Source organism: Scyliorhinus torazame, chromosome 28, assembly GCF_047496885.1.
Source record: "Scyliorhinus torazame isolate Kashiwa2021f chromosome 28, sScyTor2.1, whole genome shotgun sequence".
NCBI classification, from domain to species: Eukaryota; Metazoa; Chordata; class Chondrichthyes; order Carcharhiniformes; family Scyliorhinidae; genus Scyliorhinus; species Scyliorhinus torazame.
In genome coordinates, this window is record NC_092734.1 from 33,237,085 (window position 1) to 33,381,263 (window position 144,179).

Consider the following 144,179-nt stretch of genomic DNA (forward strand, 5'->3'; position numbering starts at 1 on the left):
AATTGAAAGTACCCAATTCATTTATTTCCCGATTGAGGGCCAATTTAGCGTGGCCAATCCACCTAACCAGCACATCTTTGGATTGTGGGGGTGAGACCCACGCAGACACGGGGAGAATGTGCAAACTCCACACGGACAGTGACCTGGAGCCGGGATCGAACCCGAGTCCTCGGCGCCGTGAGGCAGCAGTGCTAACCACTGCGCCGCCGTGCCACCCTCCGTTGAGCATTTACAACATTCAGTCGGAGATTGAGCAGAGCTCCGACAGCACTCAAAGAGGTTCGCCACCATCCAGGACAAAGCTACCCACTTGATTGGCATCCGCCCACCAACGTCCACTCCTTCCCCCATCAACGCACAGTGGCAACGGTGTGGACCATCTTCGAGATGCACAGCAGCAACTCACCGAGGCTCCTTCAACAGCATCCCATGTCCATGCAGGGCAAGGGCAGCAGGTGCATGGGAACACCACCCCTCCAAGCCACTCGCCATCCAAATTAGAAATATATCGCTTTTCTTTCACTCTTGCTGGGTCAAAATTCTGAACCTTCCCCAAGCCCCGAGCAGTAGAGTGGGTGCACCTACACTTCTTGGACTGCACTAGTTTAAGAAAGCAAATCACCACCACCTTCTCAAGGGCAATTAGGAACGGACAATAAATGCTGACCTGGCCAGGTCACGTAAAAGAATAAAAACAAATTGTGTCGTTTGTTAATGATTAAATTCCAAGGGCCAAGGGGTGGCACAGTGGCCTAGTAGTTAGCACTGCTGCCTCATGGCGCTGAAGACCTACGTTCGATCCCAGCCCCAGGTCACTATCAGTGTGGAGTTTGCACATTCCCCCCGTGTCTGAATGGGTCTCGCCCCCACAACCCAAAAGATGTGCAGGGTAGGGGGATTGGCCACACTAAATTGCCCCTTCATTGGAAAAGTAATTTATTTTTTAACAAGTTCCAAGTGTCAATGAAGGGGTACTCAGACTGCCTGGCACCCACATTGATGTCACGAAAATCTCATCTGCGAATTCATTCAATACCCGATTCTTGAACATGTAGCAATAATGAATTCAGGGAATGTTCCACTGGTACAATTTATTAAACAAACATCGCACTGAGGCTTCAACCCAAACTCGGGCAGGCTAAAGCTTGTAATAATACGTACACAACGTCTAATTAGAGCTCAACAGGAACTCTTCACAGCAGAAACACAACATTTGAAACGCATTCATGATCCCAAGAGTTAGTGAGAGTATTAGCTGATGCTTGCGACACACAGATGGGACTGGTGGCTGGGTGGTACTCAGATAGTTGGGTACATGTTGGGTACTAGTAGGTGTGGCGGGTGAGCTAATAAGGGTAGACATTGGGCTGGAATGTTCAATGCCTCTTGTGTACTATAAACCTAAAGGGAACAGCACAAAGAATTATCACAATGACCTTGAGGACAAGTGAACGAGTGCAGATGGAATGAGTACTATACGGAGAGTGGATATGGAATAAACCACTGATGCAAGCTCATTGGATTTAACGGTGCTTGATGACCTCCTTTCCACAATGGCCATTAGTTTGTTCTTGAAGTATAAGACCATAAGACATAGGAGCAGAATTAGGCCACTCGGCCCATCGAGTCTGCTCCGCCATTCAATCATGGCTGATATTTTCTCATCCCCATTCTCGAGCCTTCTCCCCATAACCCCTGATCCCCTGACGTGCAGCGGAATACAATGGGCGGATTTTCCACTCCGCCAGCCGCGTTTCCTGGAGCGGCGCTCCCCTGCTGGTAAGAGGGATTCTCCGGGTGTAAGGGCTTTAACGGTCTCGTGGCGCAGTGTGTAGCATCCCGCCTTCTGAGCCCGAAGCTCCAGGTTCGAGTCCCACCCCAGGACTTGACGGCCGAGGAAGGTGCGTTCATAACGCAGCCAAACAGATTAGGTGTCAACCCACAAAATCCTTCCAAACAGGCTAATGGCGGGCGGTAAGAGCGGGAGAGATGCCTGGTCACCCACGCTTGCTGTGGAGTGGGCCCCCTCAAGCTATAAGTCTCTGGCGGCAGGCTAGCGACCTGTTCCAGGAATTACTGGCTACGTAAACAGACGGAGATCTGCCTCGATGGACCACTAGATGTGGGAAGAGAATTGGAAATGGAACTCTCTCTAGTTGTTTACCAGTTCTTCTGGTGACATTTATTGATCCACATCTGGGCCAACACGCAGGAACATCCCATAATGGAATAAACCCGTAATGTTTCACCAGCTACCTGTCCCTCAAGATGTTAACAGAAAACATCCTAAACACATGTTGGGTTGGACATGATACGCAACAGCAGCTCGAATGAGGGCAAAAAGGAAAATAGTTTGTTTTCCCTGCGATTGAAAGCAGCGGCCGGCTTGATCCAGATTGTTCAGAGGGCGGCTAGACATTAATAAGTCCTAAGGTTTCCTTTTCTAACACAGAGGTTTCAGTAAGGGTGTGTCTCCCTCTACCCACCGCCCCCCCCCCCCCCCCAAACTTTCTCGGCAATGGTCACATTATGCAGCACTGATAGCTGAAAAATGAGGGCCAGCTTCTTGCTGTCGGAGCCCTGTCTGTGCTGGTTCATGATCATGACCTGAAAAAAAGGGTTTAATCTCTCTCTTATGTTGCAGAGCTGCCTGTAACATTACACAAACGTACAGCATGTGAAGAGTTAATGGAATGCCAAGCCTAGCCACTAGAGGGAGCTAAGGGACAGTTCTATATATTACACTGGCTCTTGGGCTTCTGGGATGAGATTAAATTAGGCCTGAAGGAGTCAAGTTTCAAAGTGTATTGCAGAGCTTTTTAAGATACTATAGTTATAGTTAGTAGATAGAGATAGTGTTAGTGAGTGTAGTTTAATTCTTATATATATGTTTGCTATTTAGAATAAGTGTCAAACTCAAATTTAGTGGTGTTAATAAAATTTGTTTAGTTTTTCAAAAGACCTTTGTGTGCCTTTGTGATCACTACGCCTTCCATTCTGGAGATCCCTCATAATGATCACCACATGGTGCCAGGAGTGGGGTTCCAGAATATTAAGCAGTAAGAAAGAAGAAAAAAAATAAGTCAGCGCATCGCTACACATCTCAAAAATCTGCAAAAACAAAATGAAAAACTGAGACCAACGTGAATGCCGTGCAAAAACCTGATCACTTCAAAAATCCCTCACAAAGATCACCACACTGCCGTCAGGCGCTCGTGCAGGGAAAATGAACCACTCCACCGCCCCACTAAGACTGCTCTCATGCATTGCAGCATCCTCCTGCGATCACCCTAATGAGCATTTCACATTGACGCCTGACTCATTCGAATCAAGCATTGGCACAGAGTATAATACTCGTTTGAGAATGGATTTACCTGTTCTTGGAAAAAAAACAAAGATCGCTTGGCCTTTTTAATTTCCGAAGTGGATCGATCCCATCTTTCCTGAAGTGGGTTCAATATTTTAATATGTCTGCCGGCTGCTGAATCATTCATTCAAATCTCTTGCCAAACCTTCAGTGTTTAAGATCCTCACTGATGATTGCATTAATAATTTGTTGTTTGCACGCTGGATGAATGAATGCTCATGATCCTTTTACAATTGGGCCATGAGACCTGAGGATTGATCATTAGAGGTGGGTAGTTTGGGAGCAGGGCACTGCTATCATTGTCCGACATTCCAAATACACCGTTGTGTACACTCCCTCCCAGCAATCTCACTATGCTCAAATCAACACTCACCGCGCCATTCCCTACTCTAACTCCTTCTCCAAACAAATTGGGACTTCAGAGTTCCCTAAATTAGGCCTTCCTTCCACAATCTACAAAACCCAGACGTGGCCTCCTCTAATCGTAACCGTCTCTTCTTTCCCTGGCCTTGTGAACCTTGGCCGTGACCTTCAATCTGGCTCCTTCACCTTGGTTCCCACTTAAAGTCATAAGTCTACTGATTCAGGACATTGTGACCATGAGGGTACGTCATTCTTTATTGACACTTTAGAAGATAAACTGTTCAGCTTTGGGTTTTTGTGCAAAGGTTCAGGCACCATTGAATCAGTGATGTGATCGTTGGTATTTCACTAATAGGCTCAAAGCTATACGTTGAACGTCTATTAAACTTCACTACAGTGACTGCTCTGATTCTATGTGTTGCCAGGTCTTGCTACTGCTAACTTGAATGGGGGGTGTGGAGAGGGTGACACTTTCAACAGCAACTGCAGCAACTTTGCTGTCACTGATTTGGGAGAGAGGGCCGCTGGCTTGTTTCATACATGGGACTGAAACTGGCTCCTGAGGTCTGGCTGCTGCCAGGGCTGCTAGTATGAGTAATTACAATGCTGGGGATCCGGCCTGCTTTCGCCAAAGCAGCCTCTACTCTCCTCGGCCCAACACCATCCAGATTTCCGACCACCTTGAATCAAGCGAGAGAATTTGGTCAATGTTTCATTGCAATTCAGTTGACAATTCAAATCCAGCCTTAAAATACTTCCTGCTCTGAAGAACCTCTGTAGAATCCTCATTCCCTCCATAAATATTATTAGAAATTAGTTTTTTTTACAGGATTTGGCATCGCTGACTAGTCTAGCATTTATTGCCCTTCCCTCATTGCCTCTTGAGAAAGTAGTAATGAGGCACATTCCTGAACCGCTGCAGTCCATGTGTTGTAGGTATACCTGCTGTTAGGGAGGGAGTTCCAGGATTTTGACTCAGCGACAGGGTGATGTGACGGCCGATATATTTCCAAGTCAGGATGGCGACTCGCCCTGGAGGGAAACTTTCACGTTGTGGGGTTCCCATGTATCTGCTGCCCTTGTCCCTCTAGATGGTAGCGGTCGTGGGTTTGGAAGGTGCTGCCTAAGGAACGTTGGAAAGTTGCTGCTGCTGTGCACCTTGTAGGTGGTACACACGGCTGCTACTATATGTATTGGTGGAGGGAGGGAGATTTTGTGGATGGGGTGTCAATCAAGCGGGCTGCGTTTGTCGTGGATGGTGTCAAGTTTCTTGAGTATTGTTGGAGCTGCACTTATCCAGGCAAGTGGAGGATATTCCATCACATTCCTGACTTGTGTCTTATAGATGGTGGGCAGAATTTGCGATGCCAGGAAGTGAGTTACTCGCTGCAGGATTCCTAGGCTCACACCTGATCTTGTAGCCACAGTATTAATTTGGCTGGTCCAAGTCAGTTTATGGTCAATGATAACCCCCAGGATGTTGATAGTGAGGGATTCAGCAATGGTAATGCCATTGACTGTAAAGGGGAAATGGTTAGATTCTCTCCTGTTGGAGATGGTCATTGCCTGGCACTTGTGTGGCTTGAATGTTACTTGCCACTTTTCAACCCAAGCCTAGATCTTGTTGCATTTGGACATGGACTGCTTCAGTACCTGAGCAGTTGGGATTAGAAGGTACAATAGGAGTTAGTTGGACAGACAATATTATTAGATCAAGGGCTTTTTGAGACAATTTGGGGCAGCCTAGACATTCATTCCCTCCAATACTGGCCCATCATGATACAGTGTTTACCAGTTAACGGTTGCACTTCAGAAATTCACCAAAATGTCTTTGCAGAACCTCCACCATACAAACATAAGAAACAGGGGCTGACTTCCGGTTGCGGCAGGGATGAGCTAGCCGCACGTTTCGGCGGCTCCAGCTCCGACGGAACTTCGGGCTCTTTTAAGAGCCCCAACGGGGACTTTGACGGCCGAAAAACCCGGTGCGAGGCGCGAGGGAAGGGAGTCCCCCCCGATCGACGGAGGGAAATACCGGCGGCGGCGGCTGCAGCCCGAAGAATCTGCAGCCAGAGGGTCAGAGGGAGTGGAACAAAATGGCGGCGGAGAAACCACAGGCGACATGGGGGCCTGAGCAGGACGAGGTGGTGAGACGGTGCGTGGACCTGCTGAAGAAGGAGGTAATGACCCCGTTGTTACAGGCAATTGAGGGGCTTAAGGAGACTTTAAAGACCCAGGAGACTGAACTTCGCGTGGTGGAGCAGAAGGTGTCAGGTATTGAGGACGAGGTCCTGGGCCTGGCGGTCAAGACTCAGACGCACGAGGCATTTCATAAAAAGTGCGCTGACAGGATTGAGGCCCTTGAAAATGGAGCGCGAAGGAAGAACCTTAGGATACTAGGTCTCCCGGAGGGTGTGGAAGGAGTGGACTGTGGAGCGTACGCAAGTAAGATGCTGAGCTCACTGATGGGTGCTGAGGCCCCTGCGGGCCCCATGGAGGTGGAGTGGGCAAATCGGAACCCGGCGAGAAGACCAAAAGCGGGAGAACCACCGAGGGCGATAATAGTGCGATTCTACCGCCTTAAGGACAGAGAAGAGGTCCTGAGATGGGCTAAAAAGGTGCGGAGTAGCAGATGGGAGAATGCGGTGGTAAGGATCTACCAGGATTGGAGTGCGGAGATGGCGAGAAGGAGGGCGAGCTTCAACCGAGCCAAAGAGGTTTTGCACAAAAGGAAGGTGAAGTTTGGGATGCTGCAGCCGGCAAGACTATGGGTCACGTATCAGGAGAGACACTATTATTTCGAGACGGCGGAGGAAGCATGGTCCTTCATCAATGAAGAGAAACTGGACCGGAACTGAGGGACTGATGCTGCAGGGAACTGTTATTGTTGTTATTATTGTTTTTGTTAATGGGATGGTGAAAGTTAATCGAGAAGTAAACAGGGAAGGGGGGGACACACTGGGGAAATGTGGGCGCCGGTGAGGGGGGAGAGGCGGGACATAGTCGGAGAATGGGGAAGGAGAGGGGGAGGGGAAAGGGAGCTGCGCCATAAGAGGCGGGTCAGGTAAAGGGATGTCCCCACGCCAGAAAGAATAAGGCGGGAAAACAGGCGCAAGGCGGATGGGAGTTCCCTCACACCGGGGGGGTCGAGGAACGAGCAGGAGTAGCCGGGGTCAGTTGAAGTCAGCTGACTTACGGAAGTGATATGGGGGGAGCAATGAAGCTAGATAGGGATCTAGCGGGGAGGGGGGGGGGGGACAACTGGATTGCTGCTGCGGAAATCCAAAAGGAAATGGCTAAAGAGAGGGTGGTCGGGGGCAGAATGCGACGCTGGGGGAGCGAGCGGGAGTGCGGAGGCGGGATATGGGACTGGCCTAGAGAAGGTAATGGCTAGTCGACACGGGAGGGGGGCAGGTAGCCCCCCAGTGAGGCTGATCACGTGGAACGTGAGAGGCCTGAATGGACCGATAAAAAGGGCCCGAGCGCTCGCGCATTTGAAAGGACTAAGGGCAGACGTGGTTATGCTCCAAGAGACGCACCTAAAGGTGGTGGACCAAGTTAGGCTAAGGAAAGGATGGGTGGGACAGGTGTTCCACTCAGGACTGGATGCAAAGAACAGAGGGGTGGCCATTTTGGTGGGGAAACGGGTAGCATTTGAAGCAAAGAACATCGTAGCAGATAGTGGAGGTAGATATGTAATGGTGAGTGGTAGGCTGGAGGGAATGGAGGTCGTGTTGGTTAATGTGTATGTCCCAAATTGGGACAATGCGGGGTTCATGAGACGGATGCTGGGGCGTATTCCGGACCTGGAGGCAGGAAATTTGATTTTAGGAGGGGACTTCAATACGGTGCTGGACCCGGGGCTAGATAGATCCAGCTCAAGGACTGGAAGAAGGCCGGCAGCGGCCAAGGTACTTAAGGGGTTTATGGACCAAATGGGGGGAGTGGATCCATGGCGATTTCTTAGACCCAGGGCTAGGGAGTATTCCTTCTTCTCCCACGTCCATAAAGTGTACTCCCGGATAGATTTTTTTGTTTTAGGAAGGTCGTTGATCTCTAGGGTGGAAGAAGCTGAATACTCAGCCATAGCGGTTTCGGATCATGCCCCACATTGGGTGGACCTGGAAGTAGGAGAGTACAGGGAGCAGAGAACACTCTGGCGATTAGATGTGGGACTGATGGCGGATGAGGGAGTGTGTGCAAGAGTGAGGGGGTGTATTGAGAGATACCTGGAGGTCAATGACGATGGGGAGGTCCCTGTGGGAGTGGTCTGGGAAGCACTAAAAGTGGTGGTCAGAGGAGAGCTGATTTCTATTGGGGCCCACAAAAGGAAAACAGAGGCCAAGGAAAGGGATAGATTACTGGGGGAGATTTTAAGGGTGGACAGGGAATTTGCAGAGACCCCGGAGGAGGAGCTGTACAGGGAGAGGAGACGACTCCTGACCGAGTTTGACCTTCTGACCACCAGAAAGGCGGGGGTACTGTGGAGGAAGGCACAGGGGAGGAGGTATGAATATGGGGAAAAGGCTAGTCGCCTGTTGGCGCACCAACTGCGAAAGAGGGCAGCAGCGAGGGAGATAGGAGGAATTAGGGATGAAAGGGGAGACACTGTGCGAAGGGCAGGAAAGATAAATGAGGTGTTTAAGACCTTTTATGAAGAACTGTATAGGTCTCAGCCCCCAGAGGGAGAGGAGGGGATGCGGCAGTTCCTGGACCAGTTGAGGTTCCCGAAAGTGGAGGAGCAGGCGGTGGCAGGCCTGGGGGCGCCGATTGAGGTGGACGAGGTTAAGGAACTGGGAAGCATGCAAGCAGGGAAGGCCCCGGGGCCGGACGGGTTCCCGGTGGAATTCTACAGAAAATATGTGGACTTGTTGGCCCCGTTGTTGGCGAGGACGTTCAGTGAGGCCAGGGAAGGGGGGACACTACCCCCGACGATGTCGGAGGCGACGATATCGCTAATTTTGAAGAGGGACAAAGATCCGATGCAGTGTGGGTCCTATAGACCTATTTCACTATTGAACGTGGACGCCAAACTGCTAGCAAAGGTGCTGGCATCGAGGATAGAGGACTGTGTCCCAGGGGTGGTGCACGAAGACCAGACAGGGTTCGTAAAAGGGAGACAATTGAATGTTAACGTGCGACGGCTATTAGCGGTGATAATGATGCCCTCAGTGGAGGGGGAGGCAGAGATAGTGGCGGCAATGGACGCAGAGAAGGCATTTGATAGGGTGGAGTGGTAGTATTTATGGGAAGTGTTAAGGAGGTTTGGGTTTGGGAACGGATTTATTCGCTGGGTTAGACTACTTTATGGGGCACCAACGGCAAGCGTAGTTACAGGTCGACATAGATCGGAGTATTTCCGACTATATGGGGGAACAAGACAGGGATGCCCGCTGTCTCCATTGCTGTCTGCGCTGGCAATTGAACCTCTGGCCATGGCGCTGAGAGACTCCAGGAAATGGAGAGGGGTGACTAGAGGGGGAGAAGAACACAGAGTCTCATTATACGCGGATGACCTATTGCTATACGTGTCGGACCCAGCGGGGGGGATGATAGAGGTTATGCGAATCTTGAGGAGGTTCGGGGAATTTTCGGGGTATAGGTTAAACATGGGGAAGAGTGAATTATATGTGATACATCCAGGGGACCAGAGTAGAGAGATAGAAGGCTTACCGCTAAGGAAAGTGGAAAGAAACTTCCGATACTTGGGGATTCAGATCGCTAGGAGCTGGGGAACCATGCACAGACTTAATCTGACACGGCTGGTAGAACAAATGGAAGAGGACTTTAAGAGGTGGGACATGCAGCCTTTATCGCTGGCGGGCAGGGTGCAGGCAATTAAGATGATGGTCCTCCTGAGGTTCTTATTTGTATATCAATGTCTCCCTATTTTAATCACCAGGACCTTTTTTAATAAAATAGACAGGAGCATTACGAGCTTTGTGTGGGCAGGGAAAGTTCCGAGAGTAAGGAGGGACAGAGGAGGACTGGCACTACCGAACTTGGGAGATTATTATTGGGCCGCCAATGTGGCAATGATACGTAGATGGATGATGGAGGGTGAGGGAGCGGCGTGGAAAAGGCTGGAGAGAAGGTCCTGTAAAGGGACGAGTCTAGAGGCGCTGGTGACGGCGCCGCTACCGTTCTCACCGAAAAAGTACACCACGAACCCGGTGGTGGCGGCAACACTGAACATATGGGGACAGTGGAGGCGACAGAGAGGGGTGCGGGGAGCCCTGGTGGGGTCCCCTATCAGGAACAACCATAGGTTCACCCCAGGAAGAATGGATGGAGGATTTCAGAGCTGGTACCAGTTGGGAATTAGGAAGGTGGGAGATTTATTCATAGATAGGACTTTTGCGAACTTGGGAGCACTGGAGGAAAAGTATAAGTTACCCCGGGGGAATTTCTTGAGATATATGCAGGTGAGGGCGTTTACTAGACAACAGGTGAAGGAATTTCCGCGGCTCCCGACACAGGGAATACAGGACAGGGTGCTTTCAGGGGTGTGGGTCGGAGAGGGCAAGGTGTCAGAGATTTATAGAGAGATGAGGGAAGAGGGGGAGGAGTCGGTGAGCGAACTAAAAAGAAAGTGGGAAGAAGAATTAGGGGAGGAGATAGAGGAGGATATGTGGGCTGATGCCCTAAGCAGGGTAAATTCCTCTTCCTCATGCACCAGGCTTAGCCTGATTCAATTTAAGGTGCTACATAGAGCACACATAACGGGAGCAAGATTGAGCAGGTTCTTTGGAGTGGAGGACAAATGTGGGAGGTGTGGCGGGAGCCCGGCAAACCACGCACATATGTTTTGGGCGTGCCCGGCACTGGAAGGGTATTGGAAGGGAGTGACGGGAGTGATTTCGCAGGTGGTGAAGGCCCGGGTCAAACCAGGCTGGGGGTTAGCTCTATTTGGAGTTGCGGAAGAGCCGGGAGTGCAGGAGGCGAAAGAGGCCGATGTCGTGGCCTTTGCGTCCCTCGTAGCCCGGCGCAGGATCCTACTCATGTGGAAGGAGGCGAAACCCCCCGGACTGGAGGCCTGGGTAAACGATATGGCGGGGTTTATTAAACTGGAGCAGATAAAGTTTGCCCTGAGAGGATCGGTTCAAGGGTTCACCAGGCGGTGGCAGCCATTTCTCGACTATCTAGGGGAACGTTGGAGGGAAGCCAGATGACCAGCAGCAGCAACCCAGGGGGGAGGGGAGGGGGGGAGGAGGCTTAGTTGAGTATAGGTTAATAGAGTACGAGGTTTTGTTACTTGTATATTATTATTATTATTATTATTATTGTTAAAAAGTTAAAAAATTTCTGTTTTGTTATTGTTATCATTTCGCTTGTTTTGTAAGCGGGAAAAATGTTGCTCAGGGAAAAAAAAATTTCAATAAAATATATTTTTTAAAAAAAGAAACAGGGGCTGGAGTAGACCATACAGCTCCTCAAGCCTCACTGCCATCCAATACGATCATGGCTGATCTTTTCCAACTCTATTTTCCCACCCACTCCTCCTAGCTTTTGATTCCTGGAGAGAGATCAATTATCTGTCTACCTCAGTCTTCAATATATTCAAGGTGGAGCATGCACAACTCTCAGAGTTAGAGAATTCCAAAGGTTCACAACCCTCTGAGGGTGAAGAATTCTTCCAGGTGCAGAATTTGTTCCTCATCTCAGGCCCAAACTATTAACCTCTTACCCTGAGAATGATGCCTGTGATCTAGATTCCCCAGCCAGGGGCAACAAAAATCTGAGTATCTACCCATCGAGCCCCTTCAGAACAAATGGTCATGGTTCTAAAGTGTCTGAGAGAATCCTCACCTCTACATTCCCCTCCACGTCACACACAATAATGGCCTGGACATTTATCACTGTTCTTTCATCGCCACTGTGTCGAAAACTTGGAATCCGTACCGAATAACACTGTCCCCCGTACAGACTGCAGCAGTGCAAGCAGGTGGTCTTCTCAAGAGCAACAAGGGACGGGCGATAAATGCCAATGACGCCCAGATCCCAAGTTTGAAGTTTTTTATTTAAATGCCATATTTTTTAAATAGTATGGTCCTCAGTTACACAACTCTGATGATCTTCCACTCGTTATATTCAATGTAAAATTTTCATTTCTGCGTCAAGTTTAACTAAAGTAGAAATCTGAAAGTGACCAAGTCATCAATGACGTACATCAAATTTAATTTATTTATCAAAGCAACAAATCGGCCTGTAACCTCCACTGTACCGCTGCAATATCCCTTGAATACAACATTGGGGCAATGACATGGACATACATTACGTACATAAAAACAGCAACAAGCAGTCTGGTTCAAGTTAATGTCATTGTTGGGGATTTACTAAATTGTAGAATATTTCAGGCAATAGCTTGTGCACTGCAATGTGCCCGTATTGGGAGTCTTGCATCACTGACACATACATGCACACACATATACACACACATGTATGTATGTGTATGTATGTCTGTGTATGTGGCTGTGTGCATGTGTGTGTGCACGCATGTGTGCATGTGTCTGTAGATGTGTGTGTGTATATATATATGTGTGTATGTATATCTGTGTTTATGGATGTGTACGTGTGTATATGTATATACATGTCTGTGTGTGTGGATGTGTGTGCATTTGTATGTATGTGTGTGCATGTGAGTGTGATCATGTGTGTATGTCTATGTATGTGGATTTGTGAATGTGTGTGTATACAAGAGTGTATGTATGCCTGTGTATGTCGATGTCTGCATGCGTGTGTATGTATGTGTGTATATGTGTATGTATGTCTGTATATGTGGATGTGTGTATATGCGTGTGCTTCCTCATCTCAGCGAGCGCTAAAGTGAGTGGTCTATATAGGTCCTATAAATGGGTTAAGTGCTGTGTTAAAACAAATGTGTTCAGCCAAATATGTTATGTATTTGTTGGTAATGTGATGAATGTAAGAAATTGCCTTATTTTAGATTTTTTACAGTGATGTTATTAAAACCTTGGTTAAGATGCATACAGACCCTATGCCTGCTAAAGCTGTGATTAAGAGGTCACATTATCCAGGTGAAGTGTTCTGCTAATATATTTGAGAACCATTTACTTGTTTACAGATAGCTAGCTAATGGAATATTGTTTATGTTTGAAGGACAATTGGGGTGTAGATAATGTATGAGGGCCATTGTCTTTGGTCCTGGTTAAACATATCATGGGACATCTTGCGGGATGAGCAGAAGAATGCCTTATGCTTTGGGTACAGATGATGTAATTAAATGGAGGAGCCAGGTCTGTCTGAAAAGTTTGTTCTTTCAAGGATTTTAATCTGACCAGAAGTGTTTCAGCTTTGGTCCTGAAAGGTTCGCTCTTCAAAGATTCTGTACAGAGAAAAGCAAGTAGAAATCTGATTGTTAACTTTATTCATGAGTGGTATTTGAACTATATTGGTTTGCTTAATTGAACTATAGTGGCAGGTTTAGAAAGTAAGTTAAGGTTTACTTCTTTCAATTAAGAACTGTTGTAACTGTTAATTGTAAAGATATCGCTCTGTAGTTAATGTGGTTAATTCTGTTTTAAAATTAAAGTTTGTTTTAACATAAACGATACCCATTGATCAGTGTTATCAGTCCTGTTTTACAAATTGCAAATAGCTGGGATCTCATGCGGGATCCCGAATGCTAGTTTCTGGATTCATAACTCGCCATTAGTCTACTTTACACCTCACTGTTGGAAATAGGGTAGAATGACCACCTATGATGTTCTTATGAATAATCAGTTAGTAAAGCTCCCACAAATCCCATGATACCAGCTGTTGATGATTTAAAATACTGTTTTAGCACCACCATCCCATCTTAACATGCTGCGATTTGAAAGTTCCAAATTAATAGACATAAGAATAAAAGAGCACAGTTGTAAAACATTTTAGATACAATGTCGTCAGTGTTACGTGTCAGAGGGATATTGAAAGTAAGCAGTCTGGGCAGCAGAGGTAATGCCAACTGAGGTACCTGACTGAGGCGTTACAGGGCGTGTATCTATTGTGTCGATTGCAATCTTTTTTCCTTGTTTCTTAATTTGAACCCAGTTGGGCAACTTCTCTTTTTTTCCTTTTTCCCAGGCTGAAGTTTACACCAGGGAATTCCTGATGCGAAATGTAGATGGATTCCGGTGCCAGCCAGCGTAAGTGGTCGCATATTTGGCAGCTCTCGCTTGAGACGTTTTTTCCAGTCTTTTTCCCGGTTTTGTAGGCGGACGTTTTGGTGGAATAAAATGTCGGAAAGTTATACTCCACTGTTGGTGTCGGTGGATGAATTTGTGGACCAGAAGTGGGTTGAGAAGGAAGGAGCTCCCAGAGCAAGAAACTCTTTGTGCGGCACAGGGGGAGACGGCGGAGGGTAAAGGTTCGCCCCTACCAGCCCAATGGTCGACGGAGCAGCTGGGCTTCTTGAATGAGAAGTTTAGCCAGCAGAGAAGGGAGGCTCGGAGAGGACCGGGCCAAGGTGGTAGACCCCGCTAAATGTGGGGATCGATCGGGTGGGCCAGAGGCTGGAGACTCAGAACCAGGCGATCCAGAAAGTGGAGGAGACAGTGGGGGAGCACGAGGAGCAGCTTACCTGTAGGCGGCCGAGATCGGGATGGTGAGAGAGACCCAGAAGCGGCTGAAAGAGAAGGTGGAGGATCTGGAGAACAGCTCCCGGAGACAAAATTTAAGAATTGTTGGGAAGCCAGAGGTCATCGAGGGAGCGGACGCTGGCTCACATGTAGCCAAAATGCTGGAGCAGCTGATGGGGGAGGAGGCCTTCGACTGGCCCCTGGAGGTCGACAGGGCGCAGATGAGGAAACCGCAAGCGAACGAGCCGCCAAGGGCGATGGTGCTGAGGCCCCATCGGTTCCTAGACAGAGAGAAGATCTTGTGATCGGCCAGGCAGATGAGGAGGTACACCTGAGAAGGTAATGAGCTCCGGGTGTACAAGGACCTGGGTGCGGAGCTGGTCAAGAGGAGAACCAGGTTCAACCAAGTCAAGGCTGCCCTCTTCAACAAGGGGGTGAAGTTCGGGATGCTGTGCCTGGCCCGCCTCTGGGTGACTTACAACAGCTGTGAGCATTATTTTGAGATACCACAGGAGGCAATGGAGTTTTTGAGAGACAATGAACTGACAGGAGGTGGGAAGTCATTGAATTCTGGAAGAAGTGTGAGGAGATGTCGGTTCTCCCTGACTTTTTCTTCTATTGTTTTTGGGATAATGGTCAGGGGAGAACCTGAGGTGGTTCTGTGGTGGGATGCTGGAGGAGTGTGGAGGGTGAATGCACCTTCTCCTTATTTTATTGTTGTTTGCTCTATGGAAGTGTGCGAGCGGGGTGGTGGGGGGGGGGGGAATAAATAGGAGGTAGGATGTTTGGCGCCGTGGGTGGGTGCTGCCAGGCTAGCTGGGCGAGCTAGTGAATGGGAGCCCAGTGGGTGCTGAGCAGGTGGCTAGATCCGGGCGCATCAGGATAGGGCGAAGCGGGCAGAGATGGCTCGGCTGGTGGATGAGATTCTGTGGGTTGGTAGGGGATACTCGGAGGCAGACTTGTTGAAGGAGTGGCAGAAGTGCCAGACGGAGTTCGGGTTGGTGTCAACGGGGAAGGCAGTGGGGCAGTGTATGAGTGGGGGGGGCCAGGGGGAAAGCAGTGGGGCAGTGAATGAGTGGAGGGCCAGGGGGACAGTGTATGAGTGGAGGGCCAGGGGGACAGTGTATGAATATGGGGAGCATGTGTTGGACTTTATGAAATGACGATTTGAAATAATGCACCCAAGTACTGGTGTGTAAGTCAGGATGGTGAGTGACTTGGAGGGGAACTTGCAGCTGGTGGTATTCTTGTGTGTCTGCTGCACTTGTCCTTCTGGGTGGTAGAGGTCGTGAGTTTGAAAGGTGGCGTTGAAGGATCCTTGGTGGGTTGCTGCAGTGCACCTTGTAGATGGTGACACTGTGTGTTTGTGGTGGAGGGAATGAATGTTTAAGGGGTGTGTATGTGAAACTGTCTGTGTGCGTACGTGTGTGTGTGTGTATATGTGTCTGTATATGTATGTATGTGTATGCATATGTATGTCTGTGTATGTGTGTGTGGATGTGTGTGTAAATAAGTGTGTATATGTATGTGTGTGTACATGTTTATGTATATATGCGTGTGTATGTGTACATGTGTGTATATGCGTGTGTATTTATGACTGTATATGTGAATGTGTGTGTGTGTATGCATGCATATGTGTATATGTGGTGTATGTCTGTGGATGTATGCACGTGTGTACATGTGTGCGTATATGTGTGTGTATATGTATGTCTGTGTATGTGGATGTATGTTTACATGTGTGTCTGTATGTGTATGTGTGTAATTGGGTGTGTATGTCTGTGTATGTGAAAGTGTGTGTGGGTATGTGCATTTTTGTGTGTGTATGTATGTATTTGCATGATACACCTATACACCTGAAGTCTGCCAGATTTTTAGATGCAAAGATAGTGATTAAATCAATAAAGACCATAGCTCATAAGACTTTTAATCAAATTTTTAAAATGATTGGGTGGCATGGTGGCACATTTGTTAGCACTGCTGCCTTACAGCGCCAGGGACCCAGGTTCAATTCCAACCTCAGATGACTATCTGTGTGGAGTTTGCACGTTCTCCCCGTGTCTGCGTGGGTTTCCTCCGGGTGCTCCGGTTTCCTCCCACAGCCAAAAAAGGTTAGATGGATTGGCCATGCTAAATTGCGCCTCAGTGTCCAAAGGTTATGGGGTTATGAGGATAGGGTGCGGGATTGGGCCTAGGTGTGGCGCTCTTTCAGAGTGTCGGTGCAGACTCGATGGGCCGAATGACCACCTTCTGCACTCTAGGGATTCTATGGTTTCCATGACAGCAAAGGTATGGCCTCATGCAAACTTCTGTCTGACTGTGCAGCAGGACTCTGTCCTCCAGAACACTCTAGAACATGTTCACCATTAAGTACACACACACAGACCGAGTTTTAACAGAATAGGTTGGTCTATACCTTGGCAGAGAGTCTACAATCATCTCTTGGACCCACTTCAATCATCGAGATGTCAGACGATGCCTGAAATGGAAGCAATGTGGGTTAGTGAAATGCACAAATGTTGGGACCATGAACTGGAAAAGATTTTTGATCCTTCGAGGTTTTGTTGCTTTTGTGAGGGCCACGAAGAATCCAGCACGAGTTTTAAGGATACAAAGTAATAACATTTATTTACAATAACATATATATATATATATATAAAACAGTAGCAGTAACTTCCCTTGCTGCACACTCCTTCCTGCTGGTTCCTGAACTGGCCAGCTTTATTTATACTAGGAGTTTACTAATGGTTTCTCCGCCCCCCTCATTGGGGAAGCTCATACTCCCACAGGATTGTGGGATTGTCATTAGTCCCCAGCCAATGGTAAGTAGGCAGGTTATAACATCCCTCCCCCCCCAAAGTCCAAGGAATCCACCGAAGACCCTGGCGAAGGAGGGCGTCGGACTCGTTTTGCCGCAGGCCGGACACCATTTGCACGCGGCGCTGGATCAGGCGGCGTGTAACGAGACGGAGACCGGCGCTTCCGTGATGAACGGCGCAACGGTTGTACATCCACGGCCCGTGGACCCGAGGATTCCCCCTCTGATGAATCCTGTGTCTCCATCTCGGAGTCAGAGTCTGCTGCCTCCGTCATGTCAGCATCTCTATCTCCATTCGGTTCCGTAACGACCTGCACAGCTTCGAGTGAGGCACCAGTGGAAGATTGTGAGGACTACCTTCCCTTGTCTCTGGTCTCTGCGGCTGTAGAAATGAGCTCCGGGGGCGGGGAATCTTTTGAGGGGATAGTCTTCTGGACCGAACGTGGTCTACATGTTTGCGCTGGAGACGACCCTGGGCTTGCACCTGGTAAGATATAGGGCCCGTTTGGCGAAAGATTACGCCAGGAACTCACTGGGCACCACCAGCAAAATTGCGAACGAACACTGGGTCACCGGGCGCAAACTGCCGAATCGGCCGATGCCGAGAAAATCCCTGTCCCTGCCGTTCTTGTGTGCGGCGTACTTTTGCGCCAATGTCCGGGAAAACCATACTAAGGCGGGTGCGAAGTCTCCGGCCCATTAGGAGTTCTGCGGGAGCTACCCCAGTCACTGCATGGGGGGTGGTCCTATACGTAAACAAAAAGCGAGCCAGTCTCGTGTCCATTGATCCGGAAGACTGCTTCTTTAGGCCTCTTTTGAATGTCTGCACTCCCATTTGAAGCCGGGTGGTAAGGGGCAGTGCGGATATGGCGGATGCCGTTCATCTTCGTGAACCTCGCAAACTCCTCACTTGTGAATGGAGTGCCGTTATCCGTGACCAGCACCTCGGGGAGGCCATGCGTACTAAACGATAAACGCATCTTTTCAATTGTTGCGCAGGACGTTGTCCCCTGCATCTTATGCACCTCTAGACATTTAGACTGGGCGTCAATTAGTAGAAGGAACATGGATCCTTGAAAAGGGCCTGCGAAATCTGCATGCAAGCGTGCCCAAGGCCGCCCTGGCCATTCCCAGTGATGTAGGTGCGCGGCCGGCGGAAGCTTCTGATGCTCCTGGCAAATGGAGCAGTTTTGGGCCACCTTCTCAATGTCGGTGTCGAGGCCTGGCCACCAGACATAACTCCGGGCCAACATTTTCATTTTGGTCACACCTGGATGCCCATTGTGCAAGTCTGTTAGAATCAGCTCCTGGCCTTTTTCCGGGACAATCACATGCGTCCCCCACAAGAGGATGCCGTCTTCCACGCTGAATTCTGACAGCTTGGAGTAAAATGCCCGCAACTCGCCTGGGAGCTGTCTATGCTGCCCACCATACAGGACTGTGTGCCGAACCTTTGACAGGACTGGCTCCGTCTGGGTCCACTCACGGATCTGTGATGCCGTGACAGGCAAGGTGACCATAAAATTTAGGGTTGCAACCACCTCACCGGTCGTGGGGATCGACATGGGGCCGGTCGGTAAAGGCAATCGGCTCAGTGCGTCGGCATTTGCTATCTGCGTACCTGGTTTGTGCTCCAGAGAATACTCGTATGCAGCAAGCAACAAAGCCCAGCGCTGGATCCGTGCAGAAGCAATGGGCGGTATTGGCTTATCCTCTCTGAAAAGTCCCAGCAGAGGCTTATGATCAGTCACGATAGTGAAATGGCGGCCATACACGTACTGGTGGAAGCGTTTCACCGCAAAAACCACTGCCAGGCCCTCCTTCTCGATCTGCGCGTACTTTTTCTCCACTGCAGTCAGTCAATGTGCGGGAGGCGAAAGCTATCGATCCCTCGGCCCCGTTCTCCATCTTGTGGGACAGGACGGCCCCAATACCATACGGGGATGCATCACATGTGACGAGCAAAGGCTTTCCAGGAACATAGTGGGTTAGTAACCCAGACGACGACAATTGTTGCTTTACCCGCCGGAAAGCAGTTTCTTGCGGCTGACCCCAAACCCAGGTGTGATTTTTCTTTAGCAGAAGGTGCAAAGGGGCCAGCATAGTTGCCAGATTGGGGAGGAACATCCCGTAATAGTTTACGAGACCGAGAAAAGAACGAAGATGCGAAGTGTCAGTCGGGGCAGGGGCATGTTGAATTGCACGCACCTTCTCTGCGACGGGGTGCAAACCTTCGCGGTCCACCCGATAACCTAGGTAGACTACTTCCTTTGCCTGAAAAACGCACTTTGCGCGACGTAAACGGACTCCAGTCTCCGAAAGGCGTCTAAGGACAGCCTCCAGATTTTCCAAATGTTCCTGCTCCGACGTCCCTGTAATCAAAACGTCATCTAAGTAGACAGCCACACGTGGTAAACCTCTCAAAATGCCCTCCATAACACGTTGAAAGATTGCGCAGGCAGAGGATACTCCAAAGGGCAACAGTTCGGGAGGTAGGGTCCAGCTCCAACTGCAGGTAGGCGTGACTCATATCTAATTTTGTGAATGAGAGTCCACCTGCAAGTTTCGCGTAGAGATCCTTAATGCGAGGCATTGGATATCGGTCGAGTCGGGAAACCGTATTCACTGTAAGTTTATAGTCGCCACACAAGCGAACTGTGGCATCTGGCTTCATTACAGGTACAATTGGTGCTGCCCAGTCAGCAAAACGGGCGGGCCTGATAATACCCAAACTCTCCAAATGAGTGAGCTCCCCTTCTACCTTCTCGAGCAAGGCGTAAGGCACTGGGCGCGCCCGGAAATAGCGCGGCGTGGCTCCTGGTTCGACTTGGATACGGGCTACGGCCCCTTTTATTTTCCCCAAACCAGGCTGGAATACATCTGGGTATCGTCCTAGCACCTCAGTCAACCCTTCAGAAACTGTTTGGAGGATGTGCTGCCATTGCAACCGCAAATGGCGCAACCAGTCCCGACCCAACAGGCTGGGCCCATGGCCGCGCACCACGATAAGTGGGAAACGCCCCTCCTGGCATCCATAAACAACAGGGGTCATTGTAGTTCCTGCAATGTCCAGTGGTTCCCCCATGTAGGTGGCCAACCTGGCCTGTGAGTCAGTTAATGTAAGGGTCTGTATACCCTGCTTGATGCGGTCGAATGTCCTCTGGGCGATCACGGAGACCGCTGCGCCAGTATCCAACTCCATCTCAAGCGGGTGGCCATTGACCCGTACTGTCACCTTAATGGGGGCCACACGGGGAGCTGCCACACAATGCAGCTGCAGGCAGTCGTCCTCCGTCTCCACGTCCTCAGGAGTAGTCGCCGCAGGTTCATGCACATGGAAGGTACGGCCCCTGGGCTGGTCCCAGTTAGGGCCCCTGGGCTGGTCCCAATTTTGGTCGGAACGACGGCGCCTCTGGCGCCCCCAGGACCGCCGTCCGTGACGGGGTCGGCGCCTACAAGTGTGACACGGACATGGCTCCTCATCTATTGGTTCTGGAGAAGGCTCCCTTCGGGGAGGAATGTCCGACGGCCACTGGCATCGGTCCGGACGTTGCCTCGCCCAAGGTACCGCAGGAGTACGGGGGAACGTTTTCGGACGGAAGGGGTTGCGTCCCAAGGCATGCACTTCCATTCCCTGTAGCTCCTGCACTCCTCGTTCTGCGCTCTCTCGGGACAATACCATTTGAATGGCCTGTTGAAAAGTCAATGTTGGCTCAGCTAACAACTTTCTCTGGGTGGCCGCATTGTTAATACCGCAAACCAAACGGTTGCGTAACATTTTTGACAAGGTCTCACCATAGTCACAGTACTCCGCAATCCTGCGTAGCCTGGATAGAAAATCGGCAAGGGATTCTCCAGGGGTCCTCTCAGCGGTATTAAACCGGTAACGCTGGACTAGCATGGATGGGGTTGGGTTAAAATGTTGCCCCACTATATTCACAAGTTCATCAAACGTTTTGGTGTCCGGCGCAGCTGGGTACGTAAGGCTCCTAATCACCCCAAACGTATGCGGGCCGCAGGCGGTGAGCAATATGACCACCTGGCGCTCGTTTTCGGTGATATTGTTTGCCCGGAAATAGTAACGCATCTGTTGTGTGTACTGGTTCCAGCTTTCCAGCGCAGCATCAAAAACATCCAAACGTCCGTACAGAGGCATGGTATAATAGAAAACAACTTCCAACCTGTATCCAACAAAAATCCAGGGAGGTGGCTTCAGCAGTGTAGACAGCTATTCACTTTTACCTTCGTCGCCAGTTTTGTGAGGGCCACGAAGAATCCAGCACGAGTTTTAAGGATACAAAGTAATAACATTTATTTACAATAACATATATATCTATATATATAACAGTAGCAGTAACTTCCCATGCTGCATACTCCCTCCTGCTGGTTCCTGAACTGGCCAGCTTTATTTATACTAGGAGTTTACTAATGGTTTCTCCGCCCCCCTCATTGGGGAAGCTCATACTCCCACAGGATTGTGGGATTGTCATTAGTCCCCAGCCAATGGTAAGTAGGCAGGTTATAACAGTTGCAAATCACTCAATGATCCAAATCAAACCTTAAAGTTTGTTCTCCATAAAATCTCTATAATTCCTTATTGCGATCACCACGCAGTACCTTTCTTCAGGAGGAGCCAAATGTCCTCATTCTACACTGCCGCGATTCTATGGATTCCAAGAGATTAAATGGTGCAGCGTGGTCCCAGGAGGTTCTCTGTACCAGTGAAGCTCCAATGAAGGCATATCCCGTTCGTACGAGGGCATCTTTCAACGTCTGTAGATGTCTGTTACGCTCCTCCTCGTCTGAGCAGATCCTGTGTATACGGAGAGCTTGTCCATAGGGGATAGCCCTCGTACGAACGGGATATGGTGCTCGACTCATCGATCGACAGTTCCAACGCGCCACAGCAAAAAACTGCACCGATCTCCTCAGAAGACAAACACGGGACACAACCGACAGAATACCCTTCGTCGTCCAGTACTTTCCCGGAGCGGAGAAACTACAACATCTTCTTCACAGCCTTCAACACATCATCGATGAAGATGAACATCTTGCCAAGGTCATCCCCACACCCCCACTACTTCCCTACAAACAACCGCGCAACCTCAAACAAACCATTGTTTGCAGCAAACTACCCAGCCTTCAGAACAGTGACCACGACACCACATAACCCTGCCATGGTAATCTCTGCAAGATGTGCCAGATCATCGACATGGATACCACCATTACACGTGAGAACACCACCCACCAGGTACGCGGTACATACTCGTGCGACTTGGCCAACGTTGTCTACCATACGCTGCAGGAAAGGATATCCCGAAGCGTGGTACATTGGCGAGACCATATCCGGTCTGGCCTACAGGTGACTCCAGCAATGCGGTCGACTCTTAACTGCCTCTCTCTGTAATGGCCACTCAGTTCAAGAGCAATTAGGAATGGGCAACAAATTCTGGCCCTACTAACGATGCCCACATCTCGTGAATGAATTAAAAACAAATTATACAACCCAGTGGGGGTGAGATTGGTCTTCGTAAACTGTGGAAAACCGGCTCATAACCAATCATCGGTGGTTTTTCACTCTGCCAGTTTTTTTGGTTTTGGTAGGCTTGAGAAAGATTGTAAACCGAGCAAGAGTGGCAGTGAGGCGAGGACATGAAGAGTGTGAACCCTGGTTGTCATTGTCTAAACTCCAGCGGAAGGAAGACCGGGCCTAGTGAAAGATCCACCATGAGCCTGCCTCAAGTTGCTGACGAAGACCCACTTTCACTGGTGAGTCAAATACTCCACGCAAGGGCTTTCCTAAAGGTCCTAATCGTCACTATACTTAGCTGGTCCTGTTCAAAGTGAGTAATTGGAGCTGGTTTAGCACAGTGGGCTAAACAGCTGGCTTGCAATGCAGAACAATGCAGCAGCGGGGGTTCAATTCCTGTACCGGCCTCCCCGAACAGGCGCCGGAATGTGGCGACGAGGGGCTTTTCACAGTAACTTCATTGAAACCTACTTGTGACAATAAGTTATTATTATTATTCTTACCTTCTCAAAGATACCCGAATCATTGATTTTCAGGGTTGATTTCTCCTTGGTGTCACTTGGCTCAATTGCATCTTTGCTGAACTCACAGGAAACCACTCTGCTGTCAGGCCTGGGATTTATACTGGTGATATCGACCTAGAGCAAGGAACACGGTTAAAAGTTAGGGACTGTAGTAAACTCCTGGATATAATGACACTGATAGTCTTACCGCAAACATTCTCTCCACCACCAGAAATCTGCAGGCTGTGATATTAGGCTCCATGGTGCTTTGTGGAAGCCCAGAAGACATCAAATTGGCATAGTTCGCACTGAATCATAGAACCATAGAATCCCTACAGTGCAGAAGAAGGCCATTCGGCTCATTCGACCCTTCGATAGACCTCCCTACCTAGGCCCAATTGCGTACCGTATCCCTGTAAACCCACCCAACCTTTGGACTCTTAGGGGCAATTAACACGGCCAATCCACTTAGCCAGCACGTCTTTGGACTGTGGGAGGAAACCGGAGCCCCCGGAGGAAACCCACGCGGACACGGGGAGAACGTGCAAACTCCACACCCCTTGCTCACACCACTGGAGCCAGAAGTGGTTGGATCATGACGTTGGTCACCTGGGTGATTTATTTGAAGCACATCTCTCAAACCTGGTCTGCATTGCTCCAGCAACGCCTGTGCTAATCAGTCAGAGCTGAACGTGCGCCCGGCTGCACGAGGGCTCCCCCACTAACACCGTTTAAAGGTCGATTCTTACTTCTGCTGTGGGGAAAGTTAGTGGAAATACTAGTTTCTGGAGGTCTGTTAGTGAGCAGAGAAGACAGACGATCTGGTCACCCAGCCTGTGAGAGACTGTTGTAACTGTGCCTCAAAGCCCTCCACAGAAGGCCCTGACTACCACGGATTTTCAGAGAGCACTCATACCTCCATTCACCCAGGAACAATGCGTGAGGTGACTCCGATTCAACAAGGGCGAGATCGCGGAACTGCAGCTCCTTGAAAATAAAGGCTTGGGGCTTCGCATCCAACGCAATGGGCGGTGCGGTCAGTGGACACAATGGTCACAGTCGCATTAAACAGCTGTGCGACCTAATCATTCCAGCTGGGAGCAAGCGAGACATCTGACATCACTGCACCCAGGCGGTGACGGAGATTAGATTAGTGAAGAGAGACAATTTCTTTCTTCGCAGAGAGATCATGGTCGAGCAAGCGTGTCACTTTGGCAGGGGAGTGGGATTCCCCAAGGTGCAGGAGGCAATGGCTGCATGTTCATGGCTCTGCAGGACCGCCCCCCCCACCCCCCGCCCCGGAGGGCACCCCAGGAGGAAGATAAAGAGGAGGAGAAGGAGGAGGTAGAGGAGGATACATCCTGGATCTTTTTGCTCTGGACAGTGTACCCGAGAGTGTCTGGTCAGACTCTGCTTCCCATTGCAAAGCCTCTTTCAACATCGCGGCACATTCGCCAACTTACCATCCCATCTGGGACGTCTCATTGCAGCTTCCATTTGGCTAAGATTCTACAATTGAAACCTCTAACAAGCAACTTACCATACTCTTTTCATCCAAGAGCAAATCTAATCATACAAGCAAAATTGTACTATTGACATTTGTGAATTCTCCGAGTGCCAGTCTTGTGGGTGCCTTTGCCACTCATGCCACCTGAGGGCCCGGAGCTGCTCGAGGGTGTCCTACACATCGGGCATTGCATGTATCTTTATGGCCTTCTGGTACCCTGGAAAAATATGGTCTCTCTCCTTTTCTCAGCCTCCACGACCAAGATCTCCAGCTCTATATCTGTGACCCTGGAAACCCTCTCCATGCGCTGGGGGTGGATATCATTTCTTTCTAATTGCATACAATTGTGGTACCAGCAATCAGTTTCAATCAGCTTCCTCTCAATCAGTGCAGCTCCCCTTTAAGAGGGACAGCCTGCCTTTAAGAGCTGGAGGCTAGCTCAAGCATAGAGTCCATAGAATCCCTGCAATGCAGATGGAGGCCATGCGGCCCATTAAGTCACCACCGACCCTCCGAAAGAGCTCTTTACCTCGGCCCACTCCCCTGCCCTACCCCCGTAATCTGGCGTATTGCCCATGACACCAAGGGGCAATTTAGCGTGGCCAATCCACCTAACCTGCACACCTTTGGACTGTGGGAGGAAACCGGAGCACCCGGAGGAAACCCACGCAGACACGGGGCGAACATGCAAACTCCACACCAAGGCCAGAATCGATTCCAGGTCCCTGGCGCAGTGAGGCAGCGGTGCTAACCACTGTGCCGCCATGTATCACCACCGTGTGCTGGCCTCACATGCTGCAAGCCCCTGTTGAGTGTTCAGCCAGCCAGCAGTGAGGATCCCACTTTAACAACAGGAAGAGGAGAGGGCGACACAAAGTTGGCGAAACAAGTTGCCAACACATTTTATGCCCTCAATGTTTTGGAAGTTGCTTTTTTAAGTTGCGCAAACAGGAGCGAGCCAGACTGATCTCACTGGGCTCAGTTCTACCATGTCATCGAGGGAAAGCAGCCTGTGAAAGTTAGATGCTTCCCCAGAGGGCGAAGGTAGGACAAATCACTTACAACATCAACACTTTCCATTCGTGTAGCAATTCTAATGCGCAGAGAATCCCAAAGCACTTCACAGAATTAACGTAAGGACAACAGACACTGATGCGGGAGAAGAGAGGTCAGGAGGAAGGACAGAGTGCTTGGCTGTAGGCACAGGTTTTGAGGAGGTTCTTTAGAAAAGGGGGACCAGGGGGTGAAGAAATTTAAGCAGGGAGTCACAGAGGGCAAGATCAAAAGGGGCTGACAGCCCAAATCTAAAAGGTGAAGGAAGGGGGTCACACACAACGCCAGGGTCAGACGAACAGAGCGTCTGGGAGAGGGCAGGATTACAGCACCGGTGGAAATGACAGCGAGAGGATGAGCTGAGGGTTTGAGCTAAGCTAAGCATTGAGCCATGGGGATGTTCAGCTCAGTATGTTGGAGAATGGACGCCAACGTAATTGAGTGGGGAGAGAGGAGTGGCACAGAGTGCACGTGGCAACGTGGGGAAGGTGAACGTTAGGTGGCCAGTAAAGTAAAGATGGACCAGTTGAGTGGAGGTGATGAAGGGATGCATGGAGGCTTCGACACGGTGAAGCAGGGTGGGAGGAGATGGTCTCTCTCTGCCATGGAAGGTTTTATGGGGTCTGAAATCCAGCTCCTGGGCAAACAGGATGGCTGCTGCGGTTCATCTTGACATGAAGGCTGGGGAGGGTGGCATAGAGCGAATGGCAAAGGGACAGAATTTGCACCGGCGGGCGAAAGCCCCCTGGTTCGCTCTTCCCAATGTTGAGCTGAAAGAGATTCGGTCCTTGCCCAGCTCAGGATGTCCAACAAGCACCCTGACAACATGGAAGATGTCGAGGACGCGAGGGTACCGCGAAGAGGTAGAAATGGAGCCTATCGGGGCAACTGGCTCTCTGACTGTGAGCGTTACCAAGGGGTGGAATGTAGACACAAGAGAGAAAGATGTCAATATATTAATCCCCCCCACTTACTTGCAGGTTCGGAAAATTGCTCGGAGGATTTTTCCGACCTTCCCGTTGTTGCCGCCATCATCGTTGGTGGCGCGGGTACAGTCGTTGGCGGGAATGGAAGAGGGGAGTATTTCTGGACTTTATGGGAGAATTCATGTGATCGGGGCATAAGTTAGCAAACTTCTGGCGTTCCTTCTTCAGCACTATGTCGGCGATCTTACAAAGGGAATTGTAGCCTGGGGTGTCAGGTCTGCCGGAGCTGGAGACAGGTGCAGGGGCAGACGTTTTAACCTTCACCCCGCTGCTCGCTCTGCAGGGGTGTTCTGTTGGAGCGGAGGTCAGCCTCTCCACCCAGTGCTTCGGTGTGGCTGGGGGCGGGGGGGGGGGGGGGGGGGGGGGGGGGGGGATCTCATGGAGCTTTTATACCTTGAGAAAATAAAATATACGTGGAGGGGTTCGTTTGGGAGGTTTTACACAAGATGGCGGCCGTTTGTCATGTATTTCAAGGAACTGGTCCCCGTCAAATGCTGGGGGGTGGGATTTGGAGGGTGGTTTGGGTGGGGGGAGTTTGTTTATTTGTTTTGTAGTTTTGTATATATATATATTCAAAAATGTTCAATAAAAATATTTCAAAAGAAGATAATTGATCCCCCTTGGAGGGTTGGCGGGGGAGGGGCGGTGGTTGTGGTGGGGAATGGGGGAGAAGACATCCTCGGAGAGGCACTGCTAGAGGATAGCAGGGGCAACTGCGTTGAATTCTGGGAAAGATACCGGACAAGGAGGGGTGGTGCCCCAGAGTGAGGAACTATGGGTACCTATGAGTGAGAGCAGTGCAGCCACACGCAATATTTCTGACTTCTACCTTTCGCCGATGAAGCTTTCCGAGGTTTAACTGCTCTCCTCACAGAGTTGTCTTTCACACGCTGGGAGTGCATATTCGGAATTCAATTACATGCTCCCATTATTTTCATCCATTAATTTTAGTGGACAGAGATTCATGGGAGCGTGAATCCAATCTCCTGTAATGTCTAGCTGTGCTACTGGGAGTGCTAAAGTTGAAAATTCCCCTCACATAAGCCAACATATTGTGAATTATTTTGAAAAGATGACTTCCACTGGCTGCATTCTTGAAAGAGTTCCTCTGTCCACATGAGCAAGAGAGACAAAGGGAGTTATTTTTCAATTTGTGTTGCAGTTTGATAATGCGTCGCTTGTACAGATATATGTGACCGGCAACGGTGTGGGTCACTGATGTTTAACATGTTGGCACAGGGTAGCTGCCTCACATGGGACGCCCCCAGGTTTCAAATCCTAAGAACTCCATTTAAGGAAACAGCAGTTTTCTTGCAAACCCAAGTAGCGAGTGCTTAACGTGGATTATAACCATTTCTTTCTGCTACGATCAGTCTGACAAGCATTCCTGACGTGAATTTACTCGCAATTGTTTGGCAAATAAACCGTTTTTCTTGATTGCTTTACTTGAATATAGCCTCTTTTCAAGTAAAAGTAATGTCCCAGGCGTTGTGGATGATTTGATGAACTGCACTTTGTATACCTTTGTATACCTTTCCCCCTTTGTCCTGTGATTTTCAGATCACTGCGAAGTGCTGTATTTTAGTAGCCGTGTGGTTGGGAATGTGAAACGTCTCTGCAAAGGCTACGAAAACATACTTGCAGGCTGTTCGAAATACTCCTACAATCTCACTCAGCGTCAACTATCATATCTGATTAAGTTTGCTTAACCCTCCACCCAGTATCCGTCAGTGGAATGTTTCTCTTATTGAGATCAGGGATATTTTTCCAGAATCTAATTCGTCCATTGAGGAGCTCAGTCTATTTCAGTGAATGCAATTTTTACTCTTTGCTGTTTTTAAGGAAGAGTAAACATTTTCCGGATGGATTTTAACTTTACTACATAGTGTATAACAAGGGACAACCAGGTGACAGATCATTTTACATCTTTCTCGATTTCTAGCTATTCTATTTATTTAGCAATTTACATTCATCCACAGAGACCCAGGAGCCTTGGCCCCAATGCTTTCTCCAGGGCAACACCTCAGCCAATCAGAGTCGGCTTGCCAACCAATCCACACTCTTCTCTTCTGCAGTATAAATTGTTGTGAGGGTTTGAAATTTGCCATTCTTGTGTTTGTCCTAATGAACGTGTGATGAAAAGTTTCGACAATATAGAACCTTAGAAATGTTACAGCTCAGAAGGAGGCCATTCGACCCATCTTGTCCATGCCAGTCCGACGACACCCAGGTGTCCTTTCTAATCCCACCTTCCTGCACCCGGTCCACGGCCCAGTAGCTCACAGCACTTAAGGTGGCGATCCAGGTACTTTTTAAAAGAGTTTAGTGTCTCTGCCTCCACCACCAACTCGGGCAGTGAATTCCAGACTCCCACCACCCTCTGTGTAAAAAAATTCTTCCTCACGTCCCCATTACACCTTCTGCCGCTTATCTTGAATCTACGTCCCCTGGTTCTAGAATTCCCCGCCAAGGGAAGCAATTTTATCCTGTCCACTCTATCGCTTCCCCTCATAATTTTGTACACCTCAATAAAGTCACCAACATGTCTTTCTTTCCAGCAATATTCAAGTTCTGTACTGCCAACTGAATGTTTTTAATTGTGCTAACTTAATTCATAAAGTGCATTCGTCAATCCCAAGTCATCCCAGCCAATGAGATAGTTTTTTAAAAAGTGTAATCTAAGCACTAATGTAACAAAAGACAAGCACGACCCAACAAACAACACAGATATAATAGCCCGATAATCCTTTTTTTAGTGATGTTGGTTAATCGATAAATATGTCGAGGGCATTGGGGGACAATCCTCTTTTTTGAAATGGTACTATGGGACCTTGTGCATCCACCTAAGGGACCAAATTTGGCCTGGATTGAATGTGTCACCCAAATGTCAGCACATCCAACAATGTAGCACTCTCTCAGCGAAGTGTCAGCCTAGATTATTGGCTCAACTCTCTCTCGTAAGACTTGAACTCTTGACCCTCTGACTCAACCAAAGCTGGCACCTCGGGCGGAATTCTCCAGATGCACCCCCTCCCCCCGCACCCACTTTCCCCCCCCTCCCCTAACCGTTCCTGCGACAGTGGTGGTTCGCCACTGGATGTCGTCGGGGTTTCCCGACCCTGTTGAAGTCGATGGTGACTTGCATTCCTCTCCCAACGGCAGGTTCGACTTTGGCGGGATTGGAGGATGGGAAGGGCTGGCGGATTGCACCCTTGAAGAATGATGATTCTAACGCTATAAATTAACAAGGCGCTCAATGCACGGTGTTCAATTCTCTTCTTTTTTTTGCAGGTTAGGATATTAGAGGATCTGAGGCTGAGACAAGTAAATGGAGGTGAGGCACTGTCCAGCCATGATCCACATGAATGGTAGAGGAGGCCAGTTCCTCTGACTCTCAAAAAAGCCAGTATCAGTTCAGCAATGTTTCCTTACCGACTCACTCTCTGAGGCAGACATGCGATTCTTGGACCGGGGAATACCACTTGACTTCGAAGTTTGGCTGGTCAAGGTGGATTGTCTGGTGGAAAGTCTGCTGCTCGCTAACTGGTAATCCTTAGGAGACAATCGCAGTAGACAGCCCAGGAACGGTATGTATTTCCCAATCGCCGTCCTGAAATTGAGGAACAATACGGTAAGCAAGCCGACTTGAAATGAAAATTGAGAACTAACTTCTTGAATCCAAACCTTCCGAACTATTTTTTGGTTGGACCACCCTAATTGCATTGTTCAAAGAGAAATTCTCTGACACCCTCAGGAAACTCCTGAATTTATTGCCCCAAAGATGATAGTATGAGTGGTTATCCTGTGTAATGGTTTGATGTAACAATGTGGCTTCCACGGGCCACTTCAGAGTCAACACCGCTGATGTGATGATTGGAGTCAGGCTCGTTCAGGTTTTATTTTCTTTATTCGTTCATGGAGTGTGGGTGTCACTGCATCTATAGCCCATAAATGAGGGCATTTAAGTGTCAAGCACATTGCTGTGTTGGTCTGGAGTCACCTGTAGGCCAGACCAGATAAGGATGGCAGATTTCCTTCCCTAAAAGGGCATTAGTGAACCAGATGAGCTTTTTCGACAATTGACAGTGGTTTCATGGTCATCAATAGAATTTTTATTCCATATTTTTTTTATTGAATTCAAATTCCACCATATGCCCGGCTGGGATTCGAACCCAGGTCCCCAGGAATTGAACCTGGGTCCTTGGCGCTGTGAGGCAGCAGAGCTAACCACAGTGCCACATCAGGGAATGATCATGGGTTTCCATATCTAAAGGACATTTGTGAACCAGTTAGGTTTTTTCACAGAATTGTTACAGGTGCAGAAGGAGGCCATTCGGCCCATCATCTCTGCGCCAGCTCTCCCGAAGAGCATCGTGACTTGGTGCCATTCTCCTGCCTTTTCCCCGAACCCCTGCACAAGACACATCGATTGAACTCGGTGCCTCGATTGAACCTGCCTCCATGCCTCCACCACACTTCCAGACAGTGCATTCCAGACCCCAAAGCAATCACTGGGTGGAAAAATAAATTCATACATCATCTTTGCTTCTTTTGCACATCGCTTTAAATCTGTCTGCCTTTCTATTTTCCAAATATTACATATTTTAAAATCTGAATTTAAATTTTCACATTTCCACGGTGGGATTTGAACTCACATTTCATAGGATTTGCAGTGCAGAAGGAGGCCATTCAGCCCATCGAGTCTGCACCAGCCCTTGGAAAGAGCACCCCATTTTTAAGACCACGGCATCATGACTTTTTTTTTTCACACTATCCCCATAACTCAGTAACCCCACTGAACGGTTTTGGACACTAAGGGGCAATTTAGCGTGGTCAATCCACCCAACCTGCACATCTTTGGACTGTGGGAGGAAACCGGAGCACCCGGAGGAAACCCACGCAGGCACGGGGAGAACGTGCAGACTCCCCACAGACAGTGACCCAAGTGGGAATCGAACCTGGGACCCCGGAGCTGTGAAGCAACTGTGCTAACCACTGTGCTACCGTGCTGCATCAATTACTAGTTCAGGACCACGGGTCTGGGAGCGACATGATTATGCTACCATTCCCATTGGGTTCAGCACGACCATCATTACAAAAAATAATTCATTAAACATGGAAACCCGCAAATGCTGGAAAGGTTCAGCAGGCCTGGCAGCATCTGTGGGAGATACAGAGGGGTTTTCCAGTCCTACCTGCCACAGGCAGGATTGGAAAATTACACGGATCAGCCACAGGTCCATTAACTTTGGATGGGAATTTTAATTTTAATTTCGGAGTTTCAATTTTAATTTCTAGCCCTGTGGCAGCACCGGAAAATCCCGGCTGTGGTTAATGTTTCGAGTCTTTATGACTACATATGAACACACGAAACGGGAGGCAAAAGTAGACATTGGGCTGCTCCAAAATGACGCTGGTAATCTAGTGATGGGAGACAAGGAAATAGATAAGGAACTAAATAAGTACTTTGCGTCAGTCTTCACAGTAGAAGACATGAGTAATATCCCAACAATTCAGGAGAGTCAGGGGGCAGAGTTGAATATGGTAGCCATCACAAAGGAGAAAGTGCCAGAGAAACTAAGAGGTCTAAAAATTGATAAATCTCCGGGCCCAGGTGGGCTACATCCTAGAGTTCTAAAGGAGATAGCTGAAGAAATAGTGGAGGCGTTAGTTATGATCTTTCAAAAGTCACTGGAGTCAGGGGAAGGCCCAGAGGATTGGAAAATCGCTGTTGTAACCCCCCTGTTCAAGAAGGGAACAAGAAAAAAGGTGGAAAATTATAGGCCAATTAGCCTAACCTCGGTTGTTGGCAAGATTCTAGAATCCATCGTTGAGGATGAGATTTCTAAATTCTTGGAAGTGCAGGGTCGGATTAGGACAAGTCAGCATGGATTTAGTAACGGGAGGTCGTGCCTGACAAACCTGTCAGAGTTCTTTGAAGAGATAACAAATAGGTTAGACCAAGGAGAGCCAATGGATGTTATCTATCTTGACTTCCTAAAGGCCTTTGATAAGGTGCCTCACGGGAGACTGCTGAGTAAAATAAGGGCCCATGGTATTCGAGGCAAGGTACTAACATGGATTGATGATTGGCTGTCAGGCAGAAGGCAGAGAGTTGGGATAAAAGGTTCTTTTTCGGAATGGCAACCAGTGACGAGTGGTGTCCCGCAGGGTTCAGTGTTGGGGCCACAGCTGTTCTCTTTATATATTAACGATCTAGATGACGGGACTGGGGGCATTCTGGCTAAGTTTGCTGATGATACAAAGATAGGTGGAGGGGCAGGTAGTATGGAGGAGGTGGGGAGGGTGCAGAAAGATTTAGACAGTTTAGGAGAGTGGTCCAAGAAATGGCTGATGAAATTCAATGTGCGCAAGTGCGAGATCTTGCACTTTGGAAAAAAGAATAGAGGCATGGATTATTTTCTAAACGGTGACAAAATTCATAATGCTGAAGTGCAAAGGGACTTGGGAGTCCTAGTCCAGGATTCTCTGAAGGTAAACTTGCAGGTTGAATCCGTAATTAAGAAAGCAAATGCAATGTTGTCATTTATCTCAAGAGGCTTGGAATATAAAAGCAGGGATGTACTTCTGAAGCTTTATAAAGCACTAGTTAGGCCCCATTTAGAATACTGTGAGCAATTTTGGGCCCCACACCTCAGGAAGGACATACTGGCACTGGAGCGGGTCCAGCGGAGATTCACACGTATGATCCCAGGAATGGTAGGCCTAACATACGATGAACGTCTGAGGATCCTGGGATTATATTCATTGGAGTTTAGGAGGTTGAGCGGAGATCTAATAGAAACTTACAAGATAATGAATGGCTTAGATAGGGTGGGCGTAGGGAAGTTGTTTCCATTAGCAGGGGAGACTAGGACCCGGGGGCACAGCCTTAGAATAAAAGGGAGTCACTTTAGAACAGAGATGAGGAGAAATTTCTTCAGCCAGAGAGTGGTGGGTCTGTGGAATTCATTGCCACAGAGGGCGGTGGAGGCCGGGACGTTGAGTGTCTTTAAGACAGAAGTTGATAAATTCTTGATTTCTCGAGGAATTAAGGGCTATGGAGAGAGAGCGGGTAAATGGAGTTGAAATCAGCCATGATTGAATGGTGGAGTGGCCTCGATGGGCCGAATGGCCTTACGTCCGCTCCTATGTCTTATGGTCTTACGGGAGCTGGAGTAGGCCACTTGGCCCCTCGGGCCTGCTCCACCATTCAACAAGATCATGGCCGATCTGATTGCGTCTCGGGGTTCCACATCCCCAGCTTCTCCGGAGCGCTGAAGAAAAATCAGAGGGACTCGAAATGTTAACTCGGTTTTTCTTTCCACAGATGCTGGCCGACCTGCCTTTTTTCCAGCGTTTTCGGTTTTTATTTCAGGTTTCCAGTATCCGCAGCATTTTGCTTTTATTTAAAGAAAAACAGACCTGTACTTGGGGTGAGTGATGGCGTAGATTATTGGATTGTGAATGGCAGAGGCCTTAGCAATCACAGCTGGAACAGAGTTCATGTAAGGAGTAAGGACACTGGCATACCTGAAAAGACAGAGTAATCAAATGTCAGTCAGACATTGACAGTGAGCTGAACTCACTTCAGGAGGATACTAAAGTTGGAGTGAAAATACAGCCCTGGAAAAGATCCAGCAGTTAGCAGGAATAAAACCCAACAGTGTGTGTACATACCCAGCAAACGAGGTGAGGGCCACTGTGGCATATGGGGACCAGGAGATGACGTAAAGGAGGATCACTATCAAAGCAATTTTGGCCATTTTCCACTCGTTCGATATCCTCTGGAATCGCTTCTGCGATTCCTTGCTGCTGTTTCCTCCAATCTTCTGCACGTCCCTGTTGAAAACAAGTTGGGTTTTTTTGTTCCAGCCAAACACCGCCAAGATCGAACGTGCGCAGAATTGCAATGTGGGGTGCCTGTCCGTGCTTCACCCACGTACAAGACACTGGGTCGGCCTAACCTCTGAGCAGTTCTGACCGCACTTTAGGAAAGATATAGGAACCGGAGTAGGCCATTCAGCCCATCGAGCCTGACCCCTCATTCAATTCGATCATGGCTGATCGGACATGTCAATGCCGATTACACCCATTCTCCCCTGAACCCTTTACATTATTGTTAATCAGCAATCTATCAATCTCTGCTTTAGCATACTCAATGACTGAGCTTCCACAGCCCTGTGGAGAATTCCAAAGATTCACAATGCTCTGTGTAAAGAACTTTCTTCTCATCTTGATTCCAAATGGTTTCCCCCTTATTTTGGAATTGTGTTCCCTGGTTCTAGACTCCCCAACCAATGGAGTCTTACCTACATCTATCCAATTAAGCATTCTGTATGGTGGCAGAGTGGTTAGCACTGCTGCCTCACAGCGTCAGGGGCCGGAGATCAATTTCAGCTTCGGGTGACTGTCTGTGCGGAGCCTGCACGTCCTCCCCGTGTCTGCGTGGGTTTCCTCCGGGTGCTCCGGTTTCCTCCCACAATCCAAAGATGTGCAGGTTAAGTGGATTGGCTGTGACAAATTGCCCCTTTGTGTCCAAAAGGTTCGGTGGGGTTACTGGGTTTACGGGGATAGGGTGGAGGCGCGAGTTTAAGTAGGGTGCTCTTTCCAAGGGCCGGTGCAGACTCGATGGGCCGAATGGCCTCATTCTGCACTGTAAATTCGATGATTGTATATACTGGCCATTGAGGGAGTGCAGCATAGATTTACAGGAAGAAAACACCAGGATTGAGCTGCAGGGACAGATTAAATAAACCACGGTTTTAATCCCTGGAACGGTGAAGACACAGGTGAAAATCAAATTTCTCATGATACTAAGGGGCAAAGGTGGGGGAGAAACACTAAGTGTGACCTGCACGAGGTTTAAAAGGTCATGAACAAATATCGAAAATAATCCAAAAAGTGAGTGGAAAATTTGATTTGTATTCAGAAAACCCAAATACAAGGGATAGAAGTCAGGCTGCGTAAGGCTCTGGTTATACCACACCCGGAGGATTATGAACAGTTCCAAAAAACACACCTTAGCAGGAATCTGGGACTATGGGAAGTAGCCTAAAGATTAGAGTCAGTCCTTTTCGGAGTGATATTAGGAAGCTCTGCTTCACAGGGCAGTATGCTACTGCATGTTTTCATCCTCACTCACAGGGCAGTATGCTAAACCAAGGGGCTGGCTTTTAAAGCAGACCAAGGCAGGCCAGCAGCACGGTTCAATTCCCGTACCAGCCTCCCCGAACAGGCGCCGGAATGTGGCGACTAGGGGCTTTTCACAGTAACTCCATTTGAAGCCTACTTGTGACAATAAGCCATTTTCATTTTTCATTTTCAGTAGAGGGTTGGAATTTGCTTCCGCAAATGGCAATTGGAGCTCGGTAGATTGTATATTTTAAATCCGAGATGGATAGAATTTTGTTATCTTAATGTATTAAAGAACATGGAGAAAAGGTGGCTGTGTAGAATTAGGTAACACATCAGCCATGATCTCATTGAATGGTAGAACAGTTATGAGGGGGTAAATGGCCAACTCCTATTCCTATTTTGTACTCATTCATATAGAATCCTAGAATCCCACAGTGCAGAAGGTGGCCATTCTGCCAATTGAGTTGGCAGCGACCCTCTGAAAGGGCACTCTACCTAGGCCCACTCCCCCGCCATATCCCAGTAACCCCGCGCATTGATCGTGACCAATCCACCGAACCTGCACATCTTTGGACATAAAGGGGCAACTTATCATGGTCAGTCCACCTCCACCTTCATAGGTTCATAGAATGTACAGTGCAGAAGGAGGCCTTTGGGCCCATTGGGTCTGCAGCGATCCTTGGAAAGAGCACCCCACTTAAGTCCACACTTCCAACTTATCCCGGTAACCCAGTAACCCCAGCCAACCCTTGTGGACACGAAGGACAATTTAGCATGGCCAATCCACCTAACCTGCACATCTTTGGACTGCGGGAGGAAACCGGAGCAGCCGGAGGAAAACGTGCAAACTCCACACAGACAGTGACCCAAGGCCGGAATTGAAGCAGGCACCCTGGCGCTGTTAGGCAGCAGTGCTAACCGCTGTGCCACCGCGCTGGTCACAGGTCGAAGAAATACGATATGCGAATCGGACCATTTCTGAAACGGACGTCATTCTGGACAAGACAAGGGTAAACTGTGCCAGTTCTATACCAAAATCATCAGCAGCAAACACTGGGCCTCTGATCAATAATCCGTGACGTGCTCCTGCAGCACGGTTACATGTAAGGACTAATGAACAGGGAGATCATGAAGGCCTCACATCACATTTTCAGGCCATGCCAATCGAGACATAGCACTGTGACATGAACCTGCAAGTGATGTGGAAGTTGATCATGAAAACATGCAGTAGAATTCAGTGCGAGTGAACGGCCCAGACAGTCTATACTGAATATAACTGAGCTCCTTCCCTGGAAAGGAAGCACAAAGAGCTGGACTTTGGAAATTGAGCAGCTAATGAGTTGGAAGAAGTTACCGAGCCTTACAGAGTATTAGCATTAAATTGATTGGGTGGAAGTGAATGCGAGGTGCTGTTCAAGATTGACAGAGCAGGAGAAATTCAGAGGCTTCGCCTTATCCCTGTTACGAATAAAATGTTTTTGTTTCACAGTCAATTGCGGATTGGGGAAGCAGCCAACAATCTAAATGTCGGATACCATCCAGTCAAGTAAAGGCCACCTCGCACAGCCTGATCCAAATTCTACTCATTGCATTTCACTAAAATAACGGCTGGGATCCAATAAATGACAATGACAGAAAAAAAAGCAAAGAATGACAAGGGACTCGTGGGCGGGTGGTGGTGGTACATAAGACCATAAGACACAGTCCTCCCGAGATTGCTGTTTGTGTTTCAGTGCCTGCCAATCTTTATCCCCAAGGCATTTTTTAGGAAAATGAATGTGCCGATCTTGGATTTTATATGGGCAGGGAAAGCCCCGAGGGTGAAGAAGGTCCTTCTTGAGCGGGGGCGCGTGGAGGGAGGCTTGGCCCCCCCCGAACTTTATTAATTACGACTGGGCGGCTAATATTTCGATGGTTAGGAAGTGGGCAGTGGAGGAGGGGTCGGTGTGGTAGTGGGTAGAGGCGGCATCTCGTAAGGGCACGAATCTGGAGGCTCTGTTAACGGCTCCTCTGCCGTTCTCGCCGGCGCGGCGCTCCACAAGTCCAGTGGTAGTGGCAGCCCAGAGAGTGTGGGGGCAATGGAGGCAGCACATGAGACTGGAGGGGGCGTCGGTGTGGTCACCGATCTGTGACAATCACCGGTTCGCTCCGGGGGGAGCTGGCTGGGGGCTTTAAGAGGGGGCAGCGGCGGGGGGGATTGAGAGATTTGGGGATCTCTTCAGTGAGGAGGGGTTCCCGAGCCTGGAGGAGCTGGAGGAGGAGTTTAAGTTACCAGGGTGGGAGCATATTCCGGTACCTGCAGGTACGGGACTTTCTCCGGAGGCAGGTTCCAAGCTTCCCTCGCCTCCCTCTAAGGGGACTATGGGATAAGATGATGTCTAAAGCAGGGGTTGGGGAGGGGAGGGTCTCGGAAATATATAAGGAATTGATGGAGTGGGAAGGGGTCCCAATCGGGGAGGTGAAGAGGAAGTGGGAGGACGAGTTTTGGGGGGGGGGGGGGGGGGTTGGAAGCCAGGCTATGGGAGAAGGCCCTAGAAAGAGTCAATGCATCCTCGTCGCGTGCCAGGCTCAGCCTGATCCAGTTGAAGGTGGTCCACAGGGCTCTTAAGTGTAGGTTTTTTGAGGAGGTGGAGGACAGGTGTGGGAGGTGCAAGGGAAGCCCGGCCAATCATGTACATATGTTTTGGGCGTGTCCAAAGCTGAGGGGACTTTGGCAGGGATTTTCAGATGTCATGTCAGAGGTCCTGGAAGGGAGGGTGAATCCGAGTCCAGAGGTGGCAATATTTGGAGTGTCGGAAGATCCGGGAGCCCAGGGGGTGGAGAAAGGCCGACATTTTAGCCTTTGCCTACCAGGTGGCCCGGAGACGGATTCTGTTGGGATGGGGGGAGTCGGAGCCTCCAAAGTCGGGGCTGTGGGTCATTGACATGCCAGGGTTTCTCAGGCTAGAGAAGATTAAGTTCGCCTCAAGGGGTTCAATACAGGGGTTCGCTCGGAGGTGGCAGTCGTTCATTGACTTCTTTAAGGAAAACTGACCATCAGCAGAAAGAAGGGGGGGGGGAAGGGGGGCATGGAAGTGGAGAATAAGGGCAGGGAATCTAATGGATGGGTAGCTAGGAGTTGGGGCGAGGGGAGGTTGGGTGTGTTACTGTGGGGTTTTTGCGTGTGTCGGACCGCTCTGTTATTTAGAATGTTAATGTGTTAAAATGTTAAATTATAAATGCCTCAATAAAATGTTTTCTAAAAATAAAAAGACCATAAGACGCAGGAGCAGAATTAGGCCACTCGGCCCATCGAGTCTGCTCCGCCATTCTATCATGGCTGATTTAATCTCATCCCCATTCTCCTGCCTTCTCCCCATAACTCCTGATTAATCAAGAACCTATCTATCTCTGTCTTAAAGACACCCAGTGATTTGACTGCCACAGCCTTCTGTGGCAAAGAGTTCCACAGATTCACCTCTGGCTTAAGAAATTACTCCTCATCTCTGTTTTAAAGGATCGTCCCTTTAGTCGGAAATGGTGTCCTCTGCTTCTAGTTTTTCCTACAAGTGGAAACATCCTCTCCACGTCCACTCGACCCAGGCCTTGCAGTATCCTGTAAGTTTCAATAAGATCCCCCCCTCATCCTTCTAAACTCCAATGAGTACAGACACAGAGTCCGCAACCGTTCCTCATACGACAAGTTCTTCATTCCAGGGATCATTCTTGTGAACCTCTTCTGGACCCTTTCCAAGGCCAGCACACCTTTCCGTAGATGTGGGGCCCAAAACTGCTCACAATACTCCAAATGGGGTCTGACCAGAGCCTTATACAGCCTCAGGAGTACATCCCTGCTCTTGTATTCTAGCCCTCTCGACATGAATGCTAACATTGCATTTAAAAAAAAATATTTTATTGAAAATTTTTGGTCAACCATCACAGTACATTGTGTATCCTTTACACAATAATATAACAGTATAAATAACAATGACCTGTTTTATAAACAAAGAATAAATAATATATAACAAAAACTAAAACTAAATGGCAACTGCCTTGTCTCAGATAAACACTCTCCAAAAATACGATTTAACAGTCCAATATACAATTATTTATAGCAACGACCTATACATATTATACATATATATTAATAACCCTGAGACTCCTTCTGGTTCCTCCCCCCCCTCCCCCCTCCTGGGCTGCTGCTGCTGCCTTCTTCTTTTCCATTCCCTCTATCTTTCTGTGAGGTATTCGACGAACGGTTGCCACCGCCTGGTGAACCCTTGAGCCGATCCCCTTAGGACAAACTTAATCCGTTCCAGCTTTATAAACCCTGCCATGTCATTTATCCAGGTCTCCACCCCCGGGGGCTTGGCTTCCTTCCACATCAACAGTATCCTGCGCCGGGCTACTAGGGACGCAAAGGCCAAAACATCGGCCTCTCTCGCCTCCTGCACTCCCGGCTCTTGTGCAACCCCAAATATAGCCAACCCCCAGCTTGGTTCGACCTGGACCCCCACTACTTTCGAAAGCACCTGTGTCACCCCCACCCAGAACCCCTGTAGTGCCGGACATGACCAGAACATGTGGGTGTGATTCGCTGGGCTTCTCGAGCATCTCGCACACCTATCCTCTACCCCAAAAAATTTACTGAGCCGTGCTCCAGTCATATGTGCCCTGTGTAACACCTTAAATTGAATCAGGCTTAGCCTGGCACACTAGGACGATGAGTTTACCCTACTTAGGGCATCCGCCCACAGCCCCTCCTCAATCTCCTCCCCCAGCTCTTCTTCCCATTTCCCTTTCAGCTCATCTACCATAATCTCCCCCTCGTCCCTCATTTCCCTATATATATCTGACAACTTACCGTCCCCCACCCATGTCTTTGAGATCACCTGCTGCCTCGCAAAGGCCCTCAGTTGCATATACCGGAATGCATTCCCTTGGGGCAACCCATATTTCTTGGTCAGCGCTCCCAAACTTGCGAACTTCCCATCCACAAACAGATCTTTCAGTTGCGTTATTCCTGCTCTTTGCCATATTCCAAATCCCCCATCCATTCTCCCCGGGGCAAACCTATGGTTATTTCTTATCGGGGACCCCACCAAGGCTCCCGTCTTTCCCCTATGCCGTTTCCACTGTCCCCAAATCTTCAAAGTCGCCACCACCACCGGGCTTGTGGTGTATTTCCTCGGTGAGAACGGCAATGGGGCTGTCACCATAGCCTGTAGGCTAGTCCCCCTACAGGACGCCTTCTCCAATCTCTTCCACGCCGCTCCCTCCTCTTCTCCCATCCACTTACTCACCATTGAGATATTGGCGGCCCAGTAGTACTCACTTAGGCTCGGTAGTGCCAGCCCCCCCTATCCCTACTACGCTGTAAGAATCCCTTCCTCACTCTCGGGGTCTTCCCGGCCCACACAAAACTCATGATACTCTTTTCGATCCTTTTGAAAAAAGCCTTCGTGATCACCACCGGGAGGCACTGAAACACAAAGAGGAATCTCGGGAGGACTACCATTTTAGTCTGCACTGCACCCTCCCTGCCAGTGACAGGGATACCATGTCCCATCTCTTGAAGTCCTCCTCCATTTGTTCCACCAATCGCGTTAAATTTAACCTATGCAATGTACTCCAATTCTTGGCTATCTGGATCCCCAAGTAACGAAAGTCCCTTGTTACCTTCCTCAGCGGAAAGTCCTCTATTTCTCTGCTCTGCTCCCCTGGATGCACCACAAACAACTCACTTTTCCCCATGTTCAGTTTATATCCTGAGAATTCTCCAAACTCCCGAAGTGTCCGCATTATCTCTGGCATCCCCTCCGCCGGGTCCGCTACATATAACAACAAATCATCCGCATACAGAGATACCCGGTGTTCTTCTCCTCCTCTAAGTACTCCCCTCCACTTCTTGGAACCCCTCAATGCTATTGCCAGGGGCTTAATCGCCAGTGCAAACAGTAACGGGGACAGAGGGCATCCCTGCCTTGTCCCTCTATGGAGCCGAAAGTATGCAGATCCCCGTCCATTCGTGACCACACTCGCCACTGGGGCCCTATACAACAGCTGCACCCATCCAACATACTCATCTCCAAAACCAAATCTCCTCAGCACCTCCCACAAATAATCCCACTCCACTCTATCAAATGCTTTCTCGGCATCCATCGCCACCACTATCTCCGCTTCCCCCTCTGGTGGGGGCATCATCATTACCCCTAGCAGCCTCCGTATATTCGTAGTAAGCTGTCTCCCCTTCACAAACCCAGTTTGGTCCTCATGGACCACCCTCGGGACACAATCCTCTATCCTCATTGCCATTACCTTGGCCAGAATCTTAGCGTCTACATTTAGGAGGGAAATAGGTCTATAGGACCCGCATTGCAGCGGGTCCTTTTCCTTCTTTAGGAGAAGCGATATCGTTGCCTCAGACATAGTCGGGGGCAGCTGTCCCCTTTCCTTTGCCTCATTAACGGTCCTCATCAGTAGCGGGGCGAGCAAGTCCACATATTTCCTGTAAAATTCAACTGGGAATCCATCCGGTCCCGGAGCCTTCCCCGCCTGCATGCTCCTAATTCCTTTCACTACTTCCTCTATTTCAATCTGTGCTCCCAGTCCCACCCTTTCCTGCTCCTCCACCTTGGGAAATTCCAGCCGGTCCAGAAAGCCCATCATTCTCTCCCTCCCATCCGGGGGTTGAGCTTCGTATAATTTTTTGTAAAATGCCTTGAACACTCCATTCACTCTCTCCGCTCCCCGCTCCATCTCTCCTTCCTCATCCCTCACTCCCCCTATTTCCCTCGCTGCTCCCCTTTTCCTCAATTGGTGGGCCAGCAACCTGCTCGCCTTCTCCCCATATTCGTACTGTACACCCTGTGCCTTCCTCCACTGTGCCTCTGCAGTACCCGTTGTCAGCAAGTCAAATTCTACTTGTAGCCTTTGCCTTTCCCTGTACAGTCCCTCCTCCGGTGCCTCCGCATATTGCCTGTCCACCCTCAGAAGTTCTTGCAGCAACCGCTCCCGTTCCCTACTCTCCTGCTTTCCTTTATGTGCCCTTATTAATATCAGCTCCCCTCTAACCACTGCCTTCAGCGCCTCCCAGACCACTCCCACCTGGACCTCCCCATTATCATTGAGTTCCAAGTACTTTTCAATGCACCCCCTCACCCTTAGACACACCACCTCATCTGCCATTAGCCCCATGTCCATTCTCCAGGGTGGGCGCCCTTCTGTTTCCTCCCCTATCTCCAAGTCCACCCAATGTGGAGCGTGATCCGAAATGGCTATAGCCGTATACTCCGTTCCCCTCACCTTCGGGATCAACGCCCTTCCCAAAACAAAAAAGTCTATTCGCGAATAGACTTTGTGGACATAGGAGAAAAACGAAAACTCCTTACTCCTAGGTCTGCTAAATCTCCACGGGTCTACTCCTCCCATCTGCTCCATAAAATCTTTAAGCACCTTGGCTGCTGCCGGCCTCCTTCCAGTCCTGGACCTCGACCTGTCCAGCCCTGGTTCCAACACCGTATTGAAATCTCCCCCCATTACCAACTTTCCCACCTCTAGGTCCTGGATGCGTCCTAGCATACGCCTCATAAAATTGGCATCATCCCAGTTCGGGGCATTAACGTTTACCAAAACCACCGTCTCCCCCTGTAGTTTGCCACTCACCATCACGTATCTTCCCCCGCTATCCGCCACTATAGTCTTTGCCTCAAACATTACCCGCTTCCCCACTAATATAGCCACCCCCCTGTTTTTCGCATCTAGCCCCGAATGGAACACCTGCCCCACCCAACCTTTGCGTAGTCTCACCTGGTCTATCAGTTTCAAGTGCGTTTCCTGTAACATAACCACGTCTGCCTTAAGTTTCTGAAGGTGTGCGAGTACCCGTGCCCTCTTTATCGGCCCGTTCAGCCCTCTCACGTTCCACGTGATCAGCTGGGTTGGGGGGCTTTTTACCCCCCCCCCCCTTGTCGATTAGCCATCCCCTTTTTCCAGCTCCTCACCCGGTTCCCACGCAGCTGTGTCCCCCCCAGGCGGTGCCCCCCCGCCCATCCCACCCCATACCAGCTCCCCCCTCTCCCCAGCAGCAGCAGCCCAATAATTCCCCCCTCCCACCCCCCCCCCCCGCTAGATCCCCCACTAGTGTAGTTACACCCCCCATGTTGCTCCCAGAAGTCAGCAAACTCTGGCCGACCTCGGCTTCCCCCCGTGACCTCGGCTCGCACCGTGCAACGCCCCCTCCTTCCTGCTTCCCTGTTCCCGCCATGATTATCATAGCGCGGCAACTGAGCCCGCGCTTCCCCCTTGGCCCCGCCCCCAATGGCCAACGCCCCATCTCTTCCACCTCCTTTCCTCCCCCCACCACCTCCTGTGGAAGAGAGAAAAGTTACCACATCGCAGGATTAATAACATAAAACTCCTCTTTCCCCCCTTTTTACCCCCCTCTTCGCCCCCCATACTCGCCCCACCACTTTGTTTCAAACGTTCTTTTTTTTTTTAATAACCCGCTCATTCCAATTTTTCTTCCACGATAAAAGTCCACGCCTCATCCGCCGTCTCAAAGTAGTGGTGCCTCCCTTGATATGTGACCCACAGTCTTGCCGGTTGCAGCATTCCGAATTTTATCTTCTTTTTGTGAAGCACCGCCTTGGCCCGATTAAAGCTCGCCCTCCTTCTCGCCACCTCCGCACTCCAGTCTTGCTATACGCGGATCACCGCGTTCTCCCACTTCCTGCTCCGAGTTTTCTTTGCCCATCTAAGGACCATCTCTCTGTCCTTAAAACGGAGGAATCTCACCACTATGGCTCTAGGAATTTCTCCTGCTCTCGGTCCTCGCGCCATCACTCGGTATGCTCCCTCCACCTCCAGCGGACCCGCCGGGGCCTCCGCTCCCATTAACGAGTGCAGCATCGTGCTCACATATGCCCCGACGTCCGCTCCCTCTGCACCTTCAGGAAGACCAAGAATCCTTAGGTTGTTCCTCCTCGCGTTGTTCTCCAGCGCCTCCAGCCTTTCCACACATCGTTTATGGTGTGCCTCGTGCATCTCCGTCTTCACCACCAGGCCCTGTATGTCGTCCTCATTCTCGGCAGCCTTTGCCTTCACGACCCGAAGCTCCCGCTCCTGGGTCTTTTGCTCCTCCGTTAGCCCTTCGATCGCCTGTAATATCGGGGCCAACAGCTCCTTCTTCATTTCCTTTTTGAGTTCTTCCACACAGCGTTTCAAAAACTCGTGTTGTTCAGGGCCCCATATTAAACTTCCACCTTCCGACGCCATCTTGGTTTTTGCTTGCCTTCCTTGCCGCTGCTCTAAAGGATCCACCGCAATCCGGCCACCTTCCTCTCCTTTTTTCATCCGTATTCAGGGGGGATTCCCTTCTGGTTCACCGCACAGTGCTTTTAGCCGTTAAAATTGCCGTTGGGGCTCTTATTAAGAGCCCAAAAGTCCGTTCCACCGGGAGCTGCCGAAACGTGCGACTCAGCTGGTCATCGCCGCACCCGGAAGCCTCGCATTTGCCTTCCTAACTGCCGACTGAACCTGCTTTGCTTTTTTACTGGATACAGTATTCGCCGCTCCAATCTGACAACCTTGGATTTTATGCCCCTCACCCATGGCAGAGGAGCGGGGAGCTGGTAAACCCAGCAGGTTGCCTTCCCGGAAGCTACTGCGCATTTTCACCTGCCTGAAATCTGTCAGATCTGTCAAATCTGCTCCTCTGCACTGGAGATTGCTTGTCAACCCAGCGGGGGGAGGGGTCCCGGCGGAGCATGCATCAACAGGACTTCCTCCTGAGAAAGTTGTGGAAGTCTTGTCTCAAAGTAATTAATGTTGCTCCTCCCATTGAATTGCTGTGGGGCAGCCTTTGGCGGTCTCCCCTCCGCTCCCTCACCCGGCCCTCCCTCCCCAAACCCCAATCTATCACCCCAGAGGGTTACGGACCATGGCTTTCTGCAAAATTCAACGTTATTTATCTCATATCTGCATCCTCTGGCTGTCCTTTGTGGAGGTGGAAACAATTAAGCTTCTTTTTAGGTGCAAATACACTGGTTCCAGGCAGATTTTAAGTTTGGTAATATGTCTGTGATTTTCATCAGAAACTACAACAATTTTGGATGAAATTCGTACCTGGATCATTGATTGTGGCCAAAGTGGAAACCTCTGGGCGAAATCCACAGATCTCAGTCCTGTACTGTAAGGGCCTTTTAAAAAAATCATTCATGGGATGTGGGCATCACTGGCTGGGCCAACATTTGTTGCTGAGAAACTAACCACAATGTTTCTAAACATCAAGCTTTGATTGACAGCTCCTGGACCACTTCAAACAGAGCTAAGTGCCGTTTGTTTCCAGATGACCACTTCAAAGTCACTCAACCGTGAAGGGAGATGAATGAAACAACGCTCACAGCTGACGGTGTATGAAAGCTGTCCATCACAGCCTGGTAAAATCAAGATCAAAGAGAAATGAATGAACACAGAAGATTCTCAGGGGGCTTGGCAGGGTAAATGCTGAGAAGATGTTCCCCCTTCTGGGGGAATCTAGAACAAGCGACATAATTTCAAAATGAGGGGTCTCCCATTTATAGAACCATGGAAAAGATATGGCACAAAAGAGGCCATTCGGGCCATCTTGTCCATGCTGACCAAAGACATAATAATAATAATCTTCATTGTCACAAGTAGGCTTACATTAGTACTGCAATGAAGTTACTATGAAAAGCCACGAGTCGCCACATTCCGGCGCCTGTTCGTGTACACAGAGGGAGAATTCAGAATGTCCAAATTCCCAAACAGCACATCTTTCAGGGCTTGTGGGAGGAAACCGGAGCACCCGGAGGAAATTTACGCAGACACAGGGAGAACGTGCAGACTCCGCACAGGCAGTGACCGAAGCAGGGAATCAAGCCTGGGACACTGGCGCTGTGAAGCAACAGTGCTAACCACTGTGCTACCGTGCTGCCCCTAGGTGTTGTGTCAAATCCCACCTTCCTGCACACGGCCCATAGCCCTGCAGCTTAAAGGTGCAAATCCAGGTATTTTTTAAAAGAGTTTAGGGTCTCTGCCTCCATCACCAGCTCGGGCAGCGAATTGCAGACACCCACCACCCTCTGCATAAAAGATTTTCCCTCACGTTCCCTCTAATCCTTCTGCCACTTAGCGTGAATCTGTGACCCCTGGTTTTTGAACTCTCTGCCAAGGAAAACTAGTTCCTCCGGTCTACTCTACCCCTTACAATTTTGTACACCGCAATCATGTTACCCCTCAACCTTCTCTGCTCCAAGGAAAAGAACCCGAACCCCTCCAATCCCTGCTCATAGCTACAATTCTCCAGCCCTGGCAACATTCTTGTAAAAACCTCCTCTGCACTCTCTCCAGAGCAATAACGTCCTTCCTGTAATGTGGTGACCAGAACTACGCACAGTACTCCAGTTGTGATGGAGATGAGAAGGAATTTTCTTTCTCTCTAAAGGGCATGAATCATTGGAATTCTCCGCTCAGGAGAATGGTGGGGGACATTGAATATATTCACGGTTCAGATAGATAGATTCTCAGAATAGAGGGGAGTCGAGGATCGTGGGGAGCAGCCGTAAAAGTGGAGTCGGATCTTTGGGATCTCATCCCCAGAAAGCAGTGAAGTCCGGGTCACTGAATATTTTCAAGGGTAAGTTAGACAGATTTTTGTTTGAAAAGGGAATCAAGGGTTATGGAGCCAGGCAGGAAGATCGGGTTAAGGCCACATTGGATCAGATACAATCTTATTTGAATGGTGCAGCAGGCTGGAGGGTCCGTGCCTATTTCTTGCTGTTGTAATCGACACGAGACCTATGGAAACGGACCAATTAGCCTTGTAGAATACGAAAATGAAAATGGAAATCGCTTATTGTCACAAGTAGGCTTCAAATGAAGTTACTGTGAAAAGCCCCTAGTCGTCACATTCCGGCGCCTGTTCGGGGAGGCTGGTACGGGAATTGAACCGTGCTGCTGGCCTGCCTCGGTCTGCTTTCAAAGCTAGCTATTTAGCCCTGTGCTAAACCAGCCCCTGTGAGCTTCCCCGCTGAGGAGCGGGGGGCCCATCAGCAGAGTAACGGAGTCTGTCAATGAAAGCTCGACCCGAATGGAGGCCTAGAGGAGTAGTCCCGGCTGGAACCTGGGGTATATTGTGTAAATAATTGTTCGTTAATAAAAACAAGTTTCTTTACGCCTCTCGTTGTGGACTCCTCTGCGGCCATTAAACTTGTGTTGGTCACCTGCTCTTCGGCAGAGCCACACGTCAGGAAAACCTAAATCCAGCTGCGAATCGAACGAATGGGAACTTGAAAGCATTGCTCACAATGGGCACTGGGCGACTGCTCTCTGGAGAGAACGTAGAGAGTATGGATCACCCCCCCACAAAATAAATCCCAAAGCTGCTGTACAGTCAAATGGCAAAACAAAATGGCGCCTTGCGTCACATTAAATACTTCCCCAACACGGATTCAAAACATAATGGTGAAGCTGTTCATTATGAAGAATGCTGGCCTGACCTGTTGGTGGAAAGAATGGCCCGGAAGATGAATACGTAGCAGTAGATGATGATTCCCAAAGGTATGAAGAAGACACAGCAGAAGAGGAGCATAGTGTAAGCTCGGACAGATGGGGTGAATGTGGTGTAATCCCACGTACAGGAGGTCATTAATCCTTCAGGCACATAGGCACCTAGATACAGCAAGCAAAAAAAAAACGTTGGAGATACTGTCAGTAATCTGTCTTTCAGCCAATCTCTTTTATTTATTCTTGGCTTTGGGTGTCGCTGGCGAGGCCAGCATTTGTTGCCCATCCCTAATTTCCCCTTGAGAAGGTGGTGGTGGTGAGCTGCCTTCTTGAGCCGCTGCGGTCCATGTGGTGTGGGTACACCCACCGTGCTGTTAGGCAGGGAGTTACAGGATTTCGACCCAGCGACAGTGAAGTAACGGCCGATGTATTTCCAAGTCAGGGTGGTGAGCGACTCGGAGGGGGGAACTCGCAGGGGTGATGTTCCCTTGTCCTTCCAGTTGGAGCTATTGAACTGATGGAGCCAGCATTTTGAGGAATTAACTGACCAACATTCATTGCCGAGGATAACAGAAAAAGAATGGCGGCTTGAATGATGTAAAAGGGGAGTGATTGGCAATATTACTCCAGCAAAAATGAGTTCCCTCAGGAGCAAGGAGGTAAAAAAAGGAGTAAAAGACATGAATTTATATTTATCTTGCATTTCAAATGTCTGGCATAAATAAAACATTGTTGAACAATGATAAGTGATATTAACAGTGATTCATTTCCCCATATAAATGGCAAAGTGGTTTTTGCCTACTCATGTTCGCTCGTCTGTCTGCCTGCCTGCCTGTTTCCATATCTCTCGGTCTGTATATCTGTCTGGCAATCTGTCTCTGTCTGCTGCCTGTTAATAGGTCTATCTTTCTGCCTACCTGCTGTTTCCATGTCTGTCTGATTGTCTATCTGTCTGCCTAATTTCACACTCAGTGCTGGAATCGGAAACGTCTCAGCTTTTTAATTGATTGCTCCACACAAAAAGGCACAATTCTTGATCTGCAGTCGAAGCTCGAACTGCAATTGCACTTGGCACAGTCAAGGGACACTCAATTGCACATTAACAGCAGACTAGTACGTTATTTTGACATGGTACAATATTGTGTCCCTTTGGCTTGAGAGGCTAGGCTGGGGTGCAGGGAGAGAATGAGCAGATTGGCCCTCTCACTGCAGTATGAATCCTAATCCAATGGAGGAGGAATATTGCTCGAAGTTTCAACGTTTCACTCACCTAGCAAGGCTGTGATACTCCAATCGGGTTCGAGTCTGGCTCCCGAGATGTGTTTTACTCCTTTCTCACTGGTTTACATATCTGTTATCAAACCCTTTGATGTACCTCCCCACCCACTTATATATATTTTGAACTGTATTAAAATGGAGTGAAGAACATTCATGGCTGAGGTTGGTGGGTGGGAACGGTGGTGTGCAATATGAGTTTGTTTATTCCACATCTTCAGACGCTTTTGCTCTGGGAGAATACTGTAGAATGTTGGAAAGAGTCACGTGCAGATTAACAGCAAGGATGGCACGGTGGCACAGTGGTTAGCACTGTTGCCCCTCAGCGCCAGGGCCCCGGGTTCAATTCCGGCCTTGGGTGACTGTCTGCGTGGAGTCTGCACGTTCTCCCCGTGTCTGCGTGGGTTCCCTCCGGGTGCTCCGGTTTCCTCCCACAGTCCAAAGATGTGCAGGTTAGGTGGATTGGTCACGCTAAATTGCCCTTTAGTGTCCACAATGTTAGGTGGGGTTACTAGGTTACGGGGATAGACTGGAGGTGTGGACCTAGGAAGGGTGCTCTTTCCAAGGATCAGTTAGACTCGATGGGCTGAATGGCCCCCGTCTGCACTGTAGGTATTCTATGATAGGTGTGTGTCCTGTTGTTGTTCTTGATCCCTTCAAGCCTAGAGGCAGGATCCACAGAACCTTCTACAAAATGCACCAACCATTAGTAAAGTAAAGACACCATAGTCCCAGATGACCAAAGGATGCTCTCCCCCTCAAAGGTGACTGGTGGTGATTTAACCCGAGGGTCACCCCACCTCATGGTTGAGAAGGCAGGGCCTTCATGAATAACTACAGCCGGTACAGGAATGGAACATGTTGCAGCTGTACAAAACTCTGGTACGGCCGCATTTGGAGTATTGCGTACAGTTCTGGTCACCGCATTATAGGAAGGACGTGGAGGCTTTGGAGCGGGTGCAGAGGAGATTTACCAGGATGTTGCCTGGTATGGAGGGAAAATCTTATGAGGAAAGGCTGATGGACTTGAGGTTGTTTTTGTTGGAGAGAAGAAGGTTAAGAGGAGACTTAATAGAGGCATACAAAATGATCAGGGGGTTAGATAGGGTGGACAGTGAGAGCCTTCTCCCGCGGATGGAAGTGGCTGGCACGAGGGGACATAGCTTTAAACTGAGGGGTAATAGATATAGGACAGAGGTCAGAGGTAGGTTCTTTACGCAAAGAGTGGTGAGGCCGTGGAATGCCCTACCTGCAACAGTAGTGAACTCGCCAACATTGAGGGCATTTAAAAGTTTATTGGATAAGCATATGGATGATAATGGCATAGTGTAGGTTAGATGGCTTTTGTTTTGGTGCAACATCGTGGGCCGAAGGGCCTGTACTGCGCTGTATTGTTCTATGTCTATGTCTATGTTGGTGGCCTTGCTCATGAGCCAGTGTCCAGCCAAAGTGGCCATGGTGTTATTAATGAAGGTAGTGAGTGATCTACCTGCATATAGTGACCTCAATTAACGGTATTGAAATGGCCTCTAAATAAGATCGCAGTTATGTGATTCTAAAACTGACACACTGGACTGAATAACCATCTTTTGTGTTGTATAATCCTATATAGATATTTGTAAAGACTTTCTCAAGGACGGCTTCACAATTCTTAATTCAGTGACAGTCCATCTCTATTCAAGGAACACTCAATGCATTTTATATGAGGCTGGACTTTAAATGCTCAACAGATATTCATTCAATGGGTAATTGTCTATTTATGGTTTACAATCTATAATTTGTGTCCGACAAAATGTTTTGCCATAACTAGATGTCAGCTGACGGGTGGTAGGCCTCACTTATGTTTATTGATTTTAGTGTTTTTTCTTCGCTCTCACAGGAACTGTTTTTAGATGCTTCATAATAATGTGTTTGGATGAAGACTGTGGGCGAAGCCAGGCTCGAGTGCGTCGACCTCATGATTCAATACTCTGCAACACTGGGAGAGTAAATAAAACGAAACTGTTTCTGATCTTTGAAGGGTCAATTACAAGAGGGCGTGGAATTTGGAGTTAAGGCAACATGAGGAAGAAGTTTGATATCCAATGATTAATTAGGATTTGGGATGCACTGCCTGATAGGGTGTGAAAACAGATTGAGGAGCTGGAGAGAGAATTGGAGAAATGCTGGGAGGAGAGATAATTACTGGAGGATAATTACTATGAGGAAAGTGTGAGGGAAGTGCAACTAACTGGGTTGATCTTCAGAAGAATTCGGGCCAACTCTATGGTCCAAATGGTCTTCTGTGCTGGAATGAATTCATGTTTCAATAATTACTGCCAGAAATGTCCTCCAACAATGGGTTCGATCAACTGACCTTGCTATTAGGACTATTATTAGCTAAGAGGAGCATCAATTCAGATAGGACCAATAATTTTACATGGGAACATAGAAAAAAGAAGCAGTATGTGGCCCTTCGATCCTGCTTCACCGTTCATTATGATCATGGCTGATCATCCAACTCAATAGCCTAATCCCACCTTCGCTCCCTATCCTTTGATTCCCTTCGCCCGAAGAGCTGTGTCTAACTGCTTCTCGAAAACATGCACTGTTTTGGCCTCAACTACTTCCTGTGGTAGCGAATTCACTCTCTGAGAAATTTCTCCTCATTTCAGTTCTAAATGGTCTACCCCGCAACATCAGACTGTGACCCCGGCCACTGCGAACATTTTTCTTACATCTATCCTGTCCACTCCTGTAAAATGTTATAGGTTTGTATGAAATCCCCCCTCATTCTTCTGAATTCCAGCGAATACAATTCTAACCAGCTCAATCTCTCCTCATACATCATAGAACTTACAGTGCAGAAGGAGGCCATTCGCCCATCGAGTCTGTTCCGGCTCTTGGAAAGAGCACCCTACCCAAGCCCACACCTCCAGCTTATCCCCACAACCCAGTTACCCCACCCAACACTAAGGGCAATTTTGGACACTAAGGACAATTTAGCATGGCCAATTCACCTAACCTGCACATCTTTGGACTGTGGGAGGAAACCGGAGCACCCGGAGGAAACCCACGCAGACACGGGGAGAACGTGCAGACTCCGCGCAGACAGTGACCCAAGCCGGGTATCGAACCTGGGACCCTGTGAAGAAACTGTGCTAACTACTATGCTACCGTGCTGCCCCACCATCCCTGGAATCAGTCTGGTACACCTTCGCTGCACTCCCTCGAGAGCAAGAACATCTTTCCTCAGATAAGGAGGCCAAAACTTCACACAATACTCCAGGTGTGGCCTCACCAAGGCCCTGTATAATTGCAGCAACACATCCCTGCTTCTATACTCGAAACCTCTCGCAATGAAGGCCAACATACCATTTGTCTTCTTCACATACATGCTTACCTTCAGCGACTGGTGTACAAGGGTACACAGGTCTTGTTGCACATTCCCCCCTACTAACCTATGGGCATTAATTTAGCACTACTCCCTCTCTCCTTCAATCAATCAATCATGTCAGTAACTCATAATTCTCTGTAACTTAGAAACATTTTATTTATTCATTTGGGGGATTTTGACTCAGCGACAGTGAAGGAACGGTGATATATTTCCAAATCAGGATGGTGAGTGACTTGGAGGGGAACCTCCAAGTGGTGGTGGTGTTCATAGAATCCCTACAGCGCAGAAGGAGGGCATTCGGCCCATCAAGTCTGCGCCGACCCTCCAAAAAAGCACCCCTGCGCTATCCCCGTGACCCCACCTAACCTTTGGACACTAAGGGACAATTTAGCATGGCCAATAACCGAACCTGCACATCTTTGGACTGTGGGAGGAAATTGGAGCACCCGGAGGAAACCCACGCAGACACGGGAGAACGTGCAGACTCCGCACAGACAGACGCCCAAGGTAGGAATCTAACCTGGGTCCCTGACGCTGAGGCAATAGTGCTAACCACTGTGCCACCGACCCGTCCCCTGGTCCCAAGAATCTGCTGTTCTTGTCCTCCTAGATGGTAGTGGTCGTGCGTTTGGAAGGTGCTGCCTAATGAACCTTGGTAAGTTGGTAAGTGCCATCTTGTGGATGGTACGCGAGGCCATCACTGACTCGAAACTGGCTCCAAGCGTGACCAAATGCATCTCAAAGCGAGGTGAATTTCTACACGAATGTGCTGAGTCTGAGCACTGGGTCGTTGACATGTAAAAGGTTGAACAAATCAGCCCCGTAGCAAACTATTTGAGCACAGTGGTTGATATGCTGTAGTTGTAAATAAAGAGCTTTATTTGAAAAGAGGTTCATCCATGTCCAAGGACCCGGGGAGCATTAAAACCCACCCACGAGGCTGGAGGGTTTGAATACTGCAGAAAGTGCATTCGAGCTTTCGCTAAGGTTGGCCTGTTGTTCAGATACTCCAAGAACAGGGACACTGCAAGCAGAATTTCATTTTTGTTCCCTCAGAAAGGACACCAATGATATGTGCACATCGGCACTTGATAGTAGGGTAACCAAGTCTTTGGAATTATGTTTGCAACCAATGGTTTGTGAAAGACTTGGGAACAGCAGTAAATTACATTTAGCCCCTTAAACCTCACAACTTGCACTCTGCCCTCACCGATTCCAATCTAGCTGGAGAGGGTGAAAATATTACCTCCCTGCCTACCTCTCACTGCCCAATGCACCACAGCCCCTCAGACAGCCGAGAGGTGTTGGATAGATAACCGGAGCCTAGTCCTGAAGCACTTAGAAACCTTTATTGATAGAGACACACAGCTCCAACGGACAACCCCTCTTTTTGCATGCGCCCCCCACCACCCCCCCCCCCGCCCGCCCCCGCATACATGAGCACAGCAGAACCCCAATTAATACCCGTCACAATTAAGCGTCCAATTGCTATAAAATTAATTCTCCCCTCTATCACTCACCCTGCAACATTCCTTGGCACTCGGGATTCATTCCCGTAACAGCCTCCCGGAACAGGTGCCGGAATGTGGCGACTAGGGGCTTTTCACAGTAACTTCATTGAAGCCTACTTGTGACAATAAGCGATTTTCATTTCATTTCATTTCATTTTCATCCCAAATATCCAGATACTCCATGTTACCCAACTACCAATTCTGCCGGCCTCAAAACCCACCTTTTCCTGACTTTGCACACCTCCAGCTATTCAGCTATGACAGGCACGTCACTTGAACACACTGCACCACAACTGCTGCCATTGTGTCCTGTCTCTGAATGGACAAGGAGGAGATGGTTCTTAGCGTCATGGGGAAGGCTGTGAGAGAGCTGGCCACCAGGCAACACTGAGACCATTGATAGAATGTCCCTGCCTTGGGCCTTTTCCACCTCCCAGCTCTCATGGCTCCCTGCCATGAGAAGCAAGCTGCTGACGGTGTGACCATGGTAACTCGTCCTTCACCCCAGGCTTCCCCTTTTGCTTCCAGAAACCCGGAAACTGTCACCGGACAAGACACAGCCCCAGCATGAGGAGGGAGAACGCAACACAGTGCTGGTGAAGAGGCCTCGCCACTTGACCTAACACTCGCAGTCACCAGCTCAGTTACAGGCTCAGTGTGCGACCCGGCATGAGTTGGCAAAGACAGGTCGGGAGGGAACGGATTCTTTGTTTGCCTGTCTTGTTTACCAGCTCCTCGGAAGGCGGAGGGCCCAGGCGGGTTCTGCTGCTGAGGACTCAGATTAGAAACATTCATAGGGATCAGAAGCAGGAGGAGGCCATTCGGATAATCGTGTCTGCTCCGCCATTCGATACGATCGTCAAATTCAATACCCTGTTCCCACCTTCCCCCCCCATATCTCTTGATCCGTTTAGCCACAAGAGCTCTATCGTATTCCTTCTTGAAATCAAACGTTTGGGCCTCGACTACTTTCTGTGGTAGCGAATTCCACAGATTCACCACACTCTGGGTGAAGAAATTTCTCCTCACCTCAGTCCTAAAAGGTTCACCCCTTATCCTCAAACTAGTTGTGGACTCCCCCATCAGGAACATTCTTTCTGAATCTACCCTGTCTAATCCTGTTAGAATTTTGTAAGTTTCTATGAGATCCCCTCTCACTCTTCTAAACTCCAATGAATATAATCCTAACCGACTTAGACTCTCCTCATGACAGTCCTGCCATCCCAGGAATCAGCCTGGTAAACCTTCGCTGCCCTCCATCCATAGCAAGAACATCCTTCCTCAGATAAGGACACCAAAACACCAAAAAGTGGGGTGCTCTTTCCAAAGGTCGGTGCAGACTCGATGGGCCAAATGGCTTCCTTCTGCACTGTAAATTCTATGACTGGAGACCAAGTAAGAGTAAAACTCAGGTTGAGATAGCTCTCAGTGGTTTGAGGGGAGACAAAGACAATCTTAAGGACATCGAGACAAGCCACCAGCTGCACTCAGTTTTAATAGTTTAGCAACCCTTTTAAACTCTCATGGGGAACCTTGACCTTGTCTCAGAACAACTGTTGGCCATTCTGGTGGAGTTAGAAACAAGTAAGAACTACACATTTGAGTGAAGACACAGTTTAATAAAAGGCAAAGTGACTTCCCCAGAGGAAACCCTACAGCCTCGGGGTTCTGACTGAATGCTCCTGCCAGAAGATCCTCGTTAGCAACCCAACCAGTGGTTCCAATCAGTCCGCATCCTGGGAGGACAGCCGGCTGGTAGAACGGCCTCAACATCCGAAGTAAAGACACTCATCTCCCATTTCTTATTAATCGTCTTTATTTTAGCCCGTCCCCTTCCTCTCTGTGCATCTGTCTTGTGGGCATTTGGATAAAGGTGAGACAGTAAAAATGGGGGAGGAGTCGTAGCTTGGGGAGTCGTAGATAGCCGTTATACTGTTATAATTAACATAAGAACATAGGAACTAGGAGCAGGAGTAGGCCATCTGGTCCTTCGATCCTGCTCCGCCTTTCAATGAGATCATGGCTGATCTTTTGTGGACTCAGCTCCACTTTCCGGCCCGAACACCATAACCGTTAATCCCTTTATTCTTCAAAAAACTATCTATCTTTATCTTGAAAGCATTTAATGAAGGAGCCTCAACTGCTTCACTGGGCAGGGAATTCCATAGATTCACAACCCTTTGGGTGAAGAAGTTCCTCCTAAACTCAGTCCTAAATCTACTTCCCCTTATTTTGAGGCTATGCCCCCTAGTTCTGCTTTCACCCGCCAGTGGAAACAACCTGCCCGCATCTATCCTACCTATTCCCTTCATAATTCTATATGTTTTTATAAGATCCCCCCGCATCCTTCTAAATTCCAATGAGTACAGTCCCAGTCTACTCAACCTCTCCTCGTAATCCAACCCCTTCAGCTCTGGGATTAACCTAGTGAATCTCCTCTGCACACGCTCCAGTGCCAGTACGTCCTTTCTCAAGTAAGGAGACCAAAACTGAACACAATACTCCAGGTGTGGTCTCACTAACACCTTATACAATTGCAGCATAACCTCCCAATTATTGCATGTATTATCTCCATTTTTGTTATAAATAAAGTTGTGTGTTTCAATTACAAATCTGGTGCCTGCAAGTCATTGAAACAGTCAGGGGCGAAACAACTTTATATGCTTTATTGGTTAATCCACTTGTGTTGGGAATCCGGGGCCTGTGGGACTGGAATTGACCACACACTCGCCCCAGGATGTTGTAACATTTCTTTCAAACAATGAATCACAGGATGATATCTTCACAATTCTATCTAATCGTAGTAGTAAGCACCTACCCAACTGTACTCATCCAAGCACCAAGCAGATGTTTAACTTTACTTAGGAGTTGCAAACTTGCGCTCTGCTGTTTCTGACAGTCTTTTAACCACATGATTCTGCTTTTGGTAACTTATAAAAGCCCAACAGAAGGAGGCCATTTGGTCTCCCAGACCCACTACCCCATACCTATAACTCTGCCTAACCTTTGGACACCAAGGGGCAATTTAGCATGGTCAATCCACCTAACCTGCACACCTCTGGACTGTGGTAGGAAACCGGAGCACCCGGAGGAAACCCACGCAGACATGGGGAGAACGTGTAAACTCCCACACAACAAAGTCAGAATTGACCCCATTTCCCCTGGTGCTGTGAATCCCTCCCTAATCCTCTTGGGGCCACTTAAACTAGCTGAGGAGGATACCCTGCCCAAATTAATGTCATCTACCCCTTGTACGTATGATCTCCTCGAGAGTCAGAAACTGGGCCAGCTTTCGCATGGAGAAAAATTCAGTGAATCAGTGTTCAATGCACAAGTCAGCGGATCCACTATTAACTTGGAAAAGAATCACATCCTTATAGCTAACCTTACATAACTTTCAGATTGTGTGACCTCTCGTTCCCCTAAGCTATTCATTGGAAACAAAGGACAGGATTTAAGGTTTTGAGTTAGGACCCCGTTGTTGGGGTCAAATGGGGGTCACGGCCCCTCACTCTGTGGGAATAGTCACCCGTCTGCAATTCTTCTGGGCCTGGCATCCAATTAAGAACGGAAGGGAGGGCTCTCGAAGCTGGAGAGCCCACTGGAGGCCCAGCAATGCGGAGAAGGCTGCAGCCTGCGACTAAGATAAGTGGGAGGGCGGGGGGGGGGGGGGGGGGGGGGAGCCCTCCATTTTGAACATCTCCTGTGCAAGTTTTCAAAGTTGCACATTTAAAGGTGGCCTCAACAGCAGGGCCGCCCGGAGGAGGAATCCCTCCACAGAGCAGCCTGCGGCTGGAGCAGTGGACAGGCAGGTGGGGGAAGGTTTTGAAGCTCGCCTGAAGCACTGGCTGCTGGGAGGTGGCCTCCAGGCAACGGGCCTAGTCCCTGGTAGTCACTTGTGTTGTGTCGGCAAGCAGCACCTTTCCAGCTAGCCAGTTCTGGGGGAGATCCCAGAGGGCACTATTACAAGCGGTGTGGTTATTGAGGCGATTCTAAAGAGGGCACCACAGAGAGCACCATAGCTCCGCAGCCTGCGAGGAGAGGGGGGAAAAGGCTAGCCTCTGACTCTGACAATTGGCTCTAACAGGCCATTAAATTGCCACCCAGCACCTGTTAGCAGGTAGCCCCTACCACCATCAATCCCGCCTTCCTGAAATATGGTGTCAAAAATTCTGGCCTAACTATCTAGGCAACCACAGCCCAGCTCTAAGTCAGAAGGTTGTTGGTTCAAGTTCAACCTCAGACACTTGAGCATATAATCTAGATGGATATCTTAGTCCAAGGCTGTGTGTGGGATTGCTATATTGTTAAAGGTTCTGTATGGTGATGAAACTCTAAGTTGATGTCACCTCTGCCCGGTCAAATATAATGTACTGCTGGGAGTTCTTCGGTGCCCTGGTCAGTATATTGACTTCAGTTATCACCATTTAAACAGATCAAGTACGTGACACTTTAATTCACGCTTCGTGTGTTTTCAAATTCTACTTTTAGTTTTGGGAATTTAAGTTTCGATTGTGGGAATGGGGCATCTAATTGGGGAACCGATGAGTAACCATATGGCAAATGCAGCTTAAACAAGCTTGAAGTTTATGACACTTAAAAGGTTGGCGTTGTTTTGACTTAAGAGGTTAACATATAGAAAGGTAAATCATAAACCGGCAAGTAGGCTTACTTAATTCAAGAGCGGGAGGCATGACATCAACAATTCTTGTAGTGAGAGAAATCTAGAAAGATGTTTTCCTTTTCGGAGTTACAGTTTAATTAGTTTAAAAGCGTGCAGAAAATCCTGAAGGGCTGTAAAGTCAATGTATTCCTTCAAATCAAAGAAGGAGCTTTAAATGAGGATCCTAACCTAAAGGAACGTTTGAGGACTTCCTCGAGCATGCCACGTTGTCATGGACATTAGTGGAATTTAGAGCGATTTTATGGTTTCAATTTATTTGGATGTTTGCTGAGCGAGACCTTTAGTTGCAGTTTGGAATGTATGTGTGGTGAGCTCACTGAGAGAAGATAACCAAAATAGGTAGTTTGGCCATCACTGTAAGCAGAGTAAAGCTATTGTCATGTGAGTGTCCCTTAAAGAAAGGTTTTTGTCTTATCACATGGCTTCAGTGATGTTATTTTGTGGGTGGAGCTGGGCTGTGGCTCCGGGAGCTTATTTCTGGTTTCGCTTTCACATTTGGCTGCTGTGGACTCAGACAGAAAACAGATTATTTTTGGCCTGCCTCTCTTTCTTCATTTTAAAAGCTGTTTCCAGACAGCTTGGTAACTTAAAAGAGATAATTGCTTTGTGGAAGGAATTCAAACCTGCTGTTTGAAAAGGGGAACAGAATATTAGTAACAAGTCTTATTCAAGTGAGAATGGCCACGTCTTTGAAAAGGGGTTTCTGGTTTTACTTGGATTTTGTTATTGAATTGGAACAGTTAAGGAGGAATTCATTAAGGGTTATACATAGATTATTGTAGCTGCGTGAGGTCTTTATGTTTGTAATTGATAAAAATTCTTGCTGTGTGGGTTTATACAAATGTCAACTAAAATCTTAGAATAAAGCTTTTTTGTTGATTAAAAGCGCCTAAGAAGTCTGTTGAGAAACACCTGAAATGAAGCCAAATTCTACATAAAGGTTGTAGATCATTTGGACTCCATAATACTCAGTTTTTAAAGCCTGGCCCATAACAAACTCTTCACCATATATCGCATGAAATGCGAGTAGAGTTTAATCTCATGATTAATAGTGTTGTTAAGTTAATTGTGCTGGTCTTGTTTAAGTCTTTTACACACAATAAAGTTTGTTTTTGTTTAAAAACCTACAATCATGTGGGATAGTTCTCCTGGTTAAAATCGGGGGCGAGATGGGTGGTGTAGCGGTAGTGTCACGCGATTAGTAACCCTGAGTCGCACAATAGTGCTCTGGAGATACCGGTTCAACTCCCACCAAGGCAGCTGGTAGAATTTAAATTCAATTAATAATTCTGGAATTGAAAGCTAGCCTCAGGAATGCCGAGCATGGAACTATCATGAAAACCTGTCTGGTTTGCTAATGTCCTTCAGAAAAAGGAAGTCAGCCACCTTTATCTGGCCTGGCCTACATGTGACTCCAGATAAGAGTAATGTGGTTAATTTTTAACTGCCCTCCGAAATGGCCAAGTAAGCCACTTAGTTCATAGGCTATTCAGGATGGGCAACAAATGTTGACCTTGCCCAAATCCCATTAAAGAATTAAAAATAAATAAGGTGGTTGGATTTCCCTTTAAATGTTAACGGAACCCGACACTGCTTATCGAACCTTGCTGTGCAAAAATGATTATTGCTTTACCTACGAGAATGATTATTCTTTGCGACCTTTAAGACTTATCTGGGTAGACACGTGAACAGACACGATATAGAAGGATACAGGCAGATAGGACATGTGATCGGCACAGGCTTCGAGAGCCGAAAGGCCCGTTCCTGTGCTGTTCTTTGTTCTCCAAAATGATTCATTAACAGTGAAAGACAACTGAGGGAATGACAGGCACTGCACCCGACAAGATCCTCTCTTTAACTCTGCTGTGAAACTCTGACTGGACGATGGCCAATCCAAGTGGTCAAGATTACAAACCTGACCACAGTCTGTTTACACTCTACAGTCAACTTGCTGCTTGTAGTGATGTGAATTGAGCACCTGACACGAGTCTGTCAACGCACTGCATGGTCCAATCACCGTTTTATAGAATCATTGAATGTCTACGGTGCAGACCGAGGCAATACGGCCCATTGAGTCTGCACCAACCCTCTGAAAGGGCAACCCACTCGCCCTGCCCTATCCACGCAATCCCTTCCTCAGCGTGCCCAATCCACCTAACACACTCATCTTTGTACTGCGGGAGGCACCCGGAGGAAACCCACGCAGACACGGGGGAGAACGTGCAGACTCCGCACAGACAGTGACCCAAGGTCGGAATTCAACCCTGTGCTGTGAGGCAGCAGTGCTAACCAGTGTGCTTGCCCTGTTTGTATTTTTCAAATTATTTCATTGAAAAGGCTGGTGAGCGGGCACCTTTATGTTAAAGAATCAAAGGGGGGCCTTTGATTGATCCCCCCCCCCCAACTTTGAGAGCCTACCCACATCCCTGAATTGAACAGGAAACTACCTCCAGGCCAATCAAGGTGGAGGGGGTGGAGGGCAGATCAAATCCCAAAGAGTGATTGCTTCTCCCGTCCCACTCCACTAGGTTGCATTAAAGACCCGGAAAAAAAGTTGTGGCTTCCGATTCCCACCCCCAGTCTTAAAATCCAGCTTCAGAGAGTGGGAAAGAGAACCCATCAAGTTCTACCGGATTTGAAGAGGGTAATTCTCAGCTGATCGCAAAGGTGTCTGTCGAGTGCAGAGGCTTAACGCGCCAGAGTGTAACCGAGCGCGGGAATGTCGTCGCACATCCTACCAAACAATTTAATATCGGCATTTCCCACACAGCAGCTTTCAGTCAGACTTACTCCAGCCAAAGAAAGGAGGGAGACTCCAGACCAACGAGTACAACCAGACTCCCATCAGGATGGAGACAGCTCGCTTCTTGGACAACATTCCGATGGAAGTCAGGGGTCGGGTGATCACAATATATCTGTCGGCCGCAATGACAACCAGTGTAATCATCGAGGAGATTCCAAAGAGGGCGCCACAGAAAGCATACAGCTCACAGACTGCGAGAAGAGGGGGAGGGGTAGAAAGAGAGGCATCAGATACTCTAGAAACAACATCTATTTAAGGGTTAATGTCTAGTCTTAGACCTGATTTACATTGGGTTAATTTACTGGTGTGAGGGCTTGGAATATTACAACGTTGACCGCCATCGAACATCAGCGAAGGTTCGCTTGGTGAATCTCCCACTCAAAAGGCAGGAATTTTCCAGCCCCCCTCCCCCCCCCCCCCCATGCGAGGTTTTCCGCTCCGGCCGGAGTCGATGGGACTTTTGAACAGCTCGCCGTATTTTCTTGCCGGGACTGTAAAGCTCCGCCCTTTTGGGGTCATGGTGGGTGCGGGTCACAACCGATAACAGGAGCAGGCGCTGGAGAGCAGAAGTCAAAAACAGAAAATGGCGGAAATACTCCGCGGGTCTGCCAGTATCTGGGGAGAGAGAAAGAGAATCAGGTTCCAAGGTCGATGGTCTGGCAGCAGGACCGGGAAAAGTAATAGGTTTTGAGCAAGGAAAAGTGGGGATGGGTGGGAGATAAGGAAAGCATGTGACTAATAAAAGACAGGCGGGGGGGGGGGGGGGGGCGGAATGATACACAAATTCGTGGCGCAGGGTCAGAGGGACTGGTAATGGGACCAGAAACAATAGAGGTGCTTGCAGTCGGTGTGAATGGCAGGATGAAGAACATTGATTATCCAGAAGCGAAAGAGGATTTAAAAAAAAAAGTGAGTAAAACCAACCCAGAAAGAAAAGTGAAACAAAGTGTGGGAAGAGTTTACTGTCTAAACCGTACAGGTACAACCAGGAACAATTTGGTTTTTGCTGTTACAGGTGGTGGGAGAGTCTGAATTAAAGTAATGCCAGCCCAACCGTCTTGGGAATCAGGAGAGAACAATCTTGAGATTTATGGTCGGATATTCTCGTCCTGCCCACTCCGAGACTGAAAATTCCCGGATCTTTTCAATGGTCCATCAAAGTTTCCACCCTGCCCACGACTATTACTGCGGCGGGTGGGGCCGGATGATTTACCCCCCCGCCCCCCCCCCGCTTAGTGTAAAAGTCACGAGTTGTAACTTTTTTTAACATAAAGCAAGATAAGTTGACAGCTAGTTTATCAGAAAGCAGGTCTGGCATTTAAATAGCGCCTGTCACCATCACCGGGTGACTGTGGTTTTTAATAGCCAATGGGGTGCGTCTGAATTTTTGAAATGTTGGGCAGAATTTTAGGATTCCCCCCTGCTGGTGGGTTTGTCAGCAGGGCCAAGTGGCCTCCTTCTGCACTGTAAATTCAATGATAATCTATGATTAATCTAGGACAAAGGTTCGGCACAGCATCGTGGGCCGAAGGGCCTGTTCTGTGATGTATTTTTCTATGTTCTATGTTCTATGGATGAGCGTAACATTTCTCCGGTGGTCTTCCTGCTAGATTCCCGCCCGCTCTTTGCAATTCTATGCTTGCGTGGGTCAGGCCCGCCTGCCTTGCCCCAGTTGAGGCCCTTAAGTAGCCAATCATTCAACGTTTCCCATCCAACCTTAATTTGCAGTCTGGCAGGAGGAGGTCTGGGGAAAGGGGCCTGACATTACACCTGGTACAGGCCTCGAGCTGGGAGTGCTGGTAGGAGGGAGGGAAACTCTGTCAGAGCAGCCTCCTTTCAACATTAGGCTCAACATGCCCCCTCTCCCCTCCGAAGCCTACTGATAAGGGCCTCACCTTCCCTCCCTGCTCTGTTGGGACTAGAGAGCTGTTGGCCAATCCGATTGGCCAGCAGCTCGGTGAGGAAGGACCTCCTCCCGAGTGAGTGGTGTCTACCGCAGACTACCTCAAAATTCTGTGTTGACGTGTGGTGAATGCAGCAGCCAAATTGGGCACAAACAGCAATGTGACAATGTTTATTTGTTAGGTTCGTTGAGGGAGGAATGTTGGCCAGGACACCAGGGATAACTTCCCTGCTCTTCTGTGAAATAGTGCCACAGAATCTTTTATATTCACCCGAGGGGAAAGACTTGGTTTAGCAAATCATTTGAAAGACATATTCATTTAATTGCTAACACACCATATGAAGAGACATTTAGTTCTGCAGTTACCGATGATTATAATAGCAAACCCAGAATGCAGTGACCAAATAAATTATCCCTCCTCATCTTAGCACAATTGCTTCACAGCTCCAGGGTCCTAGGTTCGATTCCGGCTTGGGTCACTGTCTCTGCGGAGTCTGCACATCCTCCCCGTGTCTGCGTGGGTTTCCTCCGGGTGCTCCGGTTTCCTCCCACAGTCCAAAGATGTGCAGGTTGGGTGGATTGGCCATGATAAATTGCCCTTAGTGTCCAAAATTGCCCTTAGTGTTGGGTGGGGTTACTGGGTTGTGGGGATAGGGTGGAGGTGTTGACCTTGGGTAGGGTGCTCTTTCCAAGAGCCGGTGCAGACTCGATGGGCCGAATGGCCTCATTCTGCACTGTAAATTCTATGATAATCTATGATAATCTTTCACGGCCTGCCTGCAGCCTTTGACATGGCCGAGTCCTCCATCCTCCTCCTGTTATCCTGCTGGGGTGGGGCTGCTCTTGCCTGGTTTCATTCTCATCCACCTCACAGTGTCCAGAGTGGATTCTCTCCTCCAGCATCTGCAAATGAGTAATTATAATCCTCACTTACAGAGACCCTCTGTGATCCAGTTGAGGGGCAGGGTCGGTGGAGAGCACCTCCGACACGCCCTCAAGGCTTGGGATAGGTCCATGGCATAGGATTGGGGATTAGGCAAGGTGGACACAATGGCAAGTGAGGGATAGCACATCAATTTAGAGGAGGAAAAAATGGCCAACTCTTTTCTGTTTGTTCTCGGAATGTGGGCATCATTGACAAGACCAACATGTATTGTCCATCCCAATAAGGACTGGGCAAACTAAGGCTAGTCACTCTTTCAGAGTCATAGAGTCACACAACACAGAAAAGACCCTTGGGAGAAGAGGCAGAAGACTGAGACAAGGGGCTTGATAATTAGAGACTCACTGCTCAATGAGCTGACACAGATGCCATAGAATCATAAAGTTTTACAGCAGAGAAAGAGGTCACTCGGCCCATTGTTTCTGTGCTAGTCATTAAGCATCTCTTCTAATCTCATTGGACCTTCTTCTGTGCTGTAGGATTCGACGTGGGACCTTCCGGTTCCACCTGCATGGGACTGGGTATTCCCATCCGAAGTGAATTGACCTCATAGATCATAGAATTTACAGTGCAGATGGGGGCCATTCGGCCCATCGAGTATGCACCAGTCCTTGGAAAGCTACTTAACCCTACACTTCCACCCTATCCCTGTAATCCCATCTAACCTTTTTGGACACTAAGGGCAATTTATCACGGCCAATCGACCGAACCTGCACATCTTTGGACTGTGGCAGGAAACCGGAGCACCCGCAGGAAACCCACGCAGACACGGGGAGGACGTGCAAACTCCGCACAGACAGTGACCCGAGCCGGAATCGAACCTGGGACCCTGGAGCTGTGAAGCAACCTTTTGCCGGTCCATCGCATTTACTGCCCCACTTGTGCTGATTACCCCAGAGGGCAGCTCTGGAGAATCCTGCCAATTGATTCGGAGGGACGGCACAGTGGCACCTCTGTACTTCTCTGGCCCAGAGGGCTGTAGAAGCGCAGTCATTGAGTACGTTCAAGACTGAGATCGCTGGATCTGTGCAGAATGCAAGACAATGATGTCGGAGTACAGGCTGTTAAGTAATGGGTTAAGAGACATTGAAATTAGTTGTCTCGTTTATGTTAAGTATCCATTAATTGACACTGATATGTAAAGGGGCTTCAGGTGGCCTCTGTCAGGTGCTGTATAGTGAGAGTTTTGTGCAAAGGCTGTTGGAAGGAAATAAATGGGTGTTTTTGAAAAAGGAACAGAACTTTAGACTCTTCATATCACAGCAACTAAAACGTATAACAATGGTAGCAGAGGATGGTTGCTGTGTAAATGTGAAGGGTTGACAGATACAACTTTTCCAGATCAAACCAAGGAGTGAGTGAGAAAAGAAGAAAAAAAAAAGGGATATATGGCTGAACCTAGGATAAAGATGGCCGGATATGACTATCCCCCCTTATTTTCTGAAAGGGAATCGTACGACCAATGGAGAAGTGCAGTAGTTATGTGGACTAAGGTAACTGCTTTGGGAAAGAGAAAACAAGGTATGGCATTGGCTCTTTCTCTACCATATGGCAGTAAAATCCAAAACAAAGTGCTTTCTGAGATGGAATTGGAAGAGTTAGACTCAGAAGAAGGTCTGGAGACTTTATTACATTATATGGATAAGATTTATAAGAAAGATGACTTGTTAAGTGCGTATGAAGCATGATCGGATTTTGATAAGTTACGGAAAATGGAGGGTATCTCCAGGGAAGACTATATAATGGAATTTGGCAGACTATATAAAAGGCTGCAGAAACACAATCTGGAATTTCCACAGTTTGTGTTGGCCTTTAAATTACTTGACTGTGCTAGAGTGAGCAACATGGATAGGCTCCTGGTTTTGACAGGAGTTCAGTTTACTGATAAGGATACCTTATTCGAACAGATGACAAAAGCTTTACAAAAGTTTCTGGGGAAACATTCGATTCCGATGGCTCTGATGACCCAAATAGGTCAGCCTGCAATAAGGCAGAATATGGAAGATACACTACCAACAGGATGGCGAAATCATATGGCTACGAACAGGGCTCAAGACTATAGAAGGAGACCGAGACAAGGAAATTATGAAGACAGAAACTCAGTTAGAACCTACAATAGGAAGATGAACCCCAGAAATGCACGGGGCATGATAAATCGATGTTTTCGATGTGACTCTCAATAACATTATGCTTTCAACTGTCCAACTCGTTATGATAGAGTGTTTGAAGTGACACATGACACAGAAAAGTCAGAAGAGGAAAAAGATAGTGACCTGAAAGAAGGCATTGTCCTATTGACAAGCAGTTTTATGCCGGTAATGAGGGTGTTGGTTGCAGAATCCTTCAGCTGTGCTGTATTGGACAGTGGCTGCACATCTACTGTGTGTGGAATTGACTGGTTAAAATGTTACCTGGACTCTTTGAATGCTGAAAATCGTAACAAGGTTAAGGAATTTGAAAGTTCCACAAGTTTCAGGTTTGGGGATGATAATACTCTGAAGTCGCTGAAAAGAGTGGTGATCCCTTGCAATATTGCCGGAGTGAATCATTCCATTAGCACGGATGTTGTATCAAGTGAGATACCTTTGCTTCTGAGCAGACCGTCGATGAAGAAAGCACACATGAAACTGGATATGGAACAGGATAAGGCAACAGTTTTTGGAAAGACGGTGGACTATAGTCGGGACACTATTGTATTCCATTACTTTATTTCAAGTAGAGCGGTTAAGGATGTGTTAATGGCAGTTGAAAATTGGACTTTAGCTGATAAAAAGCTTGTGGTATTCAAACTGCACAGGCAATTTGCACATCCATCTCCTCGGAGGCTGAAAAATGTATTAAAGGATGCAGGGGTAAGGGATGACGACTATACTAAACTGATAGAACAGGTTAGTGACTGCTGTGAAGTTTGTAGGGAGTACAGAAGGACACCAGCCCGACAGATAGTAACCCTACCTTTGGCCAGGGATTTTAACGACATTGTGGCCACGGACCTTAAGATCTGGGATAAAGCAAATAATATATTTATTTTGCATTTTGTAGATTTAGCAACCAGATTTAGTCAATCAACGATTGTACGAAGTAAAGAAAAGAGAGTAATTCTGGATCAAATCGTGGAAAAATGGATAGGGACAGGAATGGGTCCATCGGCAAAATTCCTTACGGACAATGGGGGAGAATTTGCTAATGATGAGTTTAGGGATATGTATGAAAACATGAATATCAGAGTGATGAATACGGCTGCAGAAATCCCATTTAGTAATGGTGTCTGTGAAATAAATCATGCTGTCATCGATGACATGCTTCGGAAAATTTTGGCAGATCGACCAAATTGCAGGCTAAATTCAGCTTTAGCATGGGTGGTACATGCAACTAATTCATTGCAGATGGTTGGGGGCTATAATCCTTATCAATTAGTGTTTGGTAGTAATCCTAAAATTCCGTCCATTTTGGATGACCAGCCTCCACCTTGGGAGGGGACTACAATTCACTCTGGTTTTGCTGAACATTTAAATGCATTAAATAGCAGTACAAAAGCTTTTTTGGAAGGAGAAGTCTCTGAAAGAATTCGCAGAGCTTTAAGACATAATGTATGGCCATCAGATGCCGTTTTACAGCAAGGAGGCATGGTATACTATAAGAGAGACAATTCTAATGAATGGAAAGGCCCAGGGAAGGTCATAGGCATAGATGGCAAAACAATTATTTTGCAACATGGTAATCAAACTGTTAGGGTACATTCATCAAGGATAATGGGTACAGATTACAAATTTTCAAATTTAGACAGAGCAGACAGACACGACGAGGAACCAGAGTCATCTGGTACGCATGTGTTACAGAACTAGGAGGACCAGTTAACTGATATAGACAGGGTTTCTGTGGAGGAACACAACACTTCTGATGAATTAGAACAGGCCATTTTTCCGAAAGGGCAACTGCCAAAAGTTGGTACAAAAGTGACATACTTGCCTGAAGGGTCTAGTCAATGGAAGGATGCAACTGTTATTAGTAGAGCAGGGAAGGCCAATGGAAAGTATAAACATTGGTTGAATGTACAGCATTCAGGGGAAGGATTCAAGACAATGGATTGGGAAAACAAAGTTCAAAAATGGAGGGCACAGAAACGCAGTGCCAGTTCAGATAGTACATAGTGAACAGGTCCGCAGGAAAAGGTCGAGAACTATTGAAAGGACATCCCACAGCAGAAGGGAAAGATCAAGCAGTAGCAGTACAGAACGAGATACCAGGCGGGAAAGGGGACGTAGTTTATCAAGATCTCAGAACATGAGTAAGACTACAAATGCTAATAGGAGTAGAAGCCCACATGCATGTGAGATTTTGGTGGCTTCAAATAAATTAGATGAAAAAGTTATCAAAAAAGCTAAACAGCAAGAATTGCATAGTTGGACTGAATTTGGGGTATACATGGAAGTACCGGATAGGGGACAAAGAGCTCTATCCTACAGATGGATTTGCACGGAAAAGGTTCTTCCGGATGGAACTTATAAGGCAAAGGCCAGGTTCGTGGCAAGGGGATTTGAAGAAAACTCAGAAGATCAGGATTTAAGGGTAGATTCACCTACAGCAGGAAAGGTTATTTTAAAGATCTTCTTGGTTCTATTAGCCACAAAGGCATGGGAATGTAAATCTATAGATATAAAAGCTGCCTTTTTGCAGGGGCATAGCTCCAGAGAGACATTTTTCTCTGTCCTCCTAAAGAAGCAGCTAACACAGACGGGGTACTCTGGAAGTTGAACAAATGTGTATGTGGATTAAATGATACATCTAGAGTCTGGTATTTTTCATAAGGTCAGTTTTGTTAAAGTTAGGCTGTTGCCAGTTGAAAGCAGATCCTGCAATGTTTTACTGGCACTATAAAGGAAATCTTTCTGGCATTTTTATGATGCATGTCGATGATTTTTTGTGGGGTGGGACTAGTGATTTTGAAGCTATTGTAATCTCTGGTTTGAGGAAAGAATTCAGGGTTGGAAGTCAGGCTTCCGGTGCATTTAAATATATTGGACTGGAAATTGGACACACTAAGTTAGGGGCAACTTTACGTCAGCAATCTTATTTGGAAAACATCAGCCCAATAGCAATTAGTCGTGGCTGAGTTTCACAAAAAGACGCAATGGTTTCAAAGATAGAAAAAGAGCAACTGCGAAGTTTAATTGGGCAACTAAACTGGCTAGGTAGACAGACTAGACCGGACGTGAGTTTTGATGTCTTAGAGTTGAGTACAAAAATGAATGATCCCAAAGTGGAAGATATAATAAAAGCAAATAAAGCGTTGGCCAAACTAAAAATGCAAGAGTGTGTTTTGAAGTTCCCGGTTTTAGGTGACCTTAGGCATTTGAAACTCAGTTTATAGTGATGCGTCCTACGCAAATTTATGTGATGGGGTTTCAAGCGCAGGAGGTTTTATAATTTTCCTTTTGGGGAACATTGGTAAATGTTGCCCGCTTGTGTGGGAAACAAAGAAAATAAGGAGAGTGGTAAAAAGCACTTTGGCTGCTGAAACGTTAAGCCTTGTAGAGGCGGTGGATATGGCCTTTTATACAAGTATGATATTGACAGAAATTTTGGGATTAGGGGATTTGGGTAATATACCTATTGACTGTCACATTGACAATAAATCCCTGTGGGAAAATGTGCACACTACAAAAAGTGTCAATGAAAAGAGGTTACGGATAGACATCGCAAGTTTGAAGCAGATGTTGGACAGAGGGGAAATAACAAAAATTAAATGGGTCGACAGGAGCTATCAACTGTCAGACTGTTTTACGAAAAGAGAGGCGAGGTCACAGAAACTTTTGGATATTGTTACTGAAGGGCGCTTGTTTCTGTGACTGTTTTTTTCTCTCGCCCAAACAAAAAAAAAAGGGGGGGGGAAATCATGTGTTTTTTTGAGTTTCTTGAAATTTTGTTTTCACCTAATTATTTTTTTTTCCCCAAGGAAGGGGAGACTGTTAAGTAATGGGTTAAGAGACATTTTAATTAGTTGTCTCATTTATGTTAAGTATCCATTAATTGACACTGATATGTAAAGGGGCTTCAGGTGGCCTCTGTCAGGTGATGTATAGTGAGAGTTTTATGCAAAGGCTGTTGGAATGAAATAAATGTGTGTTGGTGAAAAAGGAACAGAACTTTAGACTCTTCATATCACAGCAACTAAAACGTCTAACACGGGCTCTCATTGAATAGCAGAGTGGCCCAAGGGTAGAATGGCCTCCTCCTGCCCCTCTCTCTTATGTCCATCTCATCTGCTGTTTGCAGAATCTTGCTGAGCACAAGCTGGATTTCGCAACAGGACGACACTTCAAAAGTAATGGATTAATTTGTTGTTCAGTCATGAAGTGCTTTGGCGTAAGATAAAGCACAATGCGAGTACGGTTGCTTTTTAGAAGAACAGGATTCAATCCAAGGTCATCAGTTAAGCCAGTGAAGTAATCAATAAAACATCAAAGCTCCCTACCAGAGAAGACCCCTTGCGGTGAACTGGAGTTTGCCGGGGCGTTCACGGAGTGGGAACGTACAATTTGGGCACGCAGGCAGATGCCTGGACAGGCAGGAAGACCCCAAGGCAAAGAAAGGAAAGCAAAGAAAGGGAAAGGGAAAAGGTAAGGGAAAAGGAAGGAAGGAAGTTCACCTTTCTCGCCAAAGATCCAGCGTTTGTGCAGACTTGCGACAAAGAAGATTGGAGCTTGCGTAACCGACATGAGGAAATCACTGATGGCCAGATTGATAATGAAAATGTTCGACGGACTCCGTAGACTCTTGCTTCTGTGGGAAAGTGGGCGGGGGGGGGGGGGGGGGGGGAGGAGAAGAGAAGATGAGAGGTCAATAAATAAATAAAAACGAACATCATATTTCAAACTCGTCTCTTTTTCACAATTTTCAATGTAGTTCAAAGCTCAGGCGACAAATTATAATCTTCCAGCGCTGAGTGTATTATGGAAATTACTGCCATACAGTTACAGCTCTATTGTTTGCTCTAATTGGCCACATTATCACCGGCTGTGTCACTCATTCTAAACTGGCCCGTCTGCTGCCTAAAAACCTTTTCCTTTTTTCTATTGGTACAGGTGATTTACGTATCATAGGATTAGGTGTACAGGATATTGGGGCAAAATGGTTAGCACTGCTGTCTCACAGCTCCAGGGACCCGGGTTCGATTCGGGCCTCTGGTCACTGTCTGTGCGGAGTCTGCACGTCCTCCCCGTGTGTGCGTGGGTTTCCTCCGGGTGCTCCGGTTTCCTCCCACAGTCCAAAGATGTGCGGATCAGGTGGATTGGCCATGATAAATTGCCCCCAAGTGTCCAAAAATGTGCCGGTTCGGTGAGGTTACGAGGATAGGGTGGGCCTAGGTAAGGTGCTCTTTCAGAGGGTCGGTGCAAATGCGATGGGCCGAATGGCCTCCTTCTGCACAGTAGGAATTTTATGGTTCGATATGGGATAGAGACAGGCCATTCCGCCCATTCGATCCGTGACGGCCTCTATGATCCACTCCCCATCTTCCCGCATCTAAATCCAACATCTTAAACCTCTGCTCCCTTATCCCTTCTGTGCTCATCAGGTTTCCCCTTCAGTATATCAACACTATTCGCTCCCATCGCTCCCACATTCTCACCACTCTCTCCGTAAAGAGGTTCCTTTTGAATTCCCGATCGGATTTCTTGCTATCGATGGCTCTTCCCTTCCCAAAGGAAACATTCTCTCTCTGTATTCACTCTTTTTCCTAATTTTAAGAGCCTCTGTTGGGTCGCCCCCGCCCCTTTTTCCAAGGCCCGGACTGCCCTGCCTTTTCTGATATGTAGGCCCACTCAATCCTGGAATCATCCTTGCAAATGTTCTCCCCATTTCTTGGTTTCCTTTTTTTGAATTAAGGTGAGTGGGACTAATGTCCTTTAGGGAAGGAAATCTGCCATCCTTGCCCAGTCAGGCCGACATGTGACTCCAGGCCGACAGCAATGTGCTTCACTCTTAAGACCATAGAATTTACAGTGCAGAAGGAGGCCATTCGGCCCATCGAGTCTGCACCAGCTCTTGGAAAGAGCACCCCACCCAAGGTCAACACCTCCACCCTATCCCCATAACCCAGCAACCCCACCCAACACTAAGGGCAATTTTGGACACGAAGGGCAATTTATCATGGCCAATCCACCTAACCTGCACATCTTTGGACTGTGGGAGGAAACCGGAGCACCCGGAGGAAACCCACGCACACACGGGGAGGATGTGCAGACTCCGCACAGACAATGAGCCAAGCCGGAATCGAACCTGGGACCCTGGAGCTGTGAAGCAATTGTGCGATCCACAATGCAGCCGTGCTGCCCACAATGCTACCGTGCTGCTCTTAAATGCCCCTCTGAAATGGCTCAGCAAGCCACCCAGTTCAAGTGCAATTAGGAGAGGTAATAAATGCAGGGCCTTGCCATGGACCCCCACATCCTGTGAAAGAATTTAAAAAAATAACTGCACACTATACCAAGGTCTGACACAGAATTAATGTAACTTTCTTACTTTTTAATTCCATTCTAGAAATAAAGCCTGCTCTTTGCTAAATGGCTTCAGGCACTATATGGAGGCTGAAGCGTGTGGCACGGCATCTTGATCTCCTCCATCCTGCCTGAAACATGTCAGTAGAAAATCATGCTTCTTCCTTGCCTTTGGCAAGCCCATCAATAGATCTTGTTGTGATATGCTGCTTCGGATAACACAGGCTGCTACTTGACGCAGTCTTAACTGAAGGGTGCTCCAGACTCTGAAATGAGTTCAACGTGTTGATTGAACTATTAACACAGTTCTCAAATGAGTTCGACTCTCTGCTAATCTAACTGTAGTAACTCAGTCTAACTGTAGCAGCTTGCTCTTAGCCACGTGCTGGGGTGTGACGCTGCTGATCAACCCTGTCTCACTCTCTAGATGTCTGTCTGTGGAAAGAGGCCGGGTGTGAGTGCCCCATCCCTTTTATAATGTTTATGTCATGCCCCCTTGTGGTGATGCCACCTCTGAGTGTCCTGACTGCCCATTGGTTGTGTCCTATTCTGAGTGTTCATTGGTTGCATGTTTGCATATCATGACATCTCCCCACCTTTTTCTAGATGTATATACATGTGAATGTGTCCGTCTAATGTGACTGACTGAGGAATACAGAACAGAACAAACAAAACAAATGCTCATGAGTCCAGTCTCTGAGGCTTGCGTCTGATCCTGGTCGACCGCCGGAGAGGTAGTGGAGGGGCTGACGGTGTCTTGACAGACGAGTGGGAGGCACGACTGGTGGCCTCGTGGTGTCTGGAGGTGGCAATTCGACATGTGGAAATGGAGGGGAAAGTGGTTGTGGGCAAGCAACATTTCGCAGTGCCCTTCGATTCCTTCGCACAATGGAGTCATCAGCCATACATATGACATAGGCCGCGCCCAGAGCCTGTCGAACAACGACAGCCGGAGTAGACCACCCACCATCCGGTATCTTGATCCTGACCGTGCCTGCCGGGGATAGCACGGCCAGATCGGTGGCATGTGCGTCATAGCCCTGCTTCTGGCTGTCGCGAAGCTGCTGCATCTTCTGCAGCACCGGGAGGTGATCAAGCTTGGGCAGGTGGATGGCTGGAAGCATCGTCCGCAGGTCCCTGTTCATCAGCAGTTGAGCTGGCGACATGCCAGTGGACAAGGGAGTCGCCCGGTATGCAAGTAGTGCAAGGTGTATGTCGGAAGCAGAGTCCGAGGCCTTGCAGATGAGCTGCTTAACGATGTGCACCCTGTGGTGATGTGCATCACTGTAAATACATGTAAGCTAGCCAGACACTAGAGGGAGCACCAGAAACATCACACACACACTCAACCAATAGATAAGTTAGATAGGAGGCGACCAATGGACATTCATGATACACAAGGAGGTGACACGACCACAGGGGGGCATTACACCAACCCATATATAAAGGACACCACACACATGATCTGCCCTTTGGCCAGTGGAGACAGTCAGTGAGGAGAGGCACAGGGTTGATTCAATATTACACCCACCACGTGGAAGACAGCAGCTGGTTAGTCAGTTTAGGTAGCTATAATAGGATTAGCAGTAGTGTCGAACTCAAGTTATTAAAGTGTACATAGTGTAAATAAATGTGTTGAAGTTATCTACATGTCTCGAGCTTCCTTTGACAAATGCAACACAAGGAAGCCGCTTATGTTACAAAGGAAACATAACAAAACATGGTACCAGTAGTGAACTGCTGAAATCCAGATAGCCATACCTCAGCGTACAGTGACAACCAGCAATACCCAGGCAAGATGTACGAGCTCCCGGTTCCGCAGCCGCTCCAGTGCTATGGCGATCTCCGCGAAAACTGGCGGGCATTCCGGCAAACGTTTGAATTCTTCCTGGTGGCAGCCGAACGTGAAGACCTGGCCGATGATTAAAAAACGGAGCTTCTCCTCACCATCGCCGGTGCCAGAGCAGAAGAAATCTTTTAAAAATTCAAGTTTTCCAAGGGGCAAAACAGGTGCGACTTCCGGGCAGTCCTGGACAAATTCGGCAAATACTGTGAGGAAGACACACTCCAATCGGCAAGAAAAGGTAAGAGAAGCGCCAGTACTCACCTCGAGGCCGAAATCCCGGACCAGAGAACGATTTGGGTCGGGGTCGGCGGCCATCTTGCTAAAGGGGCTACACTAGCGCAGTTGCGCGAGAAGTGCGCAGAACCGGAAGGTTCGTTTGCGCATGCGCGAGACGCCGTGCATGCGCAATCAAGAAAACGGCCATCGATAAAGGAACAGCGATCTGCGCATGCGCAATCGCTTCCGACGTGCTACGTCACGCGCTTCATGATGTCAGGGGCCCCAGACCGCACCAATTTAAAGGGGAAACATCCCAAATCAAAGAAAAAAATCTTTTAAAGCTGTAAAACAACCTTCCTTCACCTGGAATGACAGCACAATGCCTCAAATTGAACCAGGAAATGAATTTAACCTCCGAAGAACCCGGCAACAAGCAGTTACCTACGCACAAACCGATGATTCCGACCTTGAATACTTCGATACCGACCTTTACATTTTCTCTGGACCTCGCGAGCCCAATGACAGCTCCATGGTCCTAGATGACTACGACTCGGACGAACCTTTCACCTTGAGAGGCTACCCCAGTACCAAATCCGAATCGCAACTAGACATGTTGCACATTGGCGACCCCCGCATTGAATCCAACGCAGACGCGGATTCGTTCTTCGGATTTGAGGATCTTCAACCCAGCAGATATGACATCCCAACTCATCAGTGCAGGATGGTGCTGCAGCCTGAAATTAAGAGACAGAGAGCGGTACAAGCCCACAGAGAGCGGCCTGCTGCCACACAGAGCGTGGTCCACGCCCCGCTCGGGGTTCCCGACTCTACGAAAGAAGACATGCAAGACTCCACACCGCAGTCCTTGCATGCACAAGAAGTGACTCCAGTGTCACGAGCCTCCACAGCGAGCTCGTGGACAGACGCCACAATGGCAGAAACACATGACTCCGATGCGCAGTCCTTGCAGGAACAAGACCATGAGGGTCTAGCAACCTCCTCTGACCAACTAGCGGCAGACGATGCAAGTCTGCTATGCTCACGTAAACAGCAAGAAGACTATAACAGTCTACCACGCTCCACTGCACAGCAGGACGACCATGACGGTCTATCATGTTACAATGAAGGACAAAGCGATGATGACTGTTCAAGCCCAAATGAAGGACAACGGCAAGACAATGACAGTCCACCCACATTGTTTGCACCACCAGATGAAGACTCTGACAATTTACCCAACCCAAGTGAACAACAAGCAGCCACTGAGAATATACCCACGGTATGTGAAACGAGTGACGATAACATCCCACTTCCCATGCAAGATGTGCAAAGTGACAGACCTCAGCTAGTGTGTACAGAGGCACTCGATGATCACGGTGAGACCACTGGTGACTCCAGTGACACCACACTACTTCCACCCTCAATTGCATTCCTGCATTCCTGCATGTTCCGACTCCAGACGTGCAGCTTCAAGAAATCTCAGCTGACTCCAGTGAACCTGCTAAGACTCCGGACGGGGAGCATCAACAAAAAACAGACCAGACTCCAGATGGGGAGCAACCAAACGCCGACTCTGATTCACGTAAGCCGGACTTTACTCCAGACAGGCAGTGTCGCAACCTCAGTGATGGCACGCTCAGGGTGACAGCAGATGCCACAACGACAGGAGATGGATCACGTAACAATCACACTGGGTCAGCAATAACAAGCAGTGGCCACAGTCCAAGAGGAATACACCAATTTTCACCACAGCAATGTCCACACATTTGTTCCACACCGACAGTGCGGCCAATGACAGCTCATGCTGGACAAACCCAGTATTCAGGCCTGCAGCAGCCAGCAGTCTATGCAGCATATTCTCAAACAGGCCAGCACTACGGATTGCCCACTAATGGAATCAAGACCGAAGGAGGACTACCGCAAGCGCAATCTGCACTACAGACTGGATGCCTTAGTTACTGCCCAGGATTTGCTGCACCCCAGCCTGGCCAGACGGCATATTCCTATCAGATGCAAGGTTCTAGTTTCACACCATCACCAGGTATTTATGCGAGCAGCAATTCTGTTTCCAATTCGACAAGCTTCAACGGTTCTCAGCAGGATCACCCTTCCAGCACAGCACCTGGCCAGAGCCAGTATGTACAGTCTTATCCAACTTCAACATATGGCACATCCATGACCTCGAATGACACTGTTGATGGTACCTCTTCAATGTCAACGACCTATCAGCTACAAGATGCCATCCGACAGCACCACCACAAACATAAAAAAAGAAAAACACTCCAAATCAGACAGCGAAGTGATTCGACCACTTCTTGGTTGCTGTGGCTCGGAAACGTTGATGGCGTTCATAACCAAGAGAGACATTTGACCATGATGATTGATGGTTTATGAACTCACATGAATGATTTGGACTTATTGTTTAATCACCTTTCCCATGACTTGTATATACCTTACCTTATCTACCTGTTCTTTGTTCAGTTTGTCTTGAAGTGTACAGAAAATATGAACATATAAAAAAGGGGGGATGTGGTGATGTGCATCACTGTAAATACATGCAAGCTAGCCAGACACTAGAGGGAGCACCAGAAACATCACACACACACACACTCAACCAGTAGATAAGTTAGATAGGAGGAGACCAATGGGCATTCACGATACACAAGGAGGTGACACGACCACAGGGGGGCATTACACCAACCCATATATAAAGGACACCACACACACGTGATCTGCCCTTTGGCCAGTAGAGACAGTCAGTGAGGAGAGGCACAGGGTTGATTCAATATTACACCCACCACGTGGAAGACAGCAGCTGGTTAGTCAGTTTAGGTAGCTATAATAGGATTAGCAGTAGTGTCGAACTCAAGTTATTAAAGTGTACATAGTGTAAATAAATGTGTTAAAGTTATCTACACGTTGCGACCTTCCTTTGACAAATGCAACACAAGGAAGCCGCTTATGTTACAAAGGAAACATAACAAAACACACCCCTTTTTCGACTTTGCCATTGGACTGCGGAGAGTGCGGACAGGAGGTGACATGCCTGAAATTGTAGCTCTTGGCAAACGTGGACAATTCTCGACTGTGGAAGCACGGGCCATTGTCGCTCATGACGGTGTTTGGGATGCCATGCCGGAGAATGTCTCTCTACACGCTTTGATGACGGTCCGTGAGGGGAGGTCTGGCAGCTTCAGCACCTCAGGATAGTTCGAAAAGTAATCGATGATTAAGATATAGTCGCGACCATTCGCGTGGAATAGGTCAATGCCAAACTTGGACCACGGAGAGGTCTCTAGGTCATGTGGTTGGAGCGTCTCCTTGCTCCGCTGGTTGGAACCTCTGACAGGTTTCGCAGTTCAGGACAAGTTTCGCAGTTCAGGACCATGTCCGTGATGTCCTGGTCGATGCCGGGCCCTGCTTCTGCACTTTTCTACGCCCAGGTGTCCCTCATGAATCTGCCGCAGCGCCATGCTCTGGAGACGTAGCGGGATGACTCTCCTGGCCAGCTTGAGCAGGATGCCTCGATCAGCGTCAGGCCGTCCTTGACGTTGTAGAATTGAGAGCATTGCCCTTTCTGCCAGCCATTGCTGAGGTTGTGGATGACTCGCTACAACAGGGGGTCTTTGGCCGTCTCTTCTCGGATGAGAACGATCTTCTCATCTGTTGCCGGGAGAGTGCTTGCACACAGTTGTACCTGCAATTCAATGTGCTGGATGATCTCCAGTGGTTCACTGGGTGAGTTGACGGAGCGGGACACTGCATCGGCGATGATGAGCTCCTTGCCAGGTGTGTGCACCAAATTGAAATCAGACCTCTGGAGTTTGAGCAGAATTCTCTGCAAACGGGCGTCATGTCGTTCAGGTCCTTTTGGATGATGTGGACCAGAGGCCTATGATCCGTCTCAACAGTAAATGTTGGCAAGCCGCAGACATAATCATGAAATTTGAGGATGCCGGTGAGAAGACCTAAACTTTGTGGATGTCATTGCCCGTGACACGTATGTTACTGGTATCCAGGATGATGTGTCGTCTCTTTGAAGCAACACCGTCCCAATGCCATCTTGACTTGCATCTGTGGATATCTTGGTCTCTCGGTCGGGGTCAAAGAATGCAAGGACGGGTGCACTGGTGAGCTTGGCTTTCAGCTCCAGCCACTCTGTTCGGTGCTCCGCCTTCCACTCAAAGGCGGTTGATTTTTTTCACCAGTTTGCGTAGGGCCGTGGTGTGTGGGGCCAAATTTGGGATGAACTTGCCAAGGAAATTGACCATCCCAGGAAGCGCAGTACTGCCTTCTTGTCCTCGGGGACTTTCATTGCCTCGATGGCTTTAATTTTGTCTGTGTCCGGGCGCACACCGTGTTGCAAAATCTGATCGCCCAGAAACTTTAGCGTGGATGTCCCAAAACAGCACTTGGACCTGTTTAGCTTGAGGCCATGTTCATGTATGCGTCGGAATACTTTCTTGATTCGTGACACATGTTCCTCTGGGGTTGTGGACCAGATTATGATATCGTCAACGTAGACACGAACCCCTGTTCCATGATGCGATGGAAAATCTCTGATGCCAAGATGATGCCAAATGGCATTCGGTTGTAGCAGAATCTGCCAAAAGGCGTGTTGAAGGTGCAGAGCCTTTTGTTGGATTCTTCAAGTTGGATTTGCCAAAATCCTTGGGATGCATCCAATTTCGTGAAGAAGTGCGCGTGTGCCATCTCACTCGTGATTTCTTCCCTCTTCGGGATGGGGAATTGTTCCCGCATAATGTTTTTGTTTAGATCCTTGGGGTCAATGCAGATGCGTAGATCCCCCAAAGGCTTCTTTACGCACACCATGGAGCTGACCCAGTCGGTTGGTTCATGGAGCTGATGCCTTTTTGTTGTAGACTCGTGAGCTCTGCCTTCAGGCGCTCTCTCAGTGGAGCAGGGACTCGTCTTGGTGCGTGGACCACTGGCTTGGCATCATGCCGCAGTAGAATCTTGTATTCGTACGGCATCGTGCCCATCCCGCTAAATACATCTGGGTTAGGATGTCGTTGATGCTGGCCTGAAGATCCGAATGGGACGCCTCGTGGTGTAGACCCTTTGAATGAGGTTCAGTTGCTTGCAGGCGTGTGCACCTAGCAGGGACGCCCTGTCTGGTTTAACAATCTCGAAGCGTAAGCTTGCTTGTGTGTGTCGGCTGGACACCTGCAGATGGCAGGACCCCAGTGCCTTGATTGTGTTTCCATTGTAGTCCAGGAGTTTGCAGGCAGCTGGAAGGATTGTGGGGGGCTTCTTGATTCTCTTGAAGTCCACCTGCGAAATCAGGTTGGTGGAGGCACCTGTGTCCAGTTTGAACTGGATGGGGCAGTGATTGACCTTCATCACTGCATGCCATTCGTCCTCGGAATCCACGGCCAGGATTGATTGGACTTGCGATGTGTCCGGTGTGGTGTATTCGCACTTCGTAACAATGCCCACTCGGTAAGTGTTGTCCAGGTATTCATCACCTGGATCCATCGCAATGCCTGGATCAGAGTCATGCATTCGGTGTTGCACACTTCTGATGTGCCACTGTCGGAATTGGCTGGCTCCTGACTGGTGGTGCAGATCTGCACAGGGCTGCATAGTGGTTTGGTTTCCCACAGTTTAAACAGCGTTTTTGGCCATTTCGTGTTCCCAATCGCACTGCACGTGGGAAGAGTGCGCGAAATGGCCACTTTCGTCAATATAGAGGCGCTGCATCCGGGAGATGGCCTGGACACTCTCCACCTCGTGGGAGGCTTGTTTTTCATTTCTGCCGTTTTGTACTGTGAATAGCGATTTTGAGAGTGCTCATGCACAGTGCACGTTTCAATCGCGACTGGCAGGGTCATGTGCTTGATTTTCAACAATTGTTCTCGCAGAGGGTCAGAGTGGACTCCAAAGACAATTTGGTCTCTGATCATGGAGTCAGTGATATCACCGAAGTTGCAGGATCGCGCTAGCAGTCTAAGGTTAGTTAGATAGGAGGTGAAGGATTTGTCTTTACCTTGCATCCTCTGCTTGAAGATGTAGCGCTCGAGGATTTTGTTGGTGTCCACCTCGCAGTGGCTGGTAAATTTGTCCAGGATGGTTTGGTACTTCGTTTTGTCCTGCCCTTCGGAAAAGTGAAAGGAGTTGAAGATCTCTATCGCATGGTCACGCGCAGTGGTGAGTAGAAGAGCTATCTTCCGCGCATCGGTCGCGCCATTGAGGTCGCATGCTTCCACGTATTGTTGAAATTTCTGCTTGAATGATCGCCAGTTGGCTCTAAGATTGACGGTGGTCCTGAGCTGATGAGGAGCCTGAATCTTGTCCATTGTGCCTGTATTCAGTCGCTGGTTGTCATGGATCTTGCTGGGTTGAAATAAATAGATTGAACAGTCACTCCTGGTATCATGTTGTGTTATGCTGCTTCGGATAACACAGGCTGCTACTTGATGCAGTCTTAACTAAAGGATGCTCCAGACGCTGAAATGAGTTCAACGTGTTTATTGAACTATTAACACAGTTCTCAAATGAGTTTGACTCTCTGCTAATCTAACTGTAGTAACTCCGTCTAACTGTAGCAGCTTGCTCGAAGCCACGTGCTGGGGTGTGATGCTGCTGATCAACCCTGTCTCACTCTCTAGATGTCTGTCTGTGGAAAGAGACAGGGTGTGAGTGCCCCATCCCTTTTATAGTGTTTATGTCATGCTCCCTTGTGGTGATGCCACCTCTGAGTGGCCTGACTGCCCATTGGTTGTGTCCTATTCTGAGTGTTCATTGGTTGCATGTTTGCATATCATGACAGATCTCACCTTGCGTCTATTGACTTGCATCGTCACATGATCTTTCACCTCAAGCTGAACTCTCACATTTCCTTCACTACTAAAGCTGCCTCGAAAAAAAACCCGTCTTCCCCATTTCTCTCGCTTTCAACAGCTCCCAACGAGTACACCAAACCCAGTTCTGCCCAGGCTTAAAAAAGGAAAAATAGGCCTGCATTTGCATAGCGCCCTTCACGATCTCAGGATGGGGAAATCTCACAGCGCCTTGGGTGACTGTCTGTGCGGAGTTTGCACGTTCTCCCCGTGTGTGCGCGGGTTTCCTCCGGATGCTCCGGTTTCCTCCCACAGTCCTAAGATGTTCAGGTTAGGAGGGGTCATGTGTGGAGTGCTTCATCAGAGGGCCGGTACAGACTCAATGGGCTGAATGGCCTCCTTCTGCACTGTAGCAATTCTATGATTTGTTGTAACAGTTCTATGATCGGAAATCATACATTTCTTTCATAGTGTAAATGAATGGAAATCTGTTCCCTCTGGCAGAAAGGTTGAGAACCAAATGACCCAAATTTAAGGTCATTGGCAAAGGAGCCGGAGGTGAGATGAGGGAAATTAATGATTGGGCAGAATACCCGGAGGGCATGGGCCGATCGCGACTCGCCACGCTCTGTGAGATCTGGATCACGCCCTCACTGGGCATCATCCAGATAATGATATTTAAATGAGTGAACAGCCACGCCCACAAGGCCTCAACTGGGCACTGATTAGTCCGGTGGACCAGGCGTGATGGCAACTCAGGGGGTCTCAGGGGCCATTAAAGCTCCTGGGTGGTCGGGCACAGGGCACATTAGTACGCGGGTACTCCCCCTGGAGCCTGTGCACCCTGACAATGCCATACTGGCAGTGCCACCCTGGCACCCCGTCACTGCCAACCGGGCACCCTGTCAGTGCCAACCTGGTACTGCCAGGGTGCCCAGTTGGCAATGCCAAGTGGGAGCCATGCCCATTAAAGGGGAGGGCGGTGAGAGGGGTATGAAGGAGCCGCCAAAAAGTTGGGGGGGGGGGGGGAAAGAGGTCCAATCTCGGAGGAACCAGTCTTGCAGGCATGCTCAGTTCCCCAGTGCCGGGAAAATGTCAATGTGTGGCCTAGACCCGGGAGAAACGCACCTGTCAGGATATCCACATTAGCATATCATGGTGCAATCACACACACACTGATGGACAGGCAGTTGGACCAACCAGCACACACATAACATCGCAGCCAATCACCAGTGAGAGCACACGCACTATAAAACAGGGAACACCACAGTTCCCGCTCATTCTATCAGGAGATAGCTCAGAGCACAGAGCTCACAGCGTGTCACTCAGACATACACAATGTGCTAAGTGTCTCACTAAGATAGTGATAGGGCTGGGTCCACAGGTTAGCCGGTGAAGCACGTACCCAAGCCAGCAGTTAGTTGTTACTGTTGTTTAGACAATAAAACAGAGTTGTACCATCTACAGCCGTGTTGGATCATTTGCGCATCAGAACACCCAACACGACATGATACCAGCAGTGGACGCTAACCAGCGACTGTGAGACCTACCTGCACCCTTTCAGAAATCCGCCATCCTGCTCCATGGAAAACATCAGCCCGCCGCAGCCGCTCCGAATCGCTGGAAATCTTGGCGTAAACTGGAAGCTGTTTAAACAGCGCTTCCAGCTCTTCCTAGAATCCACAGACAGGGAGAATGCATCGGACACCAGGAAGATCGCCCTCCTCCTCTCCATGACAGGGCAACATGCCATCCACATCTACAACTCCCTGGCATTCGCGGAAGGCGAGGACAAAACAAAATATAAGACGGTGCTCCAGAAGTTCGAGGAACACTTCAGCGTGGAAGTCAATGAGAGCTTCGAGGGGTACATATTCCAGCAGCGCCTGCAGGGTAAGGATGAGCCTTTCCAATCTTACTTGACACACCTCCGTATCCTCGCGCAGTCCTGCGGCTATGAGGCCACCTCCGACTCCATGATACGGGATCAGATAGTTTTTGGGGTCATCTCGGACACTCTACGCCAGCTGCTCCTTAAAATAAAGCGCCTCACCCTCGCGACTGCCATCGAGACCTGCGTCCTCCATGAGACCAGTCGGTACTCCCAAATCCAGGCGGCCGAAACGGCACGGCGCGGGTCCTACGAGGCGGAGCGGGTCCAGTCGATCGAGTTCCTCCCGGCCCGCGGCCCGGACGAGGGCGGCCATTTTGCGCGCTTTCCGAGGCCTCCCGCGCTTGTACACGGCAAAAGAGGGGACGTTGACGCAGAGGGACGGGATGCGCAGGCGCGCTACGCAGGACCGCACCACGCATGCACGGTGGCGCAACGAACGCCATGACGTCACGACGTGCGGCAACTGTGGCTCTGCCCACTTAAAGCGGCAATGTCCGGCCAAAGCGCGACAATGCCTCCGTTGTGGCAGGATGGGCCACTATGCTGCCTGCTGTCGAGCAGCTCAACCTGCCAACTCCCAACAATTCCGCCAGCCTCGCAGGGACATGCGGGCGATTCAGCCCCCCTACACTGAGTCAGATCCTGATAGTATGCAGACCAGCGATACCGAAGACAGGGAGTCATAGATCATAGATTTTACAGTGCAGAAGGAGGCTATTCGGCCCATCGAGTCTGCACCGGCTCTTGGAAACAGCACCCTACCCAAGGTCAACACCTCCACTCTATCCCCATAACCCAGTAACCCTACCCAACACTAAGGGCAATTTATCATGGCCAATCCACCTAACCTGCACATCTTTGGACTGTGGGAGGAAACCGGAGCACCCGGAGGAAACCCACGCACACACGGGGAGGATGTGCAGAATCCGCACAGACAGTGACCCAAGCCGGAATCAAACCTGGGACCCTGGAGCTGTGATGCAATTGTGCTATCCACAATGCTACCGTGCTGCCCTTCCGCGTTGCGGTAATCCACAAGAACTGGATGCACCAGCCGCTGCCAGTGCAGAGCATTGATCCGGGCGATGAGTGGTGTGCCACCCTAATGGTCAACCCAAATTCGTCGCCCACCTGACAGACTTGACTTATGAGCCCGTTAGCACATTGGACTCACTGAATTGTTTTACAGTACTGTTAACGAGTTTCTTTTCTTGTCGTTCATTGTTCCAGAAGTTCTCTCGTCGTTTGTTGATTGCATTTGTTCTGTTATTGGTATAACCTTGTTGTTCTGTTGCACCTGACACCTTCCTCTGTATATAGTTTAGCTTCATGTACATGTTGTAAATATTGCACACACATACTCAGATGCACTCAGTACACATTTCTATTTATTAGCATGTAGGCACATATCCTTTGTGAAAGGGGGGGATGTCATGATATCCACATCTGCATATCACGGTGCAATCACACACACACTGATGGACAGGCAGTTGGACCAACCAACACACACATAACATCGCAGCCAATCACCAGTGAGAGCACACGCACTATAAAACAGGGAACACCACAGTTCCCGCTCATTCTACCAGGAGATAGCTCAGAGCACAGAGCTCACAGTGCGCCACTCAGACATAGACCCTGTGCTGAGTGCCTCTCTAAGATAGTGATAGGGCTGGGTCCACAGGTTTGCTGGTGAAGCACGTACCCAAGCCAGCAGTTAGTTGTTACTGTTGTTTAGACAATAAAACTGAGTTGTACCATCTACAGCCGTGTTGGATCATTTGTGCATTAGAACACCCAACACGACAACACCCAAGACCCCCAAAAAGCGGCTAAGTGCTGTCGATTAGCACTCTCCATCTTGACATCGCAGCCGTCGCGAGACACCCGCCAAACACACCCAAGATCACAGTTTGAAACATTTTCCCCCCCCTTGCCTGTGCCCAAAGTAAAGCCTCTCGTCGCCGGTACCAGTTCAGACCCTACCCAGATCCTTGTCCTTCCGCCAAACTGTGGTGGGCAGCAATGGGCATAGAAGCCATAGTTCTCAGGCATTAAGGTCTATCATTGCGCCGACCTACACGCCCAGCACCATCAACCCCCCAGCCAGCACCTCCCCCCCCCCCCCCCCCCCCCCCAGCCAGCACACCCCCAGCACACCCAACCCCAGCACGCCCCCCCCAGCCAGCCCCCCGAGCACGCTTCCCCTCCCCAGCCAGCCAGCCCGCCCCCTCCCAGCCAGCTCCCCCAAGCATGCCCCCCCCGAGCCAGCCCCCCCAACATGTCCCCCCCCCCCCCTCCCCCCCTCCCCCCTCCCCCCCCAGCACGCATTGCTGCTTACTTTCCCACAAAGCCAGATGTGAAAGTAAGCTGAGAGGAGCATGGAAATAGTCTGCACAGGGACCGGCTAAGTAATTGGACAAGATAGTGACAGATGGAGTATAATGTGGGAAAATGTGGAATTATCACTTTGGTCGATAGAACAGAAAAGGAAAATATTTCTTTAAAAGTGAGAGACAAGTTTTTATTTTGTTTGTTCATGGGATAGAACATAGAACATTACAGCGCAGTACAGGCCCTTCGGCCCTCGATGTTGCGCCGACCAGTGAAACCACTCTAAAGCCCATCTACACTATTCCCTTATCGTCCATATGTCTATCCAATGACCATTTGAATGCCCTTAGTGTTGGCGAGTCCACTACTGTTGCAGGCAGGGCATTCCACGCCCTTACTACTCTGAGTAAAGAACCTACCTCTGACATCTGCCCTATATCTATCTCCCCTCAATTTAGAGGGGTGTGCTAGACATCACCATCTGAGGAAAAAGGCTCACTGTCCACCCTATCCAATCCTCTGATCATCTTGTATGCCTCAATTAAGTCACCTCTTAACCTTCTTCTCTCTAACGAAAACAGCCTCAAGTCCCTCAGCCTTTCCTCATAAGATCTTCCCTCCATACCAGGCAACATTGAGCGTCGCTGCCTGGGCAGCGTTTATTACCCATCCCAGGGGACATTGCTGTGGGTCTGTGGGTAAGGACAGCAGATTTCCTCCCCGAAAGGGGATCAGTGAACCCGATGGGTTTGTACAACAATCGACAATCGTTTTGTGGCCATTTTAATTCCAGATTTTTATTGAACTCAAATTTCACCATCTGCAATGGCGGGATTCGAACCGGGATCCCCAGAGCATTTACTGGTCCAGTGATAATACCACTCTGCCACCACCTCCCCGCAGTAAACATGGATATCCCGAGGAGTCTGGGTGTCATTGTTACATGACTCATAGAACATGAATACACCGATACAGCAGGGGATAGAAAGGGAATCTGTATTTTGGTGTTTATTGCAAAGTTCTTCAATTACAAGTATTAGGAAGTCTTGTTGCAATTATATAATGGTTTGGTGAGACCACAAATGATATCCTATACTCACTCAGGAGTACCTTTACACTCATGTTAGAGGAGGGATGTATCAAGCGTTCACAAGATAGATTCCTGGGATGGGAGGACTACGCCACGGGATGAGATTGATTGGAACGGACCATAGAACGGGACGTCACGCTGGTTAGCACTGCTGCCTCACAGCACCAGGGACTCGGGTTCGATTGCGGCCTCGGCTGCGGAGTCTGCACTTTCTCCCCCGTGTCTGCGTGGGTTTCCTCCAGGTGCTCCGGTTTCCTCCTGCAGTCCACAGATGTGCAGGTTTGGTGGACTGGCCATGCTTTGGTGGACTGGCCATGCTCAATGCGCAGGGTTACGGTGAAAGGGCGTAGTGGGAGTGGGCCTAGGTAGTGTTCTTTCGGAGGGTCGGTGCAGACTCGATGAGCCAAATGGTCCCCTTCTGCACTGCCGGAATTCTATGGATATTCGCCCGAGTTTGGAAGCGCGAGATAGGATTTCATTGAAATGCATAAAACCTTTAGAGGGTTTGTGACAGAAGTCAGGGTAAGAAGTCAGTCATTTTGGACTGAAATAAGCAAAGATGTCATCACTCAGAGAGCTCGAAATCTTTAAAATTCACCACCTCAGGAACATTGAGAATATTCACAACAGAGATTTTTGGATTCTTGGCCAGTAAGGGAATGAAACATTTGGGGGATAGTGCAGAAAGTCGAGTTAGTGTCATGGAGTCAGCCATACTCTTATTGAAATAAGGCTGGAGGGGCCAAGTAGACATGTTCCCACGTTCTGATGTTTACATTGGCCCCGTGGCTCGGATCAGCTAACGTGGAGCAGGCCAGGGATTGGATCTGACAGTTTCGAAGTCTGGACAGCTTTAGTATCACCGTAGATGTTGCATTCAATTACTGCAATAGAGGAATTCTTGTAACTAAACTCAGCCCAATTGACATGGAAACCCTTCATCGCCAAGTCCAAGAGGACATATCGGGTGGAATTTACAGTCTAGCCCAGCCTGGGGCGGGGGGTTTAACTGCCTTGCCTCCAATTGAGGCCCTTCAGTGGGTAGTTGGTGCCTGATTGAGGGTCTCAGCATCAGGGAAGAGGGAGGGTCTTGCTGAGATTCGGCCCGCTCTTCTTGCTGCTGACCCCCTTCTCTGCTGCTCTCACCCCATGACCATCCTTCCGCCAGCATTGACCCGTGGCCTGGAGCCCAACGGTGAGAGTAGGCCTCAGGTGGGTGTGGTACCCTGGGGCTGCTGTTCAGTAGAGCTACAGGCCTGAAATTAGCTGGCGGGGGAGAGATCCATAGCACACCCTCCACCCTCAGGTCCTTGGTCTCAGGTAAGACCCAGTTCAAGGTCCGAGCGGCATTTAATTTGGCAGTCCTTCCCTAAAATAGGCGATGTGGAACTCTCAGCAGCTCTCCCGTTAGTGTGCAAACCCGCTCCACCTATTGCCTCCATTATATTCCATCATTACCCATTATTTTCAGAGTACATTTCGGCAATGCAGAAACTTTCCCAAGTCTGGAGTACATTGGGGAGTTCGCGAGCACCTGGCTGAAGAATGTGGGCCTTGGGGAGATGCGCGCACGTACCTGCAAAATGCATAAATGACCAGGAAGTTGCCCACCATGCCAGTGATGCCTACTGCTAGAATGAATGCCCCTATGGTGTAGTGGGCATGATCTGGGACATTCACTGTCGGAAAGGCATGGTGGTAGCGGGCATCAGTCACCGACGCCCCCTGTAAATGGAGAAAAGGAGAAGAAATAATACAGACATCCCAAATATAGAGAGATTTCAAAGTTTCAATGCAGGGCGATCGAGGTAATCAGGGACCTTTATAAATGTCATCTAAAAGCGCAAAGAAGGTTCTTCACTCCCAGTCAATAATTTCTTGGTAAGTTACCAGTTTTAATACTAAATGTTTTCCTCTGCTTGGAAATAAATGTATCACAGAAAAGCCAGCACGGCTTCTGAAAACACGTTTCGCTTTTATTCATTCAGGGGGTGTGGGCATCACTGGCTGGGCCAGCATTTGTTACCCATCCCTAATTGCCCTCGAACTGAGTGGCCATTACAGTGGAGCAGTTAAGAGTCAACCACATTGCTGTGGATCTGGAGTCTAATGTAGAACAGACCAGGTCAGGACGGCAGATTTCTTTCCCTAAAAGGACATGAGTGAACCAGATGGGTTTTTCCAACAATCGATGATAGTTTCGTGGTCACCCTGACGGAGACTGGTTTCATACTACAGATTTTATTAACTGAACTTAAATTCCACCAGAAGCTATGGTGGGATTTGAACCCATGTCCCCAAGCATTAGCCTAGGCCTCTGGATTACTATCCCAGTGACATTAACACTCTGCTGTTGTATCTGTAAAACCTCAGATAGTTTCGAGCAGTTCACTTACTCAAAGGTGTACCCAGGGTGTCTGCATTAAGGAGGAGAACAAACCTCAAACACAAGTTCAAATTCAGCAATATTTATTGAACACAATTACCCACAAATATACTATAGTGATACACAAGATCAGTGTATACTGCCCACAAAGATGGTTTGGTCGGCTATGGGTGTGATCACTGCGCTCCTCTGGTCTGTCTTCACGAAGGTGGTTCTCGTTGGCAGTCTCTCCCTTTCTTCTTGGTCTGGTCTTCTATTCTCTGGTCTGGCCAAGGTCACCTCCCAGGCCGGGTCTTCGCTGCCGAGGAGTGCCTACTTTTATCCTCCTTTGGCTTTGCGCCCTTTTCCCACTTCCTGTGGCCTCTTATCAATGGGGTAGCGAGAAGGTTTTTTTTTTTTTTTTTATAAAGTGTCCAATGATCCAATTGATGCCCGATTGACAGGTCACCTGGGCCCACCCCAGGTGTCCATCTCCAGTGGCATTATTCAACTTTACCAAATAGGGGAACTCCAGGCATCCGAGAGTCTGACCCGGCCAGGGTTTACAACAATAGATCGGTGCATATCAATCCGATCGATTCTATGATAATTATGGCGGGAATAGAGAAGCAGGAAGGAGGGGGCGCCGCACGGGGCGAGCCGTGATCACGGGGGGAAGCCGAGGTCAGCCAGAGTTTGCTGACTTCTGGGAGCAACATGGGGGGAGTAATTACGCTAGCGGGGGGGGGGGGGAAATTACTGGGTTGCTGCTGCTGGGGAAAGGGGGGGAGTGGGTACGGGAAAGGATGGGCGGGGGGGCACCGTCTGGGAGAAATACAGCTGCGTGGGAACTGGGCGAGAAGCTGGAAAAAGATGATGGCTAACCGGCAAGGGGGGGGGGGGGGGGGGGGGGGGGGTGGGAAGCCCCCCAACTCGGCTGATCACGTGGAACGTGAGGGGGCTTAACGGGCCGATAAAGAGGGCACGAGTACTCGCACACCTTAAGAAACTTAAAGCAGATGTGGTCATGTTACAGGAAACGCACCTGAAACTGATAGATCAGGTTAGGTTGCGCAAAGGATGGGTAGGGCAGGTGTTCCATTCGGGGCTGGATGCGAAAAACAGGGGGGTGGCTATATTAGTGGGGAAGCGGGTAATGTTCGAGGCAAAGACTATAGTGGCGGATAACGGGGGCAGATACGTGATGGTGAGTGGCAAATTACAGGGAGAGATGGTGGCGTTGGTAAACGTGTATGCCCCGAATTGGGACGATGCCAATTTTATGAGGCGAATGCTAGGACGCATCCCAGACCTAGAGACCGGAAAGCTGATAATGGGGGGAGACTTTAACACGGTGTTGGAACCAAGGCTGGATAGGTCGAAGTCCAGGACTGGTAGGAGGCCGGCAGCAGCCAAGGTGCTTAAGGATTTTATGGAGCAGATGGGAGGGGTGGACCCGTGGAGATTCAGTAGACCTAGGAGTAAGGAGTTCTCGTTTTTCTCCTATGTCCATAAAGTCTATTCACGCATAGACTTTTTTGTGTTGGGTAGGGCATTGATCCAGAGGGTGAGGGGAACGGAATATACGGCTATAGCCATTTCGGATCATGCCCCACACTGGGTAGACTTGGAGATAGGGGAGGAAACAAGAGGGCGTCCACCCTGGAGAATGGACATGGGACTAATGGCGGATGAGGGGGTGTGCTTAAGGGTGAGGGGATGCATTGAAAAGTACTTGGAACTCAATGACAATGGGGAGGTTCAGGTGGGAGTGGTCTGGGAGGCGTTGAAGGCGGTGGTTAGGGGGGAGCTGATATCAATAAGGACACATAAAGGGAAGCAGGAGAGTAAGGAACGGGAGCGGTTGTTGCAAGAACTTTTGAGGGTGGACAGACAGTATGCGGAAGCACCGGAGGAGGGACTGTATAGGGAAAGGCAAAGGCTGCATGTGGAATTTGACTTGCTGACCACAGGCACTGCAGAGGCACAATGGAGGAAGGCGCAGGGTGTACAGTATGAATATGGAGAGAAGGCGAGCAGATTGCTGGCACACCAATTGAGGAAAAGGGGAGCAGCGAGGGAAATAGGGGGGGTGAGAGACGAAGATGGAGAGACGGAGCGGGGAGCGGAGAGAGTGAATGAAGTGTTTAAGACATTTTATAAAAAATTGTATGAAGCTCAACCCCCGGATGGGAGGGAGAGAATGATGGAGTTTTTGGATCGGCTGGAAATTCCCAAGGTGGAAGAGCAGGAAAGGATGGGATTGGGAGCACAGATCACGGTAGAAGAAGTGGTGAAAGGAATTAGGAACATGCAGACGGGAAAGGCCCTGGGACCGGATGGATTCCCAGTTGAATTTTACAGAAAATATTTGGACTTGCTCGCCCCGCTACTGACGAGGACCTTTAACGAGGCAAAGGAAAGGGGACAACTGCCCCCGACTATGTCAGAAGCAACGATATCGCTTCTTTTAAAGAAGGAAAAGGATCCGCTACAATGCGGGTCCTACAGACCAATCTCCCTCCTCAATGTAGATGCCAAGGTCTTGGCCAAGGTAATGGCAATGAGAATAGAGGAATGTGTCCCGGGGGTGGTTCATGAGGACCAAACTGGGTTTGTGAAGGGGAGACAGCTGAACACGAACATACGGAGGTTGTTAGGGGTAATGATGATGGCCCCACCAGAGGGTGAAACGGAGATAGTAGTGGCGATGGATGCCGAGAAAGCATTTGATAGAGTGGAGTGGGATTATCTGTGGGAGGTGTTGAGGAGATTTGGGTTCGGAGAGGGGTATGTTAGATGGGTGCATCTGTTGTATAGGGCCCCAGTGGCGAGTGTGGTCACGAATGGACGGGGATCGGCATATTTTCGGCTCCATAGAGGGACAAGGCAGGGATGTCCTCTGTCCCCATTACTGTTTGCACTGGCGATTGAGCCCCTGGCGATAGCGCTGAGAGGTTCCAAGGGATGGAGGGGAATACTTAGGGGAGGAGAAGAACACCGGGTATCTTTATATGCGGATGATCTGCTACTATATGTGGCGGATCCAGCGGAGTGGATGCCAGAAATAATGCGGATACTTGGGGAGTTTGGGGATTTTTCAGGGTATAAATTGAACATGGGGAAGAGTGAGCTGTTTGTGGTTCATCCAGGGGAGCAGAGTAGAGAAATAGAAGACCTACCGTTGAGGAAGGTAACAAGAGACTTTCGTTACCTGGGGATCCAGATAGCTAAGAATTGGGGCACATTGCACAGGCTAAATTTGACGCGGTTGGTGGAACAGATGGAGGAAGATTTCAAGAGATGGGATATGGTAGCATTGTCAATGGCAGGGAGGGTGCAGGCGGTTAAGATGGTGGTCCTCCCGAGATTCCTCTTTGTGTTTCAGTGTCTCCCGGTGGTGATCACGAAGGCTTTTTTCAAAAGGATAGAAAAGAGTATCATGGGTTTTGTTTGGGCCGGGAAGACTCCGAGAGTGAGGAAGGGATTCTTACAGCGTAGTAGGGATAGGGGGGGGCTGGCACTACCGAGCCTAAGTGAGTATTATTGGGCCGCTAATATTTCAAAGGTGAGTAAGTGGATGGGAGAGGAGGAAGGAGCGGCGTGGAAGAGATTAGAGAGGGTGTCCTGTAGGGGGACCAGCCTGCAGGCTATGGTGACAGCCCCATTGCCGTTCTCACCAAGGAACTATACCACGAGTCCGGTGGTGGTAGCTACACTGAAGATTTGGGGGCAGTGGAGACGACATAGGGGAAAGACCGGAGCACTGGGGGGGTCCCCGATAAGAAACAACCATAGGTTTGCCCCGAGGGGAATGGATGGGGGATATGGAATGTGGCAAAGAGCAGGTATAACGCAATTGAAAGATCTATTTGTGGATGGGAAGTTTGCGAGTCTGGGAGCGCTGACCGAGAAATATGGGTTGCCCCAAGGGAATGCATTCAGGTACATGCAATTGAGGGCTTTTGCGAGGCAACAGGTGAGGGAATTCCCGCAGCTCCCGACACAAGAGGTGCAGGACAGAGTCATCTCAAAGAAATGGGTGGGGGACGGTAAGGTGTCGGATATATATAGGGAAATGAGAGACGAAGGGGAGACTATGATGGACGAACTAAAAGGGAAATGGGAAGAAGAGCTAGGGGAGGAGATTGAGGAGGGGATGTGGGCAGATGCCCTAAACAGGGTAAACTCGTCGTCCTCGTGCGCCAGGCTAAGCCTGATTCAGTTTAAGGTATTACACAGGGCACATATGACTGGAACACGGCTCAGTAAATTTTTTGGGGTGGAGGATAGGTGTGCGAGGTGCTCGAGGAGCCCAGCGAATCATACCCATATGTTTTGGTCATGCCCGGCACTACAGGGGTTTTGGATGGGGGTGACAAAGGTGCTTTCGAAAGTAGTAGGAGTCCGGGTCGAACCAAGCTGGGGGTTGGCTATATTTGGGGTTGCACAAGAGCCGGGAGTGCAGGAGGCGAAAGAGGCCGATGTTTTGGCCTTTGCGTCCCTAGTAGCCCGGCGCAGAATATTGCTAATGTGGAAAGAAGCCAAGCCCCCGGGGGTGGAGACCTGGATAAATGATATGGCGGGGTTCATAAAGTTAGAGCGGATCAAGTTCGTCCTAAGGGGGTCGGCTCAAGGGTTTACTAGGCGGTGGCAACCGTTCGTCGAATATCTTGCGGAAAGATAGGTAGGGGAGAACAAAGAAGGCAGCAGCAGCGGCCCAGGACTTGGGGGGGGGGGGGGGGTGGCCTGAGACAAGGCAGTTGCCAATTAGGGCTAGTTTTTATTTTTTGTTATTTAATATTTATTTATTTGTTGTTGTTTTTGTTTAAATTTAAAAAAGGTCATTATTATCTGTATTGTTACAATGTTGTGTAAAGGATGCACAATGTACTGTGTTGGTTGACCAAAAATTTTCAATAAAATATTATTTAAAAAAAAAAATCAATCCGATCGATTGTCTCTTGATGGCCGATTGACAGGACAGGTCCGGACATGACTTGCAGCCTGTCTGACCGCTAGTGTATTCAAACTTGGCCAGTCTGAATTCCCATGAGGCTCTGCTGGAGTGACTGTGGTTTGTTTTAATAGTGGCCAATTCTTTCATTTAAAATGGCCAATTTGAAATCGGGCCTAAGCACTACGCCATGATGTGTCACCGCACTGCCACCATCTCGCCAATTTGAACTACTTTATAACTTTTTAAATCGTATTTTTCTATTTTAAATGTATTTTAATCCTTATTTTGATACGAGTACTGGAAGCTAAGTCATACTAAACACCATAGGCCACATCAGGGACCATCTCTTCTTGATCTAACCTCCCTAGTCCCTCCTGTCTCAATTACCAGATAAAGCCACTTTTATTCCTTCCATGTATCTCTCTCCTTTCACGACCCCTTTCCCCCTTCCCACTTTCTGGAACCACCCCTGGAAAAGACTCTTCCCAACTCCTTTGCCCCATTACTTGTCTTGCTACTCCTGCACCTGCTGATCTACGCATTCAGTACCTTCACTCCCAGTTTGGTGGCTCCTGAGAGTTTGGTCTCTAATTTCACTCCCTCAGGTACAAGAGAGTGTTCTTACAGCTCATTATTCTGCTATTCATAGAAACAAAGAGTCCCTACAGTGCAGAAGGAGGCCATTCGGCCCATCGAGCCTGCATCGACACTCCGAAAGAGCACTCGACCTAGGCCCACTCCCCCACCCTATCTCCGTAACCCCACCTAACCTGCACATCTTTGGACTGTGGGAGGAAACTGGAGCACCCGGAGGAAACCCACGCACACACGGGGAGGACTCTGTAGCAATGTATGTGGAAGATTTGTTTTATCTGTTGTGCTGTATCATTCTTGTGGTTTTGTTGCAATGTGAAACCTCAATAAAAATACTTTTGAAAAAAAAAAAAAAAGAGTCTGAGGAATGTTCCGGATGAACATAATAGTTGATTTCCAGCTCTGGGAATTTCCCAATGAAAACCAGGAGTGACTTAAAAGAAGGAGCCGGACTCACGAGATTGGAATTAGCTGTGGAATGATAACGTAAAGACGATTACTTTTCAATGGAAAGCAGATGTCAACCAAAAATAGAAGTGATCAAATAAGATTCAGACCTGAAAAAGAAAAAAGGACGGAATGTGGGAACATAAAAATGTCAGGAAGGAGAAATGGCAATCGACGCCATTGAAACCCATCTCTAATACCATAACTGTCCCATTCAAACCCATCTCTCTCATACCTTCACTCTCCCATTCAAACCTCGCTGGCTTTGAAAGCAGACCAAGGCAGGCCAGCAGCACGTTTCAATTCCCGTACCAGCCTCCCCGAACAGGCGCCGGGATGTGGCGACTAGGGGCTTTTCACAGTAACTTCATTTGAAGTCTACTTGTGACAATAAGCGATTTTCATTTCATTTCACTCAAACCGTAACTGTCCCATTCAAACCCATCTTCTTTTTTTTTTTTAATTTAGAGTACTCAATTCATTTTTTCCAATTAGGGGGGAATTTAGCGTGGCCAATCCACCTAACCTGCACATCTTTGGGTTGTGGGGGCGAAACCCACGCAGACGCGGGGAGAATGTGCAAACTCCTCACGGACAGTGACCCAGAGCCAGGATCGAACCTGGGACCTCGGCGCCGTGAGGCTGCAGTGCTAACCAATCTGCCACCGTGCTTCCCTGAAACACATCTACCTAATGCGAATGGGGCGGCGCGGTGGCAGTGATTAGCACTGCTGCCTCACACCTCCAGGGTCCAGGGTTCAATTCCAGCCTCCGGATGCACCTGTTTCCTCCCACAGATCAGAGATGTTCAGGTTATGTTGATTGACCATGGTAAATTGCCCCTTGAAGTCCAAAGGTTAGGTGGGGCTACTGGGATAGGATGCATGCATGGGCTTAGGTAGAATGCTCTTTCAAGGGCCGGTAGACTCAATGGGCCGAATGGCCTCCTTCTGCACTGCAATCCTATCATTCTATAATACTGTGACTCTCAAAGAAAACCCATGTATCTAATACAACAACTCCTTCATTGAAACCCATCGCTCTAATACTGTAACTATCCCATTGTAAGACATCTCACTAATGCTGTACCCGTCCCATTCAAGTCCACCTCTGTAACGCTCACATCAAATCCATCTCTCGTTCTGTAATGCTGTCAATGCAAACTCATCTCTCTACTACTGTATCTCCACCAGTGTTGCTGCACCTCTCTCTCTCTCTCTCTCTCTCTAAACTGGTCCTTCCTTTTTTAAAAAAAAAAAAGGTATTTTCTTCCAAACATGTTCAACATAGCGACACAACCTTAACATCCAACAGTGTTTATAGTTTGTACATCTTCCCCATTTATTCCCCCCTTCCCCTCGCGACAAACAGCTCCTCAAATATGGTCATGAATGGCCTCCACCGTACCTCAAAGCCCTCCTCCGACCCCCTCAGGGCAAATTCGATTTTCTCCAAGCTGAGAAACTCGTACAAGTCTCCCCACCATGCCGCGACCCCCGGCACCGGAGCCGACCTCCAATTCAAAAGTATCCTCCGTCGGGCAATGAGAGGCAAAGGCCACAGCATCAGCCCCTTCCCCTCCGGCAGCTCCAACACCCCAAAGATCGCCACCATAAGGTCCTGCTTCATTTCAAACCCTACAAAAACATATGGGTATGGTTTCACGGTACACACACCTTTTGCACCCGTCCACTACCTCCAGGAAAATCCCACTCATCCAGGCCTGAGTTATGTGGATCTTATGCACCCTGTTAAATTGCATAAGACTCATCCTTGCCCAGAAGGAGATTGAGTTCACTTAGCGCATTAGCTCAAACCAAAGTCCCCATCCTATTTCCCTCCCCAACTCTTCCTCCCACTTCTCCTTGATTCTTTTCATTAGGGTCGTGCCCTGCTCGCCCAACCATCCACATGTCCCCAATCTTACCATTCCCCCCCTTTATCCGGGAGCAACATTTTTTCCAAAGGCGTATATTCCATTACCTGAGGGAACGAGGGCAGCTCCTTGCGTGCAAAGTTCCGCAGCTGGCAGAATCGGAACTCACTCCCCCCCGTGGTAGCTCGAAAACCTATTCTTTCTACACTTATTCCCGATGCCACTGGTCTTTAACTTGCCGAAAGAATCTGTCAATTAACTGAGTAGGTTTCCCTCATCGCTACGATGCCCAAGAGAAGCAAAGTCGGAAAAGATTCGGCCCGAATTTAGATCGCCAGCCACAATCTGGAGAAAAGATCCAGACAGCAAATTGTTTGTGTTGTAGGGTTACCAGAGGGATTGAAGGCCGCAGTCCTACTCGGTATTTTTCGGACCCGTTTCCCAAAATGGTGGGGGAGAAGCGCACTTCCATCTCCCCAGAATTAAATCTGACCCACCGCTCACCTAGAGCCAAGCCTCGCTCTGGAGATCCTCTTTGTGCAGTAACCACGAGGTTCCACAGTTTTAAAGAGGAGTTAGTGCTTCGATGGGTAAGAGACCACCAAGGTTTTACGTGGGAAGGCCACTCTATCAGATTAAACCAGGACATGAATGTGGACCTCGCCACAAAAAGGGCCATCTTCAATAAAGTGAAATCCACCCTGTATAAGAATGGAGTCAGCTTGGAGATGATTGTCCAGCCCGCCTTCGAGTAACATTGTGAAAAAGACTATATTTAATACTCGCCGGGTTAGGAGGACTCTTTTTTCCAGAAGGACAATTTGAGCTCCGTTTAATTTAATTTGCTGTGTGGCCACTGTTCATGTCTGTGGTATGGGTGTAATCTTGGTGACCATAGTTAGTAATGAGGGTTTCCTTCCAATCGCTTCTTACCATAGCCGATGTTCTTTCTTTTCGTTGTTGCCCTCGGACGTGACTTTCCGTCAGCCTGGTAGTGCTCCAAGTTAAATAGGTTTTTACTGTCCAGTTGGGAGTCTCCCTGCTAACATGGTGTGTTCGCTCATGGGAGTGATATTAAAGGGTCTTCTGCAGCTCATAATTTTTTAATGAGTTTGTGTTTATGAGTGTTTTGTTACTTTGTTGGGTTGAGGTTCCATTTGTTTTTGGGGGTTGTTAATGCTCGACTGCGATGGCGCATTTGGGTTGGGGAGGGAGGGATGGGGTGGGTTTTATTTTGAGATTGCTAATGGTGTCTGCTGGTTGCTCTTTCTCGGGTCACCCGACTTTCCTCGGTGGCCATCTTGGATTGGTCTTCTTTGTCTTGGTCTTCTCAGTGCTCCTTCTTTAACATCCCTCCTTGGAAATGGCTGACTCGGGCTTGTGGGGGTGGGGGTGGGGGAAGATCTCTAAACCAACAGATTGCCTGGAACGTTAGGGGTTTGAATGGCCGTGCAAAAGAGTCAAGGTAATTCACGCATCTCAAGAGCCTAAAGTCTGATATTGCCTTTTTGCAAGAGACCCATTTACGTGTTAAAGATCAGACCAGGCTACACAAGATTGGGTTGGGCTGGTTTTAATTCCTGGTTTAATAGCAGGGCCCGAGGGCACGGCGATTTTAATCAACAAAAGAGTCCAATTCTCCTCATTCCAGATTGTGGTTGACCCGAACGGTCGATACATAATCATATACACCTCCCTCTTGAACACACCTGTAGTTTTAGTCATATGTTCCAGTGCATTGCAATGATTGAGTCAGTGCATCAAAGAATGTCTAGTTTGTGACTAGTTAGGATTTATTAAATTACAATAACGTGGGTAGAAGACAATACTAATACGACTAACGAACTGTAAACTGTTAACTAGAATACGAGAGCCGTCACTAAACATGACTACTCCTCACCCAGAGTCCGAGGTTGCAGTGTCACATGGTGTATTTCTACTGCCACCTGCTGGTCGGAGGTCTAACATATTAACATACAGAATTGCTTATGCATATCATTACATCCCCTTTCCTTTAGATTGTAAGAAAAACAAAATATACATCATTTCAACCAATTATCATACATAAGCTATGCATAGCATAACAATTCAGATTATTTACGATGATAGTGTCTACTACAGATTCAGTCTGTCCGGCTTAGTCAATGTTCCGCTGTCCTTCTAAGCGTTTGTTGATCTGCCGAATCTGCTTGACATTCTAGTAGCTCTGAAGATGCCTCCGTTGGAACTACAATACTCTGTGCATCTTCAGGTTGCACACTGGATTCTTGTTCCGGTTGCGTTGGTTTGGATAGACAGAAGTTTTCACACACATCATCTGCTGACAACGAAGTAACAGGTTGCTGAATTTTTAACAAAGCTCTTCTGTTCCTCTGGAGTACCTGTCCTTGTTCAGATGACTGTAGAATCCGAACCCATCTTCTGTATCATTTTTGCACACTTGAAATGAAAATTGCTTATTGTCACAAGTAGGCTTCAAATGGAGTTACTGTGAAAAGCCCCTAGTCGCCACATTCCGGCGCTTGTTCGGGGAGGCTGGTCCGGGAATTGAACCGTGCTGCTGGCCTGCCTTGGTCAAAGCCAGCGATTTAGCCCAGTGCCAGCCAGCAGAATCTTCCACTCTTACGATATCATTGTGTACTAAAGGTTGTAGAGACATGCTTGACCTGTCATAGTATCTCTTCTGTTTTCCCTTTTGAGACTGCAGTTGATGTTTTATTTGTGACTTGCTTGTTGATCTGTAAGACATGGCAACAATGTTCTTATCTTCCTGTCCGTAAGTAATTGTGACAAACCATTGCTCGGAGGAGATGCTCGATAACGGAGTAATTGTTTTACTATTTGCACACCTTTCTCTGCCTTTCCATTTGACTGTGGATATAAAGGACTGGATGTGACGTGCTTGAAGTCGTACTTCTGCGTAAATTCCCTCCATTCCTGACAACTGAAACATGGACCGTTGCCACTCACTAGAACCTGTGGAATGCCATGAGGAGCAAAGATAGCTTTAGGATGCATTATAACACACCTGGCTGACGCGCTGGATAACTGTCACTTCAGGAAAATTGGAAAAGTAATCGCCGACTCTTTCCCTTCAAATAAAACAAGTCTATCCCTACTTTCTGCCATGGAAGTGTCACTATGTTGCTCATCTCTATTGGTTCTTTCATTTGTCCATGTTGGAATTATTGACATGTTGTGCCTTCCTCTACCATTCTTTGAATATCCTTGTTGATCCCTGGCCAATATACCGTGTCTTGGGCTCTCCTTTTACACTTTCCAATTCCGAAGGGCCCTCATGAATTTTAAAATAAAATCTCGTCTGATGGGCGTGGCATATTCATAATTGCCTGCGTTATGGGCCAGGGTTTAGAGAGCCCCAAAGTATATCATGGAGTTCACCTGACCCACAACTTTTAAGAGATTGTGGTATTATTATTCTTTGTTGCCTCAGTAGGAATCCATTGGCTACACAGTTCTGCTCTGATGGGGTGGTACTTTGAACATGACCCATTCGGCCATCCCTCATTGAGATTCTTGATTACCACCTGCAGAACTTCATCCTTTTTGGTTTCTGCCATTATTAGTTTCGATTTTTTTTTCGGACACCGGCAGTGTCTCGGTTATCAGATTGACATGCACATCATCTGCAATATGATAATCTTCCAGCACAGCTGCAGCTCTTGATTGCACATCTGCATAACACACACCGAAAGAATTAATCCTTTGACCATTGTAATCTTTTCAAAATGTTGGTCTGTTCAAAACCTTGGGCTTGATTCTCATCGCTTCAATATCTGTGATACGGATGAGATTCGCTATCGCTCCTGTGTCGAGTTTGACATTTATAAACGTTTGATTTAGGAGTAAAGAAACTGCCCAGTTATCTTTACTTACAGCACATACTTCATTAGGACTATTTTATGTTCGGGGAAGAAATTTCATTTTGCTTGGCTACGTTGGCCCCAGTCTTCATTAGTAACAACATCAATGAAGAATGTGTCCTCTAAATTAATTTCTTCATCAGCATTCATAGATCTTTGAGTCGATTTTCTTGTTGGAAAAACATTGCTTGGCAAAGTGGTTTTTGCCCTTGGCACAAATGGTCCCAAAGGCGTGATATTGCCTGTCAGTGCCTATTTCCATACCACTTACACAAAATGGTGGCGTTGGCAATAGCTTAAAATGGCCACTGCCATTTTACTTTTGGGTGTGTCGCAACATCTATGGCGTCGGCTTCATTCCCGATTTTCACGCCTAAACAGCACAGGTTTAACGTGTTGATTTGCTGCGCGGCTAACCCGCTGGAATGGCAGATTTTTATGGTGTCTTCGAGCTGGAGCTCATTCTCCCTCATAAGACGTTCACGCACTTTTATCATTTTTTTTATTTTTTTTATGCGAAATACAATTTGATCCCTGATCATTGATGATTTTAATGTGGCAAAATTACAAGTCTGAGCCTTCAATTTTAGATGTTTGAGGTAAACTGTTGAATGACACGCCTGTCTGCTGTGTACGCATTCTGAAAATGTACCTTTCAAAAGTTTAGTCCTTCTTCGGGGTACAATGCTGATCGAACTTTTTAACAATGGCATCAAAGTTCTCACTATCTGCCTCTCGCTCAAATACAAACGTGTTAAAGATTTTGATCGCCTGTGGACCTGCTACAGTGAGCAGCAAAGCTATTTTTTGTGCACCAGGTTGCGCTTGTAGACATGGATGCCACGTACAACGTGAACTGCTGCTTAAAATGCGCCAATTTGCATCTACGTTACCAGTTACACAAAGACTTTGTGGTGTTTTCAAGCTATCCATCTTTTTTTCAGCGACCAGTTGAGCATCGAGATGTGTTCTTTGATTAGTAGATTGTTTTTTTTAGTAGTACTGTTTCCCAAGGTCTTTCCTTTACATCTTCAGTTTGTAGATCACCACTTCAGGTACCATGTTACGTTCGAGTGCGTTGCAATGATCGAGTCAGCGCACCAAAGAACATCTAGTTCGTGACTGGTTAAGATTTATTAAATTCCAGTAACGTGGGTAGAAAATACTAATAACGAACTGTAAACTGTTAACAACTAGAATATGAGAGCTATCATTAAGCACGACTATCCATGACGACTCCTCACCCAGACTCCGAGGTTGCAGTGTCACGTGGTTAGTTCTACTGCCATCTGCTGGTTGGAGGTGTAACATATATTAACATACAGAATTGCTTATGCATGTCATTACATGAATGGCAGGGATTTCTTTTTTTCCTCTCCTGTTCACCAGGTGTACTCACACATTGATTTATTTTCATTCTGGATAGAGCTCACTTCCCATTGATGGTGGCAGCTGAGTACTCAGCAATTGCAATCTCTGACCACGCCCAAAGGCACTCCCAAAGTTTGAAGAAAAGGAAGTAGAAACAGGTTTTATTTTTAGGACTTTACCCAAATGGAGTGGCCAAAAGAAAAGTGGACATTACCCATGCAAAGTAAATTCACGGGTTGGGCACAGGAAGTTTATGCTTCCCTGTCAGGGGGGGTGTCTAAGGGTTATGGAGGTACAAAATGCAATTCAGGGTGCATTTGAATTCATTCTGGAGGCATAGAAACCCTACATAGAATCCCTACAGTGCTGAAGGAGGCCATTCGGCCCAATGAGTCTGCACTAGCCCTTGGAAAGAGCACCCTACTTAAACCCACACCTCCACCCCATCCCCATAAACCCAGTAACCCCACCTAACCTTTGGAAACTAAGGGGCAATTTAGCATGGCCAATACACCTAACCTGCACATCTTTGGACTGTGGGGGGAAACTGGAGCACCCGGAGGAAACCCACACAGACACTGGGAGGAAGATTAAACTCTACACAGATATTCACTCGAGGCTGGAATTGAACTCGGGTCCCTGGTGCTGTGAGGCAGCAGTGCTAACCACCGTGTTGCCCGAGGCAAAAGTATACAGGAAAACATTTTGGAATTTAAGAGTCAGCTGGGACGGACTTTATGCTGAATTTGAAAGGGATAAGCAGAACATTCTAATGGTACGAGCATGGGATTGGATTTGTTTATTGTCACGAGTACCGAGGTACAGTGAAAAGTATTTTTCTGCGAGCAGCTCAACAGATCATCAAGTACATGGGAAGAAAAGGGAATTTAAAAAAATACATAATAGGGCAACACAACATATACAATGTAACTACATAAACACCGGCATCGGGTGAAGCATACAGGGCGTAGTGTTAATGAGGTCAGTCCATAAGAGGGTCATTTAGGAGTCTGGTGAGAGAGGGGAAGGAGCTGTTTGAGTCTGTTTGTGCGTGTTCTCAGACTTCTGTATCTCCTGCTCGATGGAAGAAGGTGGAAGAGTGAATAAGCCGGGTGGGAGGGATCTTTGATTATGAGCTGGGTGGGAGGGATCTTTGATAATGGGAGTTGAAACGACCTACAATGCTCTGAGAGAAGTTATTCTCTCAGAAGAATTTAAGAATTCCCTACCTCCTGTGATAGGGACTCGTGTTGAAGACCAAAGAATGAAGATCGCGAGACAAGCAGCAATAATGGCTGACGATGAGGAGCAGATCCATGAATTCAAACCTTGGTTTCGTCACCCCCAGAATTTTGAAAAAGATAGGAAATGGGAGAGTCAAAGGAAGGTAAGGAATGGGGAACTGGGAATGCGCTCAGATCCCCTCCTCAGGCCAGGAAGGAAGGTGATGGTGAAGGTGATACTCGAAGACCTTGGTGTTACCATTCATTCAGCATGTTGGAAGTAGCGAGGAAAGCCCATGGTATTGGTATTGGGGAATGAGCCCGGCCAGGTGGTAGATGTTTCAGTAGGGGAGCATTTCGGTAACAGTGACCACAATTCAGTAAGTTTTAAAGTACTGGTGGACAAGGATAAGAGTGGTCCGAGGATGAATGTGCTAAATTGGGGGAAGGCTAATTATAACAATATTAGGCGGGAACTGAAGAACATAGATTGGGGGCGGATGTTTGAAGGCAAATCAACATCTGACATGTGGGAGGCTTTCAAGTGTCAGTTGAAAGGAATACAGGACAGGCATGTTCCTGTGAGGAAGAAAGATAAATACGGCAATTTTCGGGAACCTTGGATGACGAGTGATATTGTAGGCCTCGTCAAAAAGAAAAAGGAGGCATTTGTCAGGGCTAAAAGGCTGGGAACAGACGAAGCCTGTGTGGCATATAAGGAAAGTAGGAAGGAACTTAAGCAAGGAGTCAGGAGGGCTAGAAGGGGTCACGAAAAGTCATTGGCAAATAGGGTTCAGGAAAATCCCAAGGCTTTTTACACGTACATAAAAAGCAAGAGGGTAGCCAGGGAAAGGGTTGGCCCACTGAAGGATAGGCAAGGGAATCTATGTGTGGAGCCAGAGGAAATGGGCAAGGTACTAAATGAATACTTTGCATCAGTATTCACCAAAGAGAAGGAATTGGTAGATGTTGAGTCTGGAGAAGGGGGTGTAGATAGTCTGGGTCACATTGTGATCCAAAAAGACGAGGTGTTGGGTGTCTTAAAAAATATTAAGGTAGATAAGTCCCCAGGGCCTGATGGGATCTACCCCAGAATACTGAAGGAGGCTGGAGAGGAAATTGCTGAGGCCTTGACAGAAATCTTTGGATCCTCGCTGTCTTCAGGGGATGTCCCGGTGGACTGGAGAATAGCCAATGTTGTTCCTCTGTTTAAGAAGGGTAGCAAGGATAATCCCGGGAACTACAGGCCGGTGAGCCTTACTTCAGTGGTAGGGAAATTACTGGAGAGAATTCTTCGAGACAGGATCTACTCCCATTTGGAAGCAAATGGACGTATTAGTGAGAGGCAGCACGGTTTTGTGAAGGGGAGGTCGTGTCTCACTAACTTGATAGAGTTTTTCGAGGAGGTCACTAAGATGATTGATGCAGGTAGGGCAGTAGATGTTGTCTATATGGACTTCAGTAAGGCCTTTGACAAGGTCCCTCATGGTAGACTAGTACAAAAGGTGAAGTCACACGGGATCAGGGGTGAACTGGCAAGGTGGATACAGAACTGGCTAGGCCATAGAAGGCAGAGGGTAGCAATGGAGGGATGCTTTTCTAATTGGAGGGCTGTGACCAGTGGTGTTCCACAGGGATCAGTGTTGGGACCTTTGCTGTTTGTAGTATATATAAATGATTGAGGAAAATGTAACTGGTGTGATTAGTAAGTTTGCAGACGACACAAAGGTTGGTGGAATTGCGGATAGCGATGAGGACTGTCAGAGGATACAGCAGGATTTAGATTGTCTGGAGACTTGGGCAGAGAGATGGCAGATGGAGTTTAATCCGGACAAATGTGAGGTAATGCATTTTGGAAGGGCTAATGCAGGTAGGGAATATACAGTGAATGGTAGAACCCTCAAGAGTATTGAAAGTCAAAGAGATCTAGGAGTACAGGTCCACAGGTCATTGAAAGGGGCAACACAGGTGGAGAAGGTAGTCAAGAAGGCATACGGCATGCTTGCCTTCATTGGCCGGGGCATTGAGTATAAGAATTGGCAAGTCATGTTGCAGCTGTATAGAACCTTAGTTAGGCCACACTTGGAGTATAGTGTTCAATTCTGGTCGCCATACTACCAGAAGGATGTGGAGGCTTTAGAGAGGGTGCAGAAGAGATTTACCAGAATGTTGCCTGGTATGGAGGGCATAAGCTATGAGGAGCGATTGAAAAAACTCGGTTTGTTCTCACTGGAACGAAGGAGGTTGAGGGGCGACCTGATAGAGGTATACAAAATTATGAGGGGCATAGACAGATAGGATAGTCAGAGGCTTTTCCCCAGGGTAGAGGGGTCAATTACTAGGGGGCATAGGTTTAAGGTGAGAGGGGCAAGGTTTAGAGTAGATGTACGAGGCAAGTTTTTTACGCAGAGGGTAGTGGGTGCCTGGAACTCACTACCGGAGGAGGTAGTGGAAGCAGGGACGATAGGGACATTTAAGGGGCATCTTGACAAATATATGAATAGGATGGGAATAGAAGGATACGGACCCAGGAAGTGTAGAAGATTGTAGTTTAGTCGGGCAGTATGGTCGGCACGGGCTTGGAGGGCCGAAGGGCCTGTTCCTGTGCTGTACATTTCTTTGTTCTTTGATTTGTTGGAGTTCATAAGGAGGGTTCAGAAAAGGGAATCGTAGAATTTACAGTGCCTAAGGAGGCCCTTTGGCCCATCGAATCTTCATCGTCCCTTGAAAGAGCATCCTAACCAAGCTCAAACCTCCACTCTAGCCCTGTAACCACGCAACCCCACTTAACCTTTGGATACAAAAGGGCAATTTAGCATGGCCGATCCACCTAACCTGCACATCTTTGGACCGTGGGAGGAAACCGGAGGAAACCCATGCAGACACGGGAAGAAAGTACAAACTCCACACAGACATTCACCCGAGGCTGGAATTGAACTTGGGTCCCTGGGGTGTGAAGAAGCAGTGCTAACCACTGTGCCAAATTTGCCACCCTTCAAAAGTGGAGAACACTAAAGGGCAGAGTGTACTCCTAATTGGATTGAGGAGCCCCGAGGTAAACACTGCTGTGATGAATGAGGTAGATGAGAGATATACTGGCCACCCTGATTTTTCCAGACCTTTAAAATGGCCACAGATGAGAGCGATCTGGGGGTGGGGGCAGTGCTACTACAAGACAACGATGCAGGAATAGAGAGGCCATTGTTTTTTTTTTTTTATAAACTCAGTCCGTGCCAAGGAAAGTATTGCAACGTTGAAACGAAAGCAGTGGCATTGTTACTAGCCCTTCAGCACTTTGAAGTACATGTCTGGCACGACAATCAATAAAGCTTAGCTTATACTGTCCATTTGCACTGATAGAAATGTTTAAAACCTGGAATGCAAGGTTATTTTGTTGGAGTTTATTAATGCAACATTTCAATGTTAAAATTGTACACATCCCTGGAATGGATAATGTGATAGCAAATGCTTTGTCGTGGGTTTAAGTGCTGACTAGTTACTAATGTAGGAACTGGGAAGCAAAATTATATAATGAGGATGGATGAATGGACATTTGTTTGTAATTTAACTCTCCAATTAAAACCCCATGGCTGGATTATCCCGCCCCGCCCCCCTGCAAGTTGCCACGGGTGGGAGATGGATCATGTAAAGGTCCAGTGACCTTGGGCGGGAATTTCCGGTCGCTGGGCGGACACGGCCAGAGAATCCCACCCCCTCTCTCTAATCATGTAACTCCATCTAATCGTTAAACCCATCTGTCTAATGCTGTGACTTTCCCATTACAACCCTTATCTCGAATATTGGAACCCACCATTAAATCCTATACTGTAACTCTCCCACTGATACCCATCGCTCTAATACAGTCTCTCTCCCATTGTACCCATCTCACTAATACTGTAACCCGCCAATTAAAACCCTTCTCGAATACTGTAACTCTCCCATTTAAAACCATATCTCTAATGCTGTATCTCTCCAATTGATGTCAATTACTCTAATACAGTAGTTCACCCATTGTAACCCATCTCTCTAAAACTGTAACCCTCTGAAATGAAACTAATCTCTCCAAAACTGTAACTCTAAATTAATCCCATCTCTCTAATCCTCCAAACAAACCCCATCTCTCTAAACCTGTAACTCCAAATGAATCCCATCTCCCTAATCCTGTAACTCCAAAATGAATCTCATCTCACTAAAACTGTAACTCTCTGAATGAAACAGTCGCCATCTGGGATGGCCATTTACCATTAGGGACAGAGAAACTCGCAAAACCTGGCGGGTAAAATAGACAAGGCAAGACTCAGGCAGGCTCAGAGCCTGAAATGCATATTTGCAAGCAAGAAGTCCAGACGGTATCGAAACTCCGTCCAATTAGCATTTTGATGGGGCCGATTAGCATTTGATGGCCCATCTTCACCAAAACAAAGGACTGGTACTCGAGTAACCGGGACAGTCCCAGACATTTCGGCGCCACTCCCTGTTCAGGGGAAGCATCAACAACAGGGTCAGTGACCACTTGGGACATACTCAGCCATCCAGATCCCTGCCCACGTATTGGTTAGGAATCGAACAGAGTGATCAGGAATCACCCAATTAGTGGGGCCCAAACTGAAGCACCGCCCAAAAGAGCGCGAAAACCCCCAAGTATAAGAAGAATGGTTCGCCACGCCATATGTTTGTCCTCTCTTGGACCTGGCGCCCAGTCATGGCCATCTCCAACTGCAGCAACACCAGAAGCAAGTCCAAGTTCAACGCCCGCTACCAGACGGATGAGCCCAGCTGAGCAGCAGCTACTCCTTAGGACTCGATAGATCCAGAAGCGAACAGCGGCCACCGTTTCCCTGACCTAAGCCGGGTGCCCGAAGTTAAGTACAGGTTGTCTTAGTCGATAGGTGTAGTTAACTAGTCGTGTTTATATTGCATGACTACTTGTGTGTAAATAAAGTACCCTTGACCTTGAACTAACTAACTGGGGTTTGGCTCTTCGATCGATAGCCAGTTGAACCATGTGGTGGCATCATTCGATACCTGGCAACTCTGAGCATTAGAACATAGATATCAAAAGAAAGCAGGGCAAACTCACTAATTGCCATCATTGGAACAGAGCCATAGGAAAAGAAATTCACAACAACACCCATCTCTAAAACTGTAACTCCAAATGAATCCCATTCCCATCTCTCTAAAACTGTAACTCCTAATTAATCCCATCTCTCTAATCCTGTAACTCTCTAAATGAAACCCATCTCTCTAATCCTATAACTCTCTAAATGAAACCCATCTCTAAAACTGTAACTCTCTAAATGAAACCCATCTCTAAAACTGTAACTCTCTAAATGAAACCCATCTCCCTAATCCTGTAACTCCAAATGAAACCCATCTCTCTAATCCTGTAACTCCAAATGAAACCCATCTCTCTAATCCTGTAACTCCAACTGAATCCCATCTCTCTAATCCTGTAACTCCAAATGAATCCCATCTCTCTAATCCTGTTACTCTCTAAATGAAACCCATCTCTCTAATCCTGTAACTCCAAATGAATCCCATCTCTCTAATCCTGTAACTCTCTAAATGAAACCCATCTCTCTAATCCTGTAAATGAATCCCATCTCTCTAATCCTGTTACTCTCTAAATGAAACCCATCTCTCTAATCCTGTAACGCCAAATGATCCCATCTCTAATCCTGGAACTCCAAATGAATCCCATCTCTCTAATCCTGTAACTCTCTAAATGAAACCCATCTCTCTAATCCTGTAACTTCAAATGAATCCCATCTCTCTAATCCTGTAACTCGCTAAATGAAACCTATCTCTAAAACTGTAACTCCAAATGAAACCCATCTCTCTAATCCTGTATCTCTCTAAATGAAACCTATATCTCTAAAACTGTAACTCCAAATAAAACCCAACTCTCTAATCCTGTAACTCCAAATGAATCCCATCTCTCTAAATGAAACCGATCTCTCCATCATTGTAACTCTCCAATTAAAACACATCACAATAATTCTGTAACTCTCCAGAAACATACCTTCTAATATAGTACCTCTCCCATTTTACCTAACACTCACACTGAAACTCTCCAATTGAAACACATCTCTCCAATCCAGTAACTCTGCCTTTGAAACCCATCTCTCTAATATAGTAACTCTCCCATTAAAACCCATCTCTCTAATACAGTAATTCTCCCATTGAATCACACCTCTCGAATATAGTAACACTCCCATTTTACCCATCACTCTCACACTGGAACTCTCCAATTAAAACCCATCTCTCTTATACTGTAACTTCCCCATTAAACCTATGTCATTAATGCTGGATTTCTCCCATTGAAACCCATCTTTCTAATAATGTAACATCACCGTTGAAAACCATTTCCCAATAATATAACTTTCCCATTGAAACCAATATTCCTAATACTGTAACTCTTTTAATGTACCTATCTCTCCAATACAGTAACTCTCCCGTGGAGACCCGCCTCTCTAATAAAGTAACTCCCCCAATTTACCCATCCCTTTCACACTGTAACTCTCCAATTGAAACCCATCTCTCTAATAATGTAATGTCACAATTGAAACCATCTCCCTAATATAGTAACTCTCCCATTGAAACCCATCTCTCACTAATACTATAATTCCAAATGAATCCCATCTCTCTAATACAAACTCCAAACGAATCACATCTTTCTAAAACTGTAACTCCAAACTTATCCCATCGCTCTCAACCTGTAACTCCAAATGAAACCCATCTCTCTAATCCTGTAACTCCAAATGAATCCCATCTCTCTAATCCTGTGACTCTCTAAATTAAACCAATCTCTCGAAAACTGTAACTCTCTAAATGAAACCCATCTCTCTAAAGCTGTAACTCTCCAAATGAAACCCATTTCTCTAAAACTGTAACTCCAAATGAATCCCATCTCTCCAATCCTGTAACTCCAAATGAAACCCATCTCTCTAAAACTGTAACTCTCTAAATGAATCCCATCTCTCTAATCCTGTTACTCTCTAAATGAAACCCATCTCTCTAATCCTGTAACTCCAAATAAAACCCATCTCTCTAATCCGGTAACTCCAAATAAAACCCATCTCTCTAATCCTGTAACTCCAAATGAATCTCATCTCTCTAATCCTGTAACTCTCTAAATGAAACCAATCTCTCGAAAACTGTAACTCTCTAAATGAAACCCATCTCTCTAAAGCTGTAACTCTCCAAATGAAACCCATCTCTCTAAAGCTGTAACTCTCCAAATGAATCCCATCTCTCCAATCCTGTAACTCCAAATGAATCCCATCTCTCTAAAACTAACTCTCTGAATGAAACCCATCTCTCTAGTCCCATAACTCCAAATGAAACCCATCTCTCTAATCCTGTAACTGTCACATTTGAATCATTTTTCAACTACAGTATCTTCCCCAATTAAATCTAGTGGGCAGCACGGTAGCATAGTGGTTAGCATTGTGGCTTCACAGCTCCAGGGTCCCAGGTTCGATTCCCTGCTGGGTCACTGTCTGTGCGGAGTCGGCATGTTCTCCCCGTGTCTGCGTGGGTTTCCTCTGGGTGCTCCAGTTTCCTTCCACAGTCCAAAGACGTGCAGGTTAGGTGGACCAGCCAAGCTAAATTACCCTTAGTGTGCAAAAAGGTTAGGAGAGGTTATTGGGTTCAGGGGATAGGGTTGAAGTGAGGGCTTAAGTGGCTTGGTGCAGACTCGATGGGCCGAATGGCCTCCTTCTGCACTGTACATTCTATGTTCTATCTCTCATTCAGTAACTCTCCCATTGATAACCATTTCTCTAATATTATAACTTTCCCATTGATCTCCCCAATACTGTAACTCTTTCATCGTACCCATCTCTTTAATACCATAACTTTCCCATTGAAACCCATTGTGACTCTTCCATTGACTCCCATCTCTCCAATACTGTAATTCCCCATCAAAACCCATATCTCTAATATTGTGACTCTCCCATTGAAACCCATCTCTCTAACACGAACGTTCCCATTGAATCCCATCTCTATAATACTGTACAACATTCCCATTGAATCCCATCTGTCAAATACAGTAACTCTCCACTTAAAACCTATCTCACTAATTCTGGAGCTCTCTCATTGAATCCCTTCTCTCCAACTACTTCACCTGAGGAAGGAGCAGTGCTCCGAAAGCTAGTGTTTGAAACAAACCTGTTGGACTTTAACCTGGTGTTGTGAGACTTCTTACTGTCCAACTAATTGACATTTTTCGAACACTAACTTCCCCATTATAATCCATTGCTCTAATACAGAAACCCTCCCATTGTACCCATCTCTGCAACACTAACTCTTTAATTAATACCCATCCCTCTAAAACTGTAACTCTCAAATTGATAACCACGCTTCAGCACTGCAAATTTTGCATTGAAACCCAAGTCTGATACTATAACTATCGCATCGATACCCATTTTTCCAAAAGTCACTCTTCCATTGTACTCATCTCCCTAAAACTGTAACTGTCATTTTACCCATCTCTCCATCACTGTAACTCTCCCATTAAAACACATCACAATAATTCTGTAACTCTCCCGAAGCATACCATCTAATATAGTACCTCTCCCATTTTACCTAACACTCTCACACAAACTCTCCAATTAAAACCTATATCTCTAATACAGTAACTCCCCCATTAAAACCCATCTCTCTAATACAGTAATTCTCCCATTGAATCACACCTCTTTAATATAGTAACACTCCCATTTTACCCATCACTCTCACACTGGAACTCTCCAATTAAAACCCATCTCTCTTATACTGTAACTTCCCCATTAAACCTGTGTCATTAATGCTGGATTTCTCCCATTGAAACCCATCTTTCTAATAATGTAACGTCACCGTTGAAAACCATTTCCCAATAATATAACTTTCCCATTGAAACCAATATTCCTAATACTGTAACTCTTTTAATGTACCTCTCTCTCCAGTACAGTAACTCTCCCATGGAGACCCGCCTCTCTAATAAAGTCACTCCCCCATTTTACCCATCCCTTTCACATTAACTCTCCAATTGAAACCCATCTCTCTAATACTGTAATGTCACAATTGAAACCATCTCCCTAATATAGTAACTCTCCCATTGAAACCCATCTCTAATACTATAATTCCAAATGAATCCCATCTCTCTAATACTAACTCCAAACGAATCCCATCTTTCTAAATCTGTAATTCCAAACGAATCCCATCGCTCTCAACCTGCAACTCCAAATGAAACCCATCTCTCTAAAACTGTAACACTAAATAAAACCCATCTCTCTAACCCTCTAACTCCAAATGAATCCCATCTCTCTGAAACTGTAACTCTCTAAATGAATCCCATCTCTCTGAAACTGTAACTCTCTAAATGAAACCCATCTCTCTAATCCTGTAACTCTCTAAAGGATACCCATCTCTCTAATCCTGTTAATCTCTAAATGTAACCCATCTCTTTAATCCTGTAACTCCAAATGAATCTCATAACTCTCTAAATGAAACCCATCTCTAATCCTGTAACTCTCTAAATGAAACCCATCTCTCTAATCCTGTAACTCTCTAAATGAAACCCATCTCTCTAATCCTGTAACTCTCTAAATGAAACCCATCCCTCGAAAACTGTAACTCTCCAAATGAATCCCATCTCTCTAATCCTGTAACTCCAAATGAATCCCATCTCTCTAAACTGTAACTCTCCAAATTAATCCCTTCTCTCTAAAACTGTAACTCCAAATGAAACCCATCTCTCTAAAACTAACTCTCCAAATGAATCCCATCTCTCTAGTCCCATAACTCCAAATGAAACCCATCTCTCTAATCCTGCAACTGTCACATTTGAATCATTTTTCAACTGCAGTATCTTCCCCAATTAAATCTAGTGGGCAGCACGGTAGCATAGTGGTTATCATTGTGGCTTCACAGCTCCAGGGTCCCAGGTTCGATTCCCTGCTGGGTCACTGTCTGTGCAGAGTCTGCACGTTCTCCCCATGTGTGCGTGGGTTTCCTCCGGGAGCTCCGGTTTCCTCCCACAGTCCAAAGGTATGCAGGTTAGGTGGATTGGCCGTGATAAATTGTCCCTTAGTGTCCAAAAAAAAAGGTTGGGTGGGGTTGCTGGGTTGCGGGGATAGGGTGGAGGTGTGGGGTTGGGTCGGGTGCTCTTTCCAAGAGCTGGCGCGGACCCGATGGGCCAAATGGCCTCCTTCTGCGCAGTTGATTCTATGAAGGTGATGATCGACTTTTTTTTTTAAAGAAATGGATGATAAAACGTCCCATTCTCCAAATTCTGAACATGGATGCTCTGTTATTTTCGAACATTCCAAATGTAAACTTGGGCATAAATATCATATGCCTATCTTTACAGAAAACGTTTAGTGATTTTAGGCACAAAACATAAATTCTACCTGAACATGGTGAAAAGAAATCAAGATATAGATTAACCTCACCCAGAACCAAGTGTTACTTTACTTTCAGTCGTGCATTAACTTAAATTGCATTTTCAACTGCGGAAGTTATTTCTTGGTGTCAAAACTTTAATAACATTTAAAGTGTTGGTAAATCAGCTAAAAATACAAATGGAACACAAAAGGAAATTTAAAACTGAATTGACAATCTTTAAAAAATACATGTCATCCAGTGAACATGAAACTTTTTACAGGACAATGAAAACATTCAAATTGCTTGAACTGAGTGGCTTGCTCGGCCATTTCAGAGGGTCAGTCAAGGGCCAACCACATTGCTGTGGGCCTGCAGTCACGTGTAGGCCAGACCGGGGTAAGGAGGGCAGATTTCCTTCCCTAAAGTGGGGTTTTACAGCGATTAATGACATGGCTGCCATCACTCAGATTAACCTTATATTCCAGGTTTACTCATTGAATTGAGCTGCCATGATGGTATTTAAACCCAGCCCCGTGACCTTACCACTATGCTACCCTCTCTCTGAATATCCCTCAACAGAATAAACAGTAAAAAGGGGGAAACGGGAATACTTGTCCAAACTGTTTTTTTCCTGTTGGGTCAGCAACAGTTCAGCGTGGGTATTTCTTTTAATACAGAAAAGAGCTAAAAAAAAAGCAACTTAGTAAAACATCCAAATCATTACCATATATCAAAAAGAGCAATTGTCCATATGCCACTCCCCATGAAGACATGATTCCAGAGTCGAGGGTTTTGTCTTATGAAGATAGATTGGGCAGTTTAGGTCTACACTCTCTCGAGTTAGGCCACATTTGGAATACTGCGTGCAGTTCTGGTCGCCACATTACCAGAAGGATGTGGATGCTTTAGAGAGGGTGCAGAGGAGGTTCACCAGGATGTTGCCTGGTATGGAGGGTGCTAGCTATGAAGAAAGTTTGAGTGGATTAGGATTGTTTTCGTTGGAAAGACGGAGGTTGAGGGGGGACCTGATTGAGGTCTACAAAATTATGAGAGGTATGGACAGGGTGGATAGCAACAAGCTTTTTCCAAGAGAGAGGGTGTCAATTACAAGGGGTCACGATTTCAAGGTGAGAGGGGGAAGGTTTAAGGGAGAGGCAGGCACGATAGCATCATTTAAGATGCATCTAGACAGATATATGAACGGGCGGGGAGCAGAGGGAAGTAGATCCTTGGAAAATAGGCGACAGATTTAGATAAAGGATCCGGATCGGTGCAGGCTGGAAGGGCCGAAGGGCCTGTTCCTGTGCTGTAATTTTCTTTGTTCGTACAGTTACTCTCCCATTGAAACCCATCTCTCTAATGCAAAAGAACAAAGAACAGTACAGCACAGGAACAGGCCCTTCGGCCGTCCAAACCTGCGCCGACCATGCTGCCCGTCTAAACTAAAATCATCTACACTTCCGGGGTCCGTATCCCTCTATTCCCATCCTATTCGTGTATTTGTCAAGATGCCCCTTAAATGTCACTATCATCCCTGCTTCCACCACCTCCTCCGGTAGAGAGTTCCAGGCACCCACTACCCTCTGTGTAAAAAAACTTGCCTCGTACATCTCCTCGAAACCTTGTCCCTCTCACCTTAAACCTATGCCCCCTAGTAATTGACCCCTCTACCCTGAGAAAAAGTCTCTGACTATCCACTCTGTCTATGCCCTTCATAATTTTGTCGACCTCTATCAGGTCGCCCCTCAACCTCCTTCGTTCCAGTGAGAACAAACCAAGATGATGCAATGTCTCCTCATAGCTAATGCCCTCCATACCAGGCAACATCCTGGTAAATCTCTTCTGCACCGTCTCTAAAGCCTCCACATTGTTCTGGTAGTGTGGCGACCAGAATTGAACACTATACTCCAAGTGTGGCCTAACTAAGGTTCTATTCAGCTGCAACATGACTTGCCAATTCTTATACTCAATGCCCCGGCCAATGAAGGCAAGCATGCTATATGCCTTCTTGACTACCTTCTCCACCTGTGTTGCCCCTTTCAGTGACCTGTGGACCTGTACACCAAGATCTCTTTGACTGTCAATAGTCTTGAGGGTTCTACCATTCACTGTATATTCCCTACCTGCATTAGACCTTCCAAAATGCATTACCTCACATTTGTCCGGATTAAACTCCATCTGCCATCTCTCCATCCAAGTCTCCAAACAATCTAAATCCTGCTGTATCCTCTGACAGTCCTCATCGCTATCCGCAATTCCACCAACCTTTGTGTCATCCGCAAACCTACTAATCAGACCAGTTACATTTTCCTCCAAATCATTCATATGTACTACGAACAGGAAAGGTCCCAGCACCGATCCCTGCGGAACATCACTACAGTAACTCTCCAATTGAAACCCATCTCTCTAATAGAGAGAGTAACTCTCCCATTGAAACCCATCTCTCTAATACAATAACTCTCCCATTGTAACCCATCCCTCCCTAATATAGTAATAATAATAATCACCTTTTATTGTCACAACTATGAAGTTACTGTGAAAAGTCCCCAGCCACCACAGTCCGTTCAGGGAGGCTGGTACGGGAATTGAACCCACGCTGCTGGCCTTGTTCTGCATCACAAACCAGCTGTCTAGCCCACAATCCCATCTCTCCAATACAGTAACTCTCCCATTGAAACCCATCTCTCCAATACAGTAACTCTCCCATTGAAACCCATCTCTCTAATACAGTAACTCTCCCATTAAAACCCATCTCTCTAATAGAGTAACTCTCCCATTGAAACCCATCTCTCTAATACAGTAACTCTCCCATTAAAACCCATCTCACTAATAGAGTAACTCTCCCATTGAAACCCATCTCTCTCACACTAATTCTCCCATTGAAACCCATCTCTCCAATACAGTAACTCTCCCATTGAAACCCATCTCTCTAATGCAGTAACTCTCCCATTAAAACCCATCTCTCTAATAGAGTAACTCTCCCATTGAAACCCATCTCTCTAATACAGTAACTCTCCCATTAAAACCCATCTCACTAATAGAGTAACTCTCCCATTGAAACCCATCTCTCTAATAGAGTAACTCTCCCATTGAAAACAAATGCTTAAATATTGTAACCTCCCCATTAAAACCCATTTCTTTAATTTTGTATCTCTCCCATTGAAACCCATGTCTCTAATCCTGTAATGTCACTATTGAATCCCACCTCTCCATAATACGGTAACTATCACACGGAGATCTCTCAACAACTGAATCTCCACCATGAAAATCCATCTCTCATTCAGTAACTCCCCAATTAAAACCCATCTCTCTAAAGCTGTAATTCTCCAATTGAAAGCCAATGCTTCAACACTAACTCTCCTGTTGAAACCTATTTCCTAATACTATAACTCTCCGATCAATACCCATCTCTCTAATAAAGTAACTCTCCCATTGTACCCATCTCTACAATACTGTAACTCTCCAATTAAAACCCTTGTCTCGAATACTGTAACTTCCCCATTGAAAACTCATCTGAGTGAGTGGGCATATGTATGACAGTTGCAGTATAATGTGGATAAATGTGAGGTTCACAGAATCCCTACAGCACAGAATAAGGCCATGCAGCCCATTGAGTCTGCACCAACCTCTGGAAAGAGCAACCCACCCAAGCCCAAATCCCCACCCTTTCCCCGCATCCCAGTAACCACACCTAACATTTTGGACATGAAGGGGAAATTTAGCATGGCCAATCCACCTAACCAGCCTTTGGACTGTCTGAGGAAGTCCACGCAGACATGGGGAGAAAGTGCGAACTCCACAGACAGTCACCTGAGGCCAGAATTGAATCCGGGTCCCTGGCGCTGTGAGGCAGCAGTGCTAACTACTGTGCCACCGTGCCTCCCCGAAGGTTATCTGCTTTGGTATCAAAAATAGGAAGGCAGATTATTATTTGAATGGGTGTAAATTGAGAGAGGCGGATTCTCAACGGGTACTTGGTGTCCTCGTGCATCAGTCGCTGAAAGTAAGCGCGCAGGTACAGCAGGCAGAAAAGAAGGCAAATGGTATGTTGGCCTTCATAGCGAGAGTATACGAGTATAGGAATAGGGATGTTTTACTGCAATTGTATCGGGCATTGGTGAGGCCACACCTGGAGTATTGTGGGCAGTTTTGGTGTCCTTATCTGAGGAAGGATGTTCTTGCTATGGAGGGAGAGCAGCGAAGGTTTACCAGGCTGAATCCTGGGATGGTGGGACTGTCATATGAGGAGAGACTAAGTCGGTTAGGATTATATTCATTGGAGTTTAGAAAAGAGTGAGAGGGGATCTCATAGAAACTTACAAAATTCTAACAGGATTAGACAGGGTAGATTCAGAAAGAATGTTCCCGATGGCGGGTTGGGGGGGGGGGGGGGGGGGGGGGGAGTCCAGAACTAGGGGTCATAGTTTGGTAAGGGTAAGGGGTAAACCTTTTAGGACTGAGGTGATGAGGATTGTTTTCACCCAGAGAAAGAAAAGAAAGAAACACTTATTGTCACAAGTAGGTTTCAAATGAAGTTACTGTGAAAAGCCCCTAGTCGCCACATTCCAGCGCCTGTTCGGGGAGGCTGTTACGGGAATTGAACCGTGCTGCTGGCCTGCCTTGGTCTGCTTTCAAAGCCAGCGATTTGGCCCTGTGCTAAACAGGTGAATCGGTGGAATTCGCTACCACAAAAAGTAGTTGAGACCAAAACGTTGTGTAATTTCAAAAAGGCATTAGATATAGCTCTTGGGGCTAAATAGGATAAGGGATATTGGGGGGGGGGGGGGGGAAGAGACAGGATGGGGTATTGAACTTGATGATCATAATGAATAGCGGAGTGGCCGAATGCCTTCCTGCTGCTTCTAATTTCTATGTTTCTATGTATCTCTCTAATACTGTAACTCTCCCATTGAAAACCATCTCTGTAATACAGTAACCTCCTCAATGGAATCTATACACTGAATTTACAAGTAAAACCCATCTCTCTAATACTGTAACTCTCCCATTGAAAACCATCTCTGTAATACAGTATCTTCCTCAATGAAACCTACACACTTAATTTCCACGTAAAACCCATCTCTCTAATACTGTAATTCCCCAATTAAAAATCAACTCTTGAGGCTGTATCTTCAATTAAAACCCAGCTCTCGAATTGATCCCCATTCCTCTAAGTGTCTCTCCCATCGAAACAAGTATCTGTAATGTCCCTACACCCCCACGCCAGCCCTCTATTACACTAAGCTTTTTGTGGAGGTGCATCTGTCCTATGCCTTCATTCTCCTATCGATTCCAAACCAACCGAAATCTCACGCCGATGCTCAAGCCTCTCTCGGTTACACCCTTCCCGCCGTTGTTTCAAATGCACGAACATTTTTGTCCCCGTTTCTATCTCGTCGATTATTCCACGCATTTATCACTTCCAAAATGAGATTCTTTTAACTTATTTGTAAGATGCATTTTAAGTTTTAAAATCACCAACGTCAAATGGCCCGTCTCTTGTGTAGTTTGCCCGATTTTAAACTTTAACGATGTGGAGATGCCGGCGTTGGACTGGGGTGAGCACCGTAAGAAGTCTTCCAACACCAGGTTAAAATCCCGACAGGTTTGTTTCGAAACAAACCTGTTGGACTTTAACCTGGTGCTGTAAGACTTCTTATTAAAAACTTTAATGGTCGGTGCACCCTTACTTCTTATTGCTGTTAATATTTCATCGGTGTCCAGAGTGCCAGAGATGGGGTTGCCTCATCTTTTAGCTGGTTTCAGGGCTGTGTATGTTGGAACTCGGCAGATCAGGAGCCAATTCACATCTCGTCTCTGGAGGCTAAATTGTGAAGTCCTGGATAGACTGGTGGTAGCAGAAAGTCGATATGGTTTTTGCACTGGTAAATCCACACTGGTCGATTGTGCTCCCTATGGTGCGTTGAGGAGCAGGGAAGGGTGCGGAGGTTAATAAAGGCGTTTCACGGTGTGTGTGTGTGAGAGAGGAGGGGGGGGGGGGGGGGGTGCATCTTGATATTGAGGCGAAGACACACAGAAATTAAGAGAATCATAGGGCAAAGATGGACTTGCGAGCAAACAAGAGAGGCGAAAAATACTCGCTGGATGGAAAATACACTGAACACGACAAACACAGGCATTGAGCAAGTCAATTTCAATGTTTGAAACATTCAGAGGTCACAGGCAGTTAAAGAGAAATGTCAGGCTTCTAAAAAAAAAAGTGTAAAGTTGTTAACCAGAGGTAGATTCGTACAGTAGGAAATGCTGAGAGTACAAATCAGATCCCTGGGTTTCTGTGGACAGGAGGGAGTCATTTAAATAAGCGGCGTTTGCAGCATTTTCTGTGTCTAATCCCCATTTGTAACATTTTGCGGTGACTTGCAAAAGTAGCACACGCTGGAGTCAGGGTTGAATAAGGGGCAGACACAGTAGGAAACAACATGGAAAGGGATGGGAAAACGAGTCTGTACAAGGCGAGATGAAAATGAAAAAAGACATATCTGGTGAAATCGCACAGATGCACATGAAAACATGCAGTGGGGGGGGGGGGGGGGGGGATGTGAAATATACACCACATGGAGAGGTGAGGTATTGGATTCCTACCGTGGCTGTGAGTTGGGGCAAGTCGGTCACTGCAGATTCATTCGGGGAAGCCATGGATCCCTCGCTCCCGGTGCAGTTGGGTTCCTGTGGACAGGGAGTCAGTCTCCTGACACTGTGAACACTCATCTCCAAGCACTTCCCTGCCTCCCGTTATACTAATTCTAGGGAGGAAGCAGGACGCTGAGGGAGGAGGAGTCTGGGCCAGTCAGGCAGTTGGCTGATTATTTTGTGCAAAGTTTTTGTGTGTGTGGCTTGAGGAGGCGAGGGAAGAGCCAATCACATTGACTCAAAGTGAAGGTTGAAGGGATGGGTGTGGGGGTCCCATTAAGCAGCCACGAGGAAAATTAACGTGGGTGATAATTTGTGCAGTAATCTTGTCAAGCCACAAAGACGAAACATGCCCTTGAATTTGATTCTAACCGCTTTTGGGTCAAGTTGAGCTTGCGAGTTGTTTAACTGTCATGTGTGTTGTTAGATGGATGGAGGAAGGATGTTCCCGATGGTGGGGATGTCCAGAACCACGGGTGACAGTCTGAGGATACAGGATAGACCATTTAGCACAGAGACAGGAGAGATTTCTTCACCCAGAGAGTGGAATTTGCTACCACATGTTGTGTTATGAAATCTGGGATAACACAGGCTGCAACTCGATGCAGCTTTGACCAAAAGATACTCCAGACTTTGAAGTAAGTTCAATGTGATTTATTGAACCATTAACACAGTTCTCTATGAGTTCGACTCTCCTGCTAATCTTGCTACAGTAACTCAGTCTAACTAACCAGTCTGCTCTAAGCCACGTGGTGGGTGGGATGCTTCTGATCTGCCCCTGTCCTTCTCTCTAAGTGTCGCCCGTGGAAAGAGAAAGAGCATGTGTGCCCTGTCCTTTTAATGCCCCCTTGTGGTAGTGTCACCTCTGGGTGTCTTGACTGCCCATTGGTCGTGTCCTATTCTATGTGTTCATTAGCTGTATGTCTGCATGTCATGATGCCTCTGGTACTCCCTCTAGTGTTTACTTAGTCGTAGTGTATTTACATTAACCCCTTGTGTATTTACAGTGATGCATATCACCACACCACAGAAAACAGTTGAGGCCAAAATACCGTGGGTGGCATTCTCTGCTCCGTCAGCTGTGTTTTCCTGGGCGGCGCACCTTCACGGGCAGCGGGATTCTCCGATCCTACCTGCCAATCGTATTTCACATTGTGGCCACCCCGCGCCACCAAGAAACCCTCGGGCGTGGGTGCGCTGTCGGCGCATCGGAGAATCCCACCGGCGGAGAATCTGGTTGCTCCAAAGCAGTTCGATATAGCACATGGGCTGAAGGAGATCAAAGGATATGGGGGTGGGGGGGAGGGAGGCAGGATCACTCTATTGAGTTGGATGATCAGCCATGAATGGCGGACCAGGCTCGAAGGGCTGAATGGCCTCCACCTGCTCCTATTTTCTCAGTTTTTAAATTGAGAACATCCAATCATTGGGAAACGGTGCCTGCCACCAAAATTCACTGGAGAGGGCTATGGTGAATACGGCTTCTATACAAGGCCAAGTCCTGCACTCACAGACATTGCCTAGATCTCTGCCCTCAGACGGATTTCACACAGTGTCCCTCTTGATGTTGTCTATATGGCCTTTCAAAGGACTCCGATAAAGTGCCGCTTAATAGAGTTGTTGCCAGCATTGAAACCCATGGGGTTGAAGAGCAGGGGGTGAATGTTTTTTTTTCAGTTTGGAAGGCAAGAGACACAATGATCAGAAGAAACCGGAGCAGGAGAAGGCCATTCAGCCCCTCGAGCCTGCTCTTCCATTCAGTACTTGTGATAGTACCAGGTATTGCGGTACCTAAGAGGCTGATGACCATTGGTCAGACCCAGGAGTCTACCATTGGCTGATGTACGTAGCTCCGCCCTGACAGGCGGAGTATAAGAAACGGTGCTGTCCCAGCAGCCTTCACTTTCTGTACCGAAGCTGCTGGGGAAAAGGTTCTAGCAGATTAAAGCCTTCAGTTATGAAATCACTTCGTCTTGAGTGTAATTGATTGCGCATTAGTACTATCATGGCTGATCTCTTCTCGGCGTCAACTCCACTTTGCTGCCTGTTCTCCATAATCCTTCAACCCATTACTAATTATAAATCTGTCTAACTCCTCCTTAAATTTACTCACTGTCCCAGCATCCACCACACTCTGGGGTAGCGAATTCCACAGATTCACAACCCTTTGGGAGAAGTAGTTTCTCCTCATCTCTGTTTTAAATCTGTCACCCCTTATGCTAAAACGATAACCTCTCGTTCTAGATTGCCCCACAAGAGGAAGCATCCGCTCTGCATCTACTTTGTCCAACTTATATGCCTCAATTAGATCTCTTCTCATTCTCCTAAACTCAGAACAAAGAAGAAAATTGCAGCACAGGAACAGGCCCTTCGGCCCTCCCAGCCTGCACCGATCCAGATCCTTTATCTACAACTGTCACCTATTTTCCAAGGATCTACTTCCCTCTGTTCCCCGCCCATTCATATATTGGTCTAGATGCATCTTAAATGATGCTATTGTGCCCGCCCCTACCACCTCTGCTGGCTGGCAAAGCGTTCCAGGCACCCACCACTCTCTGCGTAAAAAGCTTTCCACGCACATCTCCCTTAAACCTTCCCCCTCTCACCTTGAAATCGTGACCCCTTGTAATTGACACCCCCACTCTTGGAAAAAGCTTGTTGCTATCCACCCTGTCCATACCTCTCATAATTTTGTAGACCTCAATCAGGTCCCCCCTCAACCTCCGTCTTTCCAACGAAAACAATCCTAATCTACTCAACCTTCCTTCATAGCTAGCACCCTCCATACCAGGCGACATCCTGGTGAACCTCCTCTGCACCCTCTCTAAAGCATCCACATCCTTCTGGTAATGTGGCGACCAGAACTGCACGCAGTATTCCAAATGTGGCCTAATTCGAGAGAGTGTAGACCTAAACTGCCCAATCTATCTTCATAAGACAAAACCCTCGACTCTGGAATCATGTCTTCATGGGGAGTGGCATATGGACAATTGCTCTTTTTGATATATGGTAATGATTTGGATGTTTTACTAAGTTGCTTTTTTTTTTAGCTCTTTTCTGTATTAAAAGAAATACCCACGCTGAACTGTTGCTGACCCAACAGGAAAAAAACAGTTTGGACAAGTATTCCCGTTTCCCCCTTTTTACTGTTTATTCTGTTGAGGGATATTCAGAGAGAGGGTAGCATAGTGGTAAGGTCACGGGGCTGGGTTTAAATACCATCATGGCAGCTCAATTCAATGAGTAAACCTGGAATATAAGGTTAATCTGAGTGATGGCAGCCATGTCATTAATCGCTGTAAAACCCCACTTTAGGGAAGGAAATCTGCCCTCCTTACCCCGGTCTGGCCTACACGTGACTGCAGGCCCACAGCAATGTGGTTGGCCCTTGACTGACCCTCTGAAATGGCCGAGCAAGCCACTCAGTTCAAGGGCAATTAGGGATGGGCAATAAATTCAGACACAAAATTGAAATTTAATGGAGGGGAGTTTCAAGAGATGCATTTTGGTGTAAAGCATAAAAAGAGGCAATATAAATTCAAAATACAATTCGGGATCCGTGGGTGTAATACACATCAAAGATTCATGGTATGGAAGAATGCCTTTGCGTCTGTGTTGTGTGACAAAGAGATGATGGCAACTTCCAGTTCCTGATTGGTAGCCCTGTGGGTCACGTGGCCGGGATACTCCATTGTGGGTCCGTCCCTTTACCGCTGCTAGTGAGGATGGAGTATTAGACCACGCCGTTCGCCAACGGCGGGATTCTCTCTTCCCGCCGCTTATCAATGGGATTTCCCATTGGAGACATGCCACGCCCCTGGGAAATCCACCGGCAGGGGTGCGCTGCTGGTGGGACCAGAGAATCCCGACGCCAGCGATCATCCGGTGAATCCCGTTCGGTGTCTCAAGTGCATATCCAATCCTTTTTCAAATGCTCTGACGACTTCTGTCTCTACTACCCTTGCAGGCACTTGACCAATAAGTTATCCCATAACACTGAATTCAACAACTTTAGGCTGAGACATTTCTCTTCCATCTTTTATTAAATATACCATACATTTATTGTCACAATGCAATAAGCCTCCCTTCCCTCTCCCCCTCACTCATCTATCTTTTTTTTAAGTTGCTACATTTTGTTGCAATCACAATACATTTCTCCCTCTCTTCAGTTCTGATGAAGAGCCAGAGGACTCGAAACACTAACTCTCTCTCCCTGCAGATGCCGCCAGGCCTGCTGAGATTATTTTTGCCGCATTCTCTGTTCTTGCTTCAAATTCCAGCATCTGCAGTATTTTATTTATCTTAGCTTAAATTATCCCATGAACCTTCTTCACACCTCATCTACCTGTCCTGCTGCCTCCACTGATCTGAGGACATGCACTCCAAAGTCCCCCTGTTGCTCTGCACATCCCAGAATTCTGCCATTTATTGTGTATTCCCTGGTCTTGCTTTTCTTTCCCAAACACATTTCTCTGGATTGAATTCTATTTGCCACTTGTCTTTCCAACTGCCCCGGCCTTTAATATTTCTCTGGCGCCTCTAGCTTTCTCCCTCAGTATGACCCACTTTGGGATCACTCTTGCCACTTTCCTTTGTATCCCATGAACTTTTAATTTTTCGATCTTGTCGAAACCCCTGCTAAAATCCAGGTAGATTACATCAAACAACTTACCCTGGTCGACCCTCCTTGTTACCTTCTCAAAAAATGGGGAGGCGGTGGCGCAATGGTCTTGTCACTTTACCAGCAATCCAGAAATGCCTTGGGGGACCCTGGTTCGAATCCCACCACGGACGATGGTGAAAATTGAATGCAATAAAAATTTGGAATTGGCAGTCTAATGATGGCCATTGTCGATTGTCATAAAAACCTACCTGGTTCACTAATGTCCCTTGGGGGAACAAATCTGCCATCTTTATTACCCCTTGTCTGGCCTACATGTGGCTCCAGGCCCACAACAATGCAGTTGACATCTTAAAGGTTCTCTGAAATGGCCTGGCAAGCCACTCAGTTCAAGGGCAATTATGGGATGGGCAATAAATGTTGGACCAGCCACTGAGGCCCACATAAGACCATAAGACATAGGAGCGGAAGTAAGGCCATTCGGCCCATCGAGTCCACTCCACCATTCAATCATGGCTGCTTTCAACTCCATTTACCCGCTCTCTCTCCATAGCCCTTAATTCCTCGAGAAATCAAGAATTTATCAACTTCTGTCTTAAAGACACTCAACGTCCCGGCCTCCATCGCCCTCTGTGGCAATGAATTCCACAGACCCACCACTCTCTGGCTGAAGAAATTTCTCCTCATCTCTGTTCTAAAGTGACTCCCTTTTATTCTAAGGCTGTGCCCCCGGGTCCTAGTCTCCCCTGCTAATGGAAACAACTTCTCTAGATCCACCCTATCTAAGCCATTCATTATCTTGTAAGTTTCTATTAGATCTCCCCTCAACCTCCTAAACTCCAATGAATATAATCCCACGATCCTCAGACGTTCATCGTATGTTAGGCCTACCATTCCTGGGATCATCCGTGTGAATCTCCGCTGGACCCGCTCCAGTGCCAGTATGTCCTTCCTGAGGTGTGGGGCCCAAAATTGCTCACAGTATTCTAAATGGGGCCTAACTAATGCTTTATAAAGCTTCAGAAGTACATCCCTGCTTTTATATTCCAAGATTCTTGAGATGAATGACAACATTGCATTTGCTTTCTTAATTACGGACTCAACCTGCAAGTTTACCTTTGGAGAATCCTGGACTAGGACTCCCAAGTCCCTTTGCACTTCAGCATTATGAATTTTGTCACCGTTTAGAAAATAGTCCATGCCTCTATTCTTTTTTCCAAAGTGCAAGAACTCGCACTTGCCCACGTTGAATTTCATCAGCCATTTCTTGGACCACTCTCCTAAACGGTCTAAATCTTTCTGCAGCCTCCCCACCTCCTCCATACTACCTGCCCCTCCACCTATCTTCGTATCATCGGCAAACTTAGCCAGAATGCCCCAGTCCCGTCATCTAGATCGTTAATATATAAAGAGAACAGCTGTGGCCCCAACACTGAACCCTACGGGACACCACTTGTCACCGGTTGCCATTCCGAAAAAGAACCTTTTATCCCAATTCTCTGCCTTCTGCCTGACAGCCAATCATCAATCCATGTTAGTACCTTGCCTCGAATACCATGGGCCCTTATTTTACTCAGCAGTCTCCCGTGAGGCACCTTATCAAAGGCCTTTTGGAAGTCAAGATAGATAACATCCATTGGCTCTCCTTGGTCTAACCTATTTGTTATCTCTTCAAAGAACTCTAACAGGTTTGTCAGGCACGACCTCCCCTTACTAAATCCATGCTGACTTGTCCTAATCCGACCCTGCCCTTCCAAGAATTTAGAAATCTCATCCTTAACAATGGATTCTAGAATCTTGCCAACAACCGAGGTTAGGCTAATTGGCCTATAATTTTCCATCTTTTTCCTTGTTCCCTTCTTGAACAGGGGGGTTACAACAGCGATTTTCCAATCCTCTGGGCCTTCCCCTGACTCCAGTGACTTTTGAAAGATCATAACTAACGCCTCCACTATTTCTTCAGCTATCTCCTTTAGAACTCTAGGATGTAGCTCATCTGGGCCCGGAGATTTATCAATTTTTAGACCTCTTAGTTTCTCTAGCACTTTCTCCTTTGTGATGGCTACCATATTCAACTCTGCCCCTTGACTCTCCGGAATTGTTGGGATATTACTCATGTCTTCTACTGTGAAGACTGGCGCAAAGTACTTATTCAGTTCCTCAGCTATTTCCTTGTCTCCCATCACAAAATTACCAGCGTCATTTTGGAGCGGCCCAATGTCAACTTTTGCCCCCTGTTTGTTTTTAATGTATTTAAAGAAACTTTTACTATCATTCCTAATGTTACTGGCTAGCCTACCTTCAAATTTGATCCTCTCTTTCCTTATTTCTCTCTTTGTTATCCTCTGTTTGTTTTTGTAGTCTTCCCAATCTTCTGACTTCCCACTACTCTTTGCCACATTATAGGCTTTCTCTTTTGCTTTGATGCATTCCCTAACTTCCTTTGTCAGCCATGGCTGCCTAATCCCCCCTCTGATAACCTTTTTTTTCTTTGGGATGAACCTCTGTACTGTGTCCTCAGTTACTCCCAGAAACTCCTGCCATTGCTGTTCTACTGTCTTTCCCACTAGGCTCTGCTCCCAGTTGATTTTCGTCAGTTCCTCCCTCATGCCCCTGTAGTTACCTTTATTTAACTGTAACACCTTTACATCTGATTCTATCTTCTTTCTTTCAAATTGGAGATTGAATTCGACCATATTATGATTACTGCCCCCTAAGTGCTCCCTTACTTTAAGATCTTTAATCAAGTCTGGTTCATTACATAACACTAAGTCCAGAATGGCCTGTTCACCTCGTGGGCTCCATCACAAGCTGTTCCAAAAAGCCCTCCTGTAAACATTCAATGAATTCCCTTTCCTTGGGTCCACTGGCAGTATTATTTACCCAGTCCACCTGCATATTAAAGTCCCCCATGATCACTGTGACCTTGCCTTTCTGACATGCACTTTCTATTTCGTGGTGCATTTTGTGCCCCTGGTCCTGACCACTGTTAGGAGGCCTGTACATAACTCCCATTATGGCCAGTGGTGTAGGATATGCAGTATAACGTCCAGCCCTTTAAAATGTACAGTATAAAGACTAGCCTTATAGAATGTACCGTATAGAGGCCATTCATGTAGGATGGACAGGATAGAGACCAAGCCTATTAAATGTACAATATAGAGACCAGTGATGAAAGTTATTCATTAACAACCATGCCCACATCTTCTGGATCCACACAAGTTACATCTTCGACCTCTAGCCAGCCCTACTCCTTCTTAATTTAGTTATTCTCTTTGCTTTTATGGATTGATAAAATAGCCTTGGGCCTTCCTTGATTTTACTTGCCAATATTTTTTTCATGCCCGCTCGCGACTTCCCCAATTTCCTGATTCATTTCACCCTTGTACCTTCTATGTGACTCTCAGCTTTTTCCAGTTTAGATACGCTGGCATCTGAGAAATGCCTTCTTTTTGCCGTTTCCTACTCTTTGACATCCACGAGTCCCATTCTTTTTTCTTTGCGGAAACATATTTGTTCTTAACCCTCCTTGGATCCTCCTTAAATGCCGGTCACCGCTCTGACCTTCAAGTAGCTGTCCCCAGTCCCGTTTTGCCAAATCGCATCGCGCCTTCATTTAAAACTTCAATCCATCGCATAACAGCACGAAAGCTACCTGCATTCTGATCACGATCATCAAACCGCCTTCCCACCTTTTCACCACTTCACCTTTCTCTTCAGTCATTAGTTGTGGGTGTCGCTGGCTCAGTGGGCTGGACGGCTGGTTGGCGATGCAGAGCGACGCCAACAGCGCGCAGTCAATCCCTGTACCGGCTGAGGTCATCCACGAAGGCCCCGCCTTCTCAACCTTGCCCCTCGCCTGAGGTGTGGCGACCCTCAGGTTAAATCACCACCAGTCAGCTCGCAAAGGGAGAGGATTCTAGAGTCCTCTGGGACTGTGGTGACATTATTCCTTACACTACCCTGGATTACTAGCCCAGTGACAATACCATTGCTCCCTGAAGAGCTTCGCTTCCTATAACTAAATCCAGAATTGCCCATTCCCTGTCTTGCTACATACTGGCTAAAATAAATTCTCGAGAATGCACTTTAAGAATCTTGCAGCCTCACATACCTCGGAGAAGATGGAATTGTTCCCCACGGCACAGGGGAGTTTAAGAGGAGATTTGATAGAGTAGCACGGTAGCATGGTGGTTAGCACAATTGCTTCACAGCTCCAGGGTCCCAGGTTCGATTCCGGCTTGGGTCACTGTCTGTGCGGAGTCTGCACATCCCGTGTGTCTGTGGGTTCCCTCCAGGTGCTCCGGTTTCCTCCCACAGTCCAAAGATGTGCAGGTTAGGTGGATTGGCCATGATAAATTGCCCTTAGTGTCCAAAATTGACCTTAGTGTTGGGTGGGGTTACTGGGTTATGGGGAGAGGGTGGAGGTGTTGACCTTGGGTAGGGTCCTCTTTCCAAGAGCCGGTGCAGACTCGATGGGCCGAATGGCCTCCTTCTGCACTGTAAATTCTATGATATTCTATGATTAGAAGTTACAAATGCTTTGTGATCGAGTAAATAAGCAGAAAGTGTTACAGTGACAGGAGGGTCGGCAACCAGAGGTCACCGAGGTCACAGGTTTAAGGTGATTCGCAAAAGAATCCGAGGTGACACGTGGAAACGTTTTTGGGGGGATGGAGAGTTGTTGTCGTCGGGAATGCTCTGCCTGAAGGGACTCAGTTGTAACGATCAAAAGAGGATTCGATCAAAGGCAAGCCATTTACAGGACTAGGAGGAAAGAGCAAGGCAGTGAAATTCATTAGATAGTCCCATGAAATGGGGCGGATAGCCACCTTCTGGACGACATTAATCTGGGACTCTGATTCTTTTCAGTTTCTGCACATCAACAGATATGTGTAATGGAACTGGAAATCTTGTACAAATAGGCATTAAAATCTATAATAGCAAATTACATTGAGCTTGTTACGATATGGCTTAATTATCAAAGCTGCTTATTTAGCAATGCATGATGTGGAGATGCCGGCGTTGGACTGGGGTGAGCACAGTAAGAAGTCTTACAACACCAGGTTAAAGTCCAACAGGTTTGTTTGGAATCACTCGCTGTCAGAGCGTAGCTCCTTCATCAGGTGAGTGAATTCCACCGGGTCTGCCGCGAGACTGATGGGGTACATTTTGGTAGGGGTGCAGAAATTGAGCTCTCTGATTTCGTCTGGTTGAAGTCCGACAAGTTGACAATAGATTTCCCTGTATTGTTTTCTGCCCTGGTACCGGGGAGGCTTGGTTGCTGCTGGTGGTGATGCCGAGTTTATCAAGCTTCCTGTTCTTGGTGTACATATACGTGGCGTAGTGCATTTATCTCATCTGCTTGGCGATGTCCTGCAGCTGGTCTGCTGCATCCTGAGCGCAAGTTGAGATTACTGGGCGGGATTCTCCAATAATTGGGGCTATGTCCCCACGCCCGTGACAAAGCTCGCGCGAATCACTCTGGACTTACCTGGAGAAAGTCCAGGGTGATTCTCCGATTTGCAGGGGGCGAGCAGCGCCCCGGGGTACTCCTTGCAGCTCCGGCTGCTGATACGGGGCCCTGCATTTCCAGTCGGGGGTCCACGCAAGCGCACGGTGGCTGCCTGCGTCGGCCGCCCCGCGCAACATGGCAGGCGCACACCGCGGACCGACACCGAAAACACAGGCCACCCCACAGATCGCGCGCGCCCACGGATCGGTGGCCTCCGATCGGTAGCCTGGCTGTCCTGGAGGCCCCCCCCCCCCCACCCCGGTGAATGATCCCCCCACCAGGGCAGCCGCGGACAGAGTCCGCAGCCGCCACGCCAAGTTCCCGGAGGGTGGAACCGTGAGGGAACCATGCCGTCAGGAACTCGGCCAGCTGCACTCGGTGAATCGTCGCGGGGACCACTTTCAATGGCCCCCAACCGGCGCAACGTCGACTGCAGCACGCGATTGGCGGAAATTCTCCGGGGACCGATCTCGGGTTTGACGCCCATTCTCCGCCCCCCGCGCTGATCGCGATTTCGGCCCGGAGGCTCGGAGAATCCCGCCCTATCTTGGTTTCCAGGTTGCGGTCTCTGCTGTAGAGCTGATGTATGAGGTGGTTGAGGAGTGTAAGAGAGGTGCGACGGCAGAGTCTCTCAGCGTAGTCTGTGATGTAGGTCAATGTGAGTTTGTGATCTGTAGTCCTTTTGGGTTCTTGTCTGCTTTCTTGCATCTTTGCAGAAACTTAATGTCAGTGTCTATATGCGTGATCTTTTTGGAGATCCTCTCCACTTTGAGCTGGCAGTTTCCGGTGTCGATGGTAGCCATGATGTGGAGATGCCGGCGTTGGACTGGGGTGGGCAAAGTAGGAGGTCTTACAACACCAGATTAAAGTCCAACAGGTTTATTTGGAATCACTGGCATTCGGAGCACTGCTCCTTCATCACCTAAAAACTAGTGATCCCAAATAAACCTTTTGGACTTTAACCTGGTGATGTAAGACTTCTTACTTAGCAATGCATGTAATCCTTTCACTTTCTGGTCTCTATCTGTCCTTTATTCTACATGAGGGTTTCTATCTGTTCAGGGACCAGTCTAAACCAATGGTGAGCACTCTGCTACCCACGGTTCACATGTGTCCCACCAGGGCTCCGAGTACAGCCCATTAACTGTGCCCATGTTGCAGAGCAATCACGCTGCTTCAGTTCATTCCAGGTATGCGATCCCACTGCTATAAATTTACGTCAACACGCACTGCGATGTGCTGATGCCAGGATGAAAAGGAAAATCGCTTATTGTCACGAGTAGGCTTCAAATGAAGTTACTGTGAAAAGCTCCTAGTAGCCACATTGACTGTTCGGGGAGGCTGGTACGGGAATTGAACCGTGCTGCTGGCCTTCCTTGGTCTGCTTTCAAAGCCAGCGATTTAGCCCTGTGCTAAACAGCCCGAACCAGGGTGCGCTGCTATGAGTTGATGCCAGGATGTGTTGCTATGAATTGATGCCAGGATGCGCGGCAATGAGTTGATGCCAGGATGCGTTGCTATGAATTGATGCCAGGATGTGCTGCTATGCGTTGATGCCAGGATGTGTTGCTATGAATTGATGCCAGGATGCGCGGCAATGAGTTGATGCCAGGATGCGTGGCTATGCGTTGATGCCAGGACGTGTTGCTATGAATTGATACCAGGATGTGCTGCTATGCGTTGATGCCAGGATGTGCTGCTATGCTTTGATGCCAGGATGCGTTGCTATGAATTGATGCCAGGATGTGCTGCTATGCGTTGATGCCAGGATGCGTTGCTATGAATTGATGCCAGGATGTGCTGCTATGCGTTGATGCCAGGATATGTTGCTATGAATTGATGCCAAGATGCGCGGCAATGAGTTGATGCCAGGATGTGTTGCTATGCGTTGATGCCAGGATGTGTTGCTATGCGTTGATGCCAGGATGTGTTGCTATGAATTGATGCCAAAATGCGCTGCAATGAGTTGATGCCAGGATGCGCTGCTATGCGTTGATGCCAGGATGCGTTGCTATGAGTTGATGCCAGGATGCATTGCTATGAATTGTTGCCAGGATGCGTTGCTATAAATTGATGCCAGGATGTGCTGCTATGCGTTGATGCCACGATGTGTTGCTATGAATTGATGCCAGGATGCGCGGCAATGAGTTGATGCCAGGATGTGTTGCTATGCGTTGATGCCAGGATGTGTTGCTATGAATTGATGCTAGGATGTGATGCTATGCGTTGATGCCAGGTTGTGTTGCTATGAATTGATGCTAGGATGCGCTGCAATGAGTTGATGCCAGGATGCGCTGCTATGAGTTGATGCCAGGATGTGCTGCTATGTGTTGATGCCAGGATGCGCTGCTATGTGTTGATGCCAGGATGCGTTGCTATGAGTTGATGCCAGGATGTGCTGTTATGAGTTGATGCCAGGATGTGCTGCAATGTGTTGATGCCAGGATGCGCTGCTATGTGTTGATGCCAGGATGCGCTGGTATGAGTTGATGCCAAGATGCGCTGCTATGAGTTGATGCCAGGATGTGCTGTTATGAGTTGATGCCAGGATGTGCTGCTATGTGTTGATGCGAGGATGCGCTGCTATGTGTTGATGCCAGGATGCGCTGCAATGCGCTGATGCCAGGATGTGCTGCTATGCGTTGATGCCAATATGCGCTGCTATGAGTTGATGCCAAGATGCGCTGCTATGAGTTGATGCCAGGATGTGCTGTTATGAGTTGATGCCAGGATGCGCTGCAATGCGCTGATGCCAGGATGTGCTGCTATGCATTGATGCCAAGATGCGCTGCTATGAGTTGATGCCAAGATGCGCTGCTATGAATTGATGCCAGGATGTGCTGTTATGAGTTGATGCCAGGATGCGCTGCAATGCGCTGATGCCAGGATGAGCTGCTATGCGTTGATGCCAAGATGCGCTGCTATGCGTTGATGCCAAGATGCGCTGTTATGAGTTGATGCCAGGATGTGCTGCTATGTGTTGATGCCAGGATGCGCTGCTATGTGTTGATGCCAGGATGCGTTGCTATGAGGTGATACCAGGATGCGCTGCTCTGTGTTGATGCCAGGATGTGCTGCTATGAGTTGATGCCAGGATGCGTTGCTGTGAGTTGATGCCAGGATGCGTTGCTATGAGTTGATGCCAGGATGCGTTGCTATGAGTTGATGCCAGGATGCGTTGCTGTGAGTTGATGCCAGGATGTGCTGCTATGAGTTGATGCCAGGATGCGTTGCTATGTGTTGATGCCAGGATGCGCTGCTATGTGTAGATGCCAGGATGCGCTGCTATGTGTTGATGCCAGGATGCTTTGCTATGAGTTGATGCCAGGATGAGAGGCTCTGAGTTGATGCCAGGATGTGCTGCTATGAGTTAGTGTCAGGATGCGATGCAATAAATTGATGCCATGAGGCGCTGCAATGCGCTGATGCCAGGATGCGCTGCTATGTGTTGATGCCAGGATGCTCTGGTATGAGTTGATGCCAGGATGCGTTGCTATGAGCTGATGCCATGATGCGTTGCTATGAATTGATGTCAGGATGCGCTGCTATGAGTTGATGCCAGGATGCGCTGCTATGAGTTGATGCCAGGATGCGTTGCTATGAGTGGATGCCAGGCTGTGTTGCTAGAGTTGATGCCAGGATGCGCTGCTATGAGTTGATGCCAGGATGCGCTGCTATGAGTTGATGCCAGGATGCGTTGCTATGAGCTGATGCCAGGATGCGTTGCTATGAATTGATGTCAGGATGCATTGCTATGAGTTGATGCCAGGATGAGTTGCTATGAGTTGATGCCAGGATGCGTTGCTATGAGTTTATGCCAGTATGTGCTGCTATGAGTTGATGCCAGGATGCTCCGCTATGAGTTGATGCCAGGATGCGTTGCTATGAGCTGATGCCAGGATGCGTTGCTATGAGCTGATGCCAGGATGCGTTGCTATGAATTGATGTCAGGATGCGCTGCTATGAGTTGATGCCAGGATGCTCCACTATGAGTTGATGCCAGGATGCATTGCTATGAGTTGATGCCAGGATGCATTGCTATGAGTTGATGCCAGGATGCGTTGCTATGAGTTGATGCCAGGATGCGTTGCTATGAGCTGATGCCAGGATGCGTTGCTATGAGCTGATGCCAGGATGCGTTGCTATGAGTTGATGCCAGGATGTGCTGCTATGAGTTGATGCCAGGATGCTCCACTATGAGTTGATGCCAGGATGCATTGCTCTGAGTTGATGCCAGGATGCATTGCTATGAGTTGATGCCAGGATGCGTTGCTATGAGCTGATGCCAGGATGCGTTGCTATGAGTTGATGCCAGGATGCATTGCTATGAGTTGATGCCAGGATGCGTTGCTATGAGCTGATGCCAGGATGCGTTGCTATGAGCTGATGCCAGGATGCGTTGCTATGAGTTGATGCCAGGATGTGCTGCTATGAGTTGATGCCAGGATGCTCCACTATGAGTTGATGCCAGGATGCATTGCTATGAGTTGATGCCAGGATGCATTGCTATGAGTTGATGCCAGGATGTGCTGATATGAGTTGATGCCAGGATGAGTTGCTATGAGTTGATGCCAGGATGAGTTGCTCTGAGTTGATGCCAGGATGTGCTGCTATGAGTTGATGCCAGGATGCTCCGCTATGAGATGATGCCAGGATGCATTGCTATGAGTTGATGCCAGTATGTGCTGCTATGAGTTGATGCCAGGATGTGCTGCTATGAGTTGATGCCAGGATGCATTGCTATGAGTTGATGCCAGTATGTGCTGCTATGAGTTGATGCCAGTATGTGCTGCTATGCGTTGATGCCAGCATGTGCTGCTATGAGTTGATGCCAGATGCGTTGCTGTGAGTTGATGCCAGGATGTGCTGCTATAGGTTGATGCCAGGATGCGCTGCTCTGAGTTGATGCCAGGATGCGCTGCTCAGAGTTAATGCCAGGATGCGCTGTTCTATGTTGATGCCAGGATGCGTTGCTATGAATTGATGTCAGGATGCGTTGCTGTGAGTTGATGCCAGGATGTGCTGCTATAGGTTGATGCCAGGATGCGCTGCTCTGAGTTGATGCCAGGATGCGTTGCTGTGAGTTGATGCCAGGATGTGCTGCTATGCGTTGATGCCAGGATGTGTTGGCATGAATTGATGCCAGGATGCGCTGCAATGAGTTGATGCCAGGATGTGCTGCTATGCGTTGATGCCAGGATGCGTTGCTATGAGTTGATGCCAGGATGCATTGCTATGAATTGATGCCAGGATGCGTTGCTATAAATTGATGCCAGGATGCGTTGCTGTGAGTTGATGCCAGGATGTGCTGCTATGCGTTGATGCCAGGATGTGTTGCTATGAATTGATGCCAGGATGCGCAGCAATGAGTTGATGCCAGGATGCGTGGCTATGAGTTGATACCAGGATGCGCTGCTCTGCGTTGATGCCAGGATGTGCTGCTATGAGTTGATGCCAGGATGCGTTGCTGTGAGTTGATGCCAGGATGCGTTGCTATGTGTTGATGCCAGGATGCGCTGCTATGTGTAGATGCCAGGATGCGCTGCTATGTGTTGATGCCAGGATGCTTTGCTATGAGTTGATGCCAGGATGAGAGGCTCTGAGTTGATGCCAGGATGTGCTGCTATGAGTTAGTGTCAGGATGCGATGCAATAAATTGATGCCATGAGGCGCTGCAATGCGCTGATGCCAGGATGCGCTGCTATGTGTTGATGCCAGGATGCTCTGGTATGAGTTGATGCCAGGATGCGTTGCTATGAGCTGATGCCATGATGCGTTGCTATGAATTGATGTCAGGATGCGCTGCTATGAGTTGATGCCAGGATGCGCTGCTATGAGTTGATGCCAGGATGCGTTGCTATGAGTGGATGCCAGGCTGCGTTGCTAGAGTTGATGCCAGGATGTGCTGCTATGAGTTGATGCCAGGATGCGCTGCTATGAGTTGATGCCAGGATGCGTTGCTATGAGCTGATGCCAGGATGCGTTGCTATGAGTTGATGCCAGGATGAGTTGCTATGAGTTGATGCCAGGATGCGTTGCTATGAGTTTATGCCAGTATGTGCTGCTATGAGTTGATGCCAGGATGCTCCGCTATGAGTTGATGCCAGGATGCGTTGCTATGAGCTGATGCCAGGATGCATTGCTATGAGCTGATGCCAGGATGCGTTGCTATGAATTGATGTCAGGATGCGCTGCTATGAGTTGATGCCAGGATGCTCCACTATGAGTTGATGCCAGGATGCATTGCTATGAGTTGATGCCAGGATGCATTGCTCTGAGTTGATGCCAGGATGTGCTGCTATGAGTTGATGCCAGGATGCTCCGCTATGAGTTGATGCCAGGATGCATTGCTATGAGTTGATGCCAGTATGTGCTGCTATGAGTTGATGCCAGGATGTGCTGCTATGAGTTGATGCCAGGATGCATTGCTATGAGTTGATGCCAGTATGTGCTGCTATGAGTTGATGCCAGTATGTGCTGCTATGCGTTGATGCCAGCATGTGCTGCTATGAGTTGATGCCAGATGCGTTGCTGTGAGTTGATGCCAGGATGTGCTGCTATAGGTTGATGCCAGGATGCGCTGCTCTGAGTTGATGCCAGGATGCGCTGCTCAGAGTTGATGCCAGGATGCGCTGTTCTATGTTGATGCCAGGATGCGTTGCTATGAATTGATGTCAGGATGCGTTGCTGTGAGTTGATGCCAGGATGTGCTGCTATAGGTTGATGCCAGGATGCGCTGCTCTGAGTTGATGCCAGGATGCGCTGCTCTGAGTTGATGCCAGGATGCGCTGTTCTATGTTGATGCCAGGATGCGCTGCTATGAGTTGATGCCAGGATGCGTTGCTGTGAGTTGATGCCAGGATGTGCTGCTATGAGTTGATGCCAGGATGCGTTGCTGTGAGTTGATGCCAGGATGTGCTGCTATGCGTTGATGCCAGGATGTGTTGGCATGAATTGATGCCAGGATGCGCTGCAATGAGTTGATGCCAGGATGTGCTGCTATGCGTTGATGCCAGGATGCATTGCTATGAGTTGATGCCAGGATGCATTGCTATGAATTGATGCCAGGATGCGTTGCTATAAATTGATGCCAGGATGCGTTGCTGTGAGTTGATGCCAGGATGTGCTGCTATGCGTTGATGCCAGGATGTGTTGCTATGAATTGATGCCAGGATGCGCGGCAATGAGTTGATGCCAGGATGTGTTGCTATGCGTTGATGCCAGGATGTGTTGCTATGAATTGATGCTTGGATGTGATGCTATGCGTTGATGCCAGGTTGTGTTGCTATGAATTGATGCCAGGATGCGCTGCAATGAATTGATGCCAGGATGCGTTGCTATGAATTGATGCCAGGAAGCGTTTCTATGAATTGATGTGAGGATGCGTTGCAATGAGTTGATCGCAGGATGCGCTGCTATGTGTTGATGCCATGATGCGTTGCTATGAGTTGATGCAAGGATGCGTTGCTACGAGTTGATGCCTGGATGCGTTGCTATGTGTTGATGCCAGGATGCGTTGCGATGAGTTGATGCCTGGAATCGCTGCAATGACCTGATGCCAGGATGTGCTGCTATGAGTTGATGCCAGGATGCGCTGTTATGAGTTGATGCCAGGATGCGTTGCTATGAGTTGATGCAAGGATGCGTTGCTACGAGTTGATGCCTGGATGCGTTGCTATGTGTTGATGCCAGGATGCGTTGCGATGAGTTGATGCCTGGAATCGCTGCAATGACCTGATGCCAGGATGTGCTGCTATGAGTTGATGCCAGGATGCGCTGCTCTGAGTTGATGCCAGGATGCGTTGCTATGAATTGATGCCAGGATGCGCTGCTATGAGTTGATGCCAGGATGTGCTGCTATGAGTTGATGCCAGGATGCGCTGCAATGACTTGATGCCAGGATGTGCTGCTATGAGTTGATGCCAGGATGCGTTGCTATGAGTTGATGCCAGAATGCGCTGCGATGAGTTGATGCCAGGATGCGTTGCTATGCATTGATGCCAGGATGCGCTGCTATGAGTTGATGCCAGGATGTGCTGCTATGAGTTGATGCCAGGATGCGCTGCAATGAATTGATGCCAGGATGCGCTGCTATGAGTTGATGCCAGGATGCGCTGCAATGAGTTGATGCCAGGATGTGTTGCTATGAATTGATGCTAGGATGTGATGCTATGCGTTGATGCCAGGATGCGTTGCCATGTGTTGATGCCAGGATGCGCTGCTATGAGTTGATGCCAGGATGCGTTGCTATGTGTTGATGCCAGGATGCGTTGCTATGAGTTGATGCCAGGATGCGCTGCTATGAGTTGATGCCAGGATGCGTTGCTATGTGTTGATGCCAGGATGCGTTGCTATGAGTTGATGCCAGGATGCGTTGCTAGAGGTGATGCCAGGATTCGCTGCTATGAGCTGATGCCAGGATGCTCTGCTATGAGTTGATGCCAGGATGCGTTGCTATGAGCTGATGCCAGGATGCGTTGCTATGAATTGATGTCAGGATGCGTTGCTATGAGCTGATGCCAGGATGCTCTGCTATGAGTTGATGCCAGGATGCGTTGCTATGAATTGATGCCAGGATGCGTTGCTATGAATTGATGCCAGGATGCGTTGCTATCTGTTGATGCCAGGATGCGTTGCTATGAGTTGATGCCAGGATGCTCTGCTATGAGTTGATGCCAGGATGCGTTGCTCTGAGCTGATGCCAGGATGCGTTGCTATGAATTGATGTCAGGATGCGTTGCTATGAGTTGATGCCAGGATGTGCTGCTATGAGTTGATGCCAGGATGAGTTGCTATGAGTTGATGCCAGGATGAGTTGCTATGAGTTGATGCCAGGATGTGCTGCTGTGAGTTGATGCCAGGATGCTCCGCTGTGAGTTGATGCCAGGATGCATTGCTATGAGTTGATGCCAGGATGTGCTGCTATAGGTTGATGCCAGGATGCGCTGCTCTGAGTTGATGCCAGGATGCGCTGCTCTGAGTAGATGCCAGGATGCGCTGTTCTATGTTGATGCCAGGATGCGCTGCTATGTGTTGATGCCAGGATGCGTTGCTATGAATTGATGTCAGGATACGTTGCTGTGAGTTGATGCCAGGATGTGTTGCTATGAATTGATGCCAAGATGCGCTGCAATGAGTTGATGCCAGGATGTGTTGCTATGAGTTGATGCCAGGATGCATTGCTATGAATTGATGTCAGGATGCGTTGCTAGAAATTGATGCCAGGATGTGCTGCTATGCGTTGATGCCAGGATGTGTTGCTATGAATTGATGCCAGGATGCGCGGCAATGAGTTGATGCCAGGATGTGTTGCAATGCGTTGATGCCAGGATGTGTTGCTATGAATTGATGCTAGGATGTGATGCTATGAATTGATGCCAGGAAGCGTTTCTATGAATTGATGTGAGGATGCGTTGCAATGAGTTGATGCCAGGATGCGCTGCTATGAGTTGATGCCATGATGCGTTGCTATGAGTTGATGCCAGGATGCGCTGTTATGAGTTGATGCCAGGATGCATTGCTATGAATTGATGCCAGGATGCGCTGCTATGAGTTGATGCCAGGATGCGCTGCTATGAGTTCGTGCAAGGATGCGTTGCTACGAGTTGATGCCAGGATACGTTGCTGTGAGTTGATGCCAGGATGCGTTGCTATGTGTTGATGCCAGGATGCGTTGCGATGAGTTGATGCCTGTAATCGCTGCAATGACTTGATGCCAGGATGTGCTGCTATGAGTTGATGCCAGGATGCGTTGCTATGAGTTGATGCCAGGATGCGCTGCTATGAGTTGATGCCAGGATGCGTTGCTATGAATTGATGCCAGGATGCGCTGCTATGAGTTGATGCCAGGTTGTGCTGCTATGAGTTGATGCCAGGATGCGCTGCAATGACTTGATGCCAGGATGTGCTGCTATGAGTTGATGCCAGGATGCGTTGCTATGAGTTGATGCCAGGATGCGCTGCGATGAGTTGATGCCAGGATGCGTTGCTATGAGTTGATGCCAGGATGCATTGCTATGAATTGATGTCAGGATGCGTTGCTAGAAATTGATGCCAGGATGTGCTGCTATGCGTTGATGCCAGGATGTGTTTCTATGAATTGATGCCAGGATGCGCGGCAATGAGTTGATGCCAGGATGTTTTGCTATGCGTTGATGCCAGGATGTGTTGCTATGAATTGATGCTAGGATGTGATGCTATGCGTTGATGTGAGGATGCGTAGCAATGAGTTGATGCCAGGATGCGCTGCTATGAGTTGATGCCATGATGCGTTGCTATGAATTGATGCCAGGAAGCGTTTCTATGAATTGATGTGAGGATGCGTTGCAATGAGTTGATGCCAGGATGCGCTGCTATGAGTTGATGCCATGATGCGTTGCTATAAATTGATGCCAGGATGTGCTGCTATGCGTTGATGCCAGGATGTGTTGCTATGAATTGATGCCAGGATGTGCTGCTATGCGTTGATGCCAGGATGTGTTGCTATGCGTTGATGCCAGGATGTGTTGCTATGAATTGATTCTAGGATGTGATGCTATGCGTTGATGCCAGGTTGTGTTGCTATGAATTGATGCCAGGATGCGCTGCAATGAGATGATGCCAGGATGCGCTGCTATGAGTTGATGCCAGGATGTGCTGCTATGTGTTGATGCCAGGATGCGCTGCTATGTGTTGATGCCAGGATGCGTTGCTATGAGTTGATGCCAGGATGTGCTGTTATGAATTGATGCCACGATGTGCTGCAATGTGTTGATGCCAGGATGCGCTGCTATGTGTTGATGCCAGGATGCGCTGTTATGAGTTGATGCCAAGATGCGCTGCTATGAGTTGATGCCAGGATGTGCTGTTATGAGTTGATGCCAGGATGTGCTGCTATGTGTTGATGCCAGGATGCGCTGCTATGTGTTGATGCCAGGATGCGCTGCAATGCGCTGATGCCAGGATGTGCTGCTATGCGTTGATGCCAAGATGCGCTGCGATGAGTTGATGCAAAGATGCGCTGCTATGAGTTGATGCCAGGATGTGCTGTTATGAGTTGATGCCAGGATGCGCTGCAATGCGCTGATGCCAGGATGTGCTGCTATGCGTTGATGCCAAGATGCGCTGCTATGAGTTGATGCCAAGATGCGCTGCGATGAGTTGATGCCAGGATGTGCTGTTATGAGTTGATGCCAGGATGTGCTGCAATGCGCTGATGCCAGGATGAGCTGCTACGCGTTAATGCCAAGATGCGCTGCTATGCGTTGATGCCAAGATGCGCTGTTATGAGTTGATGCCAGGATGTGCTGCTATGTGTTGATGCCAGGATGCGCTGCTATGTGTTGATGCCAGGATGCGTGGCTATGAGTTGATACCAGGATGCGCTGCTCTGCGTTGATGCCAGGATGTGCTGCTATGAGTTGATGCCAGGATGCGTTGCTGTGAGTTGATGCCAGGATGCGTTGCTATGTGTTGATGCCAGGATGCGCTGCTATGTGTAGATGCCAGGATGCGCTGCTATGTGTTGATGCCAGGATGCTTTGCTATGAGTTGATGCCAGGATGAGAGGCTCTGAGTTGATGCCAGGATGTGCTGCTATGAGTTAGTGTCAGGATGCGATGCAATAAATTGATGCCATGAGGCGCTGCAATGCGCTGATGCCAGGATGCGCTGCTATGTGTTGATGCCAGGATGCTCTGGTATGAGTTGATGCCAGGATGCGTTGCTATGAGCTGATGCCATGATGCGTTGCTATGAATTGATGTCAGGATGCGCTGCTATGAGTTGATGCCAGGATGCGCTGCTATGAGTTGATGCCAGGATGCGTTGCTATGAGTGGATGCCAGGCTGCGTTGCTAGAGTTGATGCCAGGATGCGGTGCTATGAGTTGATGCCAGGATGCGCTGCTATGAGTTGATGCCAGGATGCGTTGCTATGAGCTGATGCCAGGATGCGTTGCTATGAATTGATGTCAGGATGCGTTGCTATGAGTTGATGCCAGGATGAGTTGCTATGAGTTGATGCCAGGATGCGTTGCTATGAGTTTATGCCAGTATGTGCTGCTATGAGTTGATGCCAGGATGCTCCGCTATGAGTTGATGCCAGGATGCGTTGCTATGAGCTGATGCCAGGATGCGTTGCTATGAGCTGATGCCAGGATGCGTTGCTATGAATTGATGTCAGGATGCGCTGCTATGAGTTGATGCCAGGATGCTCCGCTATGAGTTGATGCCAGGATGCATTGCTATGAGTTGATGCCAGGATGCATTGCTATGAGTTGATGCCAGGATGTGCTGATATGAGTTGATGCCAGGATGAGTTGCTATGAGTTGATGCCAGGATGAGTTGCTCTGAGTTGATGCCAGGATGTGCTGCTATGAGTTGATGCCAGGATGAGTTGCTCTGAGTTGATGCCAGGATGTGCTGCTATGAGTTGATGCCAGGATGCTCCGCTATGAGTTGATGCCAGGATGCATTGCTATGAGTTGATGCCAGTATGTGCTGCTATGAGTTGATGCCAGGATGCGTTGCTGTGAGTTGATGCCAGGATGTGCTGCTATAGGTTGATGCCAGGATGCGCTGCTCTGAGTTGATGCCAGGATGCGCTGCTCAGAGTTGATGCCAGGATGCGCTGTTCTATGTTGATGCCAGGATGCGTTGCTATGAATTGATGTCAGGATGCGTTGCTGTGAGTTGATGCCAGGATGTGCTGCTATAGGTTGATGCCAGGATGCGCTGCTCTGAGTTGATGCCAGGATGCGCTGTTCTATGTTGATGCCAGGATGCGCTGCTATGAGTTGATGCCA

The 144,179-nt window shown here is 47.9% G+C and overlaps 1 protein-coding gene across 3 annotated transcripts; it reads right to left on the reverse strand.

The window, feature by feature from the left end:
• Window positions 1-2,501: 2,501 nt before the first annotated feature.
• opn4a (opsin 4a (melanopsin)) lies at window positions 2,502-121,301 on the reverse strand. Of its 3 annotated transcripts, XM_072491835.1 has the most exons (11): window positions 121,211-121,301; window positions 89,102-89,250; window positions 71,494-71,627; window positions 61,986-62,189; window positions 48,343-48,514; window positions 34,385-34,546; window positions 34,130-34,237; window positions 30,137-30,314; window positions 23,159-23,293; window positions 16,724-16,786; window positions 2,502-4,410 (listed from the first exon to the last, which is right to left on the reverse strand). In XM_072491835.1, exons 1-11 carry the CDS (start codon window positions 121,262-121,264, stop codon window positions 4,231-4,233), a joined length of 1,539 nt encoding a protein of 512 aa, XP_072347936.1. In that variant the 5' UTR covers window positions 121,265-121,301; the 3' UTR covers window positions 2,502-4,230. The 3 variants fall into 3 exon arrangements, with proteins under 3 accessions (XP_072347936.1, XP_072347937.1, XP_072347938.1); XM_072491836.1 differs by lacking the exon at window positions 61,986-62,189; XM_072491837.1 differs by lacking the exon at window positions 89,102-89,250 and having other exon boundaries at window positions 121,211-121,276.
• Between the last annotated feature and the right edge of the window lie 22,878 nt (window positions 121,302-144,179).

Coding starts and splice junctions, on each gene's coding strand:
- opn4a (XM_072491835.1), bottom strand. CDS start 121,264: ATGGCTTCCCCGAATGAATCTGCAGTGACCGACTTGCCCCAACTCACA. Junction 34,547..48,342: donor GCCATTCTTTCCACCAACAG/GTCAGGCCAGCA, acceptor TGTTTTCAACAG/GGACGTGCAGAAGATTGGAG. Junction 4,411..16,723: donor ATTGTAGACTCTCTGCCAAG/GTATAGACCAAC, acceptor GCTTGATTCAAG/GTGGTCGGAAATCTGGATGG.